This window comes from Martes martes (genome assembly GCF_963455335.1).
Source record: "Martes martes genome assembly, chromosome: 4".
Lineage (NCBI taxonomy): Eukaryota > Metazoa > Chordata > Mammalia > Carnivora > Mustelidae > Martes > Martes martes.
This window is the reverse complement of record NC_137891.1, coordinates 184,928,539-185,067,848: the sequence shown is the minus strand read 5'-3', so window position 1 is coordinate 185,067,848 and position 139,310 is coordinate 184,928,539. Positions and strand designations below refer to the sequence as shown.

Below are 139,310 nucleotides of genomic sequence, written 5' to 3'. Positions count from 1 at the left end.
GTCCTCCAAACTGCACCCCCGAAGGCCATGGGGGATGGCCACAGAGTCCGCGGAGTTTCCCAGCGGAGGGGACCCCAGTCCTTCCATTTCACAGACAGGAAAGCCGAGACCCAAGAAATGGCGGGGCCCCATTCCCAGTCACCACCTGGCTGGTAGAGTACAGAACCTGGATTAGGATTTGGGTCTTCGGAGTCTTTGTCCTAGGACCCTCCCCCTGCTCCTGTCATCACCCTCCCCTTAGGGGAGCCACCTGCATCTGTCACTTCCTCACATGACCTCGAGGGTTACTCTCTGCTCTGCCCCCCAATTTCCGCTCCCTAGATGATAGGCCAAGGGATTTTAAGTCTTTTAGGCAGTGGTGGCAGTGGTGGTAGGGGGAGTACTGTCACTTTCTTGCCAGAGGCAAGGCTCTGCATACGGCTTAGGAAGGAAGGCAAGCTTTCTTCGGCGTTCTCCAGTTTTGAGACCCAGAATGTCATCTGTATTAGTCCGCTTGGGACTGCTGTCACACATGGCCACAAACTGGAGGCTTAAAGCCAGAGAAATGCATTGTCTCACGGCTCTGGAGGCCCGAAGTCTGAGATCAAGATGTTGGCAGAGTTGGCTCCTTCCGGAGGCTCTGGGAGATCATCCACTCTATGCCTGACTCTGCTGGGTTTGGCGGTGGCCCCAGTTCTGGGCCCTCATCAGCTTGTAGGCGCACCCGGTCAGTCTCCGTCTTCGTCTTCACGCGGCCTCCTCCCTGGGCGACTTCCTCCTCTTTTTGTCTTCCCTGCAGTAAGGACGCTTGTCATTGGCTGTAGGGCCCACCCTAACCCTGCATGGCCTCAACCTGAGATCCCAAATTATACCTACAAAACCCCTTTCTCCAAAGAAGGTCATCTTCACAGATTCCAGCAGGACGAGGCTTTGGGGGACGGGGGGTGGGGGGGGAGGCATCATTCAACCCACTACCTTGTCCGTAGAAGGCTTCCCGAGGAGAACCAGTCGTGATGAGATGTGATGTCTGCCCATCCCATCTCAGTCTTTAAAAGATGCCATAACGTGGGTCCTTTTGATTAGAAGTGAGTAGCTACATCTGTGGAATGTTCTCTGGTTGTGTTGACTTACTTAATTCTTACACCAGCCCTCTGAGGCAGGTACCGTTATCATTCCCCATTTCACAGTCAAGGAAACAAGGCACAAAGAGGTCTGGGTCGTGCAGCTACGTGGCAGGGGCAGGAGGTAGGCTGGCCGGCCTCAGAATGTGTGCGCTTAGCCATTCCTGCTTACGTGTGTGGGGGCTGCAGACCCCGCCTCTCTCAACCTGACACCACTGATTTTCTATCCAACCCACACCTCACGTTTGTGTCTTTTGCAAATACTTACTTATTGGGCATTTCTGGATGTGTGCTCTGTGCTGATCTACCTTCGGACGCCACTCTTTGCTGTCCCTACCTAGGGTGGCCTCTAGAGTCTTCTGACACATAGGACTGTGCAGGGGAGCATGTGGGGTTGTCCTAGGAATGGAGGGGTGTTGTCTCCGCACATCTCACTTTGTCAAGAGTGATTGGCAAAACACTACCAGGTCCGTAACTAACATGAAACATGAATTCATTTTTATTTTATTTTTTTAAAGATTTTATTTATTTATTTGACAAACAGAGGTCACAGGTAGGCAGAGAGGCAGGCAGAGAGAGAGGGGGAAGCAGGCTCCCTGCTGAGCAGAGAGCCCGATGTGGGGCTCGATCCCAGGACCCTGAGATCAAGACCTGAGCCAAAGGCAGAGGCTTAACCCACTGAGCCACCCAGGTGCCCCCATGCATTCATTTTTAAATCAATAGGAAAGGAGCACCTGGGTGACTCAGTGGGTTAAGCATCCGTCTTTGGCTCACATCATGATCCTGGAGTCCCAGATGGAGTCTGCATAGGGCTCTCTGCTCAGCGGGGAGCTTGCTTTTCCCTCTCCTCTGCAAACCTCCCCCCAACCCTGCTTGTGCTCTCAAATAAATAAATAAAAAATCTTTAAAAAAAAATCGATAGGAACGAAGAAACTTAGGAACCACGGTTGTTTTTTTGGAACTGACAACATTATGGGTCCAGCGTTTTACCTCGTCCTTCTCATGCTATTTTAACAAATTCGTTGATTCTTTTTCTTTTTTCAAGAACAAGCTTTAATACATAATAGATTTCTCCTTTGCCCCTAGGTCATTGTATCTTGGGCATACAAATGACCCTGTTGACTGAGACCTTGGAAAAAAATACGCAGGGTTCCTGTTCCTTGTCGAGTCTCCCACGCTGGCCCGGAACCTCGTGTATGCACTGGGGGGGGGGGGGGAGGGAGAAGGCTGATGCTGCCCGTTTTCTTCCCTGGCAGTCTCCTGTGACGTTAATACGCAACAGCTCTCTTTTATGTCCTGTGACAACAGGAGAAAACTGGGTGACACCTAGGGAAAGGGTTCTAACCGGCCGACGTTCTAAAAAATTACTCGAGCGTTGATTTCAGGGTCTTTCCCTTTCTGGGAGGAGGTACAACCTGGAGGGCTGGGCGGCTGCTGGCTGGAGATAAGCTGCAGATCGCTATCTGACTCAGGAGATTCCCTACCTCTTAACTCATAAAAAGTCCCTCGACCTTCCGATCGCCAAACATCTGGGTTGGGACCAGGGACGTCAACGTGCCACTGTGGTTTTCCTTTCCGGATGAGTAAAGCCTTCTGTGATGACTTCCATGTGCTTGGGCGCTTTCCCTCCCAACACAAAACCACCATCGCCAGGGAGGGGGTAACGAGAGGGCGCTTCTGTTTTCCACAGGAGATAAAGGCTTTTCCGCCTTGAGTCTCTTACCCCGCGTATGCTGATAACCGCCCGGAGCCGTTCCTTCTGCCCCGAGCAATGCTGCGTGAGGGCGCAGGGATGACAAAGCGAGATGTCATCTTCTTCTGATTAGCACCGACCCTTACACCTCAAATAGTGACATTGCCTCTGTCTCCTGCTTCTTCGTTGTCAGCGATCCTACGGCAGCCTCCTACCCTCCCCACCCGCCTCTGGGTATGTTTGAACAGAATCATAAATGCGCGAATATCAGCTCTGCCAGCTTACAGAGGGACTCTGTGGGGATTCGCGCTTGCTCATTTAAAAAGTGTTTGCTGAACACCTACTGTGTGCAGAGCAGTGGAGGGACACAACTTCTGCCCACCCTGGGCCGAAAGTGAGCTTGCGCGGCACAGATGGTTAACCTGTCTGCTGGAGGTTCACCGGCTGAGGCTGACACAGGGGTGTCTGTGTCGGACAGGGGAGAGAAGACTGGAGCTGCAGAGGTCTGATAGGGGTATTTCCAGGCCCCGGAAGGCAGATAAAAAATATTTCCGGTGCAAGGAAGCATTCCTGGGGTGACCACCCTGGTTATGGAACCCATCTCTTTTGGTCTGTGCCCAAGTGCCCCCTCTCCGAGAGTCCTTCCCTTCTTCCAAACAGCACACCAGCAGCACCCACCCACCCTTTCCTTGCCCCACTTTACTTCTCTTCTGAGCTGGTCCATCGTGCCTGGCTCCGTACACGTACTGACCAGAATGCCGCCTCCCCCAGAGCAGAGAAGCAGGCTGTCCCCTTGCTACCGTGTCCTCAGCGCCACAGCAGTGCCCCGCGTGCAGGAGAAGCTGCAGGCGTCTCTTTTTGCGTCCATGCCTGGTGGAATTCTTCATCAATTCCAGGCAAACCTGCGACCTCCACCACTTGGGGACTTCCGGTGTCCCCGCGTTAAGTGAACGTTGGCTCCCCCGAAGCCCGAATTCTGGCTGCTCAGATCATGCCCTTGGGAGTCACCCCTGCCATTCCCAACGCGGAAGGAGCTCTCCTTCCCTCTGGGCACAGCCGTTCTGAGCGCCCCTCATCTTAGGGTACCTGCGAACGCCTCCCTGGGGCCCAGGCCCGCCCCCCCACCCCCACCTCTTCTTGGCTGTTCTCCTTCATGCTGGGCTCCAGCATCACAGCCTCCTTTGGGGTTGTTTGGTGTTTTGTTTTGTTTTTTTAATGCCCCTTGCAGGGGTGCCTGGGTGCCTCAGTCAGTGAAGCGTCTGCTTTCAGCTCAGGTCATGGTCCCGGGGTCCTGGGATCGAGTTCCGCATCAGGCTCCCTGCTCAGCCGTGACCCTGCTTCTCCTCCTGCTTGTGCTCTTTCTCTCTCTCAGACAAATTAATAAATAAAATCTTTAATAAAAATAAATAAAATGCCCCTTGCAGTTTCCTCGCTGGAACTTTCCCCAGCTGACCCCTTCTCACCTGTCCCCCACCCTTGGAGTCTCTTCCGACCGGTGCCTGTGTCCCTGTTCCTCACCCCCTCCCAGACAGTCCCGTAGCCTGGCACCGGCCACTCTGGTCTGTCCTTCACTTAGGCTTCTGTCCCCCTCACGGGGAGGACGGTGTTCAGGGCTGAGTTCCCTGACACCAGGAAGGACGGCAGTAGCAGTGATAATATCTGCTGGAGAAAGGGACCAGCTGCTGCATCCAGTCACTCGGCCTGCAGCTGTCTTTCCAGGGCCCTCTGCTTGGTCACCTCGACCAGTTTCCTGGGGCTGCTGTTAGCAGAGCGCAGCCTGGACAACAGGAATTTATCTTCTCAGTTCTGGAAGCTGGAAGTCCGAGATCAAGGTGTCGGCAAGGCTGGTCTCTCCGGAGGCCTCTCTCCCTGGTGTGCAGATGGCCATCCTCTCTCTGGGTTCTCATGCGGTGTCCCTCTCTGTCCCAACCTCTCGTCTGCTAAGGCCACCAGCCAGACTGGACCAGGCTCCACCCTAAGGACCTCCCGGTCACCTCTTGAAAGTGCCCACCCCCCGTTTAGCCTCATGCAAAGGTGCTGGAGGTCAGGGCCTCAGCGTGTAAATTTGGGGGGACACATAACGACACCCACACGCCCCGTTGGCATCACCCACCCTGGCCGGGTATTTGTCTTCATGCTTTCCCGTGACCTCAGCTCTCAGCCCCCAGCCGCCCTCCTCCGCATCCCTGTTGCTCATACTTTGCTCATAGAAGCTTCCTCCTTAGATCTTTGTTTCTCCCGTTTCATCACCCGGTTGCTCAGCCCACCGCACGGCAATTTCTGCGTTTGCTGAGGGCGGACTAAGGGCCAGGCGCTGCCCCCTCACTTCCCCCATTTAAGCCTCACGTAACCCACGAGGCAGCTCTAACATGTAGGCAGGCATCCGAGCCCACACAGGTCCGATGAGTTGCCCAAGGTCATAGGGCTGAACGTGGGCGGGAGAGGGGGCATGAGGTAGAACCCAGACTCCCAGCTGCAGGGCACATGCTCTGAACACTGTTCGCCCCACAGGTCACCAGGGCACGTCATCAAGGGGGAGAGGAGCAGGACAGACAGGCCTGCTCAGAGCAACGGACAGGGCTCCTAATAGACTGACAACCAAAAAAGATAAGGAAACGTTATGAAGGCTGGAATAAGAATGAAAAGCATAGCCCTCTGGGTCCATTTCACAGAAGGGCTAATAGCCCTACACGCCTCAGTAGGCCCCCGAAGCACCACCGTACACATCATCATGAGTAACAGCAGGGAAAAAGTCTGTTCCGTCAGCACTGGCAGAGTTAGCAAATAAAAATGCAGCACTCCCAGTCAAATTTGAATTTCAGATAAACAACGAATTATTTTTTTAGTATGAGTTAGGTTCTATGTAATAGTTGGGACATGCTTATACCAAAGAGTTATTTGTTGCTTATCTGAAATTCAGATTTCCTGGGTGTCCCGTATTTTATCTAGCGACCCTCTATGTTCACTACCTGCTTGGTTTAGAAAGGCAAGAGAGGGCGCCTGGGTGGCTCAGCAGGTTAAGCAGCTGCCTTCTGCTCAGGTCATGATCCCAGGGTCCTGGGATTAAGCCCCACATCAGGCTCCCTGCTGAGTGGAGAGCCTGCTTCCTCCTCTCCCTCTGCCTGCTGCTCTGCCTACTTGTGCTCTCTGTCTGTCAAATAAATAAATACAATCTATTAAATAAATAAATAGGCAAGAGAAAATGACTGGTGCTTAAGTGATCCTTTATGACAGATGTGACAGATAAGAACTGTGTAAATGACAGAAGCTGTAAATGAAGAGACTAATAAAATGGACATTTCTTTTTCTCACACACACACACACACACACACACAATATTCCAGAGGTCAAAAGTCTTGGGATATCTTTGCTCCACTTGGTGACCAGGGACCCGAGTTCTTCCTACCTTTCTCTTCCTCCACTCTTGCCTTCCAGTCTCACGGTCGCCTCATGAGCCAAAAGAGTTGCTGAAGCCCCGATCGTCACATCAACATTCCAGGCAAGAAGCAAGGAGCTGGTGGAGGAAGAATATGAAAAAAAGCACATGCCAGCAGTCTGTCCCCCTTTTCATCAGTTCTGACAACTTCTGCTTCCATCACATAGGCCAGAACGTGGACATGTGGCGGTATTTAGTTGCAAAAGAAACTTTAAGTGGAGTGTTGTAACTGTGTATGTTGCCGCCCTGAATAAAATCAAGGGTCTGTTGCTAGAAGAAAGGGGGAGTGTACACTGGGTAGGCAAACAGGCTCAGTAGAACACTGTGTCCTCTTTCCTCAATCATTAGGGCACCTGGCCTTTTCTGCAGGAGGGTGGGAGGGGCTCACTTTTTAAAAATATGGGCGATTTTAACATGGCTACTGTTTCGTTTTATAGACTTTTCTGGTTACAGTTCTAAGCCACCAAGGGAACAATTTAATATATCAGAACAGTAATAAAATAAAGCAGCAGATTAACTTTTTATGCCTAAAATCTAATTTTAAAAGAATCTTTTTAAGGCAAAGAACAAACTCCTTGAAGAATACATACCTGGTTTTCTGTGGCTCTCCGCGCTTCCCGTCCTTAGAGCTTCACGAGCTGTTGGAGCTCTTACCCGTGACTGGTGTTTTGGAGCAATTTTCTGGGCCCCCTGAAGTCACTCCGTGATTCGCACGGGTCCCTGAAGTTCTGCTGAGAATTTTTCACCTTTTAGATTTAGTATCAAGCAAAACTCTTAAAAGATGAGAGAAAGAAATCCTTGCTTTGCCTGCCATCTTGGGTCATGAAAAGCGTGTGCAGCAGGGCAGTATAGGGGACCCTGGCTCCCCTCAGTCTTTAGAGGCCACGATTCCCCGTTCCAGAGTGAGGTGTGGGCAGCTGGACCACTTTGCACCCGCTACTTTGAGGGAGAAAAAGCAGGCTGCCCATTTGAGGTCAGGGAAAGAATGCTTTCAGGGGTCAGCGTCTTGTGAGTATCGCCCCCTGGTGGACGAATAGGGGCTTGTTTTCTCTCTCCTTCCAGCCGACCGGAGGGATCTTTCTGGAAAGAGAACTCAGAGGACTGGCACAGGTCCCCAGTGCCCGGATGCAACCCTCGCCTGAGCAGTCCAAAGGCGGGGAGGGGCGCCTGCCTAAAGCAGCCCCTGGCAGTGACATTCTTCGCCTGACCGCGGGTCTGAGGAGGGAGCTACCCCAGACCCGCTGTGGGTCTGGGAGGGTCCTTGGGTCCTCCCAGCCAGATGAGATGTGAAGGCTTAGAGCGGGACCAGAGGATGAGTTCAGATCTCCAGGGGCTGGGGCTGGAATTACAAATAACAAAGGGTGAAACCAGAGGAGGTGTTTTCACAGGAAACAAAAGAACAGCAGGTGCGAGCTCTTCCTTGTTAGAGTCTCCAAACACCCTCCAAAGAGCCCAGTGTGGCAGGTTGTAGATGCCTGCGGGAACCCAGAGCGCAGTCATGTGGATCCATGACATCCCAGCACAGGTAAACCTCACCTGCCCCCTTCTGTGTCTTCCTCCCGCCCCAGCCGTGATTCTGGAAGAGGTAGGGACTACAGCTAGCAGGTGGAGGCGTGCACCAGCCCTGCCCCCCACCCCCAGGAGCTGGGCGGTGTGGAGAAGCTGTAACTTTGGGGTTTTGACTAATATATGGGACTGGACATTTTAAAATCCTGGCTGGAGAGAGGGGCCAGAAAAGTCAGATTTCATCCTCCAACTCCATCCCCGGGTGGAGTTAGAACACCCTCGCAGGTCGACGACGGGAAGTTGTTTTCTTTGGCACCCAGTAAGCCCCACTGTTCACCAGCTACACACAAAAGCTTTAAGACGTGTCGGGGTTGATGTCCCAATTGCAGGGAAACACAATTAGCACGTGCATTAAGTAGGACTCCATTTGTGGGTCCCGCCTCCCCTCCAGATACCTGTTTACGTGGCGCTGCACTCATTAGGGCTCTATTTGCAATTTGGGTTTCTTCAAATACCTGAGAGCCTCGTTCTAATATTACCCAGCATCCTGAAGCTTAATAAACTCATTTGGGGGCCTCCTCCACGTGGTGCTTAATTCCAGGGACATTAGGAGAGCATCACTGTCGTCTTACCCGACTGCATGGGTTCCGGGAATGTCGTGTTTCCGAGCCCCTGGCACGTGTTGGAATTTCATGTGCCTTTTGATTTAGTAACGGGGACTTACACATACTCAACACTTTCCCTTACAGGCAAAGTGTCTGACTTAAGCTAATATGTACCTTTTACAATAAAATCACAGCCAGACAGGCGTTGTTGGGGCATCGAGAGGAACAGGGAACAGTGGGCCAGGGTCTGGTCCCTTGAAGAAGTTTCCGTATCTGCTGCATGAACATTGGCTGCTGTCCCAGCTCTGGTGGATGTCAGCCTCTGGGATAAACCTCCATGTGTCCAACCCTCCCAGAAAAGAGTAAAAGGATGACTGGGTTGTCCTAATCCTGGGGTGCCGCAGAGACACGGGGCCACTGGTCAAATGATGCCACCCAAGCCACATGCCTCTCAGCTCCTTGTCCATGGGATGCTGCCCCGATGTGTCTTAACGTTTCTTTTTGGCGATTTTTTAAAATTGTGACAAAGTATACATAACATCTGCCATTTTAATCATCGTTGAGCATACAGTTCCGTGGAATTAAACATTCACAATGTTGAGGAGCCATCATCACCATCCATCCCCCCAATTTTTTTCATATTCCTCAAACAGAAACTCTGTCCTAATTAAATGCTACCTTCCCATCTCCCCCCTCCTGGTCCTGGCAACCATCATTCTGCTTTCTGTCCCCTTGAATGTGCCTATTGTACGTATCACGCATGAGTGGAATCACACAACATTTGTCCTTTTGTGTCTGGCTTCTTTAACGAAACATAAACGTCTCCAGCATTCATCCACATTGTAGCAGGTGTCAGAATGTCCTTCCTTCTCATGTCCGAATACCATTTCATTGTGCAGACAGAGCACCTTTCATTTGTCTGTTCATCTGTCGACTGACACTTGGGTCGTTTCTACCTTTTGGCTGTTGTGAGTAACACTGCCGTGAACATTGGTGCACAAGTCTGCACCCATGCTTTCGATCCTTTGGGGTATGTTCCTAGAAATGGAATTGTGGGCCGTATGGTAATTCCTTTTTTTTTTTTTAAAGATTTCATTTATTTATTTGTCAGAGACAGAGAAACGGAGAGAGAGAGCACAAGCAGGGGGATAGGGAGAAGCAGGCTCCCCGCTAAGCAGGGAGCACAATGCAGGGCTCGATCCCAGGACCCTGGGATCATGATCTGAACTGGAGGCACATGCTTAACCCACTGAGCCACCCAGGCGTCCCATCATATGGCAATTCTATGTGGAACTTTTTGAGGAACCTCTGAACTGTTTTCCGTAGCAGCTGCTCCATTTTATATCTGTACAAGCGGTGCGTGAGAGTTTCGTTTTTTCTACATCCTTACCAACACTTGCTTTCCCTTTTTTTGGTTGGTTTGTTCAATGATAGCCTTCCTAGTGGCTGTGAGTGGGCTCCCACTGTGGTTTTGATTTGCATTTCCCTAAAGACTAATGATGTCGAGCATCTTTTCATGTGCTTATTGGTCACCGTATACCTTATTGTCTGTCTTCTTTTGAAATGCCTGTTCATAGTCCTTTGCTCATTTTTGAATTGGGTTGGTTTTTGTTGTTGTTGTTGAGTCGTAAGAACTCTTTCTATCTGCTGAATATTGATCCCATATCAGACATACGATTTGCAGAATCTTGTCCCATTCTGCGGGTTGTCTTTCCCGCAGTGTCCTTTAATGCACAACCAAATTGACTTTGGGCATAGGTGAAAAAAAAGAGTTGATCTGAATAAGATCTGCCAGAGGACAGTTTTGTTATATTGATTAATTCACCCATTTATACGTGTATTAAGTGAGTATTTAACACAAGTATGTGCTAAAGAGGGGTACGCCTAGGTGGCTCAGTCGGTTAAGTGTGTGCCTTCGGCTCAGGTCATGATCCTGGAGTCCTGGGATCGGGACCTGCATTTGGATACCTGCTCAGCAGGGAGCCTGCTTCTCCCTCTCCCTCTGCCTCTCCCCGCACTCGTGCGCGCGCACGCTCTCTCTCTCTCTCTCTCAAATAAATAAAATCTAAAAAACCCTAAGTGTGTACTAAGGAGAGTCTGGTCCTGGGTGTTACAGAGGTCTATGTTCATAAGATAGAGTCGCCACCAGACAGTTTGCTTTCCAAGTGCTTATAGGATACTTGACGAGACCTTTCCCACGAAACAGAGGCCAGAGAACAATAAAAATAGATATTCGCAGGTGCTGGATGATCCTTTCAAATGTGTGAATTCCAGCTGATGTGATGGGAGGGTTCCAGCCTCAAGGGGGTGCTGGTCAGGGAAAGCCCTCGAGCCCTTCGTCACCTGCCCCAAACCACACAATCAAATTTCTCACCAGAGATCAATATTCCCACCCTCACAGCAGATGCTCTGTGACATCTAAATTAGCAAGACTCGAGAATGTTCCCTTAGGTGTTACACCATCCCCTGCTCCTCTGGTCCCTTATCAGGTCAAGGTTCTATTCCAAGCAGAGACTTCTTTATAGCTTTGGGACAGACATCAGTCTCTCAGCCGTCCTACCGCTTGTGGAGCCCTATGCCAGCGACCCGAAGCACAGAGAAAGTAGTTTATGCCGTGAGTGCTGTTGCTGAAATCTTGAATCAAAGTAATGAGAGAAGCTATTTACTGTTACATGTAATTGGATTTAATGAAATATAATCTCACAAAACAAGAAAATTAAAGAGCAATTATTTACATGGAGTAAAAGTATACATATATCTTTATATATGTATTTTTAAGGATGTTATTTATTTATTTGAGAGAGAGAGCACGAGCAGGGTGAGGTGCAGAGGGAGAAGCAGGATCCCCGCTGAGCAGGGACCTCGATGTGGGGCTCGATCCCAGGACCCTAAGACCATGACCCGAGCGGAAGGCAGACGCTTAACCGACCGAGCCACCCAGGCGCCCCTAAAAGAGTATATTTTTGAAAGGCTTCATCTTAAATTCCTATGAAGAGATTTTCTAAGACAGATAAGGTGGGTTTTGGGGAAGCATTACATACCTGGACTATGGCATCAGAGCCCCTCTCCATGGAAGTCATGGTTTCTGAAATAACACTTCTAAAGGGTTCCTATGAATGTTTGCATGATGCAATGCTTTTTAGCAATATTTCCGTGATTTCAGGCCAGGTCCGCTCACGCTTCAGGGAGTCTAATGCCACTGATTTGACTTGCCAACCTTCCCTCCTTGAAGCTGGGCTCCCCTAGAAGAGTTGCAGCTGCCTGGGGGGAGCTACGTTTCGGAACCCCAAAGACTTACTTCGAGAGTGGAGGTACCCAACTGCTTTAACAAAAACCCAGGTGGCATCCTTGGTGATTTCTCCTCCCTGGTCCCTATGTCTAACCCATCAGCCAGTCCTGTCGATGTCCTCCCTCAAGCTTCTCTTCACGAAATACAGGAGCCCCCGATGCTCTGACGTCTGCCACCTGGTTGACGCCGGAGGGACTGTCCTCCGGTTCCTAGAGATTATAAATGCTTTACCCTGGAGTGTCATTTCATACACAAACCAACCAATCCAGAGTCCACACTCCCCACGACCGACTCTAGGAGGCTGTCCCACTCAGGGCCACCTGTCTGAATCACCCAGAACCAGGGACAGACAACAAGGGGGCAGCTCCCATGCCCAGAGCCTGCCGAAACTACCCAAACTTAGACCTAAGCCTTCTTCTCCGGCCTTGCCCGTGCTTTCCCATGGAAACCACAATAAAGGCCCTTGTGCACATTTTCCCTGGCTCCCTCTACTTCTGGCTGACCCTGGGGCTTCCCCACGTGGCCCGGTGTGGGTAGCCTGGCATGTCCTCCCTCCTGGGGACGGTCACAAACTACCTTTCCAATGACAGTGTCTGTTAATCTGTAGGCCTTGCCATACCTGAGTAATAATAACACATTTCAAAACACCCTGGAGTTGGGGCGCCCGGGTGGCTCAGCGGGACAAGCCTCTGCCTTCTGCTCAGGTCATGGGGATCCCCTGCATCGGGCTCTCTGCTCAGCGGGGAGCCTGCTTCCCCCTCTCCCTCTGCCTGCCTCTCTGCCTACTTGTGATCTCTCTCTCTCTCTGTCAAATAAATAAATAAAATCTTAAAAACAAAACAAAACAAAAAAACACCCTGGAGTTGTGTGTCCCACCTCCCCCGGACCCTTTGATAACCGCCCCACCCCCACACTCTCGATGTGCTTCTCCTCTAGGCCTGTGGCCCAGGACCCCGGGACTCTCCTAAAATGAAAACTGGTTGCGTTGCTCTCTTACTTATAATCCCCCAGAGCCTTCCGCTGTAAGTGAGAATAAAAGCCACACTCCTCACTGGCACCTTACAAGCCGTCTTGGGCCGCTTCTGGCTCTGCGCTCCGGCCACACAGTCCTTCTCTCAGTCCCTCAGAGAGGCCACGTGCTTTCCCGCCTCAGGGACATTCCACCCCCTCATTCTGCTTCTCTGTGGCCATTGCGCTTGTCACTCTGTACTCACTCTCACCTCTCCCCACGGCACCCCTCCACTTGGAGTCCAGTGGAAGTTCCTTGCGAGCCTGGGCCTTGTCCACGGTTGTGTTCCCCGAGCCGACGTGTTCTGGCGTGGAGCACTGGAGTCACGTATGGGGGGTACCTTACCTGTATTTTCACGGCTGACGAGGGGAGGAGGGGAGGGGGCTGGTGACCCCACGGCCACCTGGGAGCTGCCGGCTCCAAGAGGCCCCCAACTTCCGGCCCCGGCCAGACTACTGCAGGGTCAAGGCTGGGAGAGGCAGACTGTGCCTGCTCCCTGGAGAAGCCAATGGAAAGCCAGCCTCTGTCTCGTGAGGTCCTGCTGACCATCCCATTTCCCGGCAAGGGTGCCCTGTCCTTCCCCAGACCCCAGGCTCATCCGTCATCTGCTCCAGAAGCTTGGCTGTCCCCAGGCTGCATCTCCACTTGGCCCGAAGGATGTGATGCAGCTTTTGCTGGTGCAGAGATGTCTGGGGAGGCTGCCAGCGCTTTTATCTTTTCATTTCATCTGCCAGTCCAGAGCTTTTCCCTGCTTTTGACTCTTGAAGCTTAAGGTAAGAAACATTGACCTTGACTACAGGGAGCCTCTTGCTTTGTTATTCAAGGTCCCCTGTACTGCTGCACATTCCAGGCCAGCTGCTCCCCAATCTTCTCTCTTCTTTTCCCTTGACTCCTGACCTCCTGGGCAGCCTCGGAACAGAATTTGGGATTCCCCCCAGCCCCAGCCCCACCCCCACCAAGATCTGGCTCGGACAGTTGCAGCATTGCAGGTTTACCTCTCCTACCCAAGGGCTCCACGGCGCCTCCCCAGACAGCTGCCAAGGGGCCACTTAGAGGAAACACTCCCAGAGTGACTCACAGCTGTGTGCAAAGTGAAGGGGACTTTGACACCTGAGCCTGGTCACACTGGCCCCCCCACCTTCCAGGACATTCATTTGTCAGCATTTTTTAAGGATCCATTATTTGCCAGGTATTGGTCTGCTAGGGTCTGTCTCACTGGATTGGGCAGGGACTTTGGTCATATCAGTGTTGCACAAGCTATCCAAACAGATGTTTTCAGACTGTATCATGTAGACAGTCGAACAAAGCAGCCCGGGACAACCGGATAGCCACGTGCAAACGAATGAAGTTAGACCTGCTTCCTCTCCCGTCATACACAAAAATCAACTCGACATGGACCAAAAGCCTAAATATCAGAGCTAAAACTGTTGAACTCATAGAAGAAGTTGCAAGCATAAATGTCCATGACGTTGGATAGGCAAAGCCTCCTTAGACTACGACACCAAAAGCACAAGCAGCAAAAGAAAAAAACAGATCAGCGGGACATCCTTACAGAATTATTCTTATGCTTCAAAGGACACCATCAGGCCAGTGAAAAGACAACCCATAGAATGGGAGAACATGAAAAGGTGCTCAATTTAAAAGCCATCAAGAAGACGTAAATCAAAACCACCACAATTAGATCCCGATTCACACCCATGAGGATGGCTGGGATTGAGAAATCAGTAAACAACAAGTATTGGCCAGAAGGTGGAGAAATAGGAAAGCTCGGACACTGTCGGTGGGAACGTAGATTGGCGCGAGCCACTCTGCCAAATGGTCGGGCCGTTCCTCAAAAAGTTAATTGTAGAGTTACTGTAAGGCGGGCCGATTCCACTCCTGGGTGTATGTCCAAAAGAAATAAGAACGTGTCCACAGAAAAACATGTATGCACGCGTTCATAGCCCATAACACAGATGTCCATGAACTGACGAATGGATAAACAAAATGTTGCCTCTCCATCCAATCAACTATTATTCAGCAATTAAAGGGATGAGGCCCTGATACACACTGCAACATGGAGGAACCTTGAAAACATCGTCTAGGCGCACATTAGACACGTGTGTGTATCTAACACATGTATATGCAAAGGTCACATGTTATATGATTCCTTGTATATGAAATGTCCAGAATTGGCAAGTCACAGAGATAGAGAGTAGATTAGAGGCTGCCTAGGGCTGAGAGAGTTGGGCAGAAATGGGGAATGAGTGCCAGGAGATATATGGTTTCTTGTCGGGGTGATAAAAATGTTCTAAACTGGTATTGGAGATGGTCCCATCACCCAGTGAACGCACTAAAAACCATTGGATTTTACTCTGTGAATGGGTGAATTAGATAGTTTGTGAATTATATCTTAGTAAAGCTATTAGTAAAAGGTTCTCAAGATCCTGGACAGTCAGGAGGATTTGAGAGTCTGGGAAGTGATCGTTTGTGGTAGGCAGAATAATGACTCCCTGAGGATCTCCAGGCCCTAAGGCCTGGACCCTGGGCGAATGTCACCTTCCATGGCAATAGGGACTTTGCAGATGTGACTAAGGATATGGACTCTGAAAATGGGATACTGTCCTGGATTGTTTGAGTGTGCCCAGTCTAATCATGTGGGTTCTTAAAGGCAGAGGCCTTAAAAAAATGGACACCTGGATGATGCAGTTGGTTAAGTGTCTGACTCTTGATTTCAACTTGGGTCATGATCTCAGGGTCATGGGTTCAAGCCCCACATTGACCTCCGTGCTCAGCAGGCAGTCTGCTTTCTCTCTCTCTCTCTCTCCCTGTCTCCCTTCCTCTGCTCGCTCTCTCTCTCTCTCTCTCTCCAAAATAAATAAATAAATCTTAAAAAAAAAAAAAAAGGTGGAGATCCTTTCTCAGAAGGGTCAGAGAGATGAACCCAAAAAAGGAGAAATCAAAGCATTCAACCTTCTGCGGCTGGCTTTGAAGATGGAGGAATGGGACCATAAGTCAGGGAATGTGGTAGCTTCTAGAAGTTGGGAGTGGCTTCAGCTGACAGCCAGCCAGGGAACAGGGATCTCAGTTGTAAGCCTCAAGGAGCTGACTTCTATCTAGCAGCATCCACATGAACGAGGAAAGGGCTGCCTTAGAAAGGAATACAGCCCTGGAGCCCCGGGGTGTTAGCTCCCTGACACCCTTGCCGGACTTCTGATCTATAGAGCTGTGAGATAACACATTTGTGTTAAGCCCCTAAATGGGGGTACACTGTCATGGCAGCAGCAGAAAAACCGTGTGAAGCTACTTCATGTGGACTTGACGAAGCCTGTCTTCGGGGGGAGAAAAGTGCTGAGCTTTCTCCTTTCTCCTGCCTGGGGATGAAAAGGTCTACTTGTGGCTGAAAATCCACAACACCTGTTCTCCCCCTCCCCACCCGGAGCGAAACGCCGAGTGAACGGGCAGAGCTGACTTAGTGAGTGGTTCTGAAAATAGAAACTGCAACGTGATTTTATTTCTAACTCCACAGACATCTCTTGTGAGTCATTCATCTTTCTGGGTCTCACTTTCCATGCCTGTAAAGCAGGCTGAGTTAACCCTGACTTCTGCCTACTCCCCAGTTTAGGAGGAGGAAAAAATCAGATTCACGAAGAGAGCCGGAGGGTGCTGCTGGAGAGGTGGGAAGCCACTGACGCAGTCTGGGTCGCGGGAGGCCCCAGGGGGCATTGCTCCTTTCTTCTGACTCCCCCCAGGGTGCTTGGGGCTCAGCTGGACCCCCGTGATGTAGCTTAGAGTGTCTTGTAGCGGCTGGGAGTACAGAAATGAGAAAAGCTTCAGGGAGGCAAATGTCAGAGGCCCAAATAGACAAGGTTTTAGGTTTGTGCGTTTGGGGGGAGGCAATACTCTTGCACCTGAATGAGACCAAATTGTTTGCATGATGAAAAGAAAGCGAAGCAATGGTCCAGATCAGACAGAGTCAGGATGAGCCCGAGATAAGGACTTTGAAAGTGAGGGAGGAGGGTAGAGAAATGAAAACATCACAAGATCACTGTGCGGGAGTGGAAGGACCAGTGGGAGAACAGAAATGAACATCCTAGGTTCATTTCGTGACAGTCCTCAGACCCTGTCCCCCCACACCTAAGTGGGCACACGCATTTTCTTAATAAGCTGCTTGCAACTGGGGCACCCGGGTGGCTCAGTCAGTTAAGTGGCCGACTCCTGCTTTCAGCTCGGGTCATGATCTTGGAATGGCTGGATCAAGCCCCCTGTGTGTGGTGGGGGTGATGGCAGTCTGGGCTCAGCCGGGAGTCTGCTTCAGGATTCTCTCTCCCTCTCCTGAGCCTTCGGTTCAGGTCATGATGTCAGGGTCCTGGGGTTGAGCCCCGCATCGGGCTCCCTGCTCAGTGGGGAGAGAGTTCCCTCTCTCGCTATCTGTCTCACTCTGTCAAATAAATAAATAAAATCTTTAAAAACATTAACTTAAAGAATTTGACTTGGCTATGGGATATTTTCTTTATTTAAGATTTTATTTATTTATTTGACACAGAGAGAGAGAGAGAGTGAGCACAAGTAGGGAGAGTGGGAGAGGGAGAAGCAGGCTCCCCACTGAGCAGGAAGCCCAATGTGGGGCTCGATCCCAGGACCCTGGGAAGATTACGACTTGAGCTGAAGGCAGATGCTTAACCGACTGAACCACCTGGGCGCCCCCATGGTATTTTTTTTAAAAATGCCCTCAAGGTACCCACAAATCACCCTTGTGATGGTCATATTAGGGACCTGGGAAACATACCCTGGGCTCAACTCAGTCTTTGGGCACCTGCCTTCTCCTATCTATACCTCCCTTGGCCTCAGTTTACACAGCTGTGTCAGACATGGTGCATGCAGGGTTACAGAACATGGGAAGGGCTCCTGGCCCCGAGTCTGAGCATTATCCAGACTTGTTTGGCCGGCCTGCCCCAGACCCTCTTGCCTCCTTCTAGCCCAGCGGGTACCTGGCTCCTTGACCCTCCACCCGGGTCCCACCCAGGATGGCCTCAATTCTTCCTGAGGCCTGGAAGCTCCCTGCAGGCCCCCAGATGGCCCCCTGGCCTTGGTGACAGTGGGGCCCCACCCCCTTCAGCCTCCCGGCCTTCCTGGAACCCTCTTGCCCAATATCCTGTGTGGTAATCATGCCTGTTGGCCCCGCTCAGCTTTGCTGGCCACTGCCAAGTTCCCTCTGCTAGTTCTTGATGCTCTACCGCTAAAGGAACCTTCCTGAAATAAAAAACTGCTACAGGCTTTTCCTCTTCGGTCAGAATCCCCCTCCTGGGCGGTCTGCACCCTTCCGCAGACGTGACCCTGCATTCTCCTGTCCCCGTGTTGGGAGGAAGGTGGGTCTGGAGGAGGGACAGAAAGAAGATGCTCCAGGAGTAGGGATGAGGGGGCGGGGGGGGGGGGCGGTCTACATCCAGGAAGCGGTCCTGGGTGGCCCAGCCTTCGTTAACCCGAGGTCACTCAGGATCTTCACTCGGGAAGGAGGAGCTGCCTCGCTCACGGCGGGGCGCCACGAGGGGCGCTGATAGCTCCATGGGGCTGGGAGAAAAGCAGGCACGAGGTGGCTGCGAGGTGAGGGTCAGATACTGCACGACCGTGGTGAGGACAGGGGTAGAGGACTGGCGCACTGTCCACTGAATGCTGAAAGAAGCCGCGGACCGTGTCATCTCACGTACACACCTCGCCACCACCCTGCAGAGAAGGCCGAGTCCCTTTTACTCTCTTACAAATAAAGCCACCCAGGTGCAAGCGCCCATTTACTGAGTACTTGTCACAGGCCGGGTCCCCGCTGAGGCACACCGTCTCCCTGCCCCCACTGTACAGGTTTGGGTCTTCGGGTCACATGGGTGTAAGCAGAGATGGCCCTAGCGTGCTCTGCGACCCCTGAATCACCACTTCGGGGCGTCAGAAGTGGGACGAGCCCAGCTGCTCGTGCAGATGGAGAAAGCAAGGCCGGAGGAGGTCAGGTAACCCGGTCCACAGCTCACGCCAGGTCCCAGGGAGGACCCTGCCACCCGGCCTCCCGGCTCCCTCCACGACACCACCACTCCCCGGGCCATTTGAGTATCTCAGAGGGCAGCGCCGCGGACGCGCAGCGGAACGCAGCGCGCGGTGGGGGGAGGGCAGGAGGCCGGGAGCGCAGGCGGCCCGCTTGCCGCCCACGTGGCTCTGAAGTCCCGCCCCATCCACGCTAACCGAGAAATCCTCCGGGAGGCCCCGCCTCCCCCACCTCCGCTCCGGCGACCCCGAAGTGGGGGGCGTGGTTTCGCCCGCGCCTCCGCCCCTCGCCCCTCTCCGGGGACCCGACTGCGCGCGCGCTCCTGAGCCGCCCCACTGCGCGCGCGCGAGGCCGCCGGGGTCTGGGGCCCAGGCCCACGGGGCCCCACGCGCTGCGCGGCCCGACGCGGCTCGGGTGCGGCAGGGAAGGGGCGGCCGGGCGGACTCGGTCCCGCGCCCTCCGCGCCCGTCGCCCCTCCTCCCCGGCTCCTCTCGGCGAAACCCGAGCGCGCGTCCGACGCGGGGCCGCGTGACGCGCACCTGTCGGGGCGGGCGGCGCTTGCGGAAGAGGATGCGCGGGGCCCCGGCCTGGCCCGAGCCCGGCCCGCCGAGTCCCGCGCCCAGCGCCGCCGCCCACGTTTCCCGGAGAAGTGGCCGGCAGTGACGGGCGAGATGAAGTAAGCTGCCTCCCCCGCTTGGTCTCCGGCTCCTTCGGCCGCGGGCGTCGCTGGTAGCGGCCGGCGGCTGCGCGCTCGCGCGGGGCCGAGCCCGAGGTCGGTGGGCCCCGTGGCCCAGGAGGCTGGGCGCGCGCGGCGGGAGCTCCTCGGGCTTCTGGCTGGGAAGCGTCTCGCGTCTGCCCGAGTTCCCTCCCAGCCCCGCGCCCTCGAAATAAATCCTTCACTTCCTCCCCTGCAGACCCCTTGGTTGCAGGGGGCAGCCAGGCCCCTAGGCTTTCTGGAAGGCAGCTCGACCAGAGGAGGAACTCTGGTGCCTTTCCCCCTGGGATCAGCTTAATCTTCGGCATTAGCCCTCAGGTTTCAGTCAGCGTTGGCAAGACCCCATCCAGTGAATAGTTTTCCAGACGTGAACCTATCTGCATCTCTGAAAACCAGCGCGCTTAAACTTGAATGTAGTCGGAAGTGAGAACTTCTGGAAAGATCATAAACCTAAATTCTTTGCCCACCCAACCCCCTGTCCTCCCAACGGGGCCCGTGGCTCATGAAAGGGAGCAGACTGGGGGAGACGGGTGTAGAGTGGGCATATTTTAAATTATTTTCTACATTCTTTGCGGTGATGGATGGTGGGCAGACTTTTAGAGCTTATGAGGCTAATGTTTTGGGAAGTTTTGGGAGCACCTGAGATGAAAATGCTCCCTGTTTGGCACGAACAGAGCTCATTTTTCCGAGAGTACTTTGTGTAACTTTTCTTTGAGGTACATGACTGCCCAACCAATAACCACTCTAGGCAAACATTCAAGTTATTTTTATCCAAAGACTGGAGTTCGCTAAGTTACTTTTACAGTCAGATGGTCTTAGGTCATCTAAAAGGGAAGCCAAGAGGCACCTGTGGTCATCAGTGGCCTAGGCACTTCTCACTTTATTGGTGGAATTTGAACAAGGTAAGATGTCAGGTCGGATGCCAGATTTCCTCGTGGATTCTGCCAGACCCTGACCCAGGGGCAGAGCGGGAAGTCTGGTTTTTGCTTTTTGTTTTCCCTGAGTTGGGAGCCAGGTGGCTCTCTGTCTGGGAGAGCTCTTAACACCATTGCCCCCTATAGTATTTTTCACAGCCATGATCTGAGCTTTTTTGGCCCAATGTTAAAATGAGGTGGATGGATCCCCATTTCACAGCTGGAGAAGGGGCCCTGGGTCAATAGGTGAAAGGCCTATGGCTACAGAGTGAAGGGGTTTACGCCCCTATTCTTAAGGCCAGATTATAAATCCCTCAAGGGCTGGGGTGGGGATTTTGAACCTTTTTAACATAGTACGTCTTTGATTTTTTTTTTTGTCAGTATGACTGGGAGGTCATGAAGCTGTTGATGAGCTGTTCCTTGGCATTTTTTTTCTGGGCTGCTCGCTTCATCTTGTAGCCGTTCCAAGAAGCTAGCGAGAAAAGTACCTTTACCCATGCTGCTGTTGGTTTAATCATAACAGAAGCTAACATTTCTGGGGTGCTTACCGTATGCCAAGCGTCGTGCCACATGCTTTATAGGGATTGCCCGTTTTCTGTTTCTTATCCACTTGTTTTCCTACTCCGTGGTTGCAACACACGAGAGAAATAGACTCTGTACACCCCTGTTGGAGCAGAATCGGTGTCCACACCAATACAGTGTTTTAAATTTCACCGCTTGGGGTTGTGGTCCCGTGTTTTCCTGGTAGGTGGGAGGTCTGTGCTGAGGCCAGACGGCCTGTGTTCACATCCCATCACCTCTGAGCTGCCGTCACTTTCCCCTCGGTGCACTTTGCTTTCCTCTGTACTCATTCTATAAATGGGCATAATAATGATACCTGCCTCATAGGTTGTGGCAAGAATTTAACTGCAGTGATGGATGTGAAGCTCTTGTGTCCGGCGTATAGGAAATACTCTGTAAATGTTTCTCTTACTAGTAATAGTGGTGGTAGAGTTAGGAAGCTGCTGAGCCTGGGTGCCTGCTTGAGGCCAGCTGTAGACACGTTTTCCTTCGTGCCATCGTTTAGATGCAAATGGCTCCTACACAGGTGGTAGGAGCCTTCTACTGATGGGATTTATTGGTTCATTCAACACATCCTTAGAGTGTGCATAACCTCTGTGTGTGCCAGGCCCCATTTTGGATACTGAAGATAAACACAAAACCCCCTGCCCTTGTTGGCACTTACATTCTTGAGGGAAGGGGCAGTGGAGAATAAACCAAACAAATACACTTTCCATAGTCAGTCTATTGGAGACTGATACGTGCTGCGGAGAGAAAGCAGGGAGCGGGATGGGGGTGGGAGGTTTGCAGTTTTCTGGAGTCGGCTGAGAAAGCCTCACGGAGAAGGTAACATTTCAACGAAGAATTCAAGTCAGTGAGGGAGTGAAGCGTGTGGACATCAGCAGGGAAAAGTAGGTCAGGGAGAGTGAACAGCAAGTACAAAGGCCCTGAGGCAGGAGGATGGGAAGCTGGAGCCTAGAGAGGGGCAAGTGGCAGAAGAGATCAAGGAGGTAATAGGTGGAGGGCCATTAAAAAGGCCACTGAATGTCATGTTCGGGGAAGGACAGAAACGGAAGGCCAATGAGATGATGCCTACAGTAATCCAAACAGAGGTGATGGTGGCTGGGAGCAGAGTGCGGTGGCGGAAGGTGGTGAGAAGTTGTGTTCTGTGTAAATTTTGGTGACAGAAATTATAGGATGTGCTAACAGATCCCACGACATCCCCCCCACCCCCCCGCCGCCAAGTTTCTGCCCTCAGCACCTGGAAGGATAGAGTCGTCATTTACTGAGGCTGGGGAAATTTGCATTTGGAGCAGGCTGGGGGAGAAGTCTGTTCAGTTTTGAACAGAGTTAAGTCTTGTAGGCACGCAGCTGTTGGCGTCGGAGTACCGGCTGATTATGTGAGCCTGGAGTTGAGGGGGAGAGAGCCCAGAATGGAGACGAAGGCCTGGTGTTGTGTGCTGGTAAATGTGTAACGACTCAGCGGGGGCACGGGTTGGTGATGGGGAGGGAGCCCGATTTACAGCATTTGCCAATATCTGTGGTGCAATATTCTTGCGCTGGCCATGGCAAGCCTCCCAGTATGGAATATCTTCACCTTACGGATGCCACAGCTGCCAATAATGTCAGGAGCACGGGTGGAGAGGAAAAAGCAGTCAAATAATTAGGAAACGATGAGCAGTAATAAGCATTTATTACTTTTGTTTTTAATACAGTTTATTTGGTTATAAGTTTGCGTGATTTGGTTTTTAATAATGGCTGTATTTAATACCTAGCTTGAAAAATTCCTGGAAGTGCAGCAGTTGAATCTTGTGTCCCGGTGCAGGGTGGCTTGAGCACACCCCTGGGGTCATGGACACCCAAGACAACGAAAGAGGTGATAGGTGAAGGCTTCTCTGAGATCAGGGAGGGAAAAGGTTCCCAGAGCCTGGTCTTATAACTCTTGTCCCCAGTCTCGCCCCCAGGGGGACAAGTAGGGAAGGGGTACAGGTCTCACAGCAGCTGAAGGGCTTGACTTGCACCAAACATGGCTGTGTTTGGTGCCGATGGGCCCGAACACAGGAAAAATCCTGGAGTCAGTGATCATAGAGGGGACTAGGCATGTGCCCCACCCCCCCTTGGTTAGAAATGATCTTCAGTTTGAAGTCTTGTTTTACTCCCACGCATTCTTTCAAAAAAATTCCAAACTCCCAGGCTGTGATTTGGAGAAAACGTCCCTCCTTCCTGCTCGGCAAACAGAAGGTAGAGGTCAAAGGTGTCAGTGTGGCACTGGGAAAGAAAACAGGGCTGCAGCAGCCGCCGACCTTTACCTCCCCGCTCCTTTCTCCCGCCCCTCGTCTGCTGGGAATAGAGGACCAGAGCCGTTTCCTCCCGCGGTTCACGGGAAACCACCCTGCCCCGGGAGCGCCAGCACACGCTGTGTCCGTGCTCGGACGGGTCAGGCACGGCTGCGGGGGTGCTCCCCAGAAACTAACGCGGGAACCCTGACTCTGATCCAAACCCTCTGGCTGGCCAGGTCAGTCTCACAGCTCTGGGAATGTTGGCCGAGCTGTACTTTAAAAGGTGAGTCTGCCAGATGCCTGATGGGAGCCCCCCCTCTGGCTGGGCTGGGCTGGGGGCATGGAATGTGCCCCCGACTGTGGCTGCAGTCAGGCCTGCTGCTAAGAGGAGCCTGTCCGAAGAAGGTCTTTCTCCGGCCCCACAGCCGCGTGCGTGCGCTTCCTGGTGCCGTGTTTCTGGCAAGGACCTTGAATAACAATTGTTATAAACGAAACCGCCTCCTTCCTGAAGGTAAAGCTTCAGAGAGGTTTGTCTGAACTTCTGAATGACACAAGTGAGCCGCTCCTTGCTCCCCGCCCAGTGCTCTTTCCCTGGCCCTGCCGCGGGGCTGAAGTCTCAGCCCCTGACTGCCCCGTGGACAGGTGGAGCTGTCTTCTCCCCGATAGGAGGGGGCTTGTCTCCTTTCCGTGGAAAGCTCGGGATCTGGGGGCAGCCAGGTGGCGGTCCTCCAGCCAAGTGTCTTCCTGTCGTAGACGAGGAGCAGTGGCCTGGGCCGGGCCCGCGGTCCTTCCGGGCCGGAGCTTTTCCAGCAGCGGTTTTCTTATTGACTTGTTAATTAAAAATAGAAACCACTCATGGCAGTCCCGGCTTGAGTGTGTAATGTTAGGAGGCGTCCCCAGGCCTGTTCTCCCGGAGCAGGAGGCGGGAGGCAGGAGGCGGGAGGCAGGGCCTCGGAAGGACCTTCGAGAACCTCTCGGCACACCAGAGGCGAGAGCAGCGGTGGGGGTCGGAGCCATCTGCCTTCCCTGTGGCCTCTCCCCTGCTCCCAGGCTGGGACCCCGATCTTGACTTGGGCGGGCGGCTCCTCTGAGCCTGTTTATGTCCCTGTGGGGGCAGCAGGGAGGACAGCTGTACCCGTCGCTGGCCGCTCCTTTGCAGGTCAGGGCATCAGGATGGAGCTGGGCAGTGGGACGGGAAAGCCAGTCTGTCCCTCCACGCTGCCCTCTGCAGCCCCTGAGACGGGGGCCGTGCGCAGGTTCTTCTGACATTAGTGGCGCTGTGTCCCCCCCCCACCTTAGGAGCCACGAGGGACCTTCCGTTTATCGGGTAGTCAACGCAGGGGTTTGTCACCCGTGTCACCTCAGCTCATCCTTCCAACCCCCCATTCAGTTTGGTGGTATCGGCCCCGTTCTGTAGTTAGGAAATGAGGGCCCAGACTGAGCAGGGGACTTAAGTAGATCCCACAGCTCAGAGGAGGTGGTCTTGGGCCTTGTCCTCGGCTCGAAATGCCACATTCCTGCACTGGACTGCGGAAACGGCTGGGCACGGTGACTGGGGGCTCCGGCTTTGGGACGTGCCGATTCGGCAGTCTTCTGGGGTGGGGGTAGAGGTCCTGGCCCCTGGGGCTCCCTCACCTGCCTGTCCGGGCTCTCTGAGGTTCCCGAGCTCCTCCTCTTGTCCCTGGCACGTCGTGTGCCGGATCAGGAGCCCTGAGCCGCAGCCTGCCAGCTGGAGGCTCCTCCTCCTCCGGCCTCTTCTCCGGGCTTCAGATTTCTCGCCGCCTCTTTCCCGCACTGACCTTGCAGCTTCTTCTTCCCTCCGGACAGGGGCAGTTGCCAGTTCAGAAAGAAACGCACGAAGGGCCAAGGACAGGGATCGGGAAGCGGGAGAAGAAAGTAGAAGGGTCCCGCGGCCCGTCTGATTTGGGAATGGGCGTGCAGGTGGGGGGAGAGTGGAAGGTGAAGCCCGGGAGGCCGCTCAGCTGGTCCCGGGAGCCTCCGCTTAGAGCCCCGGTGGTGGACGTGTCTGGTGTGCAGACACTGCTGTGGCGCCCTCACCTTGGTTCGGCCGCTGACCCAGAGATGAGGCGGAGGGGAAGGTGGGCTGGGGGGTGCTGCTGTCAGAGGGCACCTCCAGTCCCTCAGGATGGAGGACAGCGTAGGCATGCAGGAAGGCAGGCTGGCCAGGTGTCTCTTTAAACCTCAGTTTCCCTACCTGAACAACAGATTAGAGCCTCCAGGTCGAGGGTTGGGTTAGTCCTTCATGTGGGAACGCCTGCTGTCCGTGATCTTGAGTCCTCCTTTGCTGCTCCAGCACCCCCGGCTGGGCCCCAGTGCCCCGTGATTTTGGAGAGCCGAGTTGGCTGGCCACCATGACTTTCCCCGTCACCCCTTCTCCCTTTCCCCCAAAGCACTGGCCTCGCTGGGACACGAACAGGGGAGCTGAGGAGTAGGAATGGGGCACATTAAGCCCCACAGCCTTGGGCACAGCAGAAGGCAAGGGAAAGCAAATTCGCTGGTGACTTTGTGGCAGGTCCGAGGCCTCTGGCCTTTTCCTGTGTGTCAGCTGCTGTAAGCGAGGCTGGAAACCAGCCCAGGGGGAGGCCCCCTCTGGGAGGCTGCGGCAGGCATTTGCTGGGTGGCAGCTCGGGGGACAGAGAGCCCGGTGCCTGTCCGGCTGCCCGCTTCCTCGCCCGGGCCCCTTCGCCACCCAAGCCTCGGCTTTGCTGTCCGCGGAAGGGAATCTGTCACGGAATCCATTCTGCTGGTCCTTTTCCAGGGCTTTCTTCTGAATGCAGCGAGCTCTTCTGTGCATAAGGACTCAGTTGAGTGCCGCTGCTGTCATTGGCCGACCACCAGGACAGCCGCTGCTTCTCTGGTGCTTCCTGGGTGCTAGGCTGTGTCCTGAGCATTTATAAATATTAACTCATTTGTCTCTGTAATACCCATGTAGCGTAGGTCACTGTTACCCCCACTGCAGATGAGGAAACTGAGGTACGGAGAGGTTAAATACTTGTTCAAGGTCCAACAGTAAGGAGCTGGGCTGGGATTCAACCTCAGCTGGTTCCAGACATTATATTTTTGGTTTAGTATTTTATTTTAATTAAACTCATGCGCAGTGTGGAGCCCAGCGCTGGGCCTGAGTTCACGACCCTGAGATTAAGACCTGAGCTGAGACGCTCACGCTTATCCGACTGAGCCACCCAGGTGCCCCCAGCGTCTTTGTTTTTAATCACTACGCTGTAGCAGTTACTGACAATCATTTTGTGCACGGAGCCCGGAGAATGTGGGAAAAACAAAGGGAGGAGTGAGAGGGGGTGATGGTAGCTTCTCATAGTTCTGACCCGTTGCCTGAAGGCCTGATCCCTATGCCTGAGCTGCCCCAGAGGTCCTGGTACCCTGTGCTCACAGGCGAGCCCAGCTGTGGTCGGAGAGTGGACGGCTCCGATCCCTCGGCTGCCCTGAGGGCCTCTCTGGTGCTTCCCGCAGCACACTGGCCCATCTCTAGCAAGGAGCCTACCACCTTCGAGGGCATAGTCCCTGTTTCCAGGGTAGGCTCCCTACCCTGTAGCAGCCAGGCTGCTGCAGAGGGAGGGGCAGGCTGTGGGATTATAACATTTTTCTGAGAAAACACGTGGTGGTTTTTTGCCAGGCAGGAAATGTTCGATGACCTAGAAATGTGTTTACCTCTAGATCCCAGGCACCTGACCCATGTCTGATCCTTCCTTGTTCCTTGTGTGCCTTACCTCTGCCCAGGTGCCCCGGCTGTTGGAAGATGCTGGCAGTGGCAGTGTGCATGGTCCTTCTGGCTTGCCTACAGGCCCAGGATCTCCAGGGACATGTCTCCATAATCCTGCTGGGAGCGACTGGAGACCTGGCCAAGAAATACTTATGGCAGGGACTGTTCCAGCTGTACCTGGATGAGGTGGGGAAGGGCTACAGTTTCGGCTTCCATGGGGCTGCTCTGACATCCACCGAGCAGGGCCAGGAGTTCGTCGCCAAGGTCCTGGAGTCCCTCTCCTGCCCTGAGGACGTGGCGCCCGAGCGCTGTGCCGAACTCAGGGGCCGGTTCCGGCAGCTGAGCCAGTACCGCCGCCTGAGGACGAGCGAGGACTATATGGCCCTGAGCAAGGACATCGAGGCACAGCTCCAACACGAAGGCCTCCGGGAGGCTGGCAGGATTTTCTACTTCTCGGTGCCACCCTTCGCCTATGCGGACATTGCCCGCAGCATCAACAGCAGCTGCCGCCCGGGCCCGGGCGCCTGGCTGCGGGTTGTCCTAGAGAAGCCCTTCGGCCACGACCGCCTCTCAGCCCAGCAGCTGGCCACGGAACTTGGGAGCTTTTTCCAAGAGGAGGAGATGTACCGGGTGGACCATTACCTGGGCAAGCAGGTGAGCTTCAGCGGGAAGCGCGCCAGGGATGGCGCGAGCTGGGCGTGGGAGACCCCATTGACACAGCCACGCTGCTGCTTGTGGGATGAGGCCCAGCCCAGAGCCCCTGTGAAATCGGTCTCCCGTGGCTGTCCCGCAGGTGGGCAGGTGGCGGGGGGCTGAAGGAAGAGCCGAGCAGCCAGGCCAGGATGCGTGGTCCTTGTCCGAGTGGCCCTCGTCCGCATGGCCAGCGCTTTGTTTCTCGTTGCCCTGTGGCCTCTGCACAGGTGTCTGCCTGGCTTCCTGTGGGTCGTGGGGTGGGAATTAGAATGAACTTATTCCACACCCATCTGCCTTTTCTCAGTGTCTCTGTCTTCCTGAGTCCTGTTTTGAGCCAGAAGGCTGGCGACAAGATCTTCCAGTGAGCAGAGACCGTACGGTTCCGTGGCGGAGCCTGGGGCTGAGCTCCCGGGTGAGGTGGGCCGGCTGGCCACTTCGCTCCGAGCCTGCCCTCCAGGTGCCTCTGGAGCGTCTCTTCCTAGAAACCGCAGTAGAGCGCGCAGCGCTGTCTTCCTCAGTGCTGACCAGGCTGGTGGGCCCAGGGCCATGTGGGGGAACACCTCCCAGTCCTCCAGGACAGAGGCGTCGCCCTCTAGCCAGCCCTGTCTGCAGCTGCGGTGTTCCCGAAGAGTGCGCCTCAGATCAGGGTCTGACCCGGAGAGGTTTTCCCTTGCTTCTGGGAAAATGAGAAAAGCGCACTTCTGAATACATCCAGTCTGAAGTTTTTCTTGCTCCTTTTTTTGGCGTTAAAGTAGCTTTCTTTTATGAGACGTTGATGGTGATAGAAGAGAAGTAATCTTAAATATGCTTTTCCTCGCAAAATAAAATGCTACTGATCCTGTGGAGGTCACTTAACAGTTCTTGGAGTCTGCATGGAGCGGGGACGTCCTAAGGCCCAGGGATGAGGGCCCCTGAGAGCACCTGGGAGCAGGGGTAGAGGAGTTGGGGCCCTTCCTTGGAGTCGGGATTCGTTCTTCACCCTGAGAACCGGCAGCGTAACCGGTCTCCTTCCCTGGCAGGCCGTGGCTCAGATCCTGCCCTTCCGAGACCAGAACCGCAAGGCCTTGGACGGCCTCTGGAACCGGCACCATGTGGAGCGGGTGGAGATCATCATGAAGGAGACCGTGGACGCAGAAGGTGCGTGAGGGTCCCCCGCTCCGTGGCCTCCACCGGCCCCGTGCCCGGTGAGGTGGTGGGCTGAAGGCTCCCGTGGCCGGTGCTTCTGGGAGGGAGGTTTCGGCTGGCGTGTGGTCTCAGCTCTGGACGGGGCTAAGCCCTGGGGCGCCTGCAGGCGAAGCCCTCGTGGTCCTCGCTGCCCTCCGGAAGCGCAGACCTGGAAGTTAACCTGAGTTTTACGTGGACACGGTGCAGACCCTCCGGGTGGCGTGAGGGCCCCTCGGACTTTGAGCGTGTGCAGGGGGCGCCGGCTGTCTCGATGCTTCTCCTCACCTGCTCCTCGTCTCCCCTCCCTCCTGTTTGCGGGTTCCAGCTCGGCTGCCGCTCTCTCAGGGAGCTCTGCTCGGGGGCCTTCTCAGCGAGGTTGGCTCCCATCAGGCTCTCCGAGCGCCACGAGCCTCCCTTCTGTGCCCTCCAGGCTTTTCTGGGTATTTTCTGGGCCTGTGCGCGTCTCCGCAGACCCTGGGCGCCAGGCCCCTCCTTTCTGGCCCCGGCACACTCGTCAGAGGGCCGAGCAAACACCGAGGGAACGAGCGGCGCTGGCCTGGGGGCTGGGGCCTGTCTCTGCCGGGTGACCCTGGCACATGTCGCTTCCCTACTCGGTGAGGCGGCGCGTACACAGCCGCGGCTCCCGAGGCTGCCCGGGATTTCTCCACCTGCTGGGAGCGTGCTGTTACGTTCAAAGCATCCGTTCTTACCCAAGACAGGAAAAGCTAATTATTCTTCTGGCAGAACCCCCAGGGGCCGAATGAGGTGGGTCCTCATTAGCCTCCGCCTACAGGTGCGGTTTGGGGACGTGCCCAGGGTCACGGGGCAGGAGGTGGTGGGCCGGGCCCTCGGGGTGCGGTCTGGCTCTGGCCCCCAGGCTGGGCACCGCTGCCTCCTGTTTGTCCCAGGGACCGCTCTCTGCAGCCCGAGCTGGAGGGTCCGAGGCCACTGTCCCCACCCCACAGTGTGCCCTTGGGCAGACCCTTCAGGCCCAGGTGGGGGTCCGGGTGGTCCGCGTCCTTCTATGTGCCTTTTCCTCTTCTTTCTCCTTCCCTCGGTTGCTCTCTCCAGCTTCCCTCCCTTCACGTGTGTCCAGTGCTGGAGGCTCTGTGTGGGGAAGGTGGCCGTGCGGAGGGTGTGAGGCCCGGCTCTGCCCCGCCGCCGCACAGGTTCACTGGGGGAGAGGGTGTCTTGGGAGAGACTCCAGAAGGAACCACACAGGCAGGCAGTGGGAGGGCTGGGGGCCCGGGAGCCAGGGCTCTGAGAGCATTGCTGTCTTCGAGAGGAGCTTGGTTTCTCCGGTCGGGAGCCCATACCAGAACAGAGGCCCTCTCCCCACTGCACTGAGCCTTTGTGAGTCTCAGGAACCCGCCTGGACCCTCCCAGCTTTCCCTCCTGTCCTCAGCAGGGCTCAGGCTGAGCCTGCTTGTGCCTGTGTCCTCGTGGGGGCGAGTACTGGGCCTCGTTCTTGCTTTATCTGCAGAGGGATGAGCTTCAGACCTGGGGCTGAGAGCCTGGGGCAGGCTCGGAAGGTGCCACTGTCACCCCTTCTGTAGGCCAGCACCAGTTTCTGCCTGGACTTGTCTCAGCCACCAGCAGGGCTGGGACACTAGGTCCCCGCCCCCGTTTCTGGCAAGTCCTTCCTGTGCCCACCCTGGGATGGGGAGGGGCCGTGGTGTCTGGGCTACTGGTTGTGCTGTTGCCCCTTATTCCAAGTCTCCCGCCCCTTTTCTCTTTTGGTTTCTCACGTCATTTGTAGGTTTTGGTTTTGTTTTCTTTTTTTTGCGGGAACCCTGCGGAGCCAGGGGCCAGGCAAACGGCAGGCCGGCTCATCCCAGCAAAGGTACTTTTGGATTTTGGAAAAAGGAAAGGAGAAAGCAAGACCGAAAGGCAGGCAGAGGCCTGGGCAGGTCTATTTGCCAAGGCCTGGCCCGAGGCAGGGAGAATCTCCGGTTTGGAGAGCAGTGGACAGCCGTGCTCAGGGAGGGAGGGCACAGTGGCTCTGCCTTCCAGACTGCTGTGTGGGACCCAGGCAGAGGCCCAGTTGCCTGCAGGGTGTGGGTTCTGAGGAGAGGGTCTCCCTGCTGCCATGTTCCAAAGCACAAGGCTTTTTCAGTCAGTGGGCCCTGTGCCTTCAGCCCAGAGGCACAGAGACCCAGAGCAAGCAGGCAGCAGGGGACCCACTAGCCCCTGAGGGGCTTGGGACCAGTAAGGGGGTGGCCAGCGGGCTGCTTCAGCTGCTCGTGCTTGTCGGAGATGGCCGGTGGGACTGCAGCTGTCCTGGGGGTTGGATCTCCTTGGTCGGGCTGTTTGCCTGCAGGTTGCATACTCGGGCCCAGAGCAGCTTAATGGGGGCTGACTTCCCGCTACTGTGCTCGTCCCCACAGCAAGTAGGGCCTCTGGCAACAGTGGGTTCTCCCTGTTTCCTGAGCGTTGGGTACCCAGCAGGACAAGCATTCTCTGCATGCTGGGGAAGTGGCCTGGTGCAGCTCTGGGGCTTAAACACTAATCCTCGCTGTCCCCTCTGGGTCCTGCTTTAGAGCCCGTCTCTCAGGGCCCCTTATAGACAGACTTTAGTTGAGGCTGGAGGGAGAGGAGGGCAGGAGATGTGGGCCCCGCGGCTACCTCCCATGGCCAGGGAGCCCTGTGACCAGCACATCAGGGCCTGGGCTGTGCCTTCTCCTGGGGTTGGGGATGGGAAGCAGGCAGGAGGAAGGACTGCGCTCCGGCTGGAGGTCACCATGCCTTGCTGTGGTTCAGTGTGCTTAGCAGGCGAGCTGCTGCAGTGAGACTGAGCGTGGTCTGGAAGTTTCGGAGGCGGGGTTTAGAGCCCGGTAGTCTGATGTGAAGCTTCAGAAGGGCAGAGTGCGGCGGCGGTCTCCCTTCTCCGGATCCCCCACCCTGCCCGGGGCCTGCGCAGCCCTTGCTGACTCCTGGGCGGGGAGGCTGCTGGGGGGCCTGGCAACCGTGTTGGTGGCACGCCAGGCCTGGGAAAAGGAGCACTCCGGTCCCAAGCTGCTGCAGGCCCTGGGAAGGGGACTTCCGAGCGGCAAGGTCGTTTGGATGTCTCCTCTCACCCCCTAAACATCCGAGTGGATGAGGCGGGCTGCCCCCCTTGTGGCGCTGTGTGAGCAGCTCTCTCCTTCCCTGCCGCAGCCTGGAGTTGGAGTCGCCTGCCTGCCTTGTCACCGCACAGCAGGAGGAAGAGAGCAGGAAGGGGGGAGGAAGGGAAGATCATCCTTCCCTGTCCCAGGTCCCTGCTCCTCTCAGTCTCGTCTGGGGCACCGCTCTCAGAGCCACAGAAACCCCGGGGGGCTGGGCCGTCCTGAAGCTGCAGCACCCTGGGCTGTACAAGGAGTGACCTTGGCTGGGCCACTCAGCGGCGGGGTGGAGAGGACCCCTGCTGGCCCTCACTGTGGCCACTGGGGGGCCCCGTGGGACGGAGGGCTGCGTCACGAGTGGCCCGAGGAACAGCCGTCCAGGCTGGGCTGCCCTCTCTTCTGGGGGCGCAGGATGTGATCCAAGGTCTGTGGCCCCTCAGAACCCCAGTTTCTGATCATTATGCCTGTGGCTGCAGGGTCTGTCCAGGCCCTTGGCAGTTGGCCTTCCTGCCAGGATGTGCTCGGAGTGTCTCTGCGTCTCTTTGCTGCCCTACTTTCTGCTCTGCGTGGAAGGCTTTTTTTTTTTTTTTGGCAGGAAGAAAGAGGGAGACTTCCTGAGGATGGTGTAGCTGTCCCTGCCTTGGGAGGGTCCCTATTCCCACAGGGGGGAAGGAGCGTGGTGCATACTGACCTCTGAGGGTCAGAGTGGCTGCGTCGTGCCTCTCGCACAGGGACCGAGGCGGCCTGGGTCCTCCCAGCTGCGTGCCTGCTGTCCCGCCGTCCAGCCTGGTGCGTCCCCTCCTGCAGGGCTGTCTTCAGGGTGAGCTCAGGGAGCTGCCAGGCCTCCTGACTGGAGAGGGCACCCGCCAGCCAGCAGACCTGCTCTCTCATCGGCCCTCCCTGCTTTTTATTCTTAGTTATCCCCGAAGGTCCTGGGGATCACAGCGAGCTTTCAGTTTTGTTGTTCTTAACTCCGTGTTTTCCTGGGAAGATCCAGATCTCCCACAGCGCGGAGGCAGTGGGGAGGGGCTTTCTGGTCCCGGTTCTGAAGTGTGTGCTCCGCAGCACATCTCTGTATGATGATGGTAGCCCCCGTTACCTCTCTCGGGGTTGTTTTAAGGATGAAATGAAATCACATACATGGAAATACTTGACAGAGGAGAATGCTGTTCTGCCAAGCTGACAAGGAGAGGGAGTGGCAGTGTTCTCCGCGGTTCCCCGTGACTTCTCTGTGACCGTGCTGGCTGATGTATAGACCCTCGTTGGTCTGTAATGCTCCTTTGTGTCCATCCTTCAGCTGATAGCTTCTCTCTGTCTCATATATGTATGTGAATGTGTATTTGAACTTCCATGTTTCGACAGTCTGTACAGCGTATAAGCTCTGTGTTTCTGTTCTTTTTGTGTCACAGGAAATGAATCACCCCATTATAAGGTGTTCTGGCTGTTTTCATTTTTTGTTATTTTAAATAAGACGTTGCAAGCCTCAAAAAAATTAGGATATAATTCACATATCATAAAATGTACCCTTTTAGGGGCGCCTGGGTGGCTCAGTAGGTTAAAGCCTCTGCCTTCGGCTCAGGTCATGATCCCCAAGTCCTGGGATCGAGCCCCGCATCAAGCTCTCTGCTCAGTGGGGAGCCTACTTCCCTTCTTCTCTCTCTGCCTGCCTCTCTGCCTACTTGTGATCCATGTCTGTCAAGTGAATAAATAAAATCTTAAAAATAAATAAAATGTACCCTCTTAAAGTGTACAGTTCAGTAGTTGACATATTCACAAAGTTATTCAACCACTGTCATTCTAGAACATTTATGAGCATTAAAAAATATTTTCTGTTTGAGTATGCTTTTGAAGTGGAATTACTGGGCCACACGGTGGAAATGACTTTGTAGCTCGTGTTGCATCTTATCAGACTGTTTTCTAGAACATCTGCAACAGTGTGTCTGTATCTAGTTTTCCTATAGCTTTGCCTGCATGGGGTGCTGCTGTCCTTCCTGTCCTTGCCAGTTTGGCGGGTTTGTGGGAATCATCTTCTTCTTTTTCTTCTTTTTTTTTTTTTTTAAGATTTTATTTATTTATTTGACAGACAGCAAGAGAGGGGCTACAAGCAGGGGGGTGGGAGAGAGAGAGAGAAGCAGGTTCCCCGCTGAGCAGGGAGCCCAATGCGGGGCTCGATCCCAGGACTTGGGGATCATGACCTGAGCCGAAGGCAGATGCTTAATGACTGAGCCATCCAGAGGCCCCCCACCTTTTTCTAAGCTCATATTTTTAAGTAATCTCTACATCCAACGTGGGGCTCAGACTCATAACCCCGAGATAAGGAGTTGTGCACTCTACCAGCTGGGCCAGCCAGGCCCCCCGTGGGAGTCGTCTTTAAGCACGTGGGACACTGCTTCGCTTGCCTTCGTTGGGATGCTAACCCGTGAAGGTTTGTGGGGCAGCACAGCTGAGGGGCAAAGCGGGTCTCTTATGCCGGTGATGTTGCGATCTTGTGATCTTGGACGGTGCTGGACTTGAGCCGTGGGGAAGCCGGGCTGTTGGAGGGCTTGCTTCCACTTTTCCAATGTCGAGACTTTGTCTGTCCTTGTTCATCCATCAGTGGGTTTTTCACCCTCAGCTTTCAGTCTAGGAAAGGATAGCAGGAGTCAATATAGATCATTTTCAGGAAAAATCAGCCACAATAATTGGTGGTCACTAGGGAAAAAGCCGGAGCAGTTGGCATTGTCAGGAGAGCGGGGCCCCTGACTTGATTTCCTGTCCTGTGCTTGTCTCTCCGGCAGAGGCGAAAAGGCAGAAGGAACCAGGATGGGATGGAAGGTTGTGCTAAACACAGGCGCCCCCCCGAAGCTTGAAATTAAGGAGTAAAGGAAGCTCTCTTTCACCCAGCGGGTGGCAGACCTGTGAAGCGCGTTCTCCCCGTGGGTGGAGAGAGGATAAAAATAGGAGGAGGGCTACTGAGGGGTTTGCTAAGCTAATGAATAGTAAACAGATAACAGGGCTTTTAAGGGATCCTGCTGTGTTCCTCCATCCAAAATTCATATGTTCTTTAAATATCCCATTTATACTTTTAAACCTGTAATTCACTGATTCCAGGACACTTCCCCCCCCCCCCATTTGACCATCTCTGAAGTTGCACGTACCACTGGTGGGACACCGTGGTTGACGTGGCCAGCGGCCCGTCTGTTTCTTAGCGGTTGTAAAACAGCGATGCCTTTGCCATCGTGGGCATTTGGGATTTCACGAAATCCAGGATATCTCTAGCCTTCGTTGCCTGCGGCCTTCTCGATACCGTCACCACTGCACATTCAGCAGATTTCGAATGTAAACTGTCATCGAATTTCTCTCAGGAAACACCAGCTGCGTTTTCTGACTTCTTTATTTCCAGATGGTGACGGTCCCCTGTGTCGCCTGGCCGGTAGCCCCTCTCTTGCAGTTCCTATAATAACACAGATCCTAGCGGGGACCTCCCAGCGCCTCCTGTGTGCCAGGCACCGTTCCCAGCCCCGTACATGGGTTAACTCGTTACTGCTCAGAGCAGCCCTACTGGGGGGGATGCCACTGTCCCCCACTTACGAGTGAGTGAGGACCGCTCACATGGGGTCGCAGAGATGAAAGGCGACAGAGCAGGTACGTGAACCCGTACCTCCCAGCTCCAGAGACCGACCACACTCCAGGTCACGACCCCGATCGGCCTCCACACAGCCTGTATTCATCTCCTGACTGATTCCTTGCGTTTTGCTGTCACTTCATTTTCTGTGGCCCTGGTTACGTCCCGGATTTGCCCCAAATGCTGCCTTGCTGGTTGCATCACCACCAGGCCCCTCACTGTAAGCTCGTCCGGCAGGTGGGTGGGAGAGGGCCGAGTTCCACGGCGCCTCTGTCGTGGTTCCCCTTCCTGCTCTCACACTTGCTTGAAAAAGTCTTACTTGAGTTACTAGTCACATATCAGACAGTTTACCCATTTAAAACATACAGTGCAGTGGATTTTAGTATACTCACCGCTGGGCAGCCACCACAGGCAACCCTAGAATGTTTGTGTTGTCCTCAGAAGAAGCCCTGCACCCCTTATCCTCATCCGCATTCGCTCCCAGCCCTGCACAACCGCCGACCCACTTTCTGTGTCTCTGGATCTGCCTGTTCCTGACATGTCCCGTCCAGGCAGCCTCACACCGCGGGGGCCTTCTGGGTTTGGCTGAGCGCACGGCGTCCGGCACGGTGTCTGGGTGCGTCTGCATGGCAGCATGCACCAGGACTTCTGTCGTTCTTGGGAATAACGTCCAACAGACTATTGGGTAGACCACATTTTATCCATCCGTCATCAGTTGATGGACATTTGAGTTCTTTCTAGTCCTCGGCCGTTGTGAGTAGCGTGTGTGCTGATGTCTGCGTGCGTGTACGTTTTCATTTCTCTCGGGCATGCACGCAGGAGTGAAATTGCTGGACCACGTGGTAATTCTGTTTAACCGGTGGAGGTAAAGAACTTTTAATAGCCCCGGAGACTTCTCAGCCTCGTTTACAAGGCCCTTTCCATCTGTTCTGGATTTCTGCTATTCTGAATCACAGACCACTGCTTCTGCCAGGCCGGGCTTACCGCTGTCGGACACACTGTGTGTTGGGGCCTCTGTCCTCTGGTTCATGATGTGTACCCCAGCTAGGATGTGGCCCAGGGCAGAGTCCACTCACACATGTATTTCTTTGAGATATACAGCATTAAAAAAAATCAGTTATTTGTGCACACTTAAAAATCACGAGATTCTGAGGCAGCTGGCTGGCTCCGTCGGTTAAGTGTCTGGCTTTTGGTTTGGCTCAGGTCGTGATCTCACCGTTGTGGGGTCGAGCCCCCCATTGGGCTCTGTGCTCAGTGTGGAGTCTGCTTCAGATTCTCTTTCCTTCTCCCCCGATCTCTCGCTCTCAAATAAATAAATAGGATCTTTAAAAAAAAATCACGAGATTCTGCTTAATCCAAACCTTCATATTCTCCTAAAAATTTGGAAGATTTGGTCACGCGGGGCCCATTATCCTGTGAGGCACCATGGGACTGCAGCTGAGGCATTTAACGGTCCTGAGGGACACCATCCCTGCCCTGTGCTCCTCCCACTGTGACTTGCTCCACTAGGATTTTGGGGTCCCTGACCTTTGACCTAGATCCATCCTTCCAGCAAAGCTCTGCTTGCCTCTCCCTGCCACTCCCGCCAGCCGCTGGTGCTTGTGCCATGCAGCTCCCCTCCCGAGTTTAATGTTCGCTTGTGTGGTTGTTTAGGTGGGAGTAGTGGGACATCGAAAGGGGGTCTTTGGGTGGTAAGAATGGCAGGCTCTGGGTTCAGTCTCATTTTTACTCCTTTGTCAGCTGTGTGGCCCTGGGCAAATTACCTAACTTCTCCGAATCCCAGTTTCCTTGTATTTTTAAAATTAAAATTTGTGTTTTAAAAGTAAGACCTTCTGGGGCACCTGGGTGGGTCATTCGTTGGGTGTCTGCCTTCGGCTCAGGTCATGGTCCCAGGGTCCTGGGATCGAGTTCCGGTTTGGGCTCCCTGCTCGGCAGAAAATCTGCTTCTCCCTCTCTCACTTCCCCTGCTTGTGTTCCCTCTTCTGCTCTGTCTCCGTCTGTCAAATAAATAGATAAATAAATCTTGAAAAAAAGAAAAGTGAGACCTCCCTACAGATCGTGCTTGTTAGGAGTAAATGGACTGATAGACACTGTTACTGGAATTTTATTGGCTTTTCTTGATGTCTTCTCAGCCACACTGTAACAACTTTGAAAACCAGAACCCTGTGCGGCTGGGGGTACTCAGACTCTGTTTTGGCGGAGGTGGGAGGCGGCGGGGGGTTGGCGTTTTGGAGGCACCATTGGGCTGGATTGTCAGGTTCTGTCTAAGAACGAAAGAGTCAGGCTCCTACTGCTGAGGACAAAGGTGCCTTCCTGCGAGCGGACTCCCCGGTTAATTTCTTGTCCCATGACACGTGGCCTATTGGGCTGCATTCAGGGCACGTTCTGCCAGTCATGGCCGGTCCTGCTCGCCGTCCAGCTGGAGTGAGCGAGCACCATGGGCCGGGCTGGGGCAGGTGGCTCAGCGCTGGTGCCGAGGACCCCGGGTGGCCCCTGTAAGGCAGTGTGCGGGACCAGGCAGGTGTAAACCAGGGGCCGCTGTTTTTTTTGCGTGTTTAAATTAAACATTGACGAGATAAAAAAGAATTCCTATTAAATATGCATAGCGTGAAGACGTTTGGTAGAGCAAACCCCAACGTTCCCACCAAGCTGCTTTTTAAAGGGAACCTTATTGTGTCCTTCCCCAAATCCTATCCTTTTTTCTCTCCAGATTTTGGGTAGGTCACTCCTTTGTTTCTCTTTATTGTTCCTATGCAGGTCGGATTCTCTAGGCAGTTTGTTGTTTAGGTTAGAAGGAGACGCATAGTGTGTGTGTGGGGGGGGGGGGCGCGTTCTTTTTGTCCCTTTATCCTACGTTCAGGATGATCTCTTCAGATCTGTCTTTTAATGACTCTTTTCCCCTGTTTTTTTTTTTTTTTTTAAGATTGTATTTTTTTATTTGACAGAGAGAGATCACAAGCAGACAGAGAGGCAGGCAGGGAGAGAGGAGGAAGCAGGCTCCCCGCTGAGCAGAGAGCCCGATGCGGGGCTCGATCCCAGGACCCTGAGACCATGACCTGAGCCGAAAGCAGAGGCTTTAACCCACTGAGCCACCCAGGCGCCCCTTTTCACCTGTTTTTAATTCATTAAACCTACCCATTGAATTTCCAATATCCAGTTGTGTTTCTCAATTATTGACGTTCTAAATACACCAGTCGCTTTATATCCTGTTTTCAAAATTGGTTTTCACGTTATCAAAGGGAGCATGTTTCTTCCTCTCGGCATCATGATCTTGTGAGTGTGGATGTTCCGGCTCTCTCCGTTTACCCCATTTAATGGTAGGGTGCAGAATCAGACCCAGATGTCAGGAAATGCCTGGGATCACACATTCCTAAGCGACACTCAGACACCAGAGCCTAGGCCCTTGCCGTGATGCCGCCGCCCCCAGCAGCACCACACCTGCAGACGGATGCTGGGGGCGGGACGCGGGGGGCAGGGGTCCGGCCTCACATCTGCCAATAAACGCCCTCTGGCCTCTGCTGGCACCAGACCTTCCCCACGCAGATTCCTGGGAAGACCCAAGGAGTTTGACAGCTTCACTTAGAATGCTCAAAGACACCCTCCTTCCTTCTCTCGCTGAGGTTGGCTCTGGCTTAAGTCGTTTTTGTAAGCTTTCTGGCCCGGGGTCTGAGGTCGCCGGCTGCAGGGTGGGTGCGCAGGGCTGGGGTGCAGGGTGGGCGGTCCGCATGTGCCTCGGGGTGGTCGGGTACCTTGCTGATTCTTCACAGCCCCTGCTTCCCCACCCGCTCCCGTGTAGGCCGCACCGGCTTCTACGAGGAGTACGGTGTCATCCGCGATGTGCTCCAGAACCACCTGACGGAGGTGCTCACCCTCGTGGCCATGGAGCTGCCCTACAACGTCAGCAGCTCAGAGGCCGTGCTGCGGCACAAGCTCCAGGCCTTCCAGGCTCTGCGGGGCCTGCACAAGGACAGTGCTGTCCTGGGCCAGTACCAGGCGTACAGCGGGCAGGTGCGCCGAGAGCAGCAGAAGCCAGACAGCTTCCACAGCCTGACGCCAACCTTCGCAGGTGGGCCCCGGGGCCGCGCAGGGGCTGCCCCCCACTGGAAACAGCTTCCCGAGTCCAGACGCCCTTTGGTTTGGGTTGGAAGAGACCCCAGGTGGGATATTCACAAGGGGGCTCATCGCCAAGGAGGAAGGTCCTTCGCTTCTCTGGCCTTGCGCCGTCGTTCGGCTGCAGCTTACCTGTTGGGTCGTTCTGGGTGAAGGGCCCCCCGGCGGCGGTCTCAGTTTGGTCCGCATCCACACATGCCTCCGGAGCTCTCTGAGCTGGGGTCAGACCCAGCTTCTGCTTATAACCAGCCCCCCAGGGAGGCTACAGATTGGTCCAGCCACAGCCCGAGGCACCTCCAGCAGGCAGTCTCGGACAGACGTCCTCCCGAGCCGTGCTGTGGACCGTTCCCGGGCCCAGAGCGCCCCCGGAGAGGCCCGGCCCCCTAAGGCTGCAGGTAATAAGCTGCTCCCCGGGAGCGGCGGCTGTCCGTGGGGCACGGAGGACATGCCAGGCCCTGGCTAGAGGCCACCTCCTAGATCCCTGAGGGCACGGACCCGGGATGCAGGCAGCATTACTACTCCCATTCCAAGGTCAGGAAACCAGAGGTTCCGTGAACTTCAGACACGTGCTCAGGATCATGTGGACGCAGTATGTGGGAAAACCAGGCTGGGGACCCGAGTCAGGAGGGCACTCAGCCCCTGGCTCCCACTGCCACGTGCCTGCCCCCGCACGCCCCCCCTTACCTGCTCACCACCCTGCTGTGGGCTCAGAGCCCCGGCCCCGCCCCTTCTCCCCTGTCTGGCCTTGGCTCAGGCACATCTGGGTGCTCTGCGAGTGGGAGGGAAGTATCCCCACCCCCCCACCGTGAGACTTCAGTTTTCTTTGCTGGGGCAGGGAGACTAGGACCATAAGGCGCCTCACAGAGGGGTGGCTGAGGTGGTCCAGAGGCTGCGTTTCGAGCACTGACTGGGCATTGAGTAGATGCTAGAAAGGCTGAGCCTGACAAGGCCTGGGGTGCTTCAAAGGCACCTGTCTAGAGGAGGGGCTCAGAGATGAGAAGGGCTGATGGGGAGGGAGGGAAGAGAAGGTGGGTGTGCTGGGAAGTCCTGGGCTCTCTGTGCCCAAGTGTCACCTCCGCTGTCCCCTATCGCCTCAGGCATCCTCGTTCACATGGACAACCTTCGCTGGGAGGGCGTCCCTTTCATCCTGATGTCTGGCAAAGCCTTGGATGAGAGAGTGGGCTACGTGCGGATCTTGTTCCGGAACCAGGCTTACTGCGCCCAGACCGAGGCGCGCTGGGTGGCGGACCAGAGCCAGTGCCTGCCACGGCAGATCGTCTTCTACATCGGACACGGTGAGCTGGGCAGCCCCGCCGTGCTGGTCAGTCGGAACCTGTTCCGGCCCTCCCTGCCCTCTGAGAGCTGGAAGGAAGTGGAGGGCCGGCCTGGGCTCCACCTTTTCGGCCGGCCCCTGTCGGATTTCTATGCCTACAGCCCCGTGAGGGAGCAGGACGCCTATTCTGTCCTCATATCTCACATCTTCCACGGCCGCAAGGACTCGTTCATCACCACGGAGAACTTGCTGGCCTCCTGGGCCTTCTGGACCCCCTTGCTGGACAGCCTGGCCCACGAGGCCCCGCGCCTCTACCCAGGAGGAGCTGAGAACGGGCACCTGTTGGACTTTCAGTTTACTGGCACCCACTTGCGCTTTTCCCAGCAGCAGCCAGAGCAGCTGGTGCCGGGGCCAGGCTCCGCTCCGAGTCCCAGCGACTTCCAGGTTCTCCAGTCCAAGTACCGGGACAGCCCGCTGATCTCGGCCTGGCCCGAGGAGCTAATCGCGAAGCTGGCCGATGACATCGAGGCCACAGCTATGCGGGCGGTGCGGCGCTTTGGCGAGTTCCACCTGGCGCTGTCTGGTGGCTCCAGCCCCGTGCCCCTGTTCCAGCAGCTGGCCACCCGGCACTACGGCTTCCCCTGGGCCCACACGCACCTGTGGCTGGTGGATGAGCGCTGCGTCCCGCTTCGCGACCCTGAGTCGAACTTCCAGGGGCTGCAGGCGCACCTGCTGCAGCACGTCAGGGTCCCCTACTACAACGTCCACCCCATGCCGGTGCACCTGCACCAGCGCCTCTGTGCCGAGGAGGACCAGGGCGCCCAGATGTACGCCAGCGAGATCTCGGCCCTGGTGACCAACAGCAGCTTCGACCTGGTGCTGCTGGGCATGGGCACGGATGGGCACACGGCCTCCCTGTTCCCACAGTCGCCCGCCGGCCTGGAGGGCCCACAGCCAGTGGTGCTGACCAGGAGCCCCTCCAAGCCGCACCAGCGCATGAGCCTCAGCCTGCCGCTCATCAACCGTGCCCGCAAGGTGGCCATCCTGGTCATGGGCAGGATGAAGCGGGAGATCACCATGCTGGTGAGCCGCGTGGGCCATGAGCCTAAGAAGTGGCCCATTTCGGGGGTCCTGCCTAGTTCTGGCCAGCTGGTTTGGTATATGGACTATGAGGCTTTCCTGGGATGACGGTGCCTCTGGCCTTTGCTCACTCCCACGCTTGCTTTCCCCTGTCCTGTCCCCTTCCCCTTAGTCCTGTCACCTGCCCTGGCCCTCTGGAATCTGATGCCTCAGGGTTAAGTCCCCAGAGAGGAAAGGACCAGGCCTTATCCCAATCCCTTTGACAGTCTCTATCCAGTTGGGTGGGTAGACACAGACACAGGGAAGAAATGGAGGCTCTGCTCTTGAGAAGCTTCCAGTCCAAGTCAGGAGAGGAATAGCCACCTTAAGAACATACCAGCAGCTAAACAATAACACCAGCCAGCACAAAATAAGACGGTTTGGAAGCTCCCAGCTTCAGCAGAAATGCAACAGCTAAGGTTAGTCGGGGAAGGCTTCCTGGAGGAGGTGATCCTTGAACTGGCTCCTGTGGAAAAGAAGACTGGACACAGTGAGACGGGGGCACAGGTGTCCATCAGGTACAGCGCCCATGCGAAGCAGGTGCTAGAAACCGTCTGGAGACCTCAAGTTGGCCGTTTCTTCTATCCCTCCCCTTCTTCCAGAGCCTCTGACGTTTAGCCTACTGTCCTGGCCTCTTTGTGGCTGCTTCCTCCTGCTCTCTCTGGGTTCCCTGCCCCTCTGTCTCCCCGCTGTCCCGCAGACAGATGAAGGGCGGTGGCAGTGACACAGCAGCAAACAGTGGGAAGTTTATTGCAAGGGTTGTTTGGGGCTCCCTTTGTCAGTAGGTGAACTTCTCTGCGTGGGGGAGGCCCCCTGCCCACTCTCTGTTCTCTGGCCAACCCCCTTCGTGATACGCGGTGGGCATAGATGACTCGGCCATTCCAGGGGTCCCTCACTCCAGAGGGTCCTTTACACCTCAGGGGACTTCCTGTGGGCGTTTCCGCTCTCAGTGTACCCTCTTGCTTTACCGCGCAAGATCCAGTTAAGTCTTTCTGTGATGGGGACACGTCGTTTGTGGGGAGAGATGTGATGGAAATCGTCCGGACCAGCGAGGGGCTCTGATCTGACCAGACAGGGGCTGGGCCTCCGCCACAGGGCGGCTGCGGTTCCCAGGCGGCGCTGGCCGCCCACGGGCTTCTCAGGGACTTGACCAGTTTGCAGCCCCCCGGGGGGCAGGCAGCAGCCCACCCTCTCCTCACTACCTCTCAGGGGCACGGAGTCTGCCTGCTTGCTGTCTGCTGGCCCCTCCTGCTGCCCCGGCGACACACTGACCCCCTGGGGGGAGGGACAGGAAGCCCCTGTTGAGAGGAGGTGGGTGCTCCGTTCTCCGTTAGTGTCGGGCCCGGAACAGTGGCGGGGGGTGGGGTGTCTCTCTGAAATTCCTTTAAGAAATATTCTCACACGTTTAGTTGGCATGTCAGCTGCCCACATGCTCATGCGCCCAAGGCAGGACGGTGAGGGAATGAGCCCGATTTTTCCCGGGTGGCTGCTCTCTTGTTTTAGAGTCACACCTTGTGTCAGCTGTTGGTGTCACCCTGAGGGCTTTCCTTGGTGAGGAAATACATCGGCAGACGCATTGCTCTGCTTTTGATTGTTTATACTTTCTTCAAGGCTGTGGATTGAAAAGAATTCTGGGGCCTGAGCTGGGGGTTCTCTGTGTGAAAGGCTCTCGTGTTCAAAGCTCCCCGGCCTCCCACGACCCTCCGGCAGGACATCTGTCCTTACACCGGGAGAGCTAACCTTGGCAAAGCAGAACCCCGGTGCCGGGTCGGCTAGTCTCTGTGTCTGGGGGTCTGCGTTTTAGCTGTTTTCTTTTGCCTCCAGGGCTCATGCTCTTGAGCGGACACGGATGGTTGCAGGCCTGGTGCCGCCTGTGGCCACATGGGGGCGCGCTTGCACCGTCCCTGCCCTCCCCTCCCCGCCGCCCAGGAGCCCTTGGCCTTGAACACGCCCCCATGTGTTCTTCAGGAACTTCATCCTCTGTGGTTTTAACACCGCCACGACGTAGGCCAGCGGGCTCTTGATGTCACCACTGCTGAATAATAGTGAGTCAGTGTGGGCCTGAGCCCAGGACTTCCCGTCCCAATGGAGGGTCCTGCCTTCATCCGTGGGTGGGTCGGGCGGGGGATGGGGCAGGGGGGCCAAGTGCTGTCCTGAGATCACAGCAGAAAAGTCCACCAGGAGACACTGCCAGTGTTCCCCTGCGTCCGCTTGCCCCCTTGTCCTGTACTGGGCCACCTAGACCCGGGGTGTTCCGCCTTTCCGGACCATGACCCACGGCCGGAAGCACACCTTACCTCCGGAGTCCGTGATCACATTTGTGTGCGAGGCTGCCTCACGCACAAGTTCCATGAAGGGATTCTTAGAACGTGAGACACCCTCCAGTTTCTCTATTTCGTGTTTGAGAAAAGCTGCTTAGAGCCTGCTAGATACTTAGTTCGAAAAATGCTGCTCTAATCCAACTTCACCCTGTCCGTGAGCCGAGGGCCCCGAGGTGCAGAAGGGAGCCCGTGTGTCAGACTCAGCTGGGGACCACGAGGGAGCATGCTGGGATGGGAGCCCGGGCTGTTCCCCAGGTTAGTGCCGCGGGCCCGTCTGCTGCAGCAAGGCTGCTATGGCCCCAGCGTGGGTGCCGCTCTGGCCCCCCTACCCGCCCCGTGCCAGGTGCTCGGCTCCCTTCCTCGAGGGGTTGACGAGGACCGGGCAGGCACGACACGCTGTGCTTGGTGGCCTCCACTCTCTCATGTGCCCTGTGAGGAACGTGGGGGGGGGGGTCCTTGTTTGTGGAGACTTGGACACCAGAACAGTAGTTGTCTGATGCCACCAGGCCAGGGTGCCCCGAGGGGCAGGCGGGAGCCTGTCTGCCCTTGTGGACCTGGGGGGCTGGTATTAGCATCACTAGAGCGAGCACCTCGCCGTGTGCTGTGGGGAGAGAAGGGAGGGACTTTCCAGGTGGTCGTAAGCCAGACTTGGAGTTTGCTCTGGGAGCACAGTTCTCTGCTGACCGCAAGTCAAAACAGTCCTGTCGCGCTGACCGCTGCTGCTCGCTTCTCTGCAGACAGAGCTCTAGTCCCACCCTGGGGCTCGCGGGTCGGCGGCCTGGCGGGTCGGAGTGCCCCCCTCCCCGGGTTATCTCCCCAGAGGACCAGGCTTTCCCGGGCCCAGAGCTCGCTGCTGCTCTGCCTCGCTCCCTCGCTTCCCCATTTGTCCAGAGAGCCGAGGGCGGTGTGGCAGAGAAAGGAGGGGGAAGCTTCCATAGGCCCTTAAGGGGTCTTAAGGGCTGTTTAGTTTTCCAGGGACAAAAAAAATTTTATTTTCAACAAAAACACATGCGGTCTCACATAAGCAGCATAGACTCAGTCTGTGTTGGTTTTATCCGGTTAGGTTTTTCTCCTAAGGAGACAGGAGCCTGCAGACCTCAGGCCGCTTGTAGAGAAGCTGCCCGGCGGCGTGTTCGAGAACGCACGAGTCCCAGGGAAAGGCCCGTGGTGGCCGGCCAGTGCCATCCGCGCCCGCCCGCCCCTTGAAAGACAAACCCAGAGGGCCGAGGGCCGTGAGAGGGCTGCTGCCACCCAATGTCACCAGGCCTTCTCCTGCTGTTAGCCTCTGCTGCTTGTACCACCCCTACCCACCACCCCAGGGCCTGCTGCAGCCCGTGCTGGGCACTCCCGGGGTCCCCTCCTCCAGCCACACCAGTGTTGGCCGCTAACAGGAGCCCAAGGGGGCGTCTGGCCGGATCACAGGGGCGAGCGGCTCAATTGGTCCGCCCGGCGCTCAGAGGCTCTGGGCATGTTTGTTCCAGCAATGAGTGTCGCCTGGTTGGAAGTGTGGCTTGCTTCCCCCGTGGGCCCTGCCGGCCCTCTGCCGACCGGAGCTCACCCGAGGCACAGGCTCTGTCCAGCTTCCGTCTGGTGCTAGGGGGCCTGCGGGGGGCGCTGGCGGGCCATGGGCCCCTCTCACACCCTGTGGCGTCTCCATGGAAGTGACGGTCCCTTCGTGCCCTGTCAACGCTGGGGCAGGACGCTGCAGTCTTCCCTCCACATGTGTCTTCACCCGCTGGAGCGAGCGGGACCCCAGACCGGCGTGTGTTTCTGGGGACATGCGGTGGCAGATGTCTTCTCCAGAGGCGGTGCTCCGTGGCCCCCAGCCGGCTGCCTGGGTGGGATGTGAGCGCGGCATCCACGGCTCGTTGCTAAGCGAGGCACAAGCTCACCAGTGCTGTCGCCAGCACGAGACAGAAACGACAGAAGATTGGAGGAGGCATTTCTGAAATCCCAGCGAGCTGGGGAGAATGATCTATTTGGGGAATCTTCCTCCCTGGGGAGCTTCTGTTGGCAAAGCAGACCCCCGGGGGCCGTGTCTGTGCGTGACCTGCAGGCGGACAGGGCGGGGGGTGCGCTAGATGAATTATGCTTCTGCTGTGTGTTCGTTCCCTAGGATGGTCTTTGTCTACACCCCTTGCCCCGCTCTCGGGTGTTTTGCAGGAAGTCTCTGCATCTTTCCCGCCCGTCTGGTGCAGGCCGGGTAAACAGACTCATTTTTGGTTGCTGAGCGCCCAGGGAGCACATTTGAATGGCTAGTAGTTCGCTGTGAAAGTAGAAGTGCAAACAGATGCTGCATGAACTCGTCAGTGTGGTGTTTAGCCGCACCGCTCCGGAAGTCTAGAGAGGTCGGTCATAAAACATCACGAGATACCTAACTAGGAAAGGACAGGACGCTGGGTTAGCTCTGGTCGAGGGCCCAGAGTGCATCCAGCTCTCCGAGGTGGGACCTGTACAGTCTTCTCCCGGTCCCGCAACCAAGGGCTGAGTGCGGGGTCTCGTCTCCAGCCAGGAAGGCTGAGCTGATCCCGGGCCGGCAGGAGACCTAGATGGGGCGTGGGGCCAGCATGGAAACCAGTGGGTGTCACGGTCAAGACCTTGTCCGGGCGTCCCGTGCTGGGACACTCCGTACCGGGCTTCTGCCTGGCAAGCAGAGAGGTGAGAACCTCCTCGCTCAGAGGGACTATGTCCTTGTGCCGTGGGGAGACCGAAGGCGCGAAGCCCTCTCTGGCAAGCGGCAGGAATGTGTCTTGTCTTCGTGCACGAGGAGAGGCTGCCCCTGGTTTCTGCGGAAGCGGCGGACACTTAGAGATGTCTTAGACAGTGAGACACATTCAGAACAGGGTTTTTAAAATGACTTTTTGTATGTCAAATGGAACATGTATTTTTTAAACAATAAAATTGTTTTGCCAAAATCTGTGCTCTCCTTTTTCCTGCGGGAGACGGGGTGCGTGGGTGACAGACCTGGTCGCTGTGCTGTGTGGGGGGCTTGGCGGAGGGGAGGGGAGAGTCTGGTCCCCAAGGGAGGGCCTGCGTACGTCCCTTCTACACACGCAGGTATGTCTGGGCAAAGTGGCTGCACCCCATTTGCTCGAGGCCCATAGGCCTCCCGGGAGAGACCTCGGTGGGCCAGGTGACCGGGCTTCATGGGTCCCTCAGCCGTCCCCCCCAACATTGCTGGCAGCCCACCAGCTGGGGAAGCCCTGGGCCAGAGGGAGACACCAGGAGGGAGCCGAGGGGCCTGATACCATCATTGGTCTTTTCTGTGTCCTCTGCCTGATTCTCACCTCCCACCTGTGTCGTGTTCCCAGGAGCATAAAGATTTTGGCGGGGTGGGGAGGGGGGGGCGTTCAGTAAAACTGCAGAACCACTGGGGACAGAGGAGCTGGAGATTTGCTGGTTGCGGGACCCAAGCAGAGTGGTGACTTCACAAGGCAGCGACAGGAACCACAGGCTTGATCCAGAAGGGGAGATGTCCCTAGGGACCAAGAGGCACCAGGGACAGACACACGCCCAGAGCCCCCGGGGAGAAGGGAAGACCGTAGGCAGGAATGAAGGCGGAAACCAGAGGCTGCAGTCGGCCCGTGACTGCCTCCGCCTGGGAAGCACACGGAGAACAGTCTTCCTGGAGGAGGTGGCCCAGAGCTGGCGGAAAAACCAGTGTCAGTTTCCCACTCCCTGCTGGGGTGGTGGTGCTGTCCTTGCAGTAACCTGGGGAGGCAGGCTCCCGCCTACCGGCCCTTGCGACGACGGGGCCCAGCTAGCGGCCGTGAAGGCAGCCCTGAGAGTCACAGGTACCTGCTCCTGCCCCTCTTTGGGGAGCCTCCACGTGCCCGTGTTCGGGGTCCTGGTGCGTCAAGACCCCCAACGCCCACAGCTGCAGTGACTGGTTCCAGGCGACCTGTGGCCCAGGTTGGTCAAACCAGAGTGATCCGAGGATGGGGGCCAAAGCTCCTCCAGGTCCCTGGCCCCCTACCCCAGGGCCAATTGCCCTGGAGCTGCTGGCGGCCCTCTGCTCACCATGGGGAGCCTGAGAGGGAGGGACACGGCAGAGAGCAGAGCCAAGCAGCCCTCCCCAGCCCCCACGTCCGGTCATGCCGGGATTCTGCCTGCTGACCATTTGCAGGGTGAGAGCAAAGGGCTGTCACCCGTGCTGGGCAATGCACGAGAGACACCACAGCTGGGGGGCTGCTGGGTGTCTCAGGAAGCCCAGCAGAAACCCAGCGCGGACCCGAGAGGAGGCTGGGGCCAATCAGGAGGGCAGAGCTCTCCGTCTGGGGCCAGGCTTTGGTCAGTCCGGGGAGGCCCCTCCGGTGCTGGCCGGCGCCGTGCTGGACCACGTTGGCTGCTCCTTATTGCTTCATCGGAACCATTTTTCCTGACCGAAGTTCTGGCCCAGCCAGCCGGAGGGCAGAAGACAGGGACTTCTTCTTGGTGGAAGAAGCTCTTGTCCACTCTTGGTGGACAAGCTCAGGAGCCGCTGGCCTGAAGGTCTTTTCCAGGGTCTCCTCCGAGCTCTGTGTAACCACAGCTGGAGCCCTGGACGGCGTCTGCCTGCCTGCCTGCCGGGCCCCCAACAGAATGGGGACAGCATGGCTGGGAGCCCCTGGCTGCCTTCTGTCCACTCCGCCACCGGCCCAGCGGCCCGCCAGGGACCCAGACCGCAGAGGCCGGGCAGTAAACGTGTGCGCGAGTGGCTGGAGGGCGATCGTGAAAACGGGATGAGTCGGATGAGTCGTCAGCTACGGCTTCTGGGGTTCGGGGATGGTCCAGATGTCACTGTTCACACGACGCCCAGACATGTGTGCCTCCTGCGGGGGGTAGCTACTGAGCAGGGCCATCTCCGTAACATGGGAAGGCCACCCCAGCAGGGCTGAGTCACCAGGGGAGGCTCAGGAAGGTCTGCTGTGGGCCCCGAGGCAGGTGTCTGTGGGTGAAGCGAGGAGAACCGGGCTGGTGCCTCGGACCGCGCGGCTTCCTCAGGGCGCGGCCCACAGAGCTTCTCGAAGCCGGGGCAGCCGATGCGAGAGGCTGATGGGTGGAGGACAAGGCGGGGGTGGCCCCGGGGAAACGGAATCTCCCACGTTCACAGTGGCCTGGAGTGGCGGCAACGGGGCCAGCACTCATCTTGGGGTGACGGGGAGGGGGCATGGTAAAGGGGGGCAAGGTCTACCCCCCACACCTGGGACCTTGCCACTCTGCTCCCGCCATCTCGGTGGGCCTGTGGACACTGTCATCATATTTTTTGTGTGAAGGAGCATTGTTGGAAAGAAAAATCACAGAACTGGGGGGGGGGGTTGACTGCTGAACTTGAGAGCAAAGTGGGGTCTGGGTGGGACGGTGACCTGGATTTTCACCGCTGTCACCGCCTCCTCATTTGGCCCCTCCATTAACTACAAGGGCTGAGGTCTGTTTCCCCTTCCCTCTTCCAACCAAGAGGGAAAGCGATTCGTAAAGGTGAATTTTCTAGTTGTGTATAAAAAAATACCATAAAAACTGTGAAATGGGAAAAATGATCCGCCATGCCTGCCCGTCACTCTGCCTATTGTTTTCATGTTCAGGAATCCCCTCCGGGCACTTGATCTTTGCCATGCCAGGCTTCTGTATGCTGCTTTACAGTACGCCTGTATTTTCACGAACATTCTCTGTGTTTCCTCATGTCTTCACACTTGGTTTCCACGCGTGCGTTATATCCCATGGAAGAGAAGCGTCCTGATGAACGTTCCTGTCCCTGTCACTGAACACGTATGTTATTTCTAGCATTTACCCACTGGAGATAATGCTGTAACGAAAGGGTTTTATAATGCAAAATTCTTTTAAATGTATGGAAGCGTGGGGTTTAAAATGACCCAATAAACATGAATTACTTTGCAATGGGACAACAGACTCTGGTAGGACAGCAACGACCACACCAATCATCAGCAGCCCAGGAAGAAAAGGAGGGGAGAGTTTGAAGACAGGAGGAGGCGGGAAGGCTCCGGGTCGGCAGGGGTTCATCTGCCTGCCAGGCTGCAGGCCAGGGCGCCAGCCCCAGAAATTCTCTTTTAAGAGTTCTCAAGCCCCTGGTGCTACTCTCTGGATTTTCAAGCCCTTGGATTCCCAGGTTGCTTTTTTTCCCCCAGTTGTGGCCATCACTGGCTATTCTGATCTGGACTCCTTTGGTCGCAAGGGACAGAAACCCCAACTCAGACCAGACCCGGAAGAACAAGCGCGCGCCCAACTCCTGTCCGTGGAAGGCCCCGGATTCAGGGACGTCAGGCTGTGTTGCCGAGAAGCTGACCAGCTCACTTTCATTAAGATCGTCAGACTTAGCAGGGACATCTACAGGACATGAAGGCAAATTGGAATTTCAGATAAAGAACAAAAATACAGTTTTAGTAGACATTTGGTCCATGCAACATTTAGGACATAGTATACTCAAGCATTATTTGTTGTTTATTTGAAATTCCAATTTACGTGGGTGTCTTGGGTGTGTGTAGACAGGCTTTCCCGCAAGGGAAGCCACAGCTCACAGCTTCTGGATGGCCTGAGACTCTAGAGGAAGAAAGGCCATGGGGTCTCGGCTCTGCCTGGGAGCCCGCGGAGGACTTTGGTTTGTCCAGCGTGGGCCATTACCGTGGTCGCAACAGCAGGTGCCCGGAGAGCCCTCTCGCTCCCCCGACCCCATTGTCAGCCTCCCACTGCTCCCCATCTTGGATGTGGTGAGTTAAGATGTTCCCAGTCTTTGTCAAGTCCTGCGTGGATGTAGCTTCAAGGCAAGCCCCGCGTTCCCTCTCCTGGTCAGATCCCTGCCCCGTCTCTCTCCTGGGGCTTTGGGTAGGGCCCATCTCTGAACAGATGGCTGGATTCGGATGTGGGGTATGATCCGTCCCTGGGGTGTTGCGCCCACTGGCGGGCCGCTCCCCCAGGAGGCCGTGCTGGCCCCACACCCACATGGATCTGTCACGTGCTGGAAAGTTTTCCCCGTCTCACTCGGTGCCTGTCGGTCCTTAGAAATCAGGGCAGTCTAGTTAATAGAAATAATAGTTTCAGCAGGTATTCCGTGTTCCAGAGACGGAAACGGCCACCCCAAAGGTTTTCTAGTTATAAAGTTACTTCAGGAGCCTCATTCCCGAGACACCCAAACAAGGGCCATGTTTACAGGCCCAGTTCCTCAGGCGGCCTGCCTGATGTCCCCCGTGCCGAGAGCAGAGTTCCAGGCGAGACACCCAGGAGTGGCCTCCGGTCTCCAACACGGACTCAGACAATCCCCACCGACCCCTCCACCGCAACAAACGGTTAAAATTACCCTCAGGGCCTCTGACCCAAGGCCTCCGCACCTTCTCCCTTCTTGGCCGTGTTCTGATCCTCACAGATGCCGGGACCCTGTGCGCTGCCGGGGGGATTGTCGCCAACCGCAGGATGCAGCGGAGGGGGGCCCGGACCAAGGAGACGCCGCTGCTGTCTCGAACGGGGCTACCTTCTCGGCTCGATCGGCCGGTCCCCTGAGGCGGGAAGCCCCAGGGCTGGACGTCAGGGGACACGGAGGCCGCTGTGGGCTGGGCTGGGGCTGCGGCCTGCCCCCTGAGGGCCACGGCAGAGGGTCCCTGGTGGAGAGCTTCCCAAGAACCAGCGCTCAGGTGACTCTTCCAGAAGCAGGCTTCCTTCGTCCCGACAAGGGGCTCTTTTGATGTCCTCCCTTCTCCCTCAGCCGGCTCCAGGCCGCCCTGTCCTCCTGCTCCCACCCCAGAATTCACCCAGCAGCTCCCCTCCTGCAGGCGGGTTGCCCAGATGGCTCGGCCCAGCGCATCCCAGCAGAGTGACCCCCGGGCCCCTTCCCAGGGCCTGATTTCAGGACACCTCAGCCTGCCCGCCCCCGCACCCTGCAGAAAGGGTCCCCGCAAGGCAAGTGGACCTGTCCGGGCTCAGCGCTGCCCCCGTTGCCAGCGGGCCTCATCCGTGGTCCTAAACCCTGAAGAGAGGAGCCCCTGCCATAGGCTCCGACCCCAGCAGTCCAGTGTGTGCCCATGGGATGTAGGACTATGGCGTGACCTTTCCCAACACACCTTCACACCCTCCCCCAGAAGGAGGGCCGATGCCCGAGGCTGGGTCCATCAGAGGGGAGGCTGATGCCCAGGTGTCTTCAGCTCGCCCACCCTCTATCTGTTTGCTCTGGCCTCATCGGCCTCCTGGCCTCCCCCCACTAAATCTGGGCCGCACAGGCTCCCCCCGGGGCGCATTCGTAGGCCAAGAGTGGGGTGGGCCATTTTTCACCCCAGCTGCGAAGGGTGCCCGCGTCCTTGAAGGAAGGTCCGGGGGCTGGGGCAGCATCGCCTCCCCGTGTGTCTCTCCCCTTCAGTCCCAGGGGGTGGGAACGACACTCCTCCCTGACCCACAGCCCTGGCCTGCCCCAGCCCCCTGAGGTTTCCACCATGGGTCCAGACCTTCCTACCAGCTGCTTACACAGCTCGGCTCAAATTACCCCAATGCATGTGCACCCAAAGCCTGGGCCCCAGGCTGAGAGACCGTCCCTGGAATTTTCCTACCTGGAGCTGGTGGGAACAGAGAGTTCTCTCCTGTGACTGAGGAGTGGTTGCGGGTTTGCCTGGGGAGTAGGCAGCCAGGGCTCCCGGCCCAGAGGAAGAACCCAGGTAGACAAGGGATACCGAGGGGTCCTAACGTCCCTGTCCCCCAAGGCTTGCTTCTCCCATGCCTTCACCAGTTTTGTGAGCCACCCAATCTCACATTTTTCTCCAGCTTAAACTAATCGGGTTGGGTTTTTGTCATTTGCAATTGAAGAGTCCTGGGTAATACGGTGTGGACAGAAAGGAACATCATTCTAAAACGAAATCAGAAGCCCGATACCAGAGGGCATCACAGAGGACACTGGCAGCACACTGAGTCCTACCTGGGGCTTGGGAGGGCTTCCTGGAGGAGGAGGTGCTGAGTTGAGTCTTGAAGGATGAGTAGAGATGGGCATGGAGAGGGGGTGGGGGCCCACCCAGGCAATCCCAGGCAGCCCGAGTGGGGTAGGTGGCTGCATGCGGTCCTGGACTGCTGGAGAGGAACCATCCCGGCAGTGCATGTGGACAGCAGAGGTGACAGAAGCCAGACCCTCAGGCTTTGAAGCCAGCCGAGGAGCACGGATGTTTTCCTAGATGGGTCCCAGCTTCTTGGACTGAGTCACCACCAGATTTGGGGAGACTTGAAGACACAGGACCAAAGATACACCAAGTTCTAGGGGAAAAAAAAAACCCTGCTGTAAGAGTTGAACGAAAATATTATTTTTATGCTAAAACAACCCACCCTGGGCAAAAAGCAAAATTCCATCCCTTTCCAATATAACACACAAGACTTGCAGAATAGTCCCACTGGAGGTGGGTGAGGGTGGTTTGGGGGGCAAGTTCGAGCATCGCTTCCCCGGTGGTGGGGATCATCGAGATGCTTCTCACGCAGGAGGGGTCCCGCCGGGTCTGGCCATGGTGTGCGGGCTCAGCAAGGAGGGGGTCGGCCCAGCTGCCAAACCAGCTCACCCCGGAGTCATTCATGCCCCCAAATAGCAATGCATGTCAGGGGCTCGGCCGGGAAGGAGGTAGCTGGGCCTCCCTTTCCACACCAAGCTATGATCTGTCACCTGGCCTTCTCCCCACCAGCCCAGCAAGGGCTGATTCCTCATCGCTGTGCCTGCCCGCCCCGCCCCCACCTGGTACACAGTTGGTGCCAAATAGGTGCTTGTTGACTCTGTCACTGACTGGATCAGTAGCAGGTCATCGGGCTGTGTAGCCGTGTGTTCTGTATCAGGGCAGAGGCCGGGGTTTGCCGGCTCTGCCCACACCTCCCTCTCCCGGTCTCAGGGGGGCTGCCAACAACGGCTTCCTTTCTGGCCCGAGGCCCGACCCCGCAGCCTGTGACACTCCACGCCGCCTGTGGCACATTTCTGTCCCCTCATTAGTATGCTGGGAGTGAGAACACGGGATTCTCACTGACATTGGGCTTTCCAGGATGACGGGGTGGAGACTGCACGTTGGGAGGGAAGAGTCGGCCCCTGGAGTCAGAGAGATTTGGGTTCAAATCCGGGCCCTATTGTTCGGCTGCCGACCAGTGGGGCTGATTGGACCCCCATGAGCCCAGTTCCCCCTTTATGAACCAGGACGACAAACCTTGCTTTCTGGGAAGGAGAGTCAGAGTGAGGGTTCAAAGAGGCCTTCAGCACCAGACCCCCACAGTACGTCCGTGGGGCCAGAGGCACGGAGTGGGCCAGAGGCACAGCGACAGCGGAAGCGGAGGCCACGCGCCCACCCACCAAGCCTGTTCCTCTAACACTTGCAGATGCCCCGGGTGCCGGGATCCGTCTCCCACGGAGGTGGCTGAGATGCAGCCACCATGCGCAGGAGACTCAAACCCGGGAACAGAGTATCCTCCCTCAGGTGCTGCGTGTGGGGCAGGTGGCCGCAGGGCTCCAGGGACAGGTGGCCCGGAGGCCACCAATCAGCAGTTTGGATCTCACGTTACCCACAGGTATGTGTTGGTCCCTCGGAGGACACAGAGTCGTCTTCTCAGCGTCCCCGTAACGGCCACAACGGCGGCCATGGACCCGGTTCGCCAGCCAAGCCGTCCATCCGGCAGCCCAGCCCAGGCGGGCCGCTCAGCCTCAGCCTCTCCCCTGACCTCACTTTGCCCAGCACAACTGAGGTTTCACCTCCCTAACGTTGCCCCAAAGCCCAGAACCGTCTGGGTGGGGAGGGCGGGAGCTGGGGGGTAAGGGTGGTGCGGAGCTTCTTGCTGGGTCTCTGCTGGTCCCTGTGTCCTTCCCGGCCGCCCTGGGAGACAGAATTGACCCCCCCTCCACCATGAACATCTTACAGCCCGGCCCACTGGGCACAGAAAAACACAGGTTGACAGTCCTGCAGATGGCCCTGGATTTCGGCGTCCGCCGTGGAGTGTCTCCCAGATGTGACTTCCAGACAGGGCTCAGCCCACGCTCGCTAAGTGCCAGCCGCCTGGGTGGTCTGGTATCTGAACCAAATCCAGAGGCTAGAAGGAGCCCGGGTTCGAAACTGCCACCGATTTCCTGAAGGTTTCTTCTGGAGCTCCAGGCAAACCCACTGGTCGAGTGAGGAGAAAAACAGACCCCTCACTTAAAACCAGATGTCAGCATGTGTCCCGAAACAGCTCAGGGAGACAGACCACCCCCTTCCCTGGGCTTCTCCCTCCCCTCCCCCTCCTCCCCCCCACCGCACTCCCGGCAGGTTGGGTCAGCTACCACCCAGCCACACCACAGAGGAGGACCCTGGGCAAAGGAGGTTACGTCTTAGCTGGCAACTAAAAATATTGACTTGGGTTTTTTCTTTAAATAGAAAGGAAATTCAGCTCACTCCACCCCAGTCGTCCTCCTTCTGGGTTCTGAGTGGGCGCCCTGAGGACCTCACCCAGACTCAGCTTCTTGGACACAGAGCTGATGCAGCTCTCTCTCTCTTCGGGGGGATGGAGCCATGACATGTGGGTGGGGGACAAGGAGGGGGGGTCCCTCGCTCCAAAGGCGATTCCTGGGGGCATCTGGGAGGACCAGGCTGGCCCTTGGCTGACCCAGGATCCCAGGGCCCCACTCATCCAGACAGACACTGGGCATCCGTGGAGCACAGAAGTCCCAGGACAAGGGCAACCAGATGACCCATAGAACAAGAAGTCGGCGGGGAGGCTCTGATGCTCAGGGCCACTTGGCTTACTGACTTAGATCCCTCCGCGGGCCTGTGCCAACAGTGGCCAGTGGCCGGGACAGCAGCTCTCGCTCTGGGTCTGAACTCTGCCTGGGACGAAAGGCCACTGGGCTTGATGGCTCTGCTCCTGACTTGGTGGCTGAGTCCATAGACGGCCACAGGCACCTGGGGATGAGCTCATCCAGGGCCCCCTGCAGCCGGCAGACCAGGCTAGGTGGGCAGCCACAACCACAGTGCAACACTCAGAGACACTTGACGCTAGTGCCCGGATGGGAGCCGTCTCCAAGACAGACAATGCAAGAGATGCAGGAGGGGGACCCAGGTGGGTGGGGTGTGCCGGCCCCATGGTAGCGCAGTGGGGTCTGGTCTCTGGGGGAAGGCTGTGGGGTGGGGTGGGGTTGGTGGGGGGAGACTGGAGATCCCTTGTGTGCCCTTGAAGCTCCTTTTCCTGATTTGATTTGTATTTGAATCAAAATAATACATGCAAATAGTTTTTAAAATACCAGAGGGCTACAAGCAAAACCAAACACCCCAGCAATTTCCTGCCCCACCCCCCACGCCCAGTGGTAACACCCAAGAGGTGACTGCTTGCAACTCTTTTTAGCCATTATTTTGAATACTTATTGCCATGTTTCTCAATAGCCTGCCTCTACTCCTCTTTCTTTCTTTTTTTCCTTCTTTCTTCCTTTTTTTTTTTTTCCTTCATTTTTGACCTTAGCTAACTGTCTCAGGTCTAAGAAACTACACAGAATAATGGTGTGGACTTTTGAGCCAGACCCCCCTGGGGCAAAACCAGTCTCTGTCCCTCTGTCACTTAGGACGGTGCAACCCCTGGCCAAGTTCTTTCCTCCATCGGGTCTCGGTTTCCCCAGCTGTAGTGTGGGGTTGTCATCTTCACCCCCTACCCCAGGCTCATGGGAGCAGGCAGTGGCCCCGCCCATGCCTGTTGGGCCTGGCACATAAGCTCTCAGCAAGTGCTGACCATTATTATTATTATAATCGACATCATCTTGATGGGAACCCGCACTCTCCTCCCAGCTTCAGAACAGGCTTAAATCGCAGTGTTGGGGTGAGTCAGGTAGTCACCATTCAATAAATGGTCGCTCTAAAAAAATATATAGTATATGTAATGTGTATGTGTATATATATATACATAGCCATTGTATGGTTTTGGATGCCTTAATTCTTCCTTCTTCCAACTTGCTATCCCCTGGAGAGAAAGATTCAGGACATCCCTGATGAGGGAACAGCCCATCCCAGAGCGGGCATCAGCCATCCCAGCCAGAATTGGCCAGGCTCTGTGCAGAAGCGGGGCAGGACCCATGCTCCTCGCGCGTGGAGATGCTTATCTAGGAGTGAAGCAGAATGGGAACTGGTCCATCCTCCCTCTTCGTACTGGCCCCCGTGGGATCAGTACTAACCTCATGAGCTCCTGGCCCAGAGGAGCACACAGCTCCTTCCCAGGAAGTGCTTGCTGAGCGCGGGAGGGGGGGGGGCTGGTACGGCTGACCCCCTGGCTGGGGACCTAGACACGCTGAGGTGAGGATGGAACAGAGGCTGGACCAGGCGGTTTGGACTCATTTTCAAGGTGTCGACCAATCACAGCAAGCCCTGATGTCGGGGACAGGAAGGAAAAACGAGTCCCCGACTATTGGAGGTCTCTGTTCTGTCGTTTGGGAACAGAAGGATGAACTTTCTAGAATCTTCAGGCAGAGTCTGAAACTATGAAATGAGGCCACTGACTACAGTTCTCTGTCTAAAGAAAAGAGACCATGGAGCGCCTGGGTGGCTCAGTGGGTTAAAGCCTCTGCCTTCGGCTCAGGTCATGATCCCAGGGTCTTGGGATCGAGCCCCGCATCGGGCTCTCTGCTCGGCGGGGGCCTGCTTCCTCCTCTCTCTATCTGCCTCTCTGCCTACTTGTGATCTCTGTCTGTCAAATAAATAAATAAATAAAATCTTTTAAAAAAAATAGACCATGGAGCAAATTTTCATGGAGTGATTATTTATGATCACTTGTTACTATCCGAAATGATCTCGCTTACTGCTCATTGTCTGTCTCTCCCCCTTACCCTGAAATTGTCTAAGGTCAGGAATCTGGTCTGTTTTGTTTACTATTCTCCCTCCAGCATGCAGAATAGTGCTGTTCAATATTTGTTCATTCAGTCCCTCACTATTTAAGTTTTAAAAAAGTACTGAAGGAATTATGAATAAATGAATGGAAGGAAATGGAAGGAATGAAAAGGAAAATGAATAAATTCTTGGAGGGTACTTCACTTCTATGGGTTTTATAATTCTGTAATATTGAAGATGTTGTCCCAAAAAATACACCAAAAGACTGGTGAAGAGTTAAGACGGGCACCAAGATCCCCACTGCTCACTTTTACTTCTCTGGAAGTGTTTTTGAAGAACTTTGCGATAGGTAGGGTCACAAGCCCAAGATCATCTCTTCTCAGGGTCACAGGAAGTCTCCTCAATCTTTTTTTTTTTTTTTAAAGATTTTATTTCTTTATTTGACAGAGGGAGAGATCACAAGTAGGCAGAGAGGCAGGCAGAGAGAGGGGGAAACAGGCTCCCTCTTGAGCAGAGAGCCGGATGTGGGACTCGATCCCAGGATCCTGGGATCATGACCTGAGCTGAAGGCAGAGGCTTTAACCCCCTGAGCCACCCAGGCGCCCCAGTCTCCTCAATCTTGGTTATCACCTAGTGTCTCATTTAAAGCTACGGAAACTCCTCTCTGCCTCCCTCCCTTCATTCTAGATCATTAATAATGTCTGATAGAGCTACACTGCAATATCACACTCTGCCAGCAGGTGTCGCTGTCTAACAATACATGACCTCGTGCGAGCCCCACAACATTTTAAGGCTGAGAGTCTATGAAAGGAACCAGGTCATGAATGCTGTAAGATCAAAATTCTGTGAAATAAGGTCCCCTCTACTTCAATTGCATTTCATGAGATATGTTGGGGGTGCAGAATGGGCCTACATTAATATGCTTCAGTGTTCTTTCATTTCTGGTGGATCTTACCATGCTTTGGTGTTATGGATCCGTGCTTTTACAAGAAAAGTTTTTTTTTTTTTAAATTGTCAATAATAATAATTTCTAAAATGCATCTATTACTTTGAAATTCCTTAAAGACCTCTGATTTCATTCTAACACATTGCCCCGCACATGTTGCTCTCAATATTTGTAGGAGGATTGCCCCTCCCCTTCCCAGCAAATCCTGGGGCACACATAGAGCTGTCCTACAGATGGAGAAACTGAGTCTCAGAAAGGTTAAGTAACTTGTTCTACGTCCTACAGGCAGTGCTGGGGTTTGTCTAATTCCAAATTCTTCATCCGTCCATTCACTTTAGGCAGCAAAAGGGACCCAGAGAAGGTGGGTGCCCCAGGAGACAAGATCTTGTGAGGACAGCTCAGAGGGCTCAAAGGTGTCCAAGCCGTCTCTGGACAGATTTCCCATCATCCGAAAAAGCAGCTGATAGTAATTTACTATCTACTAATTTCTTCCCGTCATTTTCCTGAAACAGATTACAGAAGGGAACAAACTATGTGTGCTGATGCCAGTGATGAAATGTGTGTGGGGGGTGGGGGGTGGAGTCGGGGGATGGCATCACCAGGAGCCCAGAGCCACCCCCCTCCCTACTCACCCCTGTGGAGCACAGATACTTAGTTTAAGACATGAGTCAGTCTTCAAATTCCTAGATGTTTATCAGCTGATGTCACAATGTTTCACGATTTTGTATCTTTTTAGCAAATAATAGTATCAACATTGACAGGGTGAGCATACACCCCTTTCTCACAATCTGGCCTTAGTGATTGCGCAACAATGCTCCGTCCATGCCGCTGTGGGTCACTACTGGATGGCCAGCTCTCCAGGCTGGTCCTGCCTACCTGCCCAGAGTCCTGGCAGAGAGGAAGGTTCACTCCCCAGAGATTCCTTTGGGAAATTTAGGTCAGCAGGATCTAATTATCTGACTGGCTCTGAGCTGAGATTTCGAGATTAATGCTGAAGGAGGGTGGAGTGGGAGTGCTGAGGACTCCTAATTGGGAACCATCTGTTTCAGGGCCCTCACATCAAAGGTGGGGTCTCCGGCCCTCACTCAACAGATGCCGCCACTTGAATTACACGCAGTCTGCCCCAGTCTGCCCCAGTCGGTCTCGTCCAGAGTAAGAGGTAAAGCTTGGAGGAATCCCATGCAGGAGGCTGACAGCGGCATGGCCCTGGGACTACTGGGCTGCACCCCCAGCCCCAAGAGAGGACAGCACCAGACAAGGGGCACACACTTCCTATACAGCCCAGCCCACCATGCTTACTCCTCCAAGGGAGAGATCCCAAGCACAGAGGTGGCTGTACTTTTTAGGAATTAGTCGACTCCGAGGTATGCCAGTAACTTGGAAAGATACCCTTGCCATCCCGGATGTTTTCACCGTTCTCCCAAGTGCCATCGCATCCTGGGACAACTAACAGTTCTCACATTGCAAAGTGACTGAAGGGAGTCCTGGGCTCTCTTTAAATCCCAACCACACCTGGGTTGTTGACAGTGGCTGTCCAACTGGTCAGCCTGGGCTCCTAGACAAGTGAACCAGGAGTCGTTGACTGAGCCACCAAAATGACCACTGAGGCTCACTCTGCCTGGAGAGAGAGAGAGAGAGAGAGAGCGCAAGTGCACAAGCAGGGGGAGCAGCAGAGGGAGAGGGAGAAGCAGGCTCTCTGCTGAGCAGGGAGCCTGAGATCATGACCTGAGCCCAAGGCAGATGCCCAAGCGACTGAGCCACCCGGGAGCCCCAGTCATTTTTAAATTCAAAACAAAACCGAACTGATTTTCGGCATGGGGATGTGAGAAACTTGGAACCGTAACAGGGTCCATTTGGGCTTGATGCTCTGATCCAACAGGACCCTTGCACCAGGTAGGGCTCCCTCACTTTAGGAGTGTGACAACTGTCCTGCCCTATAGAGTTATGGTAAAGATGAAATAACAGGAAACCACATTAGGTGTCACAGCTCCAATAAAGCTAACTCCCACCCCTTCAGTGAAAACCACACATGGGGTGGAGAAATACAGGGAGATTTTGCTCTTAAAACACTAATTTCTTTATTATTTCACTTTTATTAGAGATTTTTTAATTTATTTGAGAGAGAAAGAGAACATGAGTGGAGGGAGGGGCAGAGGGAGAGGGCGAAGCAGACTCCCCACTGAGCAGGGAGCCCCCATGCGGGGCTCAATCCCAGTATCTGGGGATCATGACCTGAGCCGAAGGCAGAGGCTTTAACCCACTGAACCACCCAGGCGCCCCAACAGGGCCTCCTGTTCTAGGGCTGCAGAGGAAAATTCCTTTGAGGAGCCAAGCAAGAGCCACAAGACACTCTGTAAGCAGTCCTGGGGCTGGAGGACCTACCAGGCAATCGCTCACTCATTCATTCAACAAACATTCATGGAGCTGAGGGGCCGGGGCCTGGCCATCCGGGAGTTCAGAGAGCCCTCTCCCCCTCTCCCCGCTCCCCCGTCAGTCCCTGTGGGTACCAAAAGGGAAAGGCATGGGGGGCGGGGGCAGGGCGGAGAGTCCCTGGACTATCTTGCTGGCCTACAGCCTCCTCTCCTGTGCCTTCGAATTAAGGAACCGTAAACTTCTGGGAATTTCAGATGAGGCAAGCAAGGCCTTGCTCCCAAGGTTATTGAAACAAACCCCACCCTCCCAAGAGATTTTAAAAAAGTTATTAGTAGTAAGCCCCCCTCCCCCGCACAGCCGCGGCCCTCCGGGTGTTGCAACTCCGGCCTCTCGCCCTGTGGAGACCGCCCGGCGTTTCCCAAAGACGCCTCCGGAGGGACCCAAGCTCGGGTGCCGTCCGGCCGGCCCCGGCGGCCTCCAGGTGGGGCGGCGGCGCGGGCGGAGGAGGGCGCGGCCAAGGGAGCGCCCGGCGCAGGGGGGCACCCCCGCCACCCCGCGCCCCGCGGCCGCCCCTGGGGCGCACAGCACCCGCGCGCGGGAGCCCGAGCGGGAGCCGGAGCCGGAGCCGGAGCCGGAGCAGGAGCCCCGGCCGAGGGGGCGGGGCGGGGCGAGCGGGCGGGGTGGGGCGGAGCATCTAGGCCCCGCCCCCGGCGCTCGCCGCTCCCCGCACTTTAAAGCCTTCGCCTGCTTTTTCTTCTCCGCACAGAAGTCGCGCTCGGGCCGCCCGCGCGCTCGCAGCACGAACCAGGCTCCAGGCGCTGGCGCCGGGGCCGCGGGAGGAGGCGAGTGCGCTCCCTGCGGCGGGCGCGGCCCGGGCGCCCCGGCCTCCTCGGCCCCGGAGAGCGGCGGCGGCGGCGGCCTCCCTGGCGCGGTAGGCAGCGCGGGGCACCGGCACCGGGCGGGCGGGGGTCCGGGCGGGGATCGCGGCGCTCGGGGGCCGAGTGGTGGGCGCGGGGCACCTGGTGGGTGAGGGTCCCGCTGGGGACCGGCTAGGGGGCCGCGGGGAGCCCTTCTCTCGCCACAGGTCCCGGCCGCGGGGGGCCAGGGCGCCGCCCAGCGCCTCTGCGGCTGCGGGCGCCTGCGGGTCGCGGGGACCCGGGGTCCCACCTGCGAGGGCCAGTCAGGGAGGGGGTCCCGGCGGCCGCGACCACCGTCGCGCCCGGGGTTGAGCTTCGGCCGCTGCAGACCCGGGGAGGGGACCCTGGGCGCGCGGCGGCGCCCACCGACGTCCAGGTGCCCCGGCGCCCCCCGGCCTCGGTGTTCGCGGCTGTCCCTGCGGCCGAGCCGGGGGCGCCGACCCGCCCCTCCCACACGGGGGCAGCGCGACCCCGCTCCGCGAAGTTAGTTTCGCTTTTCCCGCCAGTCGGGACCCGGATCTGCAGCGCGGCCCTACTGGCCCCCTCGGGGCTCCCCCGCCCTGCCCGCCGCGCCTCCCCCGGGGAGCCCGCCGGGGCGACACTCCGGGCGGCGCCTCCCTCTCCGCCGTCCCGGAGCCGCCGCAGCTTCTCCCGGCAACCAGCGGGGAGCCGAGTGTTGTGTCAGCAGATCGATGGAAACAGAGAAACCACAGCAGCCTGGGTCGGTCGGTGGCACCGCGGCATGGGGCAGAGCGCGGCTGGGGTGCGTGGGGACTGGGTAACTGTCCTGCTCGAGTTCAAGGCAGAGGCTCCTGGAATGCTCACTGGCCCCTGGCGGGGTGGGTTGCCCAGCAGGGAGACTGCAAGTGAGTGTGTGAGTGAGCGTGCGTCTGTGTGTGAGGTCTGGTGACCCTGTGTCTGTGGGTCTCTGAGCCTGCCTGTGTGGGTGTGTCTGAGCCAGTCGAAGTGGTGTGTCTGCGTGTGTGTCTGTGTGAGATTACGTGTGCATGTAGTGTGTGTTTGTCTTTGTGTGTCTCCGAGCGTTTGTGTGTGCCTGGGGTGAGTGTGTGTGTGTATGTGTGTGTGCCATCGATGGTAACCCAGCAGTGGGGCTGCTGGTGACCAGAGCTGCTTAGCTTGACTGTCCTTGCTTGGTTCTTTCTCGTAAGTGGGCCGTGCAGACCTGTCGCCCCGCCGGTGTTTGAGGAGGACACAGGCTCTTTCTCCTTCCCTCTCTTTTTCTCTGAAAATGAACCGGGCGGTTTGGGGGTGAGTTGGCAGGGGCTGCTTCCTGAGTGAGTAATATTTAATTAAACACTCTAGCCGGTAGCATCAGAAACTGGTCATGAGCTGAGTTTTAACAGGTGGCGACGGTGAAAAACGCCATCCCCGGGGACTGCAGTTCATTGTCCTTGGCAGAATTCTCTCCTGGGGTAGGAGAGCTGGGGGGGGGGGGTGCAGAACCTCATTCCTGGTTGTTGGGTGTGAGGACAGCCAACACCCCTTCTCGGCCCTATTCCTTTTTGATCCTTCCCCTCTGCATGTGGAAAGTGCTAGATGAAGGGGCAGAGACTGGCTTTCCTCTGCTGAGGCGTCCATCCCGGAGCTAGCGAAGCCCTGTTTTACCCAGCAGAGGCCCAGAGAGGGTGGCTGACTTGCACGCACCGCAGAGCCAGGGCCGTGGATGGTCTCCGGAGCTCCAGGTACTGCCCCACATTACTGCCTCTGTTGCTGAGGTCATGGGCCAGGCATCTCACGTCTCCGCAGCTGTAAGGTGATGGACTGGATTAGATCATTTTAAGCATTTCTTGTTCTCTTACTGCTTTTTCTTCTGCACAGAGTGCTTTACCCAGGAAAGAGAGAGAGAGAGTTTGCAGGTGGGGAGGTGTGGAGTGGCCCAATGCAATAATTTTACCAATCCTTTCGTTCCCGGTCTGGCTACCACCAGGGAAGCAGAAAGAATCAACCACGGTGGTTCTGACAATTATGAGCCAAGTGGGGGCCGACCTGGCCTCAGGGAGGTTGGGGCTGTGGGGAGATCGTGGGTTCTGGGGGTTGCACGGCTCTTAGGAAGGAGTGGTCTTGCCAGGGGCGGGGGGGGGGGCCCTGGGTGATGTCAGTGTGTTGCTGGGTGAGGCTGCCTTCCTTGGGCTGCTCCAGCAAGACTGAAACCACCCTCCAGTGGGCTCCTGGGGCCGCCTCCTGAAATGCTGCGGACCCCTGGGCAATCAGTGTAGAGGCTTCCTTTCTCCTCTGGAGCCTGGGAACAGGACGGGCGGCTAGCTGGCAAAGGCCAGCGCGACCCTCCTCACTAGGGACTGTGGAGACTGTGCTCCCCTGGCTGGGCCTGGTCCCCTTCTTGGACCTTCCCCCTCCTGGGATGAGCAGAGTCTTGCCTACCGGTGCGTTTTCACATTTAGCAAAGCCTCCGATGCTACAACGTTGAGAGTTTTGTCCAGGAATTTCACACCAGTTCATTTCAAGAAATAGGCTGTGGCTCGTGGCCATAGTCAGTTTATTTTTCGGTGCCTGAAGAGTTTGGGAACGAGGATCCTCATCAGACAGAAGCCCAGGGCAGGTGTCGGTGTGCCTCTGCTGGAGTGAGTCCCTCCTAATCTAAAAGTCCAGCTCTTGGTCAAGTGCAGGGCGTGTCCTGCCACAGGCTTCCCAGGCCTGCCGTTGTTGGATGATGAAGGTGGCGATGGTGGTGGTGTGATAGTAGGAAATGGTTTTATAGCCCATGCTAGTGCCGGGCTCTGACCTGAGTCCTTGACACATTAACCCTTGTACTTTTCCTAAGAACCCGGGGCAGTGAGCAGGTTCTCCTATCCACCTGGTCCTGGGGTCGGAATGGCTGGCCACACAACTTGGCCGTCTTGTTGCTACTGTGTAGCGGAGCAAAACCCTACCCCTGACTTTGGTGCTCAAGCTGTCTTAATCAGTACAAGGTGCTTCCCTCGATCCCCTTGACCTTCTCTTCAAGAAGCATGTGCTGGCTTTCTTTAATGAAAAACGTTTATTATTATGGAAAATTGCAAATATATAGCAGAGCTGGGGGAAGGGTGTAAGGTTCCCCCAGCAGCTTCAAGTGTCCATGCATACACACCCCCCCAAGCTCACACACCTCTGTGTACACCCACACACGTGTCCATGCACAGGTGCACACACTCATGCCGGACTCTTCGGAAGCAAACCTCACACGTGGTATCAGGCTGTGAGTGCTTGCTTAGCATTCAAGCGAGATCTCAAGCCTCGGAGAGGTAGACTGACCCCCGGGGGGCAGGTGGGGGTAAGCACACTCTGCCTGGCTTGGGCTTGAGGGTCCTTCCTGGCTGTGGTGAGGGGAGGATGGCTCATTGGGACACCACACCCCCCCCCCACCGAGTCTTCGGGAAGCTTCTTGCTTATTTTGTGTGTTAAAAGCCCCATTCATTGCTCAGCATTACAAATAAATGAGTCCAATGGTCGTGAGACAGCCCACAAAAACAACAGACCTCGGCTCCCCCCGTGGGCCGGGACCTGAAAGGCACAGCCCTGCCTCACGCCGCCATCGAGGCTGGGCCTTGGGTGGGCCTGGGCATCCGAGACAGGCCCTGGGCTGCAGGCTGCAGGGGATGTGTAAGTGGTTTGTTAACAAGCGTGGTCCCTGACCCAAGCTTAGGCCCAAGCTTAACCGTCTTAATTGAAGTCCCCCCCCCCCCCCCCGTGCAGGTAGCCGATGGAGGAGTGCAGAAGTGCCTGCCACCCTCGGGAGGCAGTGGGTGATTTAGGCCCAAGACTCAGGGCATGGGGGACGTAAATGCCACGGGGCGGGGGGTCCAGGATCTGGCTGGTGACAGGGTCCTGACAATGGCCACAGCTGCAAACAGCCCTTGCCAGAGAGGCTGCCTGTGGCCAAACAGCTTCTGGCTCTGCTTTCAGGCCCGTGATTACTAAGCCGCATCCCCGCATCCCTGCATCTGTTTCCCGTTGGTTGGGACGGAGGCTGGCGGCGTTTTCAAGGTGGAGTCCCCAGGCTGGGTAACTATTTGGACACGGGGTGTGAAGAAGTGTGAAGACCCGCAGATGTCCGGGAGCCTCTGGGCCAGTTGAGGGTCAGTCTGGATGGTGACCCTAGAGAGGGGGCTGGGGGCCAGGCACGGGGAGCCGCCTTGAGCCTCTCCCAGGTAGAAATGGTCTGTGGATGTGTCCAGATGACAGCTAGGCCTGGGGCTCTAGAGAGAAGCCTGGGCTGGAGACAGAGACTTTGGAACCTTCTTTCCAAGGGGGGGTTAGCTGAGGGGCCTCTGGCATGTGAGGAGGCGTGCCGGGGAATAGAACCCTTGTTCTGGCCTTTTCCTCTAGAACTGGGGGAGACCCTTGTACCTTAGGCCGTGTGCTCCTCCTTGTTCCGAGAGCAAGGGTGTGTGTGGGGTCCCCACAGTGGGTGCCCGGCTGCCCGAGGGCCCCGTGGGAAGGTCCCTCTGGGGTCAGGGGTTTCATACCTAAATCTCGTTCTGTGGCAAAATGCACGTGACCTCACACTTCCCGTCATAGCCACTGCTCAGTGCCCCGTCGGCTGAACCACACTCGTGGCCTTTGACCTTCACCATGTCCGTCTCCCCGACTCTTTCCAGCCGGTGAAAACTCCACTGTACGGAGCTACCACATTCATCCGTGGAGGAACAAGTCCTCTCTGCTTGTGGCACTTCCTGAGAGCACCGGCTCCCAGGAGGGCCCTCGTGGGCCTTTGGGGTGGGGGGGAGGGAGAGTGCGGTTCCAGGGGGCCCTGATACCTGCCCCTCCCGGATGCAACTGGCCCAGCCCCACAGGCTGCTGCCCCCTCCTGCTGGTCAGACACAAGGTGAGGCTGCCTGTGGGAGCTCGTGGGGACTGGGGAGCCTCGGGTGTGTGGGGGTCGGGGGGCGCCCCAGGGCTCTGGCTCCCCTTGGTCACAGCCCCCAGAGCTGCTCTCGGGGCAAGAGGGGCAGCTCCTTCAGCCACTGCCTGCCATCCTGCCTCCCACTCCCAGCTCAATACAACTGGTCTCTACTTCCTCACTTCCCTGGCACTTCTAGATCTTTCCAGGAGATCTTGGATGTCACTGGCCCAACCGCTGCTCCTCACTCACCCTGCTGCTTTGGTGCCATTGCCATCACCCCTCCTTCCTGCTTAGAGAATATTCTGCACCGGTTGCCGGCGTCCTTCCCTCCCAGCACCCCTGTCTTTCCCCTGCTCCCCACCTCCCCAGCGCCCGTCCCTGTCCTTAGAGCTCTCCCACATACCCACCTCCTGATGTCCCTGGTAGCCTCCATCCCCTGCATCTATGTCTCGCTGACCCCCCAACCTTGCCCTCCTGCCCCCACCCCTGCCTCATTTCCGTGCTCACCAGCCCAGCACATTCCTACCTCGATGCTATGCAAACTCGTCTCACTTAATTTTTTAAAACCTGATCTCCGCATGTCTCCCTCCTCCCTGGCCCGCTGGCTCATGTGGCGTTCCTGCGGCAGGCGGCGGGGGCTCCAGCTTCCACCCAGAAACCCAAGCCGGACACACACTCCCCTGCACAAGGCACCACAGGGAGACTGACCAGTGCCCCGCTGGACTGCGGGATGGGGGGCGGGCAGGGCCAGGCCGTGTGAGTCTCACTCATCCCTCTGTCCCCAGTGCTCAGCACACACAGTATGCTCCCAGTGTTGGACGGATGGATGCGGGCACGGCTGGTAGTGCTTCTGGGCAGGGGAATTGGAGAGACCTGAATCTGGGCTCAGGGGTGGCGCCAGCCCTTGCCGTCCAGGTAGCCCAGACCCGGGCTTTCCCTCAGAGCCTCTGCTGCTCTGATCATGCAGGGTGACAGCCCCTTTGCGGGGCGGCCGTGAGGTCTCAGGGAGGTGACGTGCTCCAGCACTGGCCACGGTGCCTAGTCCCAACATGCTGGTGGGTGGTGGCATCGCCCCCCACGGACCCGCCTGTCTGAGAACCCTAGTGCCAAGTTTACAATTCAAAGGCCAGAACTCCCCCTGTCCAAAACAAGCCTCCTCTCCTGAGCTATTTTTGGACTGCTCGTCATTCATTCTTCCATTCACACATTTATTGAGCACCTATAGTATGCAGCCAGTCTGCTGGGCTGAGGATACAAAGGATGGAGGGGAGGGGTGTCTCTCTTAGAGACCTGTCTAGTGGGTGATGACCTTCCCAGGGTGTCCTGGAGAGGCTGACGGGTGGTGGGGGGGTAGGTGGGCATTCCAGGTGGAAGGGTGGTGGGTGTGGGAGGTGAGCGTGGGCTGGTGTGTGGCCGGGTGGGGGCTGAGGGAGAACAGAGGACACTGGGAGGGGGCCTGTGGGGAGAGGGGCCGAGGCACAGGAGGCTCTGGGAGGGTGAGCTCTGATGTGGGTTCCTCAAGGCAGTGGCTGAGGGGCGACTCCGGGGTGACCACACATTTGGCTCCATCATCTTTACCCTCTCGGCCATGGGTCCCTACAGCCTCCTCGTGGTGGACGCAACTTCCCACACTAGTTTGCCCAGCACGTGTTGCCCATAAATAGCCAGGTTTCAACCAGGGAGAACATTCTGGGCACTGCAGAGCTGGAGTGGGGGCGCTGGGAAGAACTCATCTTCCTGTGGGAGGCCCCTCGCCCTCCAGCCCGGAGAGGGGAGGTGGAGATGGATGGAGTATTGGGGACCTGGGGGAAGGATGATGGACCGGGGCCCTGGAAAGGCGGACTGGATGGTTTGGAGGAAGAAGGGCACGTGCAGAGCTCAGGTGGAGAAGAGGCAGCTTGGCAGGGCCGGTCACAGAAATTCAGGCTGGGATCCCAGTGACAGTGGTGACCACCCGGAGGCTGGCAGGTCCCGGTCAGTCTTCATATTGTCGGTGAGGCCCGGAGGGCGGTGCTGCCCCATTTTACAGACGAGAAGACAGAGGCTTGGAAGGGGAGGCCAGAAGGGGGGGAGCAGGGAGCCCGGCGCTGCCGTCTGGCTCCCGGATCTGTACCCTCACCCACCGAGCTCTGCCACCAAGAAGCGGAGCAGCGGCGGTGAGTGGCTTGAGAGGCTGGAAGACCAGCCGTCGGCGCGGCCCGTACGCTGGACGGGAGGAGTCACTGAGAGTCAGAGGGGGCCCCGGTTTGTGGGGATACGATGGTACCCCCAGCGGGAATGGGATCGCTGGCTCCGTGGAGAGGCCTCTTAACTTGCTCTGTGTTACTGGCTCTTTTTTTTTTTTGATTGGGGTGAATTCCATATTCCCTAAAACAGTCCATTCTGAAGTGAACAGTTCAGTTGCATCTAGAACATTCACAATCTATGCGGCCGCCTCTGCCTGCTTCCCAGCATGATCGTCGCTCAGACGGAAACCTGGGACCCGCTAGCGGTCACTCCGTCTGCCCCCTCCCCCAGCCCCTGGCAGCCTCCGGTCTGCCGTCTGTCTCTATGGATTTGCCTATTCCGGACATTTCCTATAAATGGAACCATCCACTCTGGGACCTTTTGTGTCTGGCTTCTGGCTAATTACGTTTGGCGTGGAAGACTGCAGTGTTTCCTGAATAGAAGCCGGGTTTCCCTTCCTGGCTCGCGTGGGGGCCACTGGGAGGTGGGGACAGCTCCATTCAGACGGCTGGTCTGAAACGCTTGCCTAGAGCCGTGTAAACACCTGCTTCCCTCTCCGTACCCATCCCCGCCCAGGACCCAGCCGCTGTCCTGCTGACGGCCGTCTTTTTCATCGTTTTAAACTTTTTTCCAGTGATCTTTTTAAAACACCTGATGAGGTCCACTCCCTTCTTGAAGCCGGTCAACAGCGATGCTGCTCTTAGGGAAAATTCTCATTCCCAAACCCGTGACATGGCCTCAGGGCATGACCTCGTCTCAGGTCTGCTTGGCGCTGCCACCCCCCCTACCCAGAGCAGTAATGCCCCATGTGTCCCCATGTGTCCCCCATGTCCCCCCAGGACCGGCTCTAGGGCTGGGGGTCAGTAACTCATGGAGCTTCTTGCTCTGTTCTTCTTGCCTGCGGCAGCGGCTCCCCAGCCGAGGGTCCTGCCTCGGGGGTCCCTGCAGAGTCACGGTGCCATCATCGTGGATGGGGTCGGGGGACAGTTTGTAGAGGCAACACTGCTGGATTGCCCCCCAGCATGGGAGAAGACCCGACCCGTCACACCTCAGGGCATGTTGGCTCGTTCGTTGTTGGAGCCTTTGACAACTTTCCCCTCTGCCGTTTCTCGCCCATTCTGTGGCTAACGTTTCCGTGAGACTGTCTCTTCTCCTGTGTGCTCCGAGTCGGATTCTTTCAGAAATAGTGTGGACCATAACGGGATGCCTGCTGGGTGCGAGGCACTGTGCGTGCTGTTGTCAATGGGTTTCAAAAAAAGGGGGCCAACCCCCCTTTCCAGATGAGGGAAGTGAGCCTCAGAGACCTTTCCCGAGTCGCTAGAGGGGACACGGCCGCATGGATGATGGAAGGCTGGCCTGATTCCACACACCGGGCTCATTTAGCCCTTCTTAGCACCAGGCCTGACGCTGGAGGCGTGCGAAGCAGCCCGAGGCCTCAAGCGTCCGTGTTGGAGCAGGTGGAGATGACAGGTGTGGGCAGGAAACGCTAGCTCACTGTCAGGTGTGCTGGGCGGGCCCGGAGAGCCTCCGTGCTAGGCTGGGGGGCGAGATCTTGTGTTGGGGGACAGGGAGGTAGAGTGACCCTAAGGAGGAGGAGGATCACGGGAAGGCTGCTGGATAGCGGAGGGGCCTTCAATGCCAGGCCTAAGGGCGAGTAGGTGTCCTTGCGCCCCTTCCCAGCCCAGGCACCCCAAAAGCTAAGAGATACCGATAAACTAGAGATGTTTATCTCCACCTCCCTCTGCCTCCTTCATGGAACACTCTGGCCAGGTCCTCTTAGTCCAAATCAAGCCCCTGGTCCTTTTCCTGGACGTTCTGGGGGGCTCTCCCAGCAGACCATTAACCATCGGTGATTTGGCTGCAGGTCTGACCAAGGCTGGGGTTTTTGACTAGGGTGGTGCTGCACCCGTGACCTCAACCTCTCCTGGGATGAGAGCATGAGGAGGCTCTCCTGCACCCGCTGGAGCCCTTGGAAGGCCACACGGGCAACAGGCCACATTGGTGGGATCTGCAGGCTAGGTTGATCCCAGGGAGCCTTATGTGATCCTGGACATAAAACACGGGATTCGGAGGATGGCAGTTTGGGGGCAGGATGAGGGGCCCTGTGCCACATTCTTGGGGTCACCTACATGGACTTCTGGGGGCTAAGCCCCTGGACAGATCCGGAAGATCTGGGAATCAGAAGACCTTTGCTTAATTACTCTGGAGTGGGGGGTAGGGGGACACCTGTGAGGGTTTTTACTTGTCCGAGGGTCTTCGCAGCTTGGAGATTTCAAGCTCTAATGAGAAACGTCACCTTGCGTTTGTGAAGCTTGAAAGAATCATCTTAAGGGGCAACACCAGTGTGGAATGTGTTTCATGATGCGTAAATCATCTATAAATGTCAGGGTCTCTTTGAACCAACTTTCATCATCTCTGGAGAAATGTGGTGTTCGAAAAGATATGATGTCCCCCCACCCCCCGCCCCTTCCAATTCTATCTATTGGGCCAAATTTGAGCTGTTTTGTATTTTGTCTGTTTTGTCCCCCCTCCCCCCACCCCATACCCACCCACCCCCCAGGGTTCCAGCAAGCCTGTCTTCCTTACTACTGTGTCACACTTGGGGGTGTCTAGACAACTCAGGATAAAGGGGTTTGTTTGTTTGTTTGTTTGTTTTAAATTCCCTCATCATTCAGCCAACATTCACTGAATGCCTGAGCTGTCCAGGCTGTCGCGGTGCCTATGCCGAGGGCGAGGTCCAGACAGCACCAACCCAGAGGACCATGTCTGAGCCGAGTCCCAAACGGAGACTGGGCTGCCCCCCTCCTTCAGGTGTTCTCACCGCCCCTGCTTTCTGCTGTCTGTGTTTACGAGCATTTTTTTAAATGGAAGATCTGAAACACATGCGGGGGGTCTCATGAGCCCCACGTGTCCATGACCGAGTGCGACGTTACCACGGTCCATGTGTCTCTTCACTGGGCACGAGACACCTATTCGCCTGGAAAGGCACTGCTCAGGGGATAACAGCGAAGCCCCAGAAATGGCCAGACGGGACTCGGATGCCACATCCCCTGGCCACATAACCCGGCCACATCCCCCGGCCACATCACCCGGCCACATCACCTTTCGTGCAGAGCCTTAGGCTTCCACCCCTGAGTGGGAAGACGGGTCACCTGAACCAGAGCGGTCTGACTTGGATCCTTTTTTTTTTTTTTTTTTTTTTTTTGGTGGGGAGTAGGGTTCTGTGCAACACTTAACTCAGGGGAAATGGAACTACTAAAAATGTGTTTGGGGGCCACTGTCCTAGAAGCAGACTAGGGGGTGGTCTTCTGTCTCCTCCTCCTGCCTCTGCCCTTCCCCCAAGACATTTTGGTGAACTGGCAGGAGTAGATTAAGGTCAATGTCGGGGCCAGGCAGGATGGTTCTGCCCTGACTTGCTGGGTGTTGGGCGTGAGCTGTGGCTTGATCTGCCGTGTTTTGGATGTTAGAGATGTGACCTCTGTTTTCCTTCTGGAAATGGGTTTGGAGCCTCCATGGGGAACCAGATAAAAGAGCTGTGTTCGGGCAAAGTAGAAAAATGGAGTTGGCTTTCGCTCCTTAAGCCAGAGAATAAGCAATCACTGAGATACAGGGGCCCCTGTGATGGCCAAGTTTTTGCCTTCGTGTCCTTGTTTCGCCTGAATTTTTAAAAAGACAAAGCAGGTGGAACCCGACTTTTCTGGCTTGCAGGATTCTTACGGAGATCAAATTCACACACCATGCAGTTTACCCATTGTAAACGTCCACTCCGATGATTGCTAGTGACTGTGCAGTGGGGAGGCCAGCAGCGCCAGCCCCGAATTCATGCCTTCTCCCTACCCCAGCGCGATCTCCAGGTGGGATCCGGGAGGTGGGGCGCGGGGCTTGCAGTTGCGGCTCTTGCGAGCACCTGCACCGGTAGAGGCAGTGTCGTCTTGAAGTTTCTTGGGTCAGTAGCTCATGGGCTGCTCTCCTCAAGGATCCAACAGTCTCACACCTTGTCATCTCCCTGAGCGACACGGTCCTGGAAAGCACCTGTTGAAGTCTGCCCGGGCAGGGTTTGGGGCTGTTTAGAGGTTATCAAGGGGAGGGGTGATCGGCAGTAGTGTGTGCCGATTGTCCAAAGCCGGACCCAAGCTGTGTGTGTGTTTCCCAGTGGACTGTGCACCCTAACCACCTTTTCCTCCTGGGTTTAGACCCGTTTGCTCACTGTTACATTGAGCCGTCGCTATGTGCCAGGACCCATGCTCGGCACTTCCCGTACAAGTTATGTACCGCTCCCGAGAGCCCTGTGAATGGAGTTGATTATGCCCATTTTACAGATGGGAAAACTGATACCCCCAAAAGTCAAATACCTTGCCTGGGATCACACGGCCAAGAAGTCAGGCTGGGTGCAGCCCCTGTCTGTGCTCTGAATCATGCCCCCCGTGAGGCCTCCGAGTGTGTAGAAGCCCCTGATCTGGGATGGGAGGGGGTCAAAAGTCAGGAGTCATTGGGTCACCCACGGTGTTACATTATGTGATACGGGCGTGCCTGGAGCACTCCGGGGGATGAGAGCTTTCTGGAGGAGAGAAGCCTTAGCCAGACAAAGAAGAGGGCACAGGCGGGGTCCCCAGGGGGAAGAGGTGCCATAGCACAGACCAGGTGAGAGCGCATCCTCTTGGCCTGTCCCCTCTGTGTCTTGCTGGCCAGCCCTTAGCAGGTACTCAGATCCTAAATCTTGTGTTTTCCCCTTCAGGAGTGACCAAGACAACTTGAAAATGCCCTCAAATGTTCTCTTAACATTTCAACATCTCTGCTGGGCTGTGACTAGATCCGGCTGTGTCCATGCAATCCTACCTCCCCTGCCCCTTCAAACAAAACAAGTTGGCCAGCTGGGGAAGCGGGGGACGGGGGCTTCTGGTTCTGCAAGCAGCCCTCCTACGGGGCCCGCACCCCAGCACCGTGACCCCCACCGCCCACCTTCTGCATGTCCAGGGGGATGAGATGCAGAGCGATGCCCTCTTTGGGTTCATAAAGCAAAAGGAGAGGGAAGACAGTAGGAAAGTGAGGGCAGCACCCCAACACTTGGTTCTGCTCATTGTCTAGTAAATCCCATAAAGAATTTCAGAACAGGGGCGACTGGGTGGCTCAGTGGGTTAAGCCTCTGCCTTCAGCTCAGGTCATGATCTCAGGGTTCTGGGATCGAGCTCCACATCAGGCTCTCTGCTCAGCAGGGAGCCTGTTTCCTCCCCTCTCTCTGCCTGCTTGTGATCTCTCTCTCTCTCTGTCAAATAAATAAAATCTTTAAAAAAGAAAAAAGAAGAATTTCAGAACATTACTGTCTCATCCCCGAGCTCCCCTTGGCCAGGCTGGGGCGGTGGTCTTCTTACATCGCCTTGTTTTTCTCCAAGAAAAATCAGCCTGCAGCATCAGACTTTAATTACCTTCCCGAGGGACACTTCCTGTGGATATTTCTACTGACAAGTGGCTGAGGTCGTGCTCCTACATAAAATTAGGGTTTTAAACTGGGTCACAAACTCAGACGCCCCCAGGGGCCGGGAAAGAGGCGCAAACGAAGCATCAGCACCCGAGTCAGGTGGAAGGCTATACGGAGGGGGGAGGACTGTGGCAAAGCAGAGCACGTCTGTCCTCTGTCCAGGAGTGGCCTCCCCTACCCAGGGCAGTGGGGCCCAATGCACTGAAGTGTCCATTTCTTTGTCCCCCTAAGAGAAGCCGGGAATCCAGGTGTTTTTTTTTTTTAATGTAGGCAGAAACCGTAGTGGTTTTTTTGTTTTTTAAAAAAACAACACAGAATCAATGTCTCAGCTCTCCCTGTGCAGGTGAGGAGGACAAGGCCAAGGAGCCCAGGGGGTCATGGAGCTTCGGGGCTCAGGAATGTGGGTCTGGACTTGTGGGCGCCTGGCCTGGCCCCTCTCCACCTCCCCGGGGCCGCCTCCTGGGTAAGGCAGCAGGGCTGGAAACCAAGACAGCCAATTGCCCTTCAGCAAGAAGGACAGGACCCAGAAAGACAGAGCCCTGCAACAGTCCTCCGGCCACCGTAGCTCTCAGCAAAAGACACCTACCTACTGCAGAGTCCCCGCCTTGCTGTCTGTTGGCGGCCAGACCCAAAGCACCTCACCTAGATGGTCTCTGTGATCCGGCAATGCTCCTGGTAGGTTCCGTTGCCCCCACTGCACAGATGAGGAAACTGAGACCCGCAGGGGTTCAACTGACTGGATGGGGTGGGAGCTGACTCCCGAGCCAGGGCTTCTCATCGCCGAGTTTCACAAAGTGGGGGACGGGCACAGAGCAAGGCGTGCGTTTCACCCTTTTGGACCTGGCGCGAGCCGACCCGCCCTCACGCTGGGCCGTGGCCGGGGCATCCCCTGCAGTGTGAGGGGCCTCGCCCCCCGCCCCGGACTCCCGGATGGGAACCTTGAGAGCCCGGGCGGCCCCACCTACTGCGGGACCCACTGCGCTGCTCACGAGCTTGCTGACTAATTCCCTTTGCAAACGGTTCAGTTTCACATGCTTGAGTTTCCAGTAACTACGTGGGTGGATTTGTTTCATTTAAGGGGAAAACAAAACAAAACAAAACATGGAGGGGGTTTTCTTTCCCAAGAAGAGGACTCGCCAATTATGGGTTTAGTGCGTGTGGCCCCGGGCGGCCCGGTGCGGTTCCGCCGCCCGCAGGGCCACTTGGCAGGCGGACTCCGAGGGAGAAATTGCTTAGTCATGTACAAGCGGGGGACCAGGTGCGGGCGGTCAGGGAGGTGCCGCGGCCCTGTGCTCTTCCCCACTCAGCCCTGCAGGCAGGGGAGGTGGGGGGCAGTGGTGCCAGGTGGGACAGCCGGCCTCGCCCACTGTGGGGCTCGTGGCACCTCCCAGGGGGAACTGGCCTGGGAAGGAGACGCTCCCCCGCTGGCCTGCCCCCGGCTTCAGGTGAGTTGGGGAGGATGCTGTGCCCAGGCACGTTAGAGGCGGTCCCCAGGGGACAAAGGAGGGGTGGTGTGGGCGAGCGTGGGTGTGTCTTCCCGCAGAGGCTTGACCAGATAATATCAGCCTGCTGATTTGGCGTGGGCACCGGCCATGCGTTTGTGTCAGCCTTGGGCAGAATCCTGGGCGTGACCCCTTCAGCTGCTGGAGGGTGAGGGGGTGGAGGTTATGGCAAAGGGGCTGATTGGTGAAGGGGATGCCTGGGGTTCAGGGCAGTCGCTTTTCACCAAGAGATCAGGGATTGTTGGGGCATCTGGGAGCCCATATGCGTTCCACAGGCCCAGGGCACCAACGCAGCCCTGTGTGAGGTCTCTGGGGCGTGGGTCTCTCCTCCGGAGGAAACTACCTTGGGAAGCAGTGTATAGTCTAGCTGTGAGAGCTGGAGCAGTTAGGAGCCTGGCTTGGGAATCAGGTGGAGGTGGCTGGAGTCCTGCTCTGGTACCTGCCCCTGTGATCTGGGCCTCAGTTTCCCATCTGTGAAATGGGGATTTAAGAGTACCCCATGGATGGGTGCGTTGACTTGGGTGAACTTAGGTGCTGTCCTTCCCATAACTGGGATTCACGGCCTGAGGTGGTGCGGGGCCTTCCCTCCCATGTGCCTTCCTGCTCTAAGGGAACGTGTCTTGGAATTTATAATCTTTAGTCCTGGCCTTTGAGAATTTGCTTGGTGTGCTCTCTGGAAGGAAAGAGGGCAAATAGACAGTTAACTCTCCAACGATATCATCCTAGGCAGAGGGTCATAAAGGCAGTGAGAGGTGAGCAGAGTTCTGTAGTACTTAGCTGGGATTCATTCAGAGTTTACTCTTAGCAGGCAAATCTAGGAGGCCTTCCTGGAGGAGGTGATGTTGACACTGAACCTTAGGATGTGTAAGAACTGGAGAGAGAGAAGGAAGGGAAGGAGGGAAAAGATCTGTCACTGGCGGAAGAGGCTGTCCGCATCCCACTCCGCTAGGAGCACAGAGGGTACCCAGTATGGCGCAAGTGCTTCATAAATATCCTCAAAATCAAGGACTCTGGGATTTTTCGTTTAGGTATCTGGGAACTTATTTTTGTAGTTTTATCTGTTTTTATAGATGTGGAAACTGAGGCTCCCAGAGGCCAAGTAATGTGTCTGGGATTCAGGGTGGAAGCTAGAATCAACACTCATGGCCTTCTCGGGGCGACGGGTGAGGGGTGAGGGGTAGAGGGGCTGTCTGGGGCGGGGGCTGTCTGGGGCCGGGGCTGCACTCCCACAGGCTTCTTGAGTGGGTGCTTCTCATTCTTCATCCGCGCTCCCTCCGCTTAAGGCCTCTGTGTGCCAGGCTCTGCCCTGGTTTGCCGAGCGGAGCATACAGACAGACACACGGACACAGGCCAAGACCGAAAGGGGAGTCCCGCCTCCGTGTCCTTGCCTTCGTTGGGTTTTTAAGCCTGTGCTATTCTGGAACTGCCCAGTACCCTGGGCCTGCCCTGGAGAGCCCGGGCTGGGTGAGATGGGGTGACTGGGTGTCCCCCAGGAGCCAGGGGAACCGCGGTGGCCAGGTGACAGCCAGGCGGGGAGCACGGGAAGCCGGTGCACTCACTCCCTTTCCGGGCAGGTTGGGGAGACATGGTGTTTGTTCTGGGAAGCTGTGGTGTGGGTAGGGAAGGATGGCGTTTCCTGTGGCCTGGCCGGGGAGGGGCTGTGGGCCGGGGCCGCAGGCGGGTGAGGGGTGAAGGCAGGCGAGAGCACCGGGGCCATGGCCGCCCTGCAGAGTGGTGGCTCTGCCACCCCCGCTCCGGTCCCTCCCCAGCTGCCCGGCCCGAGGCATAGACAGCACCTCCAGGCTGCCGCAGGGGTCCGGGGAGAGGGGCGGGAATGAAGGCAGCGTCCCACACCTGTGGCCCCCTGGGCGGTCCTGCCACGTTCCTTTGTTCCCGAGCACAGCCCTTCCCGCTGCCACTCTCAGGGTCCCCGCGTCCTGGGAAGACCACGAGGATTGGATTCTGGCTTCTGACCTGGATCCCAGACCAGTTAGCCTTTTTGAGTCGCACGTTCCACTTCTGTAAGAGCTCACCTTGCAGAATCACCACAGGGGCTCCACGAGGATCGTGTGGGGGCTGCCCCGTGGCCAGTCGCCTGCTTCATTCAGAGAGTTGGTCCCCGGCCCGTGCAGCCGGCCGGCGGCTCACCCGTTCAGTGCAGGCTGGGGATGCAGCCGCACGAGGCGGGCACCTGTCCCGGAGGGTTTGCCGTCCGTGGTGGGGACGGTCACTTGAGCTGTAATTACAACATCGTGTGACCCGTGCAGGGAAAGCTAACAGGAGGGAACCCAGGAACGAAATCTGGGGAGGGTCGTCCTGTTGCAAGCCCTAAGGACTAGGTAGGGACTGGAGAGGTGGGAGCCCCGGGGGAGGGGGTGGCGTGGGGAGCCCAGGAACAGCATGCGGGCTGCGGGTCTGTGTGGACCCAGCGGGCTGGCCAGAGAGGAGGTGGGCAGAGGTCGGGCCTCATGTCGTTCACCCCCCGGCCCCCCACCCAGATCAGGGCTTTGCCTCACACGCTACCCCCCATCTGGAGCCTCGAAGTACAAGAACAGAAGGAGAGGCCAGCAGGAGGGACGAAGACAATCCCGGGGCCCTCCTGCTCTGCCCCCTCCCTGGGACCCCCTGATCTGAGTTGAGGAGGAGGTGGGACCATCTTGGGTTAGAGGCTGGGTGAGGTTGCCTGGCCTCCAGGGCTCATGGGGAGTGGGGCGACGGGGCAGGGGGGAATTGGATTAGGGTGATGGGGGGGATGAGTTTTGTGTGGCTTTGAGGTGTGGGATCCCTCCAGACTCAGGTGTGGCTGGCGTGGTTTCTGTGGGGGGGGGGGACATGGGTAGGGCCCCCTCTCAAAGAGAGGGGGACTTCAAAATACTGTCCAGCCTGGTGGTTAGAGACAGGTTAGCCCATTTGGAGAGAGCTCCAAAGTCCATACCCACTGGTCCTGTGGCTGCTTGAACTGCTGGCCTTGGGTGGGAAGCCTGTCCCCAAGCCTCCAGCCCCAGACTTCCTGGGAGGACCCTGGCTAGGTCTGGCCCTGGGTTGGCCACCTGCCTGCCTGCTCCTGGGGTCAGAGGCAGGACACTCTCCTTTTCCAAAAGGTGAAGGGGAATCTGTGCTCTCAGTTCCCACTGGGTCAAGTGACTTCTGTTGTGGCATGCAGATACCTGCTCAGGACAGGGCCAGAGCCCCCTGCCAGGGATCCCAGATGTCCAGCTGGTGTCTCTTTCTCGCCCTTTCTGGGTGCCTCCTACCCCCCTCACTTTGGTTTCTCTTTGCCTCCCTCTGAAATTTTCATGGCAGAAACTCCCTTCTGCAAATATTTACTGAGCACCCGCTATGTGCCAGCCATTGTTTTAGGCAGGGGGTCAGAGCAGAAACAAAACAGACCCGAGGGTGATAATTAACCTTCATTGTGTCTGGGGCGAGAGCTGCCCTGTGTGTGTGTGTCGGGAGCATCTCTATCTTGTGGGTCTACCTGCAACACCTCCTCCCTCCCTCCCTTCCGCCTCCCCCTGCTGGGCTTTAAGCCCCTCTCACCTGTCCTCCCCACTGCCCTTTACAGATGTGGTGTCCCTGTTCCCTGTTTAGCAGGTCTTGGAAGGTTCTAGAGAGCCAGGAAACCCCTTTGTATCTTACTGTCCCGGAGCACTCCATTGATGGCGCATCTTGTACCCACAGTGGACTTGCTCAGGGTTCCTGATTTATTCTTTGATACTCAGAGGAAGCCTGTACCCACCCCCCTTCTGCTCTGTATTTCAGGCAGTGGAGTGGGAGACATGGTTCACCTGGTGATAGGCGCTGGGGCCGGTCTCCCTGCTCAGTGCCTGTCCTTGGGGCTTACTAGGAAGACAGGAGGCACCATGGGGTCTTGAGAGATGTGGTGGGAGTTGCTGAAACACCCCCCAGGGCAGACCCCTTGGTCCTAGCACTGTGGCTGGGACACCGTGAGGCTCAGTGGGAACTTGTCGAAGGAACCCCACCCCTGCTGATCATGACCTTCCTTTTGAAGGTGCCCTGGTGGATGGGCTCTGTGTCTCTTTATTTCCTTGGTGGGGGGAGGAGGGTTTTCAATTATGTCACTGGCGGTTTTGAGGCCATACCTGCTCTGTGGCTGTTGAGGCGGGATGGAATTATGGGATGTTCTGCTTCATGAAAGGTTGGTGTGACCGGGAGGGGTCACTCCCAAGGCTCCGGCGGAAGAACCTCTCCCCACTTTTAAACAGGCATCTTCGCCTCTGCTCCATTCACATCTCAGACTCCCCGAGTCTCTGACCCACTCCCTAGGCTAGGACAAGGGACACGCTTCAGCTGAAAAAGCCATCAGCGTGCTTATAGGTGTGGGAGATAGTCCTGTCCCCCCTCAAACCTTCTCCTCCGACCCCACACCCCCACACCTGACAAAAGCCCTTAAACCTTTCTAGTTCAGTCTGCGGAGGCATCCCAGGCGGCGCGCCTGAAGCATTTGCATTCCTAGGACTTAGCCCGATGCTTTGAGTGTCAAGTTTCTGGGTTAGTGGTACAGGGAGCGGGAAGCCAGAGCTCTTTACAAAGAAAGCATGTGTGTGGTGGAATTCCAAATATCCTGGATGGCATGGGGTGGCCTCCAAGCCTCGGAGCGAGTTCTTGGGGGGAGAGCAGACCCTGTGTGACCTTTGTATGCACACCCTGACCTTTCATCACCTTGGTACCTGCCGGGGAGGTGTCTGGGCAGCTCCGAACACTTACCATTCAGCCAGATGTGGGTGAGAGTTCCGTTGGGGCCGCGTAGGCAGCAGCGAGGGAGGCAGACACGGCCGCTCCGTGCTGTACATGATCGCCTCTGAGACCCACGGAGAGGAAGGGTCACCATTTTTTTAAAATAAGCTGCCGAGGGTCACCAGACCGTGTCATGGACGCCAGGACCAGCCTGATCTCAGCGATGTGAACCGTGAGTCATCCGGAGTCGTGAGAGGCAGGATGGGGGCATTGGACTGGCCGGAGGCATGGCCAAGTTCATGGGGGACGTTCGTTCAGCTGCAGGAGGTAACCCGGCTGGCAGGTCATGGGCAGAGTGGGGCGGGGGACAGTGAGCAGCAGCGGCAAGGTCCAGGCTCGCCGGACGAGGTCGCAGCTGGGACCTGCAGCCTCCAGCCCCATCGGGGAGCAGCCTCGACGTGTCTGTTGGGCAGAAAGGCAGAAAGGCAGAGGCCATCCTGGGTAACACACACCTGGGACCAGCAATGGGCAAGGGCCTCCAGCACCTGCTCCCCTGAGCTCCCATCCTTTAGTAATGACTCAAGTCCCTGGGGCTTAGTCCCTGGGGCTTAGTCCCTGGGGCCGGAGCTCCTTCTTTGCCTTGGACCCGTCTCTGTGCCTTCCCTTTCAGGAGCACTTAGTACGGAGCCGGCACCGGGATGCGTGTCCACCTGCCTCGCCTAACCCTGAAGCCACGTGGACACAGATACAGTTCTTGTCCTCATTTTGCAGATGGGGAAACAGAGGACCCGATCATCTCAGGTCTTCGCTGGGGAAGGATCCGGGCTGGGAATGGAACCCATCTCTGATGTTCACCGGTTTTCGGGGGATTAGCGTTGGTTGTTCCCTCGTTCATAGGGCAACCTGACTAATGGTTGATTGAGAGCAGGTGTCTGTGAATAAGGCCCAGAGTGACGAGTGTTCCTCAAAGCTATGAGAGATGGTGTAATTCTTGGGGAGAGGTGTGTGTACAGGCTCCTGGGCCAACATTCTGGGGAGGCCAGGACCACCTCTGGTTCCACCAGGGCTGAAAATTGGCAGAATATTCCAGAAGGCCCGGAGAACCAGAGCAAGGTGGCAAGTTGTTGGGCTGATCAGCCCCACTCTGGCCGCTCCGACGGTCAGCAGGGGGTGGAGGTGCAGCTGTGGGGACCCCTGGGATAGAGGGGAGTGCCGTGTTGGACCACCAGACACCTCCGCCCCCCCACCCCAGCCTCCCTTTCCTTTGTCGTCTGGCTGCGTCAGACGTCTGGGCTTGCAGGGAGGTTCCTGAATGGGCCTTGGAAAGAGGTCACTCCCTTCCCGTGCTGCTGGCACTGACCCACATGTGACCTTCCCCGTGGTGACAGTGTCTGGCTGTCCCTCTTTGATGCTGTCTGTGGAGGGGCTGCGAATGTCTGGGGGCAAGGCGCTCTGCCCCGCCCTACCCTTGCTCTGGCCTCCCAGGACCTCCGCGCCCTGCGGCCCCTCCTCCCCTCGGCCATGCTGGGAAGGGGAAATCCACACTCCTGACCCTCTGAGCATCAGACTTTTCCTCTCCACGAAGCGCCCTGGCTGGGCTGGAGCCGAGGCAGACGGGCGGCCCCACCGGGCCCCTCTCTGGCCCTCCAGCCCCTCTGCCCGGTGCTCAGCAGTGGACCTTCCTTCCGAAAAATCCCTGGGGTTTTTCTGTCTCTCCCCCTGGCTGACGGGGGGAGCCGTCCCTCAGGGCTTGCAGGCGGAGGTCATGGTGAGTCTTGGGAGACGTTTCCGTGTAGCCTGGGTGCCAAGGGTGACCCCAAAGGTCCCCACTCCACGTGTCCTGATGCCCAGAAGGCCGTGCTGGGCTGCGTTGCCGCCTCACCTGGGCCTGGAGCTCTGTCTACCATGGAGGGCTGAACTTGGGCTTAACTTTCAGTCTCGGAGTCCAGAAGTGCACGAAGCGGAGAACGGAGGACGTGAGACCCACCTCCCCTCGAGGAGCTGTTTTCTTCTTACAGTTGACTGCCCCTGTGTCTTTGGGCGCCTGCAGCCCCACTGGGCAGATTCTGGGGAAGTGGCAGATCCCTAGGGCTCCTCGGCCTCCAGGGAGCCAGGCCGTGTCCACGCCACCGACGCTCCTGCTGGGTGTCCGGAGGTGGGGCGGTGAGTCATCAGGGTCCGCTGCGATGCTCACAGGTGGGAGGGCCCTGCCGCTTGGGGCCTCAGAGCCACGGGCTATGTGCCTTTTCTCTTTCTTCGTCCCTGTGGCTGGTGGGAGTTTCGGGGGGATCTTTTTCTGCAGGAAGGAGAACCGGGATATAGACCCCAAGGGGCAGGGGGTCACGTGCAGGCTCGATGCACACCAGCCATGGGGAGGGCACCTGAAATCCAGCTCCAGAACCCCTGCTCGGGGCACCTGGTTACTGCATTCAGTCACGGTTCCTGGGGGCTTTTCCTCTTTCTTCCTCCTATGCTTTTTAGGGCGTATCTTCTATGCGTGCCAAAGTAGGGGACCAAATCCCAGGGGATGATCACTGCGTTCGTGCTTCTTCTAGCAAGCTGCGAGTGATGAGTCAGAGGCAGCTGGCATGGGCTCGCGTCTTTTCACCATGTGGACCCACTGCGGGCACGGCGCCGGCACACAGTGGGGCTGCATGTTTCCTCACGTCAATGAATTGCCTCCCGATGAGCCGTGGTCACACCTGCGCCCTCCTCTGGGGCGGGTTCCACCGCCACCCCGAGCTCGCCGCGTAGTAGGTCCTCAGCGAGGTCTTGGTGGGGAACGTGGGTTGTGTCCGGTGCTGTTGGCACGTCCCTTGACGTCCTCTGTGGTGTCTCTGGGCCCAGCCTCGGAAGGGTCCGCTTGGAAGGGCTCGGGTCCGGACACTGTGTCCCCGACAGGGAGGCCAGCCGGGTGGGGATGCAGCAGCGTCGAGACAAAGGCCTAGTTGTGCCCTCGGAGAAAACCCAAACCTGGTTTCCCTGTGGCTGAAGCTGCCAGTGCCCAGCCCGCCGTGTTCCCATAAAGGGAACTTTGTGTGTGGCTGCCGGCGGGGAGGAGGGGGTAGCCGGCGCCTCCCAGCACCCAGCCTCTCCCCCGGAGCGGGTGTGCCGCCTGGGAGCCGCCGCCCGCTGTGATGATAACTCCTGTGATCCCTGACCTCTCTGAGCCGACACTGGCCAGACGGTCGCATTTGGGACAATCAGTCTGTTCTCCGTGTCACGAGGCCAGCACTGTCGGATCCAGACCAGACACATTCTTTCTTGGAAACCCGAGTGGGGGCGGGTAGTAGGGACAAGGCTGGAGGGGGAGGTGCCCTGTGAGCGGGTCCGTGCCAGGCGGGCAGCGGGGGGCTGTGGGGGTCCCATCTGGAAGCCCAGCCACCTGCCAGCTGCTGCCCCTGAATGGTGGGCTTGTGTGCACCCTTGAAGTTAGGACCCCAGGGCTCAGTGTGTGGCAGCTGACAGAGCCCTGCTTCTGCTCCCACTGCTGACTCGGGGTTTTCCACGAAAGGGCAGCCGGCACAGGCAGAGAGGAAAGGGGCCAAGACTGTCTCCTGCTGTCTGGGCTCGTCTGCCCTGCACACCAGGAATGGTTTGGGCTGTTTAGGGGTGAGCTCTTGCCGTGTTTGGAGACTGCGTTCTCAAGGAATGAGGGGGCAGGAAGGCAAGTGGGGGCAGAAAGTCTGCAGATCCATTGGAGGAAGTTTCTAGAGCAGATAGAGGACAGAGAGGGGGGTGCCTGACTCTACCTTCCAGAAGCGGTCCGTGCAGGTAGCATTTCCATGGAGCTTGGCAGTGTAGAGGGTGGCACTGTGGAGTGGAAGGAGCTGCTCACTCATTCTACAGGTATTCATTGAGCACCTACTGTGTACCGGGACTGTTCCAGGCCCTGGGACATAGAGGTAAACAAGACACCTGCCGTTATGGAGAAAGTGTTCTCAGTGGGGAGCAGGTCTTAAGCAGATAACCAAGAATGTCATCTGAAAGTGCTGTGGGGAAGAGCTGAGTGGGGTCCGGGTTGGGAGTGCTGGGGCCGGAGAATGTTTGCCATTTAAAGTAGGGCAGCTGGGAAAGGCCTCTGTGGTGAGGCGACCTTTGAGCAGACGTCTGGTGGAAGTAAGGGAATAGCCATCCGGGTACCCAGGGCCAGTGCCCCTGGTACCATGCAGAGGGCGTGGGAAGTGCAAAGGCCCAGAGGTAGGGGCTTATTAGCATGTGCTGGGAACAGCCAGAAGGCCAGGGAGGCAGGACAGAGTGTGGAAGGGGAGAAGGGAGAGGGGGTACACAGGGCTGGGCTGTGAGGGCCTGCGGGCCACTGTGAGACACCTACTCTTCAGTGAGTGGAACCACTGGAGAGTCTGGGCAGAGGAGACTGGTGTTGAGGCCCAGGAGGGGCCAGTGAGGTGGGGAAGATGGCTGGGGTCTGGGTGCATGGAAGGTAGGCCTGATAGGGTTTGCTCCTGGACAGGCTTGGATTTCTGCCTCGTCGCTTGTATATACCATGTCCATGGATAAGGTGCGCTGCTCTGAGGCAGGGTTTTTCCTTCCTCCTTCAGCAAACATTTATTTGGTGCCTGCTGTGTGCCAAGCTCTGGGCTGGGTACTAGAGCAGCCTGGTGCCTGCTTCAAGGAAGGGGAGCCAGGAAAGAAAACCAGCCACAGTGTCTCTCGCTGATGTGAGCCGACCAAGGGGCAGGGCTCGGGGGCTCAGCACATGTTCAAGAAACCAGTTAATGAATGTAAACAATACACAGGTGCTGAGAGGCACAGAGTAGGGGCATCTCCGTGACATGGGGAGGAGGCCAGAAGGCTTTCCAGAGGGAACGTGTCTGTTCAAAGTCTCCGTGAAAGGAAGTCTGGTAACCCCAGGATGCTTGGGTGGAAGAAAGAGTATGAGCAAAAAAGTAGTCTTCAAAAAGCTTGTCTTGTGAGTCAATTTGGACTTTCCCATTTGCAAAGGACAGACAACCCAGTCCAAATAGCCTTAAGCAAAAAGAAGCTGGTTTGCTGAACTGGATGAAGCCGCTTAAAAGTCAAGCGGTGTCAGGCACAGGGGCTCAAACCTCAGCATCAGCTAGTGCCTCTCGGTCTTTAAGCACCTGCCTGCCTTTGGTTTTGGCCTGCTTCTCAGAAGGTATTTAAGCCAAGGTCCCAGGACTGGTTCTGAGTGGTCTCACTGTCACAGGGGTGGGTGATGCCCTGATACAGTCGCCCGAGCCCAGGTGCCCACCCCTAGAGACTGGGGTAGAGCAGGACCTACCCCAGCCCAGGGCGGGGGGGTGGGGGGTGGGGAGGGAGAGCCCTCCTCGACAGAATCGAGCTGCATAACCGGAACGTGAAGACCCCCACCCCAACTTGTTAGGGACCCCGTGTCTGTTTTCAGCGGGTGGTTATGTGTGTCTGGTGGGCAAGGCTGGTGGCAGGGAAGGATTGGGAAGGAGGCCAGAGAGGTAGTCAGAACCAGGGCACATGAGAGTTTGACCATTGTTTCTGAGGTGGCCCCGTGCCTGGTACATTGTGGCCGCTCAGCGAACTTAGCTGTGATGACCTGTTTCATGGGCGCCTCCAGATGGTTCCAAGCAGGGAAGTGGCACGGTGAGATGAGTGCATGAAGGGGCACCGTGCAGGGCCCAGGCCGGGCTGGTGACCACCTGGGAGGGCGCGAGCGGTCAGGACCTCGGGGGCAGACTCCGCACACGGCTGGGGGCAGGAGAGGCCCATCCTGCTCCCGCCTCCTCGGTGGTGGGCCCTTGCGCTGGCTCTCATGCTCCTGTCCCTCGGAGGCCATCTAGACCCATTCGGGTGGCAGAGTTGAAGCCCGACGTCCTCACCCTCACGGCCCTCGTCTCACTGGGGAGCCGTGGCCTCCGCGTCCCTCTTTGCCACAGGCTGATGTTTGTGGCGGTTGAGCAGGTGTGTTTCTCGAAAAGCAGCCTGTTGTCCGGTGAGGCCGGGCCCCCTTTTCCCTGGGGTGGCCCTGCTTCCTGGACTGGCACTAAGCTCCCTGAGGTTGAATTTTTTTGCTGCATAAACCTCAAGGGAAGATGTGTTTGTGTCCCTGCATCTGCCGCACTCCTCCTGGGAGAGAGAAGATGCTACAAGGGGTCGGGAGTCCCTGAGGTCAGAGTGCATTCTGTCTGTCCCCGGGGGTGTGGCTGGGCTGGCCCCTGGCGTTGGAGAGGTCACGCAGAATGTTCTCTGTGGGGCCGAGTTTGTCCTTCCCTGCCTTTGGTTGGTGGGGCCATTGGTACTCCTGAGATATCCTGGGGAGCGAGGCGTCACCCCGCGGGCCTGTTGGGGGAAGGCCTGGGTTTGGTCCCAGCACCCCCCCCCAGGGCTGCTTAGGTCACTTGTCTGAGCTTGCGCCAAGGGGCCGCCGGACGACCCTGTGGGAGCCCCCGGAGCCACCCCCTGGGTGGCATCTGAGTCAGGGCCCCAAAGTGCCCCTTGAGCAGCTCCCCTGGGGTCACTGCCTATGGCCCAGTGTTTCCCTGGTGGGTGGCCTGGCTTGGGAGGACTGCAGCGGGGGCTGCTGGAGGCCCAGTGTGGGAACTGGGGGGTAGGCCCGAGAACCCCTCAAGGCTGCTGTGCCAGAGGAAACACCTCCCAGAAGGGAGCCACAGGTCGCTCCCCGCCCCCACCATCTTCCCTCCCCGGCCTGGCAGAGGCGCGAACCCCGAGCTGGCCGTGTCCAAGGGGCTTTCCTCATTACTGCAGTTCGGTCTGCGTTGGCTTAATTTGAAAGACTTATTGCCTCTGAGTCAAAACACAAAAATCCCCCTGGATGTGCCACGGAGTTTGCCGTTGAAGGAGGAACTGGCGCCTTCTCGGGGGTGGGGGCGGGGGGCAGGGGGTGCAGTCCCTAATCTTTTGCCTCCTGCCTGCAGCCAGGCGGCTTCTGGGTTCGGAGACCCCAGCCTCTCCCAACCCAGGGCTCCCCTGGGATGGGTGCTCAGGGCTGGGTAGACAGCAGGATGATTGCCCGGCCTGTGATCTAATGACTGCCCTTCGTTGGGGAAGAAGCCTAGCCCCCCGCCCGACCTCGAGGCCCGAGCACCTGCTGGTGCCGGCTGATGCTGGGAACCCTCGGCCTCCAGGGCACCTCTCCCGAGCTGGTCTGCCTAGGTGGGGGAAGAAATTCGTAGTTTGATTTTTTTTTTAACCTCTTCCTGTTTGATTTCTATTTTTTTGATGTGTGTTTCATAATGTAAGTCATCTCTCGATACAAAAACAGGTGAGTGTCATATATGCACAATGTATCTTTCAGGGGTTATGTACTGAAAAGTTCGCTAATCCCGTGCATGACCAAAAAAGGCTGGTATGTGGTGCTGCGTGCGGGGCTCTGGTTCGTGAAGGGAGGGGCACCCCCGAGGTCCGGGGAACGAGGGTATGGGTGGGCGGGGTGCAGCGGACAGCAGCATCCTGGCCCCACCCTGTGCTCGGGCATCATGTCTCATCCTGGGCACGTGGGTGTGGGGCCCTGGGGCTCTTGGAGGAATTTGGGGGACAGGTTTGGCCCATTTCTTCCATGGTAGACACCATTTCCTAAGGTCTAGACCAAGGGTCATCGAACTCTAAGAGCCAGAGAGTAAATATTCAGGGGTTTTGTGGACCGTGGGATCTCTCCATGGCAACTACTCGTAGTGAGCAGGAAAGTAGCCAGGAGATGGTACGGCCACAGAAGGGCATGGCTGTGTACCGATAAAACTTTATGGACAAAAACTGATAGCGGTCCAGACTGGCCTGTGGGCATCGTTGACCAAACCCTGGTCTGGATTAAGAGGATGGGGCCCAGCATGGCTGAGAGCCAGCTGCTGTCACCCACCAAAAAGCAAGCCCCTGACCTTGCTGTCACAGATGAGTGCTCCCGCCAGATACACGCGTGGGCTTTGGGGGGGTGGTGTGGATGCTGCAGAGAGTTTGCCGAGCTGGGGCAGGTCAATGTCCCCTTTCCATGACATAGCAGAGCACCCCGAACTCCAGCACATTCTTGCTCCGGTCCTCTCGAACCAGATAATCATGGCAGCGGGAGGAGGCGGGGCCCTGGTCATCCTAGAATCACAAAGCAGCAGAAACCTGAGGCCCATGGCGGTCGAAATGTCTCACTCAGGGTGACACAGAGGGCTGGGGACGGTGTCGGGATGGAGTTTCTGCTTGGTCACTTCCCTCCTGGCTCAGGAGAGCCACGGAGTTGAGGTGCCCCCCTCCCCGCCCTGCTAGAGTCCCAGATGCAGGTGTCCTAGGTTGGCCTTCTGTCCATGGTGACACAAGGACAGTTTTGTCCAGGAGCGCACTGCGTCCATTCCCATCTGGCTTTGCAGTTGGGGCACTGGTGACGTTACCGGCAGGATCTTTTTTTGATGTAGGGGCTGTCCTTGCTCTGGAGGAAATTTAGGGTACCACCGACACCTCCCACCCCGGGTCATAGCCACTGAAAGTGTCCGCAGATGTGGCCTAATGTCCCCTTGGTTTGGAGGGGGGTCGGGTAAAATCACCCCATTTGAGAACCACTGCTGTGTCTTAGTTAAGCTAGTAAGCGTGGACCCTGCGTTTTCTGGGATCAGTGATCGTGGTAGAAAGTTGGGCTGACGCTCTGACCGATTATAGAGAATCCCCAGGGGGCGCAGGGCAATGAGGGAGGCAACCCAGGCAGGAAGCTTAAAGAGTCCCGAAGGCATGAGAAAGTACGCGCGGGTGGTTCTGTGCCGCATGATGGTTGGCGGCCACCTGTTGAGCAGTTCCTGGATGGGGAGACACGGCAGAAGAGGAGGACAGGGGTGAAATCCGGAGTGGATGGAGGACACGCGCCCCGGAGTGGATGGAGGGCATGCGCCCCGGGCAGAGGACTTCACGCCAGGGCAGGAGGGGAATGAACTTGTAGGCAGGGAGTGATGGAACGTTCAGGAGGGCTGATGCAGGATAGTGGGCAGGATGTATGAGGAGGGCATGGAACAGTGGGATGGAGAATATTCTGGAAGGTGAGCCTCACAGCTGACCGAGAAGGCGGTGCTGGAGTCTGGGAGACCTTGGACAATCAGCTGGAACGACAGCGAGCTTGGGTGTGGACGAGAGGGTTGTGGGCAATGTTCTGCGGGTAGTGTCACGCTACAGACATTTTCTTCTCGAAACTTTGGTGGTATGAAGCTTTTGGAGCCTTCTCTGGGACTGATTCCCAGAGTCTAGGGAAGAAAGTTGCGCTGAGTGACACACAGCTGGTTTGGAGTGGCCCGCGTGCAGGTGGCCAGGTTTGTGCCAAGAGACAGAAACCAGACGGTCTGCGTGGGTCTCACAGCACCGTTCTGGGTAGGCAGGGTGTCCTTTCTCATCGAAGGTTGTGGAACAATTGCTAGGTGTCTGAGTTAGGGTGGGGCATACACCGGGGTTTCTTCCCAGAGTAACAAGTTCATGGAGAGGAATGGGACAGCACCTTGTAGTTGGTGGGTTGGTGGGTTAGTTAGTTGGTTAGTTAGTTGTCATTCAAGGTGATGTGGAACTTGCAGGGGATTCCGGAGGGCCACCTGGCTCTGTAGTGACAGCCTCCCAGGTCGGTGGGTAGGGTGACCCGACATTGGCAGGTATGTGAGCTGAACGGAGGGCAGGGGGGCCGGGAGGAGCTGGTCAGAGCGAGCAAAGGGGTGCAGCGAGCCTGTCTGTGACAAAGGGGCTGAGATGCGAGTGGGAGCAGCCTGGGGTGCCCAGCTCAGAAGCCTGGACTTAATCCTACAGGCAGGATGGAGCCACCGATGGCTTTAGGGTGAGGACATCATGGTGAACGCCACACACGTGTGAAGGAGATGACAAGTGCATGTTGCTGGGGCTTTTTTCATAAGGTGCTCCCAGGAGACACGACTCGATCTGAATCAGCATGGCTTGTAGTCGTCAATTCCGCACAGAAAAAATACAGGGTTTGGTGCTGTCAACCCGCGTGCTTTTCTGTATGTAACTTTTTTCCACCATGAAAATACCTTTACTGTGCCTGCTTGCAGTGTGCACTCATCACAGAGACTCTGAGTGATGTGTGATGTGTAAATACAAAGAAGTACGCACCACCCGATCCCGAGGTCCCCACACGAGCCCTCTGACCCCAACCTTGCTGGGCTGATGAGACCCACACATTCGCATCTTCAGGCCGACGCGCTGGGAGCGGCTGCCTACGACACACTTCCCTTTTGTGCCTCTCGCCCCCACCCCAAACTGACGGTAACTCAGAGCTTGTCTTTCCTGCCTTCTTTTTCTCAAATTGCAGTGAAATCCGCGAATAAGCTTTACCATCTGTGTTAGTCGTCTCGGCTTGACGGTACTGCAGGCGGGGGGGCTTAACCAGTAGACACGTCTCATGGTTCTGGAGGCTGGACGTCCAAGGTCAGGGTGCTGGCAGGTGTGGTGTGCGGCGAGACCCTCTTCCTGGCCGGCACACGGCTGTCTGACCGTGTACTCACCCGGCGGAGAGAGAGATCATCTCTCCAGACTTTCTACTTGGAAGGGCACTAACCCCATTCATCGGGGCTCTGCCCTCTTGACCTCAGCACCTCCCAAAGGCCTGATCTCCTTATAGGTTCACATTGGGGGTTAGGATTTCAACCTATGCATTTCTGGGGGACACACCCTGCGAGTCCAGAGCACATCTTAACCGTTTTAAAATGTACGGTTCGGTAGCATTACACACATTTATGGGGTTTTATGTCCACTGCCAACATCCGTTCTTTAGAATGCTTCATCTTGTAAAACTGAAACTCTGTCCTCATTAAACAACAGCTCTCTCTCTCTCTCTCTCTCACACACACACACACACACACACCCCAGACTCAGGCAGCCACCATTCCGATTTCTTTTTTTTTCTTTTAAAAATTCAATTTTATTTCCCATTTAAAAAAAAAAAAAAGATTTATTTATTTTATTGAAGCTCCAAGCAGGCTCCCACCAAGCATGGAGCCCGACGCGGGGTTCGATCTCACAACCCATGAGATCGTGACCTGAGCTGAAACCAAGAGTCAGATGCTTAACCAACGGAGCCACCCAGCTGCCCCTATTTCTGATTTTTCATATGAACAAAAATTGCAACATTTTGAACCATTTGTAGGGTGCAGAATTCCAAAGGTATAATTCAGTCGTGAAAAGTCTCCCCGCCATCGACTCCTGTTCCACCGACACCCCGGTCCCCTCCACGGAGCGTCAGATGGAGTCATTTCCTTGGGGAGGGGTCCATCCACACCCGCTGTGCTTTCGGGACCGTGCGTGTGTGTGACATGTGATGTGTTACGGTACATAACGACAACATATTACATGTAATACACTCTTTTTCTCTTTTTCCCTGAAATGGTGACACATTATATTATACTGTATTGTACTTTGCTTTAGAGAAACAGTCCTGGGCTTATGTTGGGGCTCCCACACCCTTCCAGATCACTCCCTGCCGTGCCCCGTGCTGCCCCCGGCCCTGAGGGCTACACCAGTGGAGCACCTTACGGGGCTCCCTTTCCCTCTGGCTTCTGACTGGGATCAGCCCGCGGGAAGCTCAGAGGGGAGGAGGGAGAAGAGTGAAGTCGAGATGGACCCCGTCTCGGTCCCTGTGAGGTCCCTCGCTCTGGCCGTCTCCGTCCACGGGCCTCTGCTGCTTTCCAGCGCACCACCAGATTCTTCTGGAAGACCTGTGCTTAGGTTGGAAGTTTGTCCTTTGGGCATGGGGTGGGTGAGAACGCGCTGTCCTAACCCCCCGGTGGCCGGTGGCTGCAGTCTCCCCTCCCAGCCTCCTTTGTGCCTGTTGACACTTTTTTTTTTTTCCAAATAGAACAGCATTTTAAAAAGTCATTTTTTAAACTTACGTATTTTTCATCATGGTACGTGTACTCGGTTATCCGCCCCCCCCCCATGCCACTCTCCTTTCTGTCCCTGAGAAGCCGACTCCTCTTGAAAGAAACCTCGGGTAAGTGGAATCCTGCAGTCTTCGTCTTTTTATGACTGGTTTTTTTCACTTAGCATCATGTCCTCAAGGACCCTACATGCTATGGCGTGTGACAAGGTTTCCTTCCTGTTTAAGGCTGGATAGGACTCCGTTGGGTGGGTGTCCCACGTCTCGCTTATCCGTCCAACCATCAGGGGACGCTCATGTTGCTTCTACTTTTTGGCTCTGCGAACGATGCTGCGGTTAACACGGGTAATACCTGCTGTCATCTCTTTGGGGTACATCACCAGAAGTGGAGTTGCTGGGTCTCCCGGTAAATCTATTTTTAGTTTTCTGGAGGAAACGCCCTACTGTTTTCTGCAACAGCTTTACCACGATTACGTTCCCACCGAGAAGGCACAGGGCTTCCAAGTCTCCGCGTCCTTTCCAACATCTGTTATCATCTCACTGTTTTTACTTTAGCACAACCCTTTTATTGAAGGTTAATGCACCCCGAAGCCTTCCTTACCTCCCTGCCTGCCCAGTTATAGATATGCACGTATCTTTAGGGACAACATTATTTTATTAAGACGGTCGCCTTTTGTATTCCCCATTGCCCTTCTCTCTAAACGCACATGGAAATACCTCCAGGGTCACTGGCGGGGCTCTACCTTGTTTTTTATTTTTATTTTTTATTTAAATTCAATGTAGTTAACGTAGCGTGTATTATTAGTCTTGGGGTAGAGTCCGGTGACTTATCAGCTGCATGCAACACGCAGCGCTCATTCTGTCCCGTCCTCCTTCACGCCCGTCACCCAGTTACCCCACCCTCTCACCCCCCTCCCATTGTTTCGTGTGGCTTGTCTCCCTCTCTATTTTCATCTCATTTTAGTTTTCCTTATCTTCCCCTATGTTCATTTGTTTCTTAAATTCCACCTGCGAGTGAAATCGTGTGATAATTGTTTTTCTCTGATCGACTTACTTCGCTTAGCGCTAATACCCTCTAGTTCTAGCCACATCGTTGCAAATGGCAAGCTATCGCTCTTGTTGATAGCTGAGTAATATTCCCTTGTGTGTCTAGACCACATCTTCTTTATCCATTCATCTGTCGATGGCCATCTGGGCTCTTTGCATGGTTTCCTTCGAATCACTATTTTCATAACCTTTGGTTAAATGCCTAGCGGTACAAGTGCTACGTCGTAGGGTTAGCGGTATTTTTTACATCTCTGTGTAGCGGTTCATGGTACCGATGTGCCAGAGCTGTCCCCTTGATGACTCTTCCATCCGTGACAGTACACTTAACCTGGAGTAGCAGACAATGGCAGGGTCTCTAATAACGTTATGCAGCCATCCTGAGGACGGGCGCTTGATTCTCGTGAGCCGAAGCCGCAGGAGTGCAACGGCTCGGATGATTTCTGTTTGGATTTCGTCTCCGCAAGGCTGCGCGGATTCAGCCGGCCCAGGCCACGTGGGTGCGTGCTCCTCTCTCCCCATCAGCAGCGGGCACGATTTCTGCATTGACTGTGTAGAAACCCGGGGGTACAAACTGGTAACTCATTGTTACTTCAGTTCCGTGGGTCTCTGGCCACCAGGGAGGTCGGGCATCTTTTCATACAAGTTTTTTTGCCATTTGCTTATTTACATTTCCCCCCCCACTGAATTGCCTATGCAAGTCCTCTGGCCGTTTGACCTTTGTGCAGGAAAAGGACCAGAAGCAAATGTGACAGACTGTTGACAGGTGTTCACTTTAGGTGTTGAAAGTACGTGTCCCTTGGGGCGCCTGGGTGGCTCAGTTGTTAAGCGTCTGCCTTCAGCTCAGGTCATGATCCCAGGTTCCTGGGATCGAGCCCTCCATCGGGCTCCCTGTTCGGTGGGGAGTCTGCTTCTCCCTCTCCCACTCCCCCTGCTTCTGTTCCCTCTCTCGCTGTCTCTCTCTCTCTCTCTCTCTCTCTGTCAAATAAATAAATAAATAAATCTTTAAAAATAAATTAATTAAAAAAAAGAAAATACACATCCCTTTTATACATTTTTGAAATACAAATTTTCAGAAAGAAGAAAGCCATCCAAATGAGAGCGTTTTAGGGAGACGGATTGTGTGGGCTGGGTCAGAGAGACGCTGTGGGCAGGCAGGCCGGTCTGGGGACTCTTGTGGTCGCCTTGCCGGTGATGGTGACTTAACCATGAGAGTGGGGACAGATTGGAGCAATTGTGGGGGAGAAGGTGTTTATACCATTTGGTGCCAGTGTGGGAAGCCAAGAAGAAGAGTAGTCCAGGGGAGCGAGGGGTGTGAATCTGGGTGACCAGCGGGGAGGATGAGGACAGAAATCAGGTGAGACGTGGAGGCTGAGGGGTGGGGTGGGAGCAGCTGTGTGTGAGTGGGGGACAGGGTTGCCATTAGAGTGATGCTATTTGCTGGACGTGTCAAGGTCAAGGGAAGATGCTCCCTAGAGCCGGGAGAGCAGAGAACCCCAGGGAGGGAGGGGCCGTCAAGTACACGTGTGTTGAAGGGGCAGGAGGCAGAGCCTGCAGAGGACCAGGGGTGGGAGCCTCGCCAAGCAGGAAACCAGTGTTTCAAGGTCAAGGCCATGGTCGGTATTTTCACACACAGCTGAGAGACAGAGAAGATGCTGTTTGGGGCCATTCAGTCTATTGATGAGGAGGTCATGACTTGAGAAGCGGCCGGGGCCTGAAGTCAGCTCGTTAGATTCTGCAGCCTGAGGGCGTGGAGGGTGACAGAGGCCACAGGAAGTGTGGGTGGTGGCAGAAGAGGACAGTGGGTCCACGGGCACCCTGGGCCGGTGGCTTCTGTGCCCTCGAGCCGGGAGTGAGGACCAAGCTGCCTTCCTGGGGCGTGCGGGGTGCCAGCCACCCCATGTGTCTCGGAGTTCCCTAGTCCAGGGCAGACTCTGCCAGAAGCCGCCTTCCTGTGAGAACCCCGAGAACCGCAGTCTCCTCGCTGCAGTGTCTGTTCCCAGAGCAGCCCCGAGGGACCAGGGGAGACATGAGTCATTTCCTGGACAGCAACCTGTCCCAGCTTCTTAGCCGTTTTGGGCTCGGCCTTCCATAAATTATCTTCCTTTTCAAGCCCACTTGTAGCTCCTGCCCGTCCTGCCTCCCTGTCGGGCTTGTGAGGCACCCACGGTGTGAAAAGCAGGTGAGCCCCCCCCGCCCCCCCGGTTCCCTGCTTCCCGCACGGACTGGGCCCGGGAGCCGCCTGCCGGTAGCCAAGGCCTCCTTTTCCTTATTCTGAGGGAAAGGGAGGTTGGCAAAGAGAGCTGAGGAGCCCGTTAGCCAAATAAATGGTGACATTCTATCTCTGCTTGGGCCGACTTCCCCCTCCGGCTTGGCTCCTGGGGAAAATGTGTGGATGGTCATGGCCATGGTTGGCTGAGGGGGGTGGGTGGGGCATGGCCAGGGAGGTTTGGCCAAACCTTGTTCAGCATTTGTGCTGGTAGCTTGGGGTGGAGGGACCCCCGCTTTCCTCACTTAATTTTTCTGTGCCTCAGGTTTTTCTTCCTTATCTTCATATAAAACAAAGCATTTTTTTAAATACTTATTTTATTATTTGAGAGAGAGTGAGAGAGAGCACACACACAGAGGGGAGCAGCAGAGGGAGAGGGAGATCGAGAACCCCAAGCAGACACCCCACCCGGCAAGGAGCCCGAAGCAGGGCTCGATCCCAGGACCCCGAGATCATGACCCGAGCCAAAAATCCAGGGCCGGACACTTAACCAACTGAGCCACCCAGGTGCTTCTAAAACATACACAATATACAATTTATTGTTTTTACTACTTTTAGGTGCTCAGTTCAATGGCACTGAGCCCATTCGCACTTACCACCATCCACCTGCAGAACTGTCTCGAATTCCCCAACTGAAACTCTGTCCCCATGAAACACTAACACCCCTTCCCATCCCGCGGGCCCTGCGCCCACCATCGTGCCCACCATTGCATGTGCCGCCCATGAATCCGATGACTCTAGAAGCCTCCTAGTTACGGAGCCGTCGGTAGTTGTCTTTTTGCGACTGGCTTCTCTCATCGGGCATCCCGTCCTTGTGCTGTCAGAATGCCCTTCTTTTTTAAGGCTAATACTGTTCCCTTGTCGGGGATCGCCCACACTTGGCTGTCGTGAAGGATGCTTCCGTGAACGTGGGCAACAAATTTCTGTTCGAGAACCTGCTTCCAGTTCTCTTGAGTATATGCCCAGCCATGGATCAGATGTTACCGGGAATTTTCTGTTTTCCTTTTTTTAAGGACGTACCATTCCGTCTCCCACAGCAGCTGCACTTTTTTACAAAACTAAGCACTTTGACTGGGTGGGCTTTAAGATCTCTTGGTGCTTTCAAAGAAGGTGGCAGTTCTCTGGTGTCATGGTCAGCGGCTGGGAGATGATCTTTGGAGTCCGGATTTGACCGCTGATCGTGTGACCAATAGTTATTACGCCACCTAATGCGTTAGTACGTGTCAGGTGTAAAGTGCCCCAGAGTGTCCCCCTCGCGGTGAGGTCCTTGGGAACATTGGTACTGTTTGAGTTGAGGACCCGCTCTGTGCTGGGAAAAGTGTTGTCCTCTTCCCGTGTATTCGGGTCTTCACTTCTCTCTGCCCTCTTGTAGACAACGTATTCGTTACTCTCGCTTTCCTGGGTGAAAAAAATCAGCAATGCTTTCTCACGCTGCTGGCTGGAAGTGGTATTTCTTGGGTCGATAACGCGCTTCAAATTTTGTCTACCTAAAAGAAAAATTCGAATTCCTCCTTCCTGGTTCTTAATCGGCCTCCTCCCAAGGACAAGAAAGCAAGCAAGAAGCATTGATGTAAGTGTTTGGGGCAGTGGCACCCAGGAGGTCCCCTCCTCCACCACGGCCCCACCCCCCCCAGCCTTCCTGCTCCAGACCCCGTCTCACACGCATCCTCTCTCATTATTGCCCCAAATGCTCCTGCCGCTCTCATCACTTGACCTTCCTTGGGGTCCCAAATATGCCATCACCACTGGCCGGGTTCTCTGCCCAGAGTGTCTCTCCGGCCTGCCTCCCTCGGCTCAGCTCTGCTATTCAAACCTCAGCCCTCTGTCGGGGCCACTCAAAGGGCACAGCCCCGCGATTCCTACCCTCCCCCACCCACACCCGTCTCTGCAGCCCCCCGAAGGCCACGCACCTGCTTCTGCTGTGACTCTCCCTCGAGGCCGCAGACAGCCGTGGCTTGTTGGCCTCGGTCTCCCCACCCCAGCAGACCATCGCCTTTGCTGGACGGATCGTTCGTGGTTAGAAAAGAGCAAGACGGTGTCCAGCTTTTTCACTTTTTCCTGGTGGTTTATGTTTTTCCTTCACCGTGTGAGGAGAAAGACTACTAAGGGAAAGGCGGTTTATGGGTCTTTAAACAGAAGATGCCGCTCAGTGACATCTTCCCTAGCTGGGCTCCTGCTGGCGAAAGCTGCAATGGTGCCTTGCCGGGTGGGGAGTCCTCAAGGGAGGAAGGGGAAGGGGGTGCTCCCAGGGGTATCTGGGGTCTTAGTCCAGTGATCCTTCACCTCCCCCTGTCAGAACAAAGTCCACACCTGAGGATCTGGAAGAAACCACATTAGCTCAAGGGAGTAGGGGAGGAGCTTTCTGGGAGTTTCTGTCTGGTTGTCCTAGAAATGCTCCATTTCAATTCCCAGCGTGTCAGAGTGGGGATCTGAGACTCTATCCTCCATCCCGAGAGAACGGCTCTGGGACAGGGGCAGGGAGGGTGTGAAGGTGGCCCCTGGTCCCTCTAGGACAAGCAGGGACTTGGCCAGGTGGGGCAGGGACACTGGGAGATTGGCTCCTGGTACCTGGGGGAACCAGGCCTTCACTTCGAAAGGTACCAGTTTCTTTTCAAAGGAGCGGGGGACCCCGCAAGGTGCAGGCCCTCCCCGCGGAGCTGCCGCAGCCTCTGCTATGCCCTCTCTGCCCAGAGCACGGCCCAGGGGACCTGGGGACCCCTGACCAGGGGACCCCTCGCTGGCCCTGGAGCCCCTGGCCTGCCTGGCCCATGAGGTCCTTGGCTTGTCTTAACTTTAAGACCTCCCTGGTTTGGGGACAAAAACCCTCTCTGTGGGGGTGACAGAGCAGGGCGAGGCTGGGGGAGGGCGGAGGTGCTCCCGCTGTCTGCTGCCCTCCTCCCCTCCTGTCGCGAGCACTCGCCCTCCTGCCTGGCTTGGGACAGGGTCCCCTGGTCAGCAGCCACTCTGTAGGCCACTCCCACACACATCCTCAGCCCTGCCCTCCTGGTGGTGACACTCTGGCCACTTGGGGCCCCACATGGACATAGGCTAAGGGTTCGGGGCCTCCAGCCTCCTGCCTCCTTTCCTTGTGCTTCCTTTCCCGCGTCACCCTGTCTGTGTTTCTGTCTCTCTGTCTATCTGTCTCTGTCTCAGTCTCTCTGTGTCTGTTTTTCTCTCACTGTTTCTATGTGTCTCTCTCTATCTCTGTCTCTGACTCTGCCGGTCTCTGTGTCTCTGTGTCTTCTGTCTCTGTGCCCCGGGAGGCCCCCGAAACCAGGGTGGGCTCTTCTAGCCTGAGACCAGCATGACTAAACTAAGACGGGGGAACACCTGCCCCGAATGCCCTGTGGGGTGGGGGGATCCCAGAGTAAGATATTCTAGGGGTCTCTGCTTTTGCTGGGGATCTAGACCTGCTGCCACTTTCCTGGTCCAGAGTTAGCAGTCTGTCCCTTGCGAGGAAATGGGGGATGCTCCCACCTTCTCAGTGTGGCATAGGGGAGGAAAAGCCTGGCTTGGATCAGTGCCGGAAAATATTAAAGGCTCCAGTATAAATCCACGGTGGAGGATGGTGGGGGGCAGAAAACCCTCTCCTTACCTGTGCCCCTTCCCCCGCCACCTGAGGGACACCTAGAGACGGGCCGGAGGAGTGTCCCTCAGGTCTTCCCCTACCCTGTCCCCACCGGAGTACCCCTGCAGTTCCTGCTCACGGGGACCTGGAACGTAGCCGAGGCCCCGGCCACGAGGTGCCTCCGTCTGGGGGGCAGCCCGCCGCCTGGGCTTCCGGGTCTGCTCTGACAGGAGGCAGGTGGTGATCAGTGCCCAGACCGGGCCTGAAGCACCCCCCCAGAGGATAGTCTTGGGGGGGACTGCCGTGGCCTGGGTGTGATCCTGGCCCGTCGCCCACCAGCCCCGCCGGGATCCCCCAGTAAGCTGTTGAGTTTCTGTTCATTTCCTGACAAGTTGTTTGGGGACAAGAGAGCTGGTCGTTGCCAGAGGGGGCTGGGAAGAGGGCGAAGGGAACAGTGCTGTTATGAGGCTGCCCCCGAGGGCTGGGCTGAGGTCTACGGGGACGTCACCTCCACCGCTGCCAAGCTGGGCCCACCTGTCATTTTGAAACCTTGACTTACTGGCTGCTGAAATGGGTACAGCGTCCGCGTAAGGGTCTGCCTTGGGCCCGCTTCCTCTGTGACTTCCAGCCTCGCCTCTCTGGGCTTCCCTGAAGGGGGTGGAGGGAGGCTCCCCGGGTCTTGGAGCCGCAGCAGCGGCAGCAGGAAGAGAACGGGTTACAAAGTGGCCTCCCCTTGGGCCCACGGCCTCCCTTCTGGAGGGCTTTTAAAAACTGGCCTATTACCTTGTAATTGTTCCCAGCAGCGAGGAGTGAGTCTGTGGAGGAGCCTTTCCAGTGTTTGTTTGGCCTTCTGTGTTCTCCAGGCCGTGGTAACCAAGGGCCGCTTCCCCTTGGTGACCGTGGAGCTCACTCAGGCCAGGGCTGATCCAGCCCCGGCAAAGGAGGCCTGGGGGACCCGCGGGCCTGGCTGCCGGCAAGGAGGGCACCCTGCTCCCGGAGCTCCGGGGGCCGCCTCCCCTCCTCAGTTCTACCCCCAACCTGAGGGCCCACGGGCTTCTCTCCTGACGCGTTCCCCAGGCACTGGCCCCAAACCTTCCAGAACTCTGGATCTGCCGGTAGGTGTCCGGGAGACGGCGAGGCCCCTTGCTGGCGGGTCCTGTGGGGTGGGTCTCCGGCAGGGCTGTGGGGCTCCAGCCAGGATGCTCCCTGGGGCCGCAGGGGACCCGCATTCTGGGTTCTGGCAGGACGGACTCGGCAGGGAGGGTTTTGCAAAAGGAGAAATGCGTGAGGCTGACCGGGGCAGGCTTTGGGACGGAGAGTGCCAGGACAGACAGAGGGATGGGATTCCAGCGGGTGGGGCTGTCTGAAGTGACAGGGTCGGACCCACAGCAGGTGTGGCCGCAAGACTGAGGGAGGCTCCCAGAGAGCGACAAGGCTGGCGTGGCTCGCTGCTGAGGGGAAGAGATGTGGAGAGCTGCGGGGGCCTCGGAGGGCGGGCGGACAGGAGCCCCTGAAGAACTGTGAGACGAGGAGGGGTCTGCAGCGGGGTCACCAAAACCGTGGTCTTCCCAGACCGCGAGTGGCGGGGGGCTTCTAGAAGGCGTGGGCCAGGGACTCTACAGCCTGTTTTACGGGCCCCTGCTCCCTGACAGGCTGTGCCCATTACTTCTGTGAAACTTGTCAGCTTCTAGATTTGCTCTGCGAGGAGCCACTGATGTTTCGAGACTGCTTCCTGGAGAGGGCCGGGCGCCCCTCCGTTCCCTTTCTGGTGCGTGTTCCGTCCAGGCCTCTGCCTTGAGGAGGGGGAGGGCCCGCCCCACAGCCCGCCCGGGACCTGGGCCCAGAGCACCTGGGCAGGGCCCGGGACTCTGCATTTCCAGCCAGCTCCAGGCGTCGCCAGATGCGGGGCGCGGTAGGTGGCGGGAGGGTGGGGGTGACTGTTCCCTGGCCCCGGAAGGGTGTTCTCGGGGAGGGAGTCGGACGGCTCCCCGTGCAGGACCGCAGTCGCGTCTGGTTTTCCGTTTGGGGGCCCGGAGAGAGGCCGCTGTCAACCGGAGAGGTGGGCTCTGTGGGTGGGGGCTGGGGCAGGGCGCGTGGGGACCGGCCCGAGCTGCGCCGTCCGCCTTTCACACGGATTCCTTCCCCCGGCCCAGCTGCCGATACCATTAAACCTCGGTGATTCACTGCAGCACGTTTCAAGGGAGGGCGTTGTGTTACGAAAACGTGGGTCCCGGCCGCTTGTTTTGTTGGCAGGTCTTGCTGCCTCAGCAGAAAAGAGGCGCTCTTGATATGGGAACGGAAACTTGGGACGGTCTTAGAAACATCCAGTGAGTTCGGCGGGAGAGAAGAGCTTGTGGTCTTCCTCCAGCTGTGGAAACTCACTGCCCGGCCAGGAAGGCAGTCCCCGGGGCCGGCCACAGCGGGAGGGGGGCAGCAGAGGGGTTCCCGCACCTGGGGCTGTGGTCTGAGCTGCCCGCGCGGCCGTGACCTTGAGGGGTGTGGGGCACGTCCTCTGCCCCCCCATTTCCCTGCTGCCGGTTGTATTTTATGGCAAGTCCCGCGTGCAGAGGAAGTGCTCTTCTGAACTTGGTCTGGCTGATGTTGCCGAGGCCAGCACGGAAGGCGTGCACCTGCGGCCCTCCCGGGGGCCTAGGACCAGGGGGACCGAGCCCAGCCCAAATGGCCGATCTGGGGTTTGCTTGCTTACATTTCCAAAGTTGTGCCGACACGCTTGCTGGAGAAGCAAACACATTCACTCTGGCTGCTTCTTCCTCTGCCCTGACTGCCCTCCAGGACTAGCCCATTAAATGGTTATCAGGCCAATTTCCCTTTTTCCCCACTTCCTTTTTCTTCCTTTTGCATTCTCAGATGTGTTAGGTGGGAGAGACTCAGCCCAGATCGAAGTTGCTTTCCCAAGTGGGATAGACATCAACCCAGGTCCAAATTGCTTTCCCAAGATACTTGGCCAGATGTGTGTGTCCACCTGGCCTCAGCAGAGCCCAGGACACCACAGGCCCACCCCCACGGGTGCCACCGCGTCCTGGGGCAGGCACCGTAGGGGGCGATGGGGAGGCACCGGGGAGCCTCCGGTAGAGGCAGACTTCTGCTGGCCTTACAGCGTTGGCACCTGAGGCCTTCCTGAGGAGGCCTGGGGTGGCGAGAGGCAGCCACGGAGCTGAGTCACCGACACCCCCTGCCGATCTCTGAGGCTGTGCTGTGGCTGCATTCCACCACTGGAGAGCTACCAGGGGCACTCTTTCCAGAAACCCTCCCGGCGTCCCTCCCCTCTTCCTTCCTTCTCCTCAAACCCCTAAATTACAAACGCATGGCCAGTGTTGGGTCTTTACTGAGTCCAGGCTTTCTACCAGCTCCTCATTTAACCCTCAAATCAAACCCATGACGTCGCGCAGTTGTCTCCGCAGTCCAGTGGTGGAGGGACCCGAGGGTCAGAGAGGGTAGAGAACTTGCCCGGAGTCTCCCAGCTCCTGGAGCTGAAGCCCGAAGGGCCCAACTTCAGATGGCCTGGGTCTTCTCCACCTTTGTAGGCACTTGGTAAACAAGCTGCCCTTGATTGATCCTGTTTTGGTTCCGAGAAGTCTTGGATAGAGGGAGTGGGGCTGCTCAGATGACAATCCCAAGGGGGCCAGCTGGGCCCTTGGGGTCACTGTGGTCCACCCACATTCTGTAGATTCAGGAACCGGGTGATTTTCCCCCAGTGTCTCCAATTTTGATACAGGTTAGAGATAGCTACCAAACTTACAAGAGACTGAGGTATAAACCTGACGTAATTTGCTCACATACAGTAAGAAGGACAGTGTGCTGAAGATGTGTGTTCACCTCTAGACGTGGCTCAGGAACCACAGAACCACAGCTCAAGGCTGAATGGCCTTCCTGTTTTGTAACCGGATATCTCTGCTGTCGTCAGACAGAGAGGTCACAAGAGTCCTTGGGTCCGTGGGTTAGGCCACCATCTTCCTGGGCGCTGGGTCTGTGTTCTCACTCACCACCAGCTTTTTTAAACATTCCCACTCTTCAACAAGCCCTTCCGTTGGACAAGGCCTCGTGTTACCTGTTGGGTGGCAGTTCATTCTGGTTCCATTCTGGAGCCTGGCACTTCTACCGCCCTTGGGTTCAAGCTGCGTTCTTGCATTGATGCCTCAGTCGGTCTCCCACTGTCACGCGGGCTGCCAGCAGCCTCTTCTGCACACAGAAGCCTGAAAGGATCCTGGGAGAGCAGACATCAGGCTGGGTCCTCTGCCGGCTCAAAGTCCTCTTCTGGTTTCTCATCACACTGGAGACAGAGTCCAGAGTCCTGACTCTGGGGAGTCAGCGAGGCCTGCGTGCCTGCGCTCTGCACAACCCTTACCCGGCCTCCTTCCGCAGCCTTCCCTCCCTGCCCTCAGCCCTATGGCCCCCCTGTTATTCTCCCAGCATGCCAAGCGTGCTGACACCTCAGGGCCTTAGTACCCCCCGTTCCCTCTGCCCAGAAGGCACACGCTTTCCTCCTGTCCTTCTTCCAGTTCTCCGTCCACATCTCACAGTATCAGAGAAACCTTCCCTCACCCCATGCTCCCATCTCTTGCTCCGTCCTTACCACTCTGCCTTATTTTCCTTTGACACGTATTGCTTGACCCTGCATTAGGTATTTCGTCATTCAACACTTACTTATTGAGCACCTGCTATGCCCCAGGCACTGTCCGAGGCCTGGGGGCTGCCAGTGAACACAACAGATACCAACCTCTGCCTCAAAGTTTGCGTTAATTATTCAGAGGATCGCTAGCTAGCCATCTCCCCTACTAGACCAAGCTCCGTGAAGGCGATGATTTCTACCTGTGTGTACACAGTAGTTGCCTAATAAATATTTTTGGAGTGAATGCCGACCCTAATGCGCCTTATTTGGACTTGGGTGTCTTCCAAGTGTTCTTCAGCTGAACAGGAACGGACCACCTCTGAGGTTGGATCACTTCTGCAGGCGACTGTCTTGCTGATTTTGCCCGTTCTTACCACTTTCCACCTGCAGAAGATGCTCTCTGCCCGCAAAGGTGAAACACTGTCGCACTCACCTGAACACCGACCACGTGTGGCCCACACTTTTGAATCATCCGCTTAGTTGGGGTCCTCAGGGACCAGGGAACAAGGAAAGGGTCTTGGGAAGCCCGTGCTTCCCCCCCAACCCCGGGGCTCAGCAGGTGCTTGTGGGATGGGGTGAGTATGCATATTCTGTAAGCACCTGCCGTATGCACATAAGCCTTGAGCGTGGTCCCGTTTGCCCAGCTTCCCGTGTTTTTCATGAGTGAGTCCAGCCAGAGAGGGTCGTGGGAGAGCATGGTGCCCAGCCCATGAGGCTTAGGTCTCTCCAGGTCTGTGAGCAAGAATCCTCTTTAGAGCCCAGAAAATCAACCCAAGGGAGCAGGTTTTCGTGTGGCGACAGGTCCCGTCCAACTGCGCACCAGCCCGGGCCTCGCCGCTGGCCGGCGGGCACCAACATCCTCGACAGAGTGAGCAGGGTCTGCACCGCGGGGATGGTTTCCTGGTATCGTAGCACGTGGCCTTGGCCAGCTCGGAGTAGCCTCGGGGTGTGGACTGGCTCTGTGCCCGAGCAGGGGCCTGGGAGCTCTGGCGTGGCCCTCCTGAGCCCACCTCAGTTCCCGAGTGGGGAGGGTGCAGACGGTGATCGCCGGGCCGTGGGGGTCCTTCTGTGACCTCGTCCTTGGACCAGGGAGCTTCTGTGTCTGTCGTCCGCCCCGCACCCCCCAGCACACTGCGGGTGCGGCGCGGAGATGCAGGCACGCTCTCCAGATTCCTCTGGAGAAACTCGATGTGCAGGTGCCGGGTCCAGGCTGCGGGCGTGCCAAACCACAGCTCTGCGCTCTTTCTCGTGGAGGAAAGAAAGGGGGGTGGGGTGGGGAGCCCTGAGCGCCAATGGCCCAGCTCTAGAAGACTCCTTATGCCCTTCATGGGAATGCCATTGGCCGTGGCCCTGCGTGGAACCCTGGCTAATGGGCCTCCTTCCACCAGCCAGACCTTTTCAAGCTCCAGGCCTCCCTCGGCTCTGCAGTCCCTTCCTCACCCACCTCCCGCCCTGTGGGTTTTGGACAGGGGGACGTTTGTCACCTATGTATGCTTTTTCTGTTTGTTGAGGTGAAATGCACGCGGTATAACCATGGTTTAAAACAGTACCGTCTAGCGGCTTTTAGTATGTTTGTGATGCTGTGTGGCCACCGCTTCTGGCTAGTTCCAGAACATTCTTTCCCCTGCAAAGAGACCCTGACTCGTTAGCAGTCATTCCCACTTCCCCCCCACCTTCCCTGGCCGCTGGCATCCACCAGGATGCCTCCTGTCTATGGAGTCACACATTCTGGCTTTATCGTATCAGTGGCTCATACCACACGTGACCTTGAATTATATCTGGTTTCAGCATCAGTGTTTCACTTGAGGTTTGTCTAGGTTGTAGCATGTGTCAATCCTCAATTCTTCTTTATGGCTGAATAACGTTCCATTGTGTGTGTGGCCCACAGCTGGCTTACCCGTTCATCCGCCGATGGGCCTGGGGGTCCATCCACGTATGTTTTTGCAAAAGTAATAAAACAACAGGAAGGAAATTTGAAAGAAAGCATGTCACCTGAAACACAGACACATTTTCAATTTTCTGGGTTCCTTTTCCTCCCTTTTCCCGCGCATGCCTGTGTAGTATGTTCTAGATTCACTGTTAGGGCAGATACGGTTGGTGTTCTTCGTTTCAGTTGCCATCGTAAACCTTTTTCCTTGCCTCTCCTGCCATGGTCCTCCTGGCCAGCATCTTTGACGGCTGCATAGTTCTCCCCAGGAGCCCCAGCGGGGGAGGCCGTTTCCTGCCTCCTTGCCTTAACCCCACCCTCCCGTGACAAGCTGGTGCCGTGGGGATCTGACAGCTGGACCTTTGGGCCAGCCTGGAAGTTCAGGATTGATTGATACGCGGCCTTCGGACTTGCCGAGACTCCTCCTATCCAGTTGGTGGCCCAGGGTTTCAGGACTTTTCAAGTGGACAGGAGAGGAGGAGGAGGTCCAGCAGCATAGAACAGGAAGTCTGTGAGCCATTGTGGCTTTAGAAATAGGGCTAAGTTCTTTTGTCGGCTGGCCTGTGAGGCGTGGGGATTTACCTCTCCCTCGGCATCCGGTTCAGTTCCGTGAAACTGCACACAGGGAATGGTGATTAGGTTGCACTAGGAGACACAAGCCCTGATTCCTTTTAGAATCCTTTCCAAGTTCCTGGGCTGCACTCCAGTCGAGGTCCAGGTGACAAGCCTTCAGCCCAGCGGGCCGAGCAGAAACCTGAGCCCCGTTCAGCCCCCGTAGCCGGTTCAAAGACCAGGAAGCCCGGTGGGAGGTTGCTTTGACATTTGATCTTCTTCTCCTAAAAATCGACGGTGGGGTGGGAGCTCTGAGGTCCAAGACTTTGAGAGTGATGCGGAAAGAGGGGCCACCAACTCGTGAGAGGACGCTGTCTAAGGCCAACCTGCTGCGGGAAATCTCTTACCCCACACGGGACTGCCGCTACGAGCAACTGTGACGTTCGTCTCTACAGACAAGGGACAGAGATGGTCGTACACAGGGACTAATATATTATGACCTGGGAAGAACAGACTGGGGGACTGGCACATGGGTGTGATCCTTGGCTCCAAGTGGACTGACCCCCGCGGGAGGGGGGACGCTTTAATTTCTTCTGTATACGTTTCTGGATTGCGATTTCTTACGAGCCTGTATAACATTTGAAATATTTCAAATCGAGATGGAACAAGCCGTGCTTAAAAAACGGTTGCTGGAAATCGGAGCCCGGGAGTTCTTTCGTATGGATTCGAGATTCCAAAATGTTGAGCTGTGATGCCCTTGAACACACAGCATCCTGACCTGGCGGAGGGCTCCGTGGAACGCAGACCGCTGGGCCCCAGACCCAGAATTTCTGAGTCAGGGGGTCAGGGGCGGGGCCCAAACAGTTGCTTCTCCAGCAGGTGATGTTGACCTCCTAGTCCGGAGGACCCCCCCCCACACTTTGAGAACCACTCCTGTGACCATAATCATTGGAGAACGTCCCTACCGCCTCTTCCTCCTGGAGAAAGTTCTTGGGACTTCCGTCCCTGCTCTTGACCCAAGAAGCTCACATTATTTCATTTGCAGCATTTGATGTTGTTCATCCCCACACGGGTCTTCCTGCCTCCCCACATGCTTCCTGCAGCGCCGGGGAGGATGCCTGCCGTCTGGCCCCCTCTGGGGGACTGGGCTCCCCAGGCTGCCCCACAAGGCCATAATGGGTGGCTCCCATGGTATTCCCTGGCTCAACGCTTTTTTGCACTAGACACTCAAGATTCCCATCCGTGTCCCCTGGTGTTAAAAGGGGGTTGGAGAAGGCCGGGAGCAGAGTGTCTTAAGCACCTACTACGTGTCTTAAGCACCTACTATGCGTGCCCAGTGCCATGTCGATTGCTTTAGCATCTCAATTCCACATCAAAGTCCTGAGCGTTGCCTTTCTCCTCCTTCTCCACCCCCGGGTGCTTTGAGAGCATCACCTCTATCTGCAGGGTGGGAGAGACAGACCAGCCTTCTCACCCCCCTGGCGGCCAGCCCACTGAGTCTCGGGGTGACCTTTCCCGGCTCACATACCCCCCCGGAGGAGGCCAGAGTGTAACCCGCTCCCACTCAGGTGTCCGGGCCCTAAAGCCTGGGTTCGTCAGATTTCTGCTCCTGGGGATGATGGAGGCAGGTGGCAGGGGGAGTCGCTCCAGGCCAGTGGGCTCTGGAGCGAACGGGCCAGAGAGTGTCTTGCAGGTCCACCAGGGCTCCTGGGAGAACCCTTATTTCCCTGTGGAGGCCCCTCTGGGCACCTGCCTCAGGGAGGGGAGGCTTCACTGCTGAGGCCCCCCAGTTCTCCCGGGGGCCCCAGCCAGGTCGGGACAAGAAGGGCCCAGTGTCCCCAAGCCTTTCCCCTGGGCTCCCGTGAACGATCCCCGTGGAGCTGGCCGAGTGCGGTTCTCTGCTCTGCCTTCCTGGTCCCTGTCTCTGGGGTACCAGGCGGGCCCAGTCTGACGGGCGCCCAGCCCCCGATATGGGCTCCTCAGCCGTTCTCTCTCTCTCGGCAGACTTTTGGTTAGATCTCCGTGTGTCACCGTGTGTCACTGCGTGTCACTGAGGCCCTCTGAGAACAGGGCTTCTCATCCGAACGAGGCACAGGTAGTTGCCGTCACCGCCTTGCCTGGGGCTGCAGCACGACTCTTTATTTTAATTTTTCGTCTCTGTATGAATGTAATGCTGATTTCCCAGGGGCAAGGTTCAACTGATTTGAGCGCCTTCTGAAAGTGCCATGAGTAATTTGGGTCCTTCCGTAGGTGTTTATGACAGGTGCCTTCTTGGTCTTTTCAGGTCAGAGGCTGGGGCTCTGGACCATGCGGGATTTTCTCTCCAAAATCACTCGTCAGAACTTCCCAGAAGGGACCAACGCTTTCTGTTGGTTCTAGGGGAAGAGCCTTACTTTGAACACAGACCTCCTGGGTGTCCCCAGACGTCTCTCCTCAAGCGGGCAGGTGGGACGGGGTGGGGGACGCGTCCTGGCAGCAGTGGCACCCCTGTCAGGGTCTCCGTGGCCAGGCTCGCGGGGAGCACTCCCTGAGCGCACCCCCCGCCAAGGCGTGTTCCCGAGTCCCGGCTCCCAGGAGCCCGAAACCCTAATGAGCAGGCAGAGCCGCTCAGCCACGCGGCCAGGCTGCGGAGGTTGTGTTCTGATGTAGTACCAGACCGCTCTGGGGGGTGCATCTCTTGCAAAATTCTGGGCTGCAACCACTGACGTGTGAGGTGGGGGAGGTGGAAGGAGGGAGTTTATTTGATCTTCAGGTGAAAGGAGGCTTTATAAATAGGTCACCTTGTTCCGCATCCTGAATTTCATTCTTTCCCCATCTTGGGTCAAAACAATGGTTTTACTGTTCTGGGGTCAGTCGGACACACGGAGGGGGACTTGGGCTAAAAGGAGGTGAGTGTGTGTCTGCCAGTCTCTGGTGGCCCCCCTCGGCGCGTGCCCGTCCCCTCCCACCCCCACCACGTCCGTCTGTCACCCGTCACCTTGGATGTGTCTCTGTCAGAGAGGACTACTCCTTCGACAAATTTTTTTTTTCTTAAACAACAAGAGAAAAGGATGCTTTTTAGTAGAGGTGGGCTCCAGGGCTGATGGATCCCAAAGGGCTTTTTGGGAAGATGGCTTTAACTGAAGGACTAGTAGGTCCTGCCCGTGCCAAGGGTGGCAATGCCGAGGTCCTCCTTCCTCGTCCGGCCTCCCCCGAGCACAGAACCTCTGTACAGACGCTGTGGGTTTCAGGGTTCGGGACAGAGCAGTTCTGTTCTTATTTGGGGCCAGCAGAGACTGTAGCTACCCTATTTTTTTTACCAGGCAAAATAAAATTGTGACTTAGAGACAGTGCAATTGGACGTCTTGGGAGAAATCATTGTAGAAATAACTTCCCTCTTTGGGATGGCCCCAGGGCTGTACGCAGGGATTTCCATCCTTTATTTTAAATGCCCTCCTGCCAGCTCTGGATCCTTCCAGTGTATGTCCCCAGGTCAATCAAACATCTGTCCTGTGCTTGCGTTAGAAGAGGGGCCACGAGTGGAGAGCCTTTAGGAATTGCTTTGGGAACAGCTTGTTTGTGGAAGGGTGAAGCCGGTGTTTTTTCAGTCTTTATTCTTTTTGGTGTGTGCTTAAAAATCATTTCATGACCAAAAAAAAAAATTTTTTTTTTTAAATTTCAATTCAAAATACGTTCAAAGTCGGGACACCTGGGTGGCTCGGTCGGTTAACGTCTGACTCTTGAACTCAGCTCAGGTCACAGTCTCAGGCTCGTGAGTTCAAGCCCCACTTTGGGCTCCATGCTGGGCGTGGAGGCTTTAAAAAAAAAAAAATTCAGGGGCACCTGGGTGGCTCAGATGGTTAAGTGTCTGCCTTCTGCTTAGGTCATGAACTCCAGGTCCTGGGATGGAGCCCCATGTCGGGCTCCTTGCTCGGCGGGGAGTCTGCTTCTCCCTCTCCTTCTGCATCTCCCCCGGCTTGCGTTCCCTCTGTCTCTCTGTCCGTCTCTCTCTCTCTCTCTCTCTCTCTCTCTCTCTCAAATGAATAGTAAAATCTTAAAAAAAAAAAAAAAAAAGGTTCAAAGTGAATGCATCTTTCCTCCCACCCCTCCCTCCAAGGTTAATCATTGGGAAAGGTTTGCTGTTTATTCCTTTAGACCTTTCTCTATGCCTACAAACAGGTAAATGCGCACAGACAGAATCTTCTTAAATTCTGTTCTTACAGAATTTAAGCACGTATTGTTCTCTGATTTACTTTTTAAAATGTAATGGCATCATGTTACATTTGATAAGTCGGCAGTCTGAGGGGCTCCCCCTTTCTCTCCAAGGCTGGGGGTTCACAGGGCAGTGAACACATCCCCGTGCCGGGCTCTTGGGTTTCCTAGACAGGAGCCTACAGGGATGGGGGTTGCTGGGTGTTTTACACTTGGGGGTGTATCTTGGACACACCCCCACACCTGTGCATGAGTGATTTTCTCCCACGTTCTCTCGAGATCCTCCCAACCTTTTTAGCCCCAAGCATCCCACATGGCTCTCTGTCCCCTCTCACAGATGGTCCTCTGCCAGCATCCCTTGACTCTGTGACTCACAGAGGGAGATGAGAACACGTCACATCCGAAAACCTGCTGTCTGTAGCGGCGGTGGGAGCAGGAGGCTTTGGAAAGCTCATCTGCTTCAAGCCCACCTGGAATGCCATCATGCACAGGTGGCTCTGATGGATCTTGGAGCCACGGGCCAGCCCACCCCATGGTGGCTGCAGAGTGGACTAGGTGGGATGCTTTTGCCCGTTAGAGGGTCTCAGAGGCATCCCCTTTTGCAGTGACCCGTGAACTGACTTTTGACCCCCAAAGATGATGCATATTGGCATTAGTGAGGGAGAGATAAGGGGTGTACAGTCGAGGGAAAGGGGCCCCACCGGCTCAAAGCATAGGGCTTAGTGGCATCTGGCCTGATAGCAGACCCCTGTGAGTCCCCCACCCCTAATCCCAGAGTTTTTCATCTTATCCACATGCAAAGTAAATGCCAAATCTTAAAGCTTCTAGAGTGTGTTTGCTCACGGCTCTCTGTGTCCCTCTTCTGGGTCAAACAAGTCCGTTTACAGGGCCAGGGTGTGACATGCAGGTGTCCCTGCCCTGTGGCTGTGAGTCCTCCTTCCCTGGCCCCCGTGTGCCCCCCCACCGCCCCCACCCAGCCCTCCAGTGCTGGAGACACACACTCACACCTCGTGCTTGGCTTTGACGTTGGGGGCAGGTGCTCCGCTCTCTGTCCTTGTGGCACACGGGGGCCAGTGTTGTACCGGCTTTGGGTGGGGCGGTGGTGAGTGGGAGGAAGGACCCGGCTGAGCCGGGAGCAGAGGGAAGTGGAGCCTCGGGGGCACACTCAGTGTCAGTGACCCCCACCCCAGCTGCTCCTCCCTGGGGGCAGACAACCGCGTGGCCCAGCTGACCAGGGAGAAGCCAAGGCCGCGTCCACACGGCATTTCCAGAACCGCCTCGGGCGACTTTGACCGCGCAGAGCCCTGCGCCAGCCCTGGCCCTAGAACTTGACCCCAAACGAGGCACAGTTCTGTATTAGGACTTGCGTGCTCTCAGACAGTTGTGACAAGAGCGTCCTTTCTCTTGGGCCCTTTCCAACCCACCCTCTTATGGTTCTTTTTCTCCTCGGACTCTTTTTGGTCTTTAATCTGATTTTACCTGTAGAAAAATGTTGCTGGGAGCTTCCAACCCAGAACGACGTGTAAGAAGAGTCCTGGGGCGCCTGGGGGGCTCAGTCGGTTAAGCCGCTCCGTTGGGCTCAGGTCATGATCCCAGAGTCCTGGGATCGAGTCCCGCATCGGGCTCCTTGCCCAGCGGGGAGCCTGCTTCTCTCTCTGCCTCTGCCTGCCTCTCTGCCTGCTTGTGCTCTCTCTCTCTCTCTCTCTCTCTGACAAATAAATAAATAAAATCTTAAAAAAAAAAAAAAAAGAAGAAGAGTCCTACAGTTCGAGCTTCTTTGAACATTGCTTTCCTTCCATTTCAGTGCCTGTGCACACAGGGGTGTGTGTGTGTGTGTGTGCACGCGTGTGTCTATGCGTACACAGTACATTCTTACTCCTGGCTGTGGTACCCATCCTGCTGCGTTTGTGCCTGTCCGGGAGGGCAGCGATCCTCCCACCCACCCATGGGCAGATCCCTGCCTCCCCCCGCACCCAAGCCTCAGGTCACACTGGAGTCCCTCTCACCCCTGCTCCAGGTGTGGCTTTGGTCTTTGGGAGGACAGGCGGAACAGTGTGTTATTTGGGCAATCAGAGGTTGGCGGGGCGGGAGGGGTACAAGAAATTGTCTTGAGGGCTGGCTTGGGACGGCCGTGATAGGGACAGCAGAGATGGTCTTGGGGGCCCTGTGGCTGATGTGTGTCTGAGCTTTCGGAACGAGAGCGCCAGCGGAGGGAATGAGGGAGCCGCTGCCCAGCACTGCCTGGACTTGCATGGGGCGCCACTCCTGCTCATTAGCCCTGACGCTGCAGCCGCCGGGGCTCTGGGCGTGCGTGTGGCTGTGTGTGACTTGTGGGAGGTGGGGATGGTGGCAGGGCCATCTCTGTCCTCCGCCTCTCCTGTTCTAGGCCCGTGGGTCACTCCACGGCCACACAGCCACACCCCTGCAGCTTCGTTTCTCCCAAAGGGACAAGGTCTGGGTCCCCCTGATTCATGGGGACGCACTAAGGACTTGCAGAGTCATCCTGGGCCCTGACGCTCCCAGGACAACCCTAGGAAAGGCCTGGACGTCTGCATTTGCCTCTCAGAAGGCAAGAGCTGGGGCCTGTGCCGCTGCTTCTGGTGCCTCCCTGAAGTTCGGTACCCACTGGGGACTCCCTCCTTGGCCCGGTGTTGACAGGACCTGCACAGGCCAAACCAGTGTTTCTGTGACTCCACACCTAGGGGGTGGCGCAACATGTCTGGGCATTTTGGAGATCGTGTCGGCCGATTTGCCTGGGGTTAGAACGGGGGTGAGCAAACTATGGACCCTGGGCCAAATCTGGCCCACTGTCTGTTTTTTGTAAAGAAAGTTTTATTGGAACATAGCCATGCCCATTCATTTCTATATTGTCAGAAAAGCCTAGAATATTTACTGTCTGGCCCCTGATAGAACACATTTGCCAACCCCTGGCTTGGAAGGGACCTTAAATTTGATCCTCTCAGACACTTGGTTCTTGGCTCAAAGACAGCGTCCGTCACAAGGCCAAGTGCAGTGACCAAGAAGACGAATACCAGTGATCTTTGTTCCGTGTACAGAACACAGCCTAGAAAATAAAAATAAAAACAAAAGGGAAAATGCCAGCTGTAGTAGGTCCTTCTGGAACATTCTCTCGGTGGAGCCTTAGGAAGCGTGGGACACCCGTCTTAATGGAGGGGCAGACGGCGCCTCGGGAAAGCTAAGGCAGAGTCCTAGGCGGTGGCCCGAGGCGCTGTTTGGGTGAGCAGGTTCCCCCCAGGACTGGAAGCCCCAGCAGCCGTGCCGGCGGAGGACAAAGTAGGGAGGTGCAGATGGCGGGGGGAAACCCTACTGGTCATCCCCAAGACGGGGCTAGCGGAGCTCCAGGAGACCCACAGGAGGGCGGATCTCTGTGGCCGCATTTAAAAATAGAAGGATGGAGAGGGCAGCTGGATGGCTTCGCAGCCTTGCATGGCAAGGAGGTGGCTCGGTATGGACAACAGGAGGTCTATGAGAAGGAAGCGTCGGCCCTGACCGGAGCCTGGACGCAGGGTGGGACCAGGCAGGTGACAGGTGTGTCACGCGTGGCTCCAGGGTCGCTACAGTGCTTGGCCCCATGGGGGCGAGTCTGAAGGCAGGATGGCCCAGAAGCAGCAGAGTGGGCTGGCCCCGGCCCCTGGCCAGGCTCTGGGGTGCCCTTGCGCGGGAGCCTCCGACGGGGCTGCGCACACTCTTCCCTGTCCCCCTTCCTCCCGGGGACTCCTGCAGCTCAACGTCACGTGGTCCAGGGGCCAGAAAGGACCCTCCGCCTCAGATCGTTCCCTGGGGCTTGGGCACAGGAAGGCGGGAGCTTAGCACAAGGGACTTTTCTGGAGACCGTGGAGCAGGGAGAGCTTGAGGAACGGACCCGAACAGACAGCCGAGGTGGCACCGTGAGGTTACGTTGTCTTTTCTGATGGCTCACTGAGGCTGGATGGACCTCGCGGCTGCCGGGTCCCTCCCCACATCCGTCTTCCGCCTGCGCATCACTTTGTCCTCAGTGGAGATGACATGGGGGCCCCTCACCTAGCTCGGGGCTTGGCTGACCAGGGAGCAGCCTATTCTTACAAATAAAGTTTTCTTGGAACTCAGCCATGCTCATTGACTTATGCACTGTCCGTGGCTGCTTGCGGAGTTGAGTAGTTGTCAGAGGCTGCCTGGCCACAAACGTGGACACTTACCGTCTGGCGCCATGTGCAAGACCTTGGCCGATCACCGTCTCGCTGCAGTAGGAGTACACATACTCCTACTGTGTGTGTATGTATGGACACATGCAGGTCCCGGCTCGGGGCCCTGAGAACTCCCTCCCCCTCTCCCCGTCTCACCCCCATCACCCTTCCCCCACTCCGCCCTTGACCTGCCCCGGCTCTCCCCACCTTCCCGGTTCTTCTCCATTCCCACCTACGTGTTGATAAATTAATTTATCAACACGTAGATAAATTAACGTGTTGGAAGGACTTCGCCGCACCACCTCCCTCTCCCACACATCCTGCCTGCCCAGTGTCTCCCCCGACGCCCAGCCTCCTCCTCACTCCTCACCTGTGCCCATGGTGGGGTTGGGATCTCGTGCGTCCAGATGCTGGGACAGAGCTCACCGAAGGGCAGTGGCCGCTTTGCTCCAGAAAGAGGGCTTCCCACAGGGTCCTGTGCAGGGAGGTCGCTGGGCACCTGCCAGAGCGAGGTGTCCAGGCAAGGATGGGTGTGGGCGCTTCCGACTATGGGAACTGCCCCTGACCAGCTCAGGAGGGTACTGGAGTGGAGCCTGGAGACGCATGGAAAAGAGGAGTCAGGGAAGACTGCAGCCAGGCGGCCCCCAGGCTCTATAGTTATGAGGACCATGTTTGCACACCAAAACCCCGGCTCTCTCCACCCCCACACAGCCTGGCAAGCAGGTGCCAAAGCCATGGGGGCCCCCTCTGTAGGGCCACAGGCAAGTCCTGGAGAGTTTCATGGCTCTCAGGAGTCCATGGACCTGAAGGCTTGAAACTGGGAATGTCCTGGGGCTCCAGGATGTGAGGTCACAATATCCACAGAACTTTCCAGAACGGGGGGGGGGGGGGTCCTCTAGCCGCAGAGGCTCTTTTCTGCTCTATAGCAACTTTGCCTACATTGGACACAAGAGGTCCTACCTGGCTCTGAAGAGATGACCGTGCCTCAGGGAGGCTTGATGTGCTCAGTGAGGGCGGGGGAGGGACACACACAGGGACGTTTATCCTCCTGAGAACCAACCTCCCAGAGTCCTGGTCACCCTGAAGATGCGGTCCCAGAGGACAGAGGCAGCTTGGGTCCGCTAGAAGACCGGCGACGAGAGGCAGCAAGCCCATTGCAGATCCCTCCCCTCCTCCTGGCTCCCGCTGGCCCCCGTCCCAGATTCCCCTGCACAGCCTGCCCTCCTCTCCCAGCAGGTGCCCTGTCCCTGCCACCCACAGAGGGGCCTCCCGCAGCACCCCCACAGCGGGCTCCTTTGGACTCTCTTCATCACAGTCACCTCAGTGCTCCTTGGAACAAGGGGCCCGCGGGATGCTTTTCCCAGCAGCTGGGCGCCCAGGCTCCCCGCATGCACATTCAGTTCGTTTATTCGGCTTGGAGCCTGCCTTCTCCCTTGTCTGCTCGGTCCCAGGAGCCCGTGCCCCAGACCAGGCAGCCAAGAGTCCCTTTCACAGGCCAGGGAGGTTTGTGATGGCCAAAAGAAGCTCTTCCCCAGTGAGGCTCAGGAAACCCAAATGGCATGTTCTCTTCCCTTATCCAAGGCTGGACACTGAGGACAGGAATGGCAGGGGTGGTCGGTTGACCCCACATTTCAGGCCCCCCTCCTTGGCACTGCCAGTGGAGACACCAGGACAGACACAGTGAGATCTCTTCGACTTCTTACCCACCTGGGCTGTTGGGACCCAAGGGGCCAAATATTGGCACCCAAGGGGCCAAATGTTGGCTGCTGGTTGAAGGGTGTGGCTGGGGAAAGTGGCGGTCCTCTAAGTATTGGTCCAGAACTACGTGAGGGCAGGGGATGAGAGCCTCTGTCCTCACCTGACCAGGGGCCAGCCCGGAGGCCATGAGAAGAGTGTCACTGGTGGCCCTGGGTCAGGAGGGACATAGGACTTGCTGGAGAAGTCGCGGCAGCCTTGGGGACCAGCAAGCCAGGGGACCCCTAGGGCCTCCTGGCTGAGCACCCATGCAGACCCCCAAGTGAGCTTTCTGGCTACACTGGGGTCCCCTTCCCTAGCATGAACCCCCAGAAGCAGCTGTGCTAGGAGAGAAGAGGAGCTGGGAAATGGGGGCCTGCCCCTTCTGCTGCCTCTCACGGCCTCGCTCCCCCCAGACCGTAGACGAGGGAAATAAGTTTTCCCTTCCTTTGACCAAGGAGGATACCCACTGCCTCAGGCCTGATTCAGGACCCGTGCCAGCTTGGCCTTCTGCCCTGAGAGACCGTGGTGAGGTATTTGATGAGGGTCGTGCAGCCGACACCATCGAGCGTGATGCCCAGCCCCCAGGCCCACCTCTCCACGCCAACTCTTTCCTCGAGTTAGTCTCGGCGACAGAGCCACGGCCGCAGCCTGGCCCGCCTCGGGTGTGCCCGGAGCCCCAAAGCCGGGTTGCTGGGACGTGTCTGCGCGGGCAGCCCCATGCTCCCAACTTCTGTGTCCCTCTTCTCCCCGCACCTCTGCTCACCCGACCTCCTGTTTCTCTCTTCATCCATCAGGCAACACTGAGGGCTCCGCCGTCTCCGAGGCCGCCCACCAGCCTTCCTGGGGACCGCTGTCTGGACCTCATCAGCAAACTGGACGGGAGGCCCCACGGTTGATGAGTTTGCCCCAGGAGTCCGTGCAAAGGTGAAACCAAGGGCAAACATGGGTCAGAAGGTCACTGGAGGGATCAAGACCGTGGACATGAGGGACCCCACGTACCGGCCCCTGAAGCAGGAGCTCCAGGGTCTGGACTACTGCAAGCCCACCCGCCTAGACCTGCTGCTGGACATGCCCCCCGTGTCCTACGACGTCCAGCTGCTCCACTCGTGGAACAACAACGACCGATCGCTCAACGTCTTTGTGAAGGAGGACGACAAGCTGATCTTTCACCGGCATCCGGTGGCCCAGAGCACGGACGCTATCAGGGGCAAGGTCGGGTACACGCGCGGGCTGCACGTGTGGCAGATCACGTGGGCCATGAGGCAGCGGGGCACACACGCTGTGGTGGGGGTGGCGACAGCAGACGCCCCCCTGCACTCCGTCGGGTACACGACCCTCGTGGGGAATAACCACGAGTCCTGGGGCTGGGACTTGGGGCGCAACCGACTCTATCACGATGGCAAAAACCAACCGAGCAAAACGTACCCGGCCTTTTTGGAGCCGGATGAAACATTTATTGTCCCTGACTCATTCCTCGTGGCCCTGGACATGGATGATGGCACCCTGAGCTTCATTGTGGACGGACAGTACATGGGAGTGGCTTTTCGAGGACTCAAGGGCAAAAAACTGTATCCTGTAGTGAGTGCCGTGTGGGGCCACTGTGAGATCCGCATGCGCTACTTGAATGGACTCGACCGTAAGTGTCCTGTGTTCTGTCCGGTGTGATGGTTCCTGGACTCCCTGTGGCCCTGGGGTCCTGGCTGCACCTGCCCAAAAATTTACAGTCACTGGAACTAGAAAGTCTTTAAGTAGCTGTCCCAGCATATTCAGATCCTCAGAGGCTGTTTTTGCGTGCCTCTGCTTAAATGAAGAGTTCTAACTGGAGTCTGCCAGGTTACCTGATAGCTTCTCGTGGATGGGTGAATGAATGGGTGGCTGGATGAGTGGATGGATGAATGCACGGACAGATGGTTAGATGGGTGGTTGGATGGAGGGATAAATGAGTGGTTGGATGGCTGAGTGGATGGATGGATGGATGGATGGATGGATGGATGGATGAGTGGATGGATGGATGGATGGATGGATGGATGGATGGATGGATAGATGGATGGATGTTTGGATGGATGGATGGACGGATGGTTGGATGGATGGATGGACGGATGGTTGGATGGATGGCTGTGTGGGTGGATGGATGGGAAGGTGGATGGATGGGTACATGGTTAGATGCTCTTTGTTTCTGGTTGACCTGCCTCCAGTTTTGATCTGCAGTTGACCAAATTCTAGTACAGTAGCCAACATACTGTTGAGCTGGGGTTTGCCGTTTTGGGGTTATGAGGACCTCTTACATAAACGAAAGCCAGTGACCTCTCTTGCTCATTAGATAGGTTTAGGGTCTCTCTCTTCTGGTGCCAGAGGCTTCTGAGTTGGTTCCTTTAGACCAGGTCCCCAGGGAGGGGCTTGTTCAGTCATGATGTCAGGAGGCCTTTGGAGAAGAACATGTGGATTAGAAACAGGCTGAATCAGCAATGATTCCCACCAGTCCTTTGGAAAAGGGAGTGGCCTTTCTCAGACCACATGTGAAAATAGCCCACATGTGGTGACATGTCCTAGTTTAGGAGGCAGAGGACTCTGTGGCTTCATGGCTGGGACCCATGGTGACAGGAAGTCCCAGAGTTCCAGAACTATCCATCCCCGCGTTTGACCCTTAGTCTTCCATAGGTCCTTTCTACCATCTTCAGACCTCAACTTGGAAAGGGGGTGGGGCAGAAAGCTTTGCCCACCCGCATCTTGACCGTCCCTACAGGACAGGTTCGGCCTGGCACCCAGTAGGCCAGGTGAGCAGTCAGGGACCCCCTGCTGGGGTCAGAAGCACAGATGCATACTGTGGTCCTGCAGCCTCCAAACCGTCAGCTTCTCCCACACGTCTTCCCTGCTTTAGCCTTGGAGGATGTCAGAGAAAATATCCAGGGACATAAGGCAGAGGGACCTCTTAAACGCTTCTCTTTGGAAGCCGCCACTACCCCTCTTTCCCTCGCTCCTTGCCTCTGCCTTTGGCCTGGTGATGGCAATGACCTCACCAGTGCAGCCTAGTACCCCTGGGTCGTCGGACTCCCTGCAGGGGCGACGACGAGCTGTGCCTCTGGCAGGTAGCCTCCCCGAGGAGGTAACTTCAGATCTGGTCTCAGGAACCGGTAGAGCAAGTTCTGTGAGTCTGTCTCCCCAGGTGATGGTAGTAGAAAGTCCATGGTCAGACCTGCCCTAGGCCAGGACAGGCAGGGATTGGGAGAACCAGACACCTCCTGCCCAGGACCTAGGATTTCAGGAGCCCTAGCCCTGGCAGAGGAGTGCCCATGGCCCTGGGTAACTTACTGCCCATTCTGTGCGGATGGAGGAGTGGATTGCTGGGCTGCCCGTGCTGTCACTGGTCTGCTGGTCTCCACAAGAGCGGTGCAGCCATCACCCCCTCCAGTAACAGGTGCATCAGCGTTCCCCGTTCACAGAGCCGGCTCTGATACAGAACACAGACCACCCAGGGGCCCAGGGGGACACGAGCCTGTTCACTGCGGCAAGTCGGGGCACACCCCAGCAGAATTGTGCCTCTGCTGAGTCAGGGCAAGCCTCGGCAAAGGTTCTGCCAGAACAGTCCTGGAGGCCCCATGGGCGTCTTATAAAGAGACAGAGGCCCGTCGTCTGCTCTGCATCAGATGGGAGGTTGAGTGATTTTGTAATTTTTCTTGTCGGGAGGAAATGGACAGGGATTAAGGGGAGTGGGAGTGGGCATGGGAATGCGTTGCTGAGGGTTGCATCTGGGTTCTGGCTCTTGGGTGGAGACTCCAAGTGCCAGGTGGCTTGAGCCTACCTTGGATTCTCTTGATTAATGATGAGGATCCTCCCCCCTGAAATGTCATGCTATAGCCCAGTGGAGTCTGCCTCCCCGCTGGGCGGCCAAGACAATCGCTAGGAGGCAGCAAGGAAAGGATTTGCTCAAGAGGCAGTCAGACGAGGAGACAGGAGGGCAAGCCTCAAATCCAGCTCCCTGAAGGGAGAGTCGGGGTAATTTAAAGGCAAAAGGAAAAGGTCTGGGTAAAAAGTTGCACAGGGAGTCTGCCACCGCGATCAGTCCCGTGAGCTCTCCAGTTACTGATTTCGTTGAAAGGGAGAAGAGGCAGAGTGGCCATGAGGCTTGGGGGAGAGGAGTGGCCTGGACAACAGATGAAGAAGGACTTCTGGAAAGACAAGGCGATGCCAGGTCGAGCACCGTGAGGGCTGAGAGGTGTCCATCAGCTGTGGCAACAAGGCCATCACTGGTGACCTTGACTGAAGTCGTCAGGGTTGGGTGGGGTCAGAAGCCTGACAGAGCACTGGGTTTGCAGAGGAGCGAGAAGGCTGGTGTGTTCGATTCGGGGGGCTGCTGGAACCGCCGCTGGGTGCTTAAACCCATAGAATGCGCTCTCTTACCGCTCCGGAGCTCAGACTACAAAGTCGGGTGTCGGCAGGATTGGTTCCTTCTGAGGGCTTGGGGGGCTGCTCCCCAGGTCTCCGTCCTGGCTCCTGCTGGTTGCCGGCAGTCCTTGCTTGTGGACACGTTCCCCCATCTCTGCCTCCATCCCTACATGGCCTCCTGTGTCTGTCCTCATCTTTCTGGGACACCAGCCATTGGATTCTGGGCCCGGCCCAGCCCAGGTCATACTCCAGCATGACCTCATCTTAAGTAATGACATCTGCAAAGATGCTATTTCCAAGAGGGCCACGTTCTGAGGCTCCAGGTGCTTCTGAATTTAGAAGAGGGGGACACTGATGTGGAGACAGTGACTCTAGACCATTCCCATGAGACCCCCAGGCCACCCCCTGAGGGGAAGGTGAGACAGTAGTCAGATGGGGTACCCATTGGGTGAGGTTGAAGGGCACCTAAGTTTTCTGCCCATGAGAGTTTGCCTTACCGTCCAAGGTCACTGAGGAAGGGGGAATGTCATGGCGAGACTGGGTCCGTGGTCCACCGGGGAGCAGAGTGTGAAAGGCAGAAAGTGTGGCCAGGGCTGGCTAGAGGCAACATCTCGGGGTCACGGCCTTGGAGGCGCTCTGACTTGTTAGCCCTGGGCTGTCTGCGAAGTCATCCTCACCCTCCTTCCCCACCCTGCCCCGCCCCACCCTACCCTGCCCCAGACGCCAGGTCCTGACCTCCACAGGGAGCAGCGGTTTGCAGAGCCGGTCGGCCAGACTTGCTAAGCAGAGCCTCCCCCGTGCTGCAGGGCTCACGACAGTGAGCAGCCTGTAGTCCCTTCCCCTGTGCGCCAGGCCGACACTCCCCAGCAGCGTCCCTGTCCCCTTCCCCTGTGCGCCAGGCTGACCGTCCCCAGCAGAGTCCCTGTCCCCTTCCTCCGTGTGCTGGTCAGACCCTCCTAGCAGAGTCCCTGTCCCTGTACTGAGGCCAGAGCCAAAGCAAAAGCAGAGCTAGTGATCAGTGTGTCCCTATGTGACCTCCCCCACCATCCAGCCAGCTCTGACCACAGGCCACTTGTTCTGACCACCTCAGGCCTTGAGACCTTCTGGGGCTGAAGCCACAGCCAGAGGGACTGTGGTGTCACTTTCCTCTTTCCTGGGGTGAAGGGGTGGGCATGACCATTGGAGCGAGGAGACAGGGCCCACTGTGGCCTCCAGGCCTGCCTGCCCCCACCCTGGAGACGCAAAAAGGAAAGACCTACTTGCAAGCCGTAGGCTGGCCACCACCCAAGGGAGGGTCCCTGCCCCATGGGGCCTCCCTGCCCCCACCACTTGTGACCGCGTCTCCGGCTAAGGAAAGCTTTCCCCTGCGTTCCTCCATTTTCAAATTCTCCCTTTTACAGCTCCCAGATAAGTTTGGTGAGGTTTTTTATGATTGTGGGTTCAGAGAGGGCTCCGCTCTTTTCCTCAGGAAACTTTCGACTTGGTGGCCTCTTCCTGGGGTCCTCCTGGCCTCCCTAGATGCCCTCCTGGGGTGCCTCACCCAGTGGTGGATCCTACCTGCACCTGTTCCCCCTGTGCTCCAGGAAGCCCCTAGTCAGGGACGCTAATCACCCCCACCTGCAGGGGCTTCCTTTCGGGGGAGAGAGGCCACTTAGGAGGGAAGGGGTCGTTCTAGGCCCCCTGTCTCCCGAAAGGCTGGCATATGAGGACAGTAGGCTCTCAGAGTCGGGGGAGCCGGGAACCAGAATTGCCAAGCCACCCAGCCGGGCGTCAGGCGTCATTTCCTGACTGCCAAGAACAAGGGGTCGTGTTTTGTTTTGCTTCTTTTTTATAAGAACCGCTTAATGTCGAGGGGAAACGCGCACATAGGCTGATGGTCCTCCATGATGGCCAACCTCCACCCATGACTTCCTAGAATCCATTTCACGGAGCATTTTCAGTGCAAGCTTCTTGCAGGAGTGAGCGGGAGGTCAGTCTCAGGACCGGTGAAGGCGACAGGTGGGAACGGGAATATGGCTGGATCAGGAGCACCTCTTGACGTGAGACCCCTGCCCTTGACCTCACAGGCCTGAAGTTCATTCTCTGAGCCCGTGAGCTAGTGCAGGGGCAGGCCCTGGAGGTGTGAGTGGGGTTGTAGCCTCTCTGAGGAGTGTGGACAGGTCGGGTCGGCATGCTGGGCCGCGCACGGTCAGACAGGCTACCCGGTAATCATTCCTCCTAGAAACTTAGAAACGTGGAAATTAGCACAGAGACCCTTCCTCGACCTTCAGCTCCCATAAACAGCACCTGATTCACTCTCCAGTTTCTGTGCTTGACTCTGTGCCCCCACCACTCATAGATACTATGTAAAGTTTAGGACGAGCATCTCGCTTCCTGGAGGCAGGCCAGGGGCTGAGGCCCTTCCCACAGGCCATCAAATAAACCTTGGCCTTCCCTGTTTGGGAACTTCGAGGGTGGAACTCCAGTGGGCGCCTGGCTTTGTGGATGGAGCTGGATACAGCGTCTGCAGGGCCCCGTCCAAGGCATTGAGGTGGGGAGGCCTTCTTGGGTTCCATCAGTGACCAACTGAAATCAGGACAGACATTTCCATGGTCCGGTTGCACTCCTGCTCTCTGCCCGGCCTTTGGAAAGCAGCCAGACCATGACCCCGTGCACCGTTTGCCCCCTACAAGATCCAGGAGGGAGGGGGATGACCTATGCGTGTGTTTGCGTCCCCCAGGAACAGACCCGTCCGTGGGATGCTTGCGTGACTGGTCGTATTTTCAGCTCATGGTGCGTCACTGTATCTGCTGGCGGCGGCTTCCGCAGCTCATCCCGGCAGGAATGGGGTGTCTGAAAGACACATCCCTTCCGGGCTCACAACCGCTCTCCACCTGGATTATTCAGTGTGGTCCCAAGATGGTCAGGCTTTCCGCGGGAGGGGAAGGAGGTAGCCACAGGTCCTCTCGGGAGCTTCCTCCGTATGCTGGGGTAGAGAGAGCCCGACTACGGAATTGGCTGGATGTGGGTGCATGTCGGCGTTCTCGCCCTTGGCTCTCCCCTCCCCAAGCCATTTCCCCATCTGTAGATGGCAGGGGCCACAGTCCCCGCCAGGCACCCCATTCGTGGTCCACAAGCTGCTGTTGGTGATGTTTCAAACATTTTTTTTTTTTTTTGACAGACAGAGATCACAAGTAGGCAGAGAGGCAGGCAGAGAGAGAGGGAGAAGCAGGCTCCGTGCTGAGCAGAGAGTCCGATGCGGGGCTCCATCCCAGGACCCTGGGATCATGACCTGAGCCGAAGGCAGAGGCTTTAACCCACTGAGCCACCCAGGCGCCCCTGCTGCTGGTGTTGTTAATTTCAGGTCGGCTGTCACCAAAAATAAGGGGGCTGGAGCAAGGGGTGTACAGGGCTCTGCCGTTCAGAAGCATTTCTTAGTGAGGGTCCCCATGGGATACCTGGAAACCATTAAGCTAAGAGGGTATAATGGAAACTCCGTCTCAAGCTTCCCTCCACAGCCCTGCTCTGCACTCTGGCCACATTCAGTGGTTCTTGATACTTTCTTAAGGGTCCCCAGCTGACCAGGGGAAGCCCCTCTGCCTCCCCATGGGCGTCCAAACCACATTCTGGCGGGAGAAGGGGCTGGCCCGATGTGGCAGATGGAGAGAGCTCCTGAGTGGAGGAGAGGAAGGGCCACGCATGCAGGACGCCACGATGGGGGAGACCCAGGGCTCCATGGGCTTGGGGAGAAGCCCGCCCCTGCTCCCCAGGAGCCTGGAATGTTCACCCCCTCAAAGGGCGGAAGATAATTTAGCTCATCCTCCTGCCTCTGACCGAGGTTCCCCTTGATCATACGGGGCTGTCCAGGAATGGCCCTGATTCAAAGCTTTTCATGAAAAACACTGACCATTTCGGTTCCCTTTCCGGTCTCGTTGTGGCTGACGGCCCATGGGAGATGAAGAGCAGTTGCCTGACTTCTTTGAAAGCCGGGAATTTAGTAAATGTGTTACCAAGCCTGAGCCCGAGTCTGTTGATAACAGCTCGTTGGGATGTAATTCACAGGCCGTACCAGTCCCATGTTTAAAGAGCGTGACCACTAGGCCACCATCACTGTGATCGGCTTTAGAATACCTTCATGGCCCCCCCAAAACCTCAACAGCCCCCCCACTTCCTCCCAAAGCCTCCAGCTGTAACATTTGCTCCTCAACAGTTGAGTTTTTTCAATGTTATTTTTACTATTATGAGACACACTTTGATCCACTCATTGAAGGCATGGGGCCTCGAGGGAAGTGCTGGGTTGTTGTTTTTTTCTCAGTTTTTTGACCACAGGGGAGTCTCAGTGTCAAGGGGAGACCCTGGCCGAAGCCACAGATGCCCGTCCCTTTAGCTCTTTGCGGATCCGCGACGCCGCGGGGCGGCCCTGAGCAGCGGCAGGTGTGCTCGCCGGCACCTTGCTTCCGGGAAGAGAGCCAGGAGGAGTCAGTCACCTGCAGGGAGGCAGGGAGAGCGAGGCCCCCTCTGCCCCCCTAGAACAGAGTTTATCTGAGACACGGGCTGCATGGAGCCTCCCTTGGGGGAAGACAGGTCCAGGCCGTCTGGGGACACAAGGACAGAAGTGCTTTTGCAGGCTGCGGCTAGAAATTCCTCTCAAATCCAGGCGCCCGAGGCAGCACCATGAGCCCTGCCTCAGTTTCCCTGGCTGTGAGATGCTCTGGCGGTGCCGGGGGCAGCCTCGAGGGTCCCGGCTGTGGAGGCTGGGCTGGCATTTCCACCTGCCCTGGCCTGGGCCCCTGACCCTCATCCTGTCAGGTGTGAAGAAGTCCAAGGACCTAGGGTTTCTGCGGACTCTGCGCCTTCAGGCCGTAGGGCGGCCGGGCCTGCCTCCCGTGCATTTCTTCCATCTTCCTCGGCAGCACGGTTTGGTGGCCAGATGTGGTTGCCGAGCCTGGGCTGCCTGGATTCCGACCCCAGCACGTAACCTTGGCGCGTGGGGTCCCCTCTGCTTCAGCGTCCTCACCGGTGAGGTGGGGACGGCTGCGGGACCCACGAGCCCCGGGCTAACGTGGATTCCCTTCCCGAATGCCTGTGTGGGGTCTGGAGCTGGGGCCCGTGCTGGGACCGGCGGGCTTCCGTGCCCTGTGGTCCGACACGCAACGAAGGCTTATCGGGTGGGTAAGAGGAGGGGCTGCCTGGGCTCGGATCCGGCTCCTCCTCCTTGCAGCGCTGTGACCCTGGGCAAGTTATTGGGACTCTCTGTCCCTCAGTGTCATCTGTTTAATGGGGACGATTATAGTGATGTGTCCCTGTGATTGTTAAGTCCCTCCTAACGAACCATAACAAACTCTTCAATGAGTTTGTGTCTCCGGGGGGCTCACAAGGGTGCCTGGCCCAGAGCAGGTTCTCCGTGTTTGCCATTAACGGTTGATTGAAAATGTGAAGTTGCCTCGTTGCAGATTGTATAGGGACACATCATAGTACCGCTAGGGTGGCTGTCGCTGTTAGCGCTGTTCCTTCTAGAGCCTTCTAGAGCTTTCTAGAGCCATCTGGAGCCATGCTAACCTGTCCTCGCTCTCTCCTCCGTCCCCTCAGCCGAGCCCCTGCCGCTCATGGATCTGTGCCGCCGCTCGGTGCGCCTGGCCCTGGGGAAGGAGCGTCTGGCTGACATCCACACGCTACCGCTGCCAGCCTCCCTCAAGGCCTACCTCCTCTACCAGTGATGCTCCACCCCTGCACCGCCAGCACGCCAGCCACCCGGTGCCACCATGCCGGCCTGCCGCCGTGCCCCGCACCTCGGACCGGCACCCGGCCACCTGTCCATCCTCCCCGCTGCCCCTGCCGGCTACCGACAGCTCGACGCAGGCTCCTCCATTCCCCGTCCCGACCTTGGCAGAAGCCCCCCGCACGCCGTTTCCACAGTCCCTCTGCGGAAGAAGACCCAGAGAACAGACTCCTAGGGAGCCCTCCACGGAGCTCCAGCCCGCCCTCGGGGTGGCCCGAGGATCTCCATGCCCCCCCCCCCGCCCCGACCTGGCAGAGCCCAGGAGGAAGCACCCCGGCCTCCTCCAAGAGCAGATCCCAGGGCCGCTAAGAGGTGCTTGGATGCGGGCTGGTGCTGAGGCCAGCGGGGTCACGCCGCAGCAGGCCACACTCAGGATGTCAGAAACTCATCACGGACACCGAGGCAGACGCCAAAATGGGACCTTCCACAGGCACACAAGCCCCCAGCATCAGCCCCGGCTGTCAGCCCCCCGGTACCCTGTATTTATTCTTTTAACAATAACAAAAGCCATTTATTTATTCCATTTAGAAAGGAAACCTTGTTTCGTTCCCCTCTCTCCGGAGTGTTCTGTTGCTTCCCTTCTACCGGCCCCTCCCCGGGATGTGTGTGTCTCCCCTGTCCCTCTCGTCGGGCTGTGGCTGTGGTGTGTCCTTATCTGGGCACAACGGTGTCTCCCCGTGGGTCCCCGGACCTACAGTTCCCAAGGGGCTCTGCTCTGGGTTCCTGAGCCCATGCAATATGAGGGTCTCGGGGGGACCCGTCTACAAGGGCTGTGGCGCGCCCCTTGTCTCCAGCCGGGAGACATCCATCTTTGCACGTGGTTTTCCTTCTTTAGTCTTCTGTGGGGGGTTTGCTTTTGCTTTCCCGGCTGAGACCGCCCATGCACATCCTCAGAAACTCTGGCTTCCCGGAGCCGGAACTAAGAAGGGAGGATGAGCAGGTCTCCGGCCCCAGGGAAGCCAGGGGCGCGGTGAGGTGGGGAGCCCAGAGTGAGGTCGAGGCCCCTCGGAAGCCAGCGCGGGCCTCCGCCTAGTGTCCCTGTCCGGGCTCTGGGCCCAGGGGGAGCAGCCTCAGCTCATCGCGACCCCCCAGAGCCACGTGAGGAGCAGGGCGGGGTGGGGCGGGGCAGCAAGAGGAGGAGGAGGCCCCCCGGCTCCCTGCCGCAGCGCCCCCATGTAGCAGACCCCACCCCTGCAGCCGTGCTCACCGCTTCTTTGATCTCGAAGTCAGCTCGCTTCGAATCTGACTTCTGTTCATTTCTGTACAGGTACAATAGATGACTTTATTTGTTTAAATGTTTAATATATATACATATATATTTGTCGGTAAGAATTATGTGTTAAACAGCTGCTGTAGGGTACCTTTAAAAAAAAAAAAAAAGTCTTCCAGCGGAGTATATTTTTTAAAGCACAAAATTGGTGCCAAGTCTGGGTGAGGAATGTAAATTACCCCCTTATTATTTTGAATTTTTTTTTTCCAAGTGGGGGGAGAAACCTTACCTGTAAGACTTTTAAAGACTTTTCCTCACTTCTGTTTCAGGGTGGGTCATGTTCTCATGAATGTTGCACACAAGAGAGTTTTACTTACACAGATCCAAACCTTCCCGCCGTGACCCGGCGTCCTCCCACCGGCGCTGGATGAATCGTGGGCTGTTGGTCCTTTCTCTGCCCCTCTGTCCCCCCGGCTTCTCAAACCTCAGCCCCACCCTTCTCTCCTCTCCGCCCAGAACCTTGTGACCTGTACAGTTTTGAAACTCCCGTTCTATTTTATGATGATGAATAATAGTAACCTAATAAAGGAAAGTTTATTAAAATACCAAACCACTTTTGAGTCCCTCTTTGTGCCTTGGGGGGAAGGGAAAGGGGTGTGGCCAAGCCCTCCCTTGGTCCAGTTTTCAATAGATAATGAGGTGATCCCCTGGGACCCCATGGCTAAGGATGGGAGGCCAGCCAGAACCCCCATGAGGAGGAGAATCCTAGAGAGGTGATCCTAAAATGTCTCCGTCCCTTTTCAGAAGTTCGTGAGCCTGCAGCCCAGACCGAGCCTTTCTGAGCCTGATAAGAAGGATTCTGCCCATCGGTGAGACCTGTGGCTCATCAGTGTCCTGCAGCTTGAGTTGACAGTGGGCTTTTTAGGGGCAGAGTAGAAGCCCGAGGGGGCATTCCCTGAGTCCAGGCTCTGCACGTGCAGTAGAAGGAGCTGGTCCTTTACTCACTTGTGTCCCCAGTGCCAAGTGTGCAGTGACACCGATGAGCCTTCTCAGGGAACCTATTCTCCCAGCTGCTGTGGGCAGGATCCCCCCAACCTCATGCCCTGGCAGAGGAGACGGGAAAATCTGGCTTCTTCAGCAGATTCGTGAGATACGTGAATAGTCAAGACATTTACTAGATACGATCGCATGTCATGACTAGTTTGCAAAGAATTGGCAAGAATGCAGTTCAACTCCCCATGGACCTGTCAGGATCTCCTGGTGCTGTGAAAAGTGGCGTGGTCTGGGGGCCCGGTGGCCCTTGGACCAAAGTCCCGTGTCCCTTTCTCTGCCCGCCTCCTAGCCAGCTTTCCTCAGACCACCTGCCCTGGCATGCCCCTGGGAGGTATTGGCTAAAATGCACGTTTTCTCAGAGCTCTGCCTGACCTGAACCGAATCAGCGTTTCTGGGGCCAGGCCGGGGATCTGCAGTTTTCTCAAACTCCCCAAGTGACCTTGCCTAAGAGTTTGGAGACCACTGTTTGTGACTGTGTCAGCTCTTTTTCCGGACAAGTTGCTGAGGAAAGGGAAATTCTTTCAGTGTGTTGGTGGGTTGGCCCAGCGACGAGCAACAGGGACTCCTGAGTCAGACCTGGGTTCAGATGTTGGCTCTGACCCCTCCCTCGCTGTGGGCTCTTGGATGAGCCTCCGTCAAATGGCAGTCTTCACGGTGCTCATCTCGTAGGAGGGTAGCAAGGGTGAAATGAGGCTTTCGAACAGGGCCCGGCATACCAGCAAGTGTGCAAACAGATGCTTTTAAAGCTCATGCACTTCTGTTCTGGAAAATGGTCCAAACATCCCTAAACCAACTTTCCGATAAATGTTCTTTCTTCTTGGGTAAAGTCTCCAAAGATCAAGGTGGGTACAAGGGAAAAGGGAGCCCTAGATGCCTTCCCCAGATGCGTTTGGAGGAAAGGGGTGGCCTGAAATTATTTTTCGGTTGAAGTTCATGTCTGGGTTGCAGTTGGAACTCTGTTGGCTTTGAAGGTGGTGGCAGGGGGAGGAAGGGGGTCAGGCGGGGTGGGGTTTGGAGGGGTTGGAAACCCAGGGAAAATAAGGCCCTTTGTACTGCCCGGAGACTTCTCGGGGAGCAGGGTTTCGAGTTGGAGGGAGCAGTCTTCATAAAACCATTCTGCAGACCAGCCCATGTGGTTGTAATTAATACCCTGCCTTCGAGCAGGTAGCCGGCCTGGGGCTTGGCCAGAGATGGGAAGAGCCCCCCCTCCCTCTCCTGCCCAGGCATCCCTCCCACCCTTCCTCCCGCGCCTCCTCAGCGGCGAGATGAGGAATGTGGACTTTACTGAACCATAAAGTATGCTGGGGGAGCTGGGGAGGGGGCTGAAGACAGAGCAATTAGTTCATGCTCCAGTCCAGACACCCAAACATGGTTGGAGTCCAGCTGCAAGGAATATTTGAAATAAATGAGCTGCCCGGGGCCAGGAGTTTGCTGTGTTTTCTGTACGGGGCCATGGCAACCAGGGAGGAAATCATGAGCTAGGGATTGGGCTCTAGAATCAACAAATGATGTCCCGGCCGAGCAAGCCCAGAGGAAGCCGCTCATGGCTCTCCGAGGGTCTTAGGGCTCAGCTGCTGGCGGACAGGCCGGCCTTACGGTCCATCGGCGTACTCCGTGCGGTCCTGCCCCAGCCTCGGACCTCCGTGTCCTCTGCGGGGCTCTGACCTTCTCTCTTTTCCCTTTTCTGCCTTTCTTCTTCTTCTTCTTCTTCTTTTTTTTTAAGAAAGCCAAAAGCTAACACTTCTTTGGAACCTTTCTTCCTGGGCCAGAGCACAGCTGCCGCGGCCGGTCTGATAATGGTTTTGCTGAGCAGAGGGAATGTTCCCGGTGGAAAAGCCCAGGCTGAGGGCAGCTGGCTGGATGGAAGGTGGCATTGACTTACCCTGGCTCTGTCTTCCCACCCTACCCAGCGGCCGTCCCTTCAGGGTCTCCTTCATAGGCAGGAAAGGCAAAGGCCTCCTTTATCCCTCCCTTGACTCTTCTGAGGGTGGGCCTTACAGGTGTCCCCGAGATTTTGTCTTCTAGAAACACACAGAGAGCAGGACCTGGCATGGGGGCCCTTGGCTGGAGTTCACAGGTACCTCCTGCGTTGGAATCATGAGGGCACCTTGGGAACAAAGCAAAATTCCAGAAACTTAGATGCAGTAAATGGAGCCCAGGCATCTGTGTTGTGCAACCCTGGAGCTGAGTCAGATGTGTTGCCCCGGGGTGGATGCAGGGCTGGACCCCTGCAGACCCCCTGGCCCTTCCCATTCCCCTCAGAGGCTCACAGGGGCTGTGACTCAGAGAAGCCTGGAGATTCTGTGAAAATCAGCTCTCCCTGCCCTGTGTTTCAGAGCATGTGCTGAGGTTTTGCAGAGCTGGGCCCACACCGCCAGCCTCTTCCCGGGCAAGGAAGTACTTGTCTCAGAAGAGTGAGCTGGACAGTCTGAGAAAAATACCAGACTGGGGGCACCTGGGTGGCTCAGTTGGTAAAGTGTCTGCTTTTGGCTCAGGTCACGATCCTGGAGTCCCAGGATCCAGCCCCTCGCCAGGCTGCCTGCTCAGGGGGAGTCTGCTTCTCCCTCTCCCTCTGCGCCCCACCGACTGCTTGTGCTCACTCTCTCTCTCAAATTAAAAAAGAACATTTAAAAAAAAAATACCAGAGTGGAGGCAGGAAACCTCAGCCTTGGGCTCGTCCCCCATGCCTCAGTTTCCCCAAGGAAATTGGCCCTGGAAAGCTGAACGAGCAGCTCATAGCCTGCACGGAGGTCTTGGAGCCACAGCACAAGTGCCGTCCAGCAGGGCTGTCCCCTGGGAGGTGCCCTGGATCTGCCCCATGACCTCAGCACCACCCAGGACCAAGTCTCTCCCTGCTCGTGTCTCCCCTCTTAAGGCATGAGGAGCAGATGAGCCATTCTTCCTTCCACCTGTACCCCTGGGCCCCACCTTTTGATAGATTTTTCAACCAAACATTTTGGGAAGTTCCTTCCCAGTGATTCTGTTGAACAAAGCCACCGTCGGGGTAGCGATGACCCCAGGTAGAAGAAGCCTCAGCCGAAAAACAAAGGACTTGACCCTCGAGCTGGCCTATATGTCGAGTCTGTGAGACCACAGAGAGGGCCCGGGCTCTGGGGCCAGGACAGCCTGGGGTTCCCACCCAGCTCCCCAGCCCACCCAGGACGGTCACCTCCAGCAAGGATCTCAGGAGGCTTGCCGTGCCTGTCCGGGACCTGGTGGCCGCACTTGCCTCCCCAGGCCCTCTGAGACGCTGGACGCATACAGTGGGACGCATTGAGGTCCTGGGTGCAAGGACCTCCCACCTCACCCTTTTCCAACCGGCTTTTTAAAAAATTGTGGTGAAACTCATAGAACGTCACATTCACTGCTTTAAAGCGTACGCTTAAGTGCCATTAACACATTCCTGATGACGGGCAGCCACCCACCCCCGTCTGCTTCCAGAACATTTTTATCCCCCCAGGGGAGTCCCTCCCCGCTCCCCCTCCCCAGCCCCCAGCAACCGCCCATCCGCATTGGGACTCTCCCTGTCCTTGTGCGGTTCCAATCAGTGCATCACACACCATGAGACCCTGTATGTCCCACTTCTCTCACCTCCAGCTGGCTTTCCAAGGGGGTGTTCCCCGACACCCGCCCCCCCGCTTTGGCTTCCCTTTGTCTTGCTTCCCTCGTTGGTAAAACAGAGAGAAAATGTCCTCCCTGGAGGTTCCTGGGAGGATCCCAGGAACCTGTGTCCGGAAAGAGCCTAGAACACAGCCTGGCCCGCAGTAAGCGGTCGGTCGCAGCGGCAGCTAGCGGGAAGCCCCGCGCACCACCTGCGGCTCCGCCAGGCCCTTGTGTGCTCAGAGGTCGGCCGACAAGCCTTTCCTAGGAAGGCATCTTGCAAAGACATTGCCTGGGCCCCAGAGCCTCTGTCCCGCTGCATGGAAACGAGTTCAGTTTTCTAAGAAATCAGCCTCATAATCAGGGGGACAAAGAGCTAGGTGGCCCCGCTCCGTGTCTCTGACCCCGGTTTCCACGTGGCATTGGGTTCCTGTGGCTGCTGGAATAAAGCACCACGCCCTGGGTGGCTTAAAACAACACGCATTTATTTTCTTATACTACTGGGGGCCAGACATCCAAAATCAAGGTGTGGCCAGAGTAGTGCGCCCTCCCTCTGGAGGCTTCAGGGGAGAATCCTTCCTGCCTCTTCCAGCGTCTCGTGGCCCCAGGCGGTCCTTGGCTTGCTGTCGTGTCACCCCGGCCTCTGCCTCTGTGGTCACGTGGTCTTCTCTTCTGTGTCTCTGTGTCTGTCCCATAAGAACACCCGTCACTGGGTTTAGGGCCCATCCAGGATGAGATCATCTGGGGTTCCTTAACTCGATGGCACCTGTGAAGACCCTTTTATCAAATAAGGCCGTATTCACTAGTTCTGGGGTTAGAACATAGCTTACGTCTTTCTGAGGGCCATCGGCCGACCCGCTACAGGTATCTTTAGAACAAAGCTCATAGAGGCGCCCGCCGGCTCAGCCAGGGGGGCGCGTGACTCTTGATCTGGGGATTGTGTGTTCGAGCCCCACACTGGGTGTAGAGATTACATAAAAAAATAAAAGTCTTAAAAAAAAAAGAATAAAGTTCATAGGTATACCCCCTCTTAGATTGAACATGAAGATTTACAAAATGATGAGCGTGGAGAACGTACCCCGGTGCCAGGCGCGGTAAGGGTTAACGTCATTGGCTGCACCTGCATCTCCCTTCTGCCCCTGCCCCTCACGGCCAGTGCCACCAGAGCAGACCCTGCTCTAAGACTGGTGGCCGTGCTTCCCTGAGCTGGGCATCCAGGCTGCGTGTGGGAGTCATGGGGCCCGGCTCAGGCCAGGATGTGAGGAGCCCTGGGGCTCTCCCCGGGTCTCCCTCCGGCCAGCCACAGCAAGGGGTCCCGGGGTCTAGGAAGATGCCAGCAGTGCTCAGAGGTCATCAGGAACAGAGGCTGCACACCGGGGGCAGGAAAGCCTCTCAGTGGCCATGTCTCCCCCCGCCCCCCCGCCCCCGTCTCTCTTTGGGACCCAGGGTGCTAGCTCGCATCCAGTAGCCTCTGCGGCCGGGCCAGCTCCGAACTGATCGTACAAGGAAATGGAATGTGAGCCCCAGGCTATTTAAAGAGCAAGAGGGCCTGGAGGCATGGCTGGGGCCTGGCCAAGCAGGGTGCTTCAGGTCGGGGCGGGCTCCTCTGTGCACATGGTTTGATTTACTGGAGGGCCGCGAGCAACTCCGGCCTCAGACACAGAACTATTTGAAGCAGCTGCCAGATGTTGTGTCTGAGTTGGGTTTTTACAACTTGCTTACTGGTTAGCAGCCTGCCTCCTGCCGGGGTTCAGCCTGCCCCAGCGGGTTCAGGGCCCTGGCCGCGGCCCACGGGCCCTTGCGGAGCCTCGCTGCCCCTCCCTCCCGCGCAGCCCGAGCCTGTTCTCCTCTGAGCGGAGCCGGGGTAGGAGACCGATTTCCCAAGCATCCGGCCTTCCTGGGGTGGCAGAGTGGCCCCGACTTCGGGGTGTCTTGCCAGCACCCTGAGCTGGTGGAATGTTCTGCCTGATGTTTACTGCTGGGCCCTCCGGGAGAGGCAGGGTCTAAAACAGAACTCACGACCTCGAGAACAGCTTTGCAATGAGGCATTCCTTGGACCAGGCCCTCCAAGCCAGGGCTGTCCCCCAAGCCCTGGGCGTGGCCTGGGAGGACCGGACACGGACCTCTCCCTCTCTCTCCTGATCGTCCCTCCTGCTCCCACCCACTGATTTCACTGTGGCCACTTGAGGCCACCCCTTTTCCATGGTGCATAGAAGGACATGGGGGACCAGAGCTGGGACCACAGTCCCTCCAGGGGGTTCTGGAACATTCTCAAGCCTCTGGAAATTCGAATGAACCAGGGAAGTTCAGAGAGGCACCCGTAGGACCAACCTTTGGATCCAGGCCACTGTGTCAGGTCAGAGACCAGGCCTGCCAGTCGGGATGGGATGTGCCCAACGCGACCCGGTTGGGGTTCACCGGGCTCAGGGCGGCGGGGGGTGGGGGTGGGGGTGTTTCTCAGCTCCTCCCTCCCATAGAGGAGGCCTCCAGCAGGAGGCCCATGATTCAAGTGCTCACTTCCTGAGGCCACTTGGAATGACTTCTCAGAAGTTTGCTCTGGAAGGAGTGGGTGACAAGGGAAGGGGCGGGGCAGGTGAGAAGCCGGGAGGCGGGAGATTGTGTCATTAATCTCGCTGCATGGGAAAGCACGCTTGTGTCCGTCCAGGAACCCGAACGCAGCCAAAGTGGACAGAGTGTTCAGTCCCCTCCTGAAAGCGCCAGAAATGTTTTGTCCACTGGGCAGGAAAACATCCTCTATGAGCACGCTGGGGTTTGGCTCTCCAGCTAAGGAGACGCCCCTGAGGGCTGCGCAGGGAGGAGCCGGGCCTGGTGGCTGTGGGACAGAGGAACAGCATGTGGGTCCCCGGACCCTGCTCCTCTGGGGCTCCAGGGGACGCCTCCAGCCCGCCTTTCCCGGTGGCCCTAAGGAGCCCAACTCCTCCCTGCCACTCCCCCCAGCCCCTGCACCCGCTCTCACTTCTGAGTCCTCCCAGGAACTGGGAAGAGAGGTCACAAGCGGGGCACCCTCACCGGAGAACCGGAAAGGCTGGTGGAGTCCCGGCTGGCGGGATGCGGGGTGCAGCCCTCAGTCATCTGCAGAGGGCCCCGCAGACCCAGGCGAGGGGACAGGAGGGCTGGGGCACCAGTCACCTATCCTGTGACTCAGGACGTCACCTTTGGGAGCCTCGATTTCCTCTTCTGTGAGCTGGGACTAAATGATACCTTCCAACCAGGCCCCTGGGGTTGCAAAGGCTGAGTGAGGACTGGGTGGGGGCAGCCTTCTGCCCACAAAGTGGGCAAAGCCCACACATGCCCGAGGTCTTCTAACTTCTGCCTATGAGGAAGTGGGAGAGAGAAGCGTCTTGGGTATGCCTGCCCCTCCAAGGGAACACCCCTCCCTCTGGTCCTACGGCTTCTCCCCAGCATCCTGCAGCTGACCCTGGAAGCCGAGCCCCCCCACCCCCGGGGATCGCCCACCCCTAGTTTCCTGGAAAGATAAGCGGGGGATGAGCTGCAGACCAGCCCAGGCTCACCGTCAGAGGACAGGCTCTCCAGGGGATCCCGGCCGCCTGTGAGGGAGACCGTGTGTCTTGACCCCCCTGTCTGTGCCCGACACACGGAGACGCCAGGGATTCAGACTCAGAAAACGAGCTTCTGGGGTGCCTGGGTGGCTCAGTGAGTGAGCGACCCACTCTTGATTCGGGCTCAGGTCATGATCCCCGGGGGTTAAGGTCAAGTCCCACGTCAGACTCCCTGCCTGCTTCTCCCTCTGCCTACCGCTCCCCCTGCTTGAGCTCTTTCTCTCTCTCTCTCTCTCAAATAAATAAATAAAATCTTAAAAAAAAAATAAATGAGTGAATAAAGCTTAAAAAAATGGGGTGGGGAGAGAAAAGCAGACTTCTGAGCAAGGAGCTCCTTGGATGGGCAAAGCGGACCCCTGGGGAGAGTGGACGTGGTCAGTGGCCTGGAGGGCGCACGCACGTAGCACCGGGCTTGGGACCGACAAGCGAGGAGGCCGGGTGCTGCCTCCCGCAGAAGCACAGAGTCAATCGCCCTTTAACTGAGGCAGGGACAGTGGCAGGTCACGGGAGAGTCCCCAGCACGGAGCCCCACGCTGTGAGCCCGTGTTTCCGTGCCTGTCTCCCCCGTGCCTGTCCGGAGACCTCTAGAAGACAAGACCCGAGTCACCGCCGAGCACCTGGAAGCGCTCAGAGCGAATGTGCACACGGGTCCCCTCTGTCAGTCACCCAGGGCTGGGGTCCCTGTGAAGGCAGATAACTGGGGGGACCAGCACTGGCCTCTGGGCTGAAGCCAGAAACCCCAGGAGAGGGGCTCTGGGGGCTTGGTGGCCCTGGGGACGGTGACATGTCCACAGAGTCCCAGCTGTCCCAGAGCGCCTGTCCTGAGCAAGACGGTCTCTTCATCGCTGCCCGCCAGCGGCTCCTCAGAGAGACTCTGGAGACCCAGCAACCTCCCCGCGGGCATCTCTGCGAGGGCCCTCAGCAGAGTCTGCTGGCTCCCCCAGGGCCACACCAAGTCTCGTTTTCTCTGAAAACATCCCAGTGTCCAAAACCAACGTGGACAGTTGACCTAGTCGGTTACCTTTGTTTGCCTGGCCCAGTGTCAGGTCCTCGCTTGTTTTTATGAGCTGTTTAATCTGCACAGTCTTCTGTTCTCAATAAATGGGGCCGCGCATTCCAGGATGGCCTCGAACGATAACACCAGCTGTCTAGACGGAGGCCGGCCCACTGACACGCTCATAAATAAAAATAGCTTTGCGCTCCACTCTCTCATCGGTGCCCGGGGAGGGGCCGCAGCCTCCCCGAGGGCCAGCGGGGACAGCTGGCCCGGCTCCCTGCCCCCAGTCCCCAGCCCCATTCCCAGGGGGGCCGGCGAGCCCATGCTGCCTGTGGGAGGGAGGAAGGCGACCCGCTGAGTCCCCGGTAAAGCATCTGCCCTGTCTCTGGGGCTTCCCTTTCTCCGTGGCTTGCAGCAGCTGCCGGGACCATGGACACCGAGGTGGTGGGGGTGTGGGTATGGACTCCAAAAGCAGTGCTCCACCCACCGGTCCTAAGGCCCCAGTCTGTTCTGGGAGAGGCTGGAGACCCAGACCCAGAGCCGCCTGAGTTGAAGCTGATGGGCCGTCGCTGCCCCAGCACAGAACCTGAAGCTAGCCGGGGTCCAGAGCGAGGCTGAACCGGAAGGAAAGGCACATGGTTAGACGCTTAGTGGCTTGTCCGCTCCTTTCTCTCCCTGTCACTTGCCCCTTCCTTCATTCGTTCACTTACTTGGCCTCTACTCATTCCTTGAACCCTGCCTCAGGACTGCCTCCGAGGAGCCCAGTGAGGGTGGGGACTGGGTGCAGGAGCAGCGAGCGGGTGGAGGGAGCTCAAGGCATCCTCCAGGCTCAGCAGGATATGGCACAGCTGCACACACGTGTGTGTGCGCGCCAGCAGGGTACAGGAGCCTCCCTGAGCGTGTCTAGAACAATGCGGGGTTCACATAAAGGAGGCTTGCCACAGCTACGCAGAAACACAGGCCTGCATGCCCACACTGACCCACACACCTCATACAGGTCAGATTATGTTGACAACAGTGTCTGTATAAGTTGAGGCCCCCTTGTGCAGTACATAACCTGAACACCTGTACAAGGCAACCCTGTGCCACCATTCCTCCCTTTCCCCAGACCCAGCTGGATTGAGTCTCTGGAGCAGAAAACCTGGCTCCTCCTTGGTCCATCAAATCTTTATTTCACCCTCTAGTATGGGCTGGAAAGTCCCAGGGGGGTCAGTGGTCAAGCTGAAGAAGGAGATTTACACAGAACCAAGAGGCTGATACTTCGAGATGGACTTCTCAGAAGAGGAAGAGTCAAAGAGAGGTGGTGGGGCAGGGATGGGCCTCACTGGGGTCAAAAAAATGACACAAGAAGGGACAGGTCACCCTTCCTGATCCTACACCCAAGGAGGGGGTGAGGGATCAAGAGTGCCTCTCACCAGGGACAGGCGCAGAGGGCAAGGACAAGGGGAGGTGATTCCCCACACACACCACCCTCACCCAGGGGTTCCAGAGAGAGACAGCAAGGACCAGGATGACTGAGGCCGTACGCCCTGAATCTCGCTCCCCTCGGCCCCGACCCAACACAAAGGAGGAACGAAGACAGTGCAGAGGAGAGAGCGACGGGAGACACCAGAGAATCAGAACGCCCAGGTCTCTGCTTGTTCAAACTGAAAGTGAAGGAAGCTCTGTAAGTCAAGGAGAGAACGGTTTGACCGAGCACAGCTGGGGACCAAGGGACTGGAGCAAAGTCAAACCACACTGGGCTGTTCGATCAACAGGCCACCAAGCCTCCAACCCAGCGACCGGCCCGTGCGAGGCGCGCGCTCCACCCCGCTCAGCTCCAGCAGCAC

At 56.9% G+C, this 139,310-nt stretch overlaps 2 protein-coding genes across 3 annotated transcripts; both read left to right on the top strand.

Moving 5' to 3' along the window:
• The first annotated feature begins 18,997 nt into the window (after positions 1–18,997).
• Positions 18,998–42,834, top strand: H6PD (hexose-6-phosphate dehydrogenase/glucose 1-dehydrogenase). Of its 2 annotated transcripts, none has more exons than XM_080800029.1 (5): positions 18,998–19,324; positions 26,853–27,489; positions 28,548–28,665; positions 39,194–39,463; positions 40,605–42,834. In XM_080800029.1, exons 1-5 carry the CDS (start codon positions 19,320–19,322, stop codon positions 41,966–41,968), a joined length of 2,394 nt encoding a protein of 797 aa, XP_080656155.1. In that variant the 5' UTR covers positions 18,998–19,319; the 3' UTR covers positions 41,969–42,834. The 2 variants fall into 2 exon arrangements, with proteins under 2 accessions (XP_080656155.1, XP_080656154.1); XM_080800028.1 differs by lacking the exon at positions 18,998–19,324 and adding an exon at positions 23,204–23,379.
• Positions 42,835–62,144: 19,310 nt separating this feature from the next.
• SPSB1 (splA/ryanodine receptor domain and SOCS box containing 1) lies at positions 62,145–128,857 on the top strand. Its single transcript, XM_080802870.1, has 3 exons — positions 62,145–62,236; positions 117,694–118,535; positions 126,851–128,857. Exons 2-3 carry the CDS (start codon positions 117,842–117,844, stop codon positions 126,976–126,978), a joined length of 822 nt encoding a protein of 273 aa, XP_080658996.1. The 5' UTR covers positions 62,145–62,236; positions 117,694–117,841; the 3' UTR covers positions 126,979–128,857.
• Positions 128,858–139,310: the final 10,453 nt, after the last annotated feature.

Excerpts from the sequence above, each read along its gene's own strand:
- SPSB1 (XM_080802870.1), top strand. The coding sequence starts at position 117,842 with ATGGGTCAGAAGGTCACTGGAGGGATCAAGACCGTGGACATGAGGGAC. Across the intron at positions 118,536-126,850 it reads CTACTTGAATGGACTCGACC|CCGAGCCCCTGCCGCTCATG; the intron begins GTAAGTGTCCTG and ends CCGTCCCCTCAG.
- H6PD (XM_080800028.1), top strand. The coding sequence starts at position 23,354 with ATGTTGGCCGAGCTGTACTTTAAAAG. Across the intron at positions 28,666-39,193 it reads GGAGACCGTGGACGCAGAAG|GCCGCACCGGCTTCTACGAG; the intron begins GTGCGTGAGGGT and ends GCTCCCGTGTAG. Across the intron at positions 39,464-40,604 it reads CCTGACGCCAACCTTCGCAG|GCATCCTCGTTCACATGGAC; the intron begins GTGGGCCCCGGG and ends CTATCGCCTCAG.